The sequence below is a fragment of the Aulonocara stuartgranti genome, assembly GCF_965226115.1.
Source record: "Aulonocara stuartgranti genome assembly, chromosome: 7".
Taxonomy (NCBI): Eukaryota; Metazoa; Chordata; class Actinopteri; order Cichliformes; family Cichlidae; genus Aulonocara; species Aulonocara stuartgranti.
This window is the reverse complement of record NC_138945.1, coordinates 32,258,979-32,403,157: the sequence shown is the minus strand read 5'-3', so window position 1 is coordinate 32,403,157 and position 144,179 is coordinate 32,258,979. Positions and strand designations below refer to the sequence as shown.

At 40.2% G+C, this 144,179-nt stretch overlaps 1 protein-coding gene across 1 annotated transcript; it reads left to right on the top strand.

Annotated features, from left to right (window-relative positions):
• Positions 1-25,256: 25,256 nt before the first annotated feature.
• On the top strand, positions 25,257-26,420 carry LOC309711644 (E3 SUMO-protein ligase ZBED1-like). The gene is made up of 2 exons (XM_082542061.1): positions 25,257-25,448; positions 25,626-26,420. Exons 1-2 carry the CDS (start codon positions 25,278-25,280, stop codon positions 26,040-26,042), a joined length of 588 nt encoding a protein of 195 aa, XP_082398187.1. The 5' UTR covers positions 25,257-25,277; the 3' UTR covers positions 26,043-26,420.
• The last annotated feature ends 117,759 nt before the right edge of the window (positions 26,421-144,179 follow it).

Below are 144,179 nucleotides of genomic sequence, written 5' to 3'. Positions count from 1 at the left end.
CCTCATATAGCATCCCATTTGGCATGAAACGGAATTGGTACTGTAGGTTGATCAACCTATTTAAAATCAACCCCCTGACCTCTTCAGCACCCCTTCCCATGTGACTCAATGCGCCCTGAGCACAGTTAAAGAGATGCTGAGTCAGGCCAATGCTGGAGGTGATGAATGTTTCTCCATTGATATTGATGTTGTGCACATGATTTACAAGCTCAGTTAATAGGGGAGGTCTGCCATGCAGGGACTCCATGTGAGTGTGTGTGTGTCTGTACACGTGTGTGTGTGTTTGTGTGTGTGTGTGTGTTGTAAAAGCAAGCTCAGTTAAGATGCAGCAGAGAGTGAACACAAAGGTTTTTTTGTTTGTTTCTTTGTTTGTTTGTTTTTTGGAATTGAACTTATCAAATCCTTTGGAAGGCACTTTAAGATTATAGTAAAATAGCACACACTGTTTGCAGGTCAGTGAATAACAGCTGTGCTGTAGGAATATTTACAAACTGAAAATCTGTCAGCAGATACTGATCTGACTGACTTTGTAGAGTTGTTTATTGGCGCAAAAATACCATAGCAGTACCATATATACATATATACATTCTATTCTATATTCTATAAAGAAAATCTTATGCAGCAGGGAAAATCCGCTATGAAAGCCAAAATTAGCAGTTTATATCATCTAGGATGGATTAAAGATGCCCACATTATGCCCACTCAGGAAATTTCATGAGTCATACTCATCTTACCGCATACCACAACGCCCACTTGTTTCACTGTTTGGCCTCAGTAGTAACATGCCAAAATATTTAGACAACAACAAACAGAAAAAACATCTGAATTTCTGTTTTTTTGTTTTCGTTTTTCTTGTTTGTTTTTTAAATTGATTTGTTGCAGTTATAATTAAATGGCTTTAACGCTGTGCATCCCAGCTACTCTCAACTGTATCTCTACTATCAAAAAATGCTTCAAAAAATATACTGACACTGACTGTCTGCTAGATGGTGGTTCAGTCCAGACCTTACAAAATAGGTCCTAGAGTGGGATATCATGGATCAGTATGGCTCTCACAGAAATCATATATTTTTTCATTAGGTTTAGAAAGGACTTACTGGCTTGGATTTCTGATGGAAGAGTGACTGATGAGTTCTGAGTGGTAGATGGGTGGGTAAACGGGAACCATACAAACACCACATTCCCAATGACAAGCAAAATACATCAAATTTTCACTTAAATTGGGAAACTAGGCATTATGGATAAGGTCGACTTTTAGTGAACCTTTAGGTAAACACTTGTCACGATATAAACTCATATGGAAGTCATTATTTTCATTATATTATTTAGTGTTGCAAAATTAAAACTATTAACTGTAATTTCCTCTTTTAGTAGCAGAAGTAGTAGGTCTTTATCTGCTTTGCATAGTCTAGCTGAGTGAGTGGAAAATTTCACATTTTCTTTTATTCTGGAAAAAATAATTTCTTAGGAGGGATCATACTATGGTTGATAGCTTCCAAATGTGTCTGCAACTGTAGGATAATTTGGGTTAATGTTACATAGTTAAATGACTGAAAAGAATATGACTTCTTGATGATCATCTATGAGTTACTCACTATTAGCCAGCAAGCGTTCGTTTTGGGAGGTATCTCCTAAAATTTCCTAAAACAGTTGTAGTCAGAAATGTGCATAAAACAATTAGATTTCTAGATGTTTGAAATTATTTTAACATGGCTGCATTTAAATATATACTATTTCAAACACTAGCTAAAATCACTGCTGTATCCCATTACAACTTCATAGAGCCAATAGCATGGCTGTAAGGTCATGGTGTTCAAACAGTACTTGTAAACATTGCTCAAGGTCATAATTCTGGAGTGATTCAGCCCCTCAGCACAGATCCTATGTTTGTTTGCTGTTTTGATATGAGGTCGAAAAACGCAGAAACCTCACATTTGATCTCAAACCCCTATCTCAGTAACATAAAGCTACACTTTGGTAACCTAAGTAACAGCTTTACCTCACAAATCTCAAAGGTTTTCTATTTTCTAATATGTCATTTGTCAAATACAAGTTAAATTATACAGTACACCCTCTAAGTCAAGGCAAAAGAGTTATCTGTCTCATGTAGTTAACACTGGGTGTCTCTCTAAGTTACATACCCTCTTCTCAACTGTAATATCACACTTATACGTGTTTCATGTGCAGATTTAATAGCTGTTCTGTGCTTTGCTGCTTTTTTTTAAAACAGTTTCACAAAATAATTGATTTGTCGGAACGTACAACTGCCGAGTGCACAGAAGAAATAATATGTGGTAGAAAAGAGAGACAAAAAAGGAGAGAACAGAGAACATATTTTTTGAAATATGATTCTGCAACACACTGAGAGCTTAATTACTTCATTAATTATCCTACCAAGATAAATTGGGGGATATTTAACAAGAAGTCATTTTCAGTTATAATGCACATGCACGAAGGTCAATGGTAGAAGTCATTTTGAATGGAATACATATTCAAATGCAGTGTTTTTTGTGGATGTCTGTAGCCACCAAGCATATTTCCTCAATTTTACACTGACACAGCAAAAAACATTGAAAAATCAAAAATCAATTTAATCTATACTGTAACTTTGTAAAACAATAAAACGATTTTAAAAATCTCTTTCATTAATAAATTGTGTTTGAATAAAAGTGCAGGCACGAGTGCAGCTGTTTTCACATCTCCATGCATTCGTGGTTCCTGGTGTGCTATATACCATTTTGTAGCGATTAATGTCCCATGTTGATCACAGATGTGCTGGAAATGGTCTTTATGATGCAATTTAACACTTGTGTCCAGAGGGTGTAAACAGCCGACATCATATGCGAGTGAACTAAAATGACCAAAGCCAATAAAGGATGTATTGAGTACTGTATATCAAATGTTATAAACAAAATCTTTCATTTTGTCAGTTGAAGAATATTTTTTGTAAGCCTCTTGAATAAACAATGTCTAATAAAGTTAATGGAATTACTAGAACAATTTATTAACAGCTAAGTCTCTAAAAATAAGTGTATTAAAATAATTCTGATATTTTAACTGATTAAATGTTTAATCATTTACCACACCACACTTTGTATTACATATATAAAAAACACCCAGCACGCCCCTGTGGGCGGTTTATCCTTCAAGCTCGGGTCCTCTACCAGAGGCCTGGGAGCTTGAGGGTCCTGCGCAGTATCTTAGCTGTTCCCAGGACTGCGCTCTTCTGGACAGAGATCTCCGATGTTGTTCCCGGGATCTGCTGGAGCCACTCGCCTAGCTTGGGAGTCACCGCACCTAGTGCTCCAATTACCACGGGGACCACCGTTACCTTCACCCTCCACATCCTCTCGAGCTCTTCTCTGAGCCCTTGGTATTTCTCCAGCTTCTCGTGTTCCTTCTTCCTGATGTTGCTGTCATTCGGAACCGCTACATCGATCACTACGGCCGTCTTCTTCTGTTTGTCTACCACCACTATGTCCGGTTGGTTAGCCACCACCATTTTGTCCGTCTGTATCTGGAAGTCCCACAGGATCTTAGCTCGGTCATTCTCCACCACCCTTGGGGGCATCTCCCATTTTGACCTCGGGACTTCCAGGTTATACTCGGCACAGATGTTTCTGTACACTATGCCGGCCACTTGGTTATGGCGTTCCATGTATGCCTTGCCTGCTAGCATCTTGCACCCTGCTGTTATGTGCTGGATTGTCTCTGGGACATCTTTACACAGCCTGCACCTGGGGTCTTGCCTGGTGTGATAGACCCCAGCCTCTATGGATCTTGTACTCAGAGCTTGTTCTTGTGCTGCCATGATTAGTGCCTCTGTGCTGTCTTTCAGTCCAGCTTTGTCCAGCCACTGGTAGGATTTCTGGATATCAGCCACCTCCTCTATCTGCCGGTGGTACATACCGTGCAGGGGCCTGTCCTTCCATGATGGTTCCTCGTCTCCCTCCTCTTTCTTGGGTTTCTGCTGCCTGAGGTATTCACTGAGCACTCGGTCAGTTGGGGCCATCTTCCCAATGTATTCTTGGATGTTCGTTGTCTCATCCTGGACTGTGGTGCTGACACTCACCAGTCCCCGGCCCCCTTCCTTCTGCTTAGCGTACAGCCTCAGGGTGCTGGACTTGGGGTGAAACCCTCCATGCATGGTAAGGAGCTTTCTTGTCTTTATGTCAGTGGCTTCTATCTCCTCCTTTGGCCAGCCTATTACCCCAGCAGGGTACCTGATCACGGGCAGGGCGTACGTGTTGATGGCCCGGATCTTGTTCTTACCATTCAGCTGACTCCTCAGGACTTGCCTGACCCTCTGCAGGTACTTGGTGGTTGCAGCCTTTCTAGCGGCCTCTTCATGATTCCCATTTGCCTGCGGGATCCCCAGGTACTTGTAACTGTCCTCTATGTCTGCAATGTTGCCTTCTGGTAGTTCAATCCCCTCAGTTCTGACTACCTTCCCTCTCTTTGATACCATCTGACTACACTTCTCCAGTCCGAACAACATTCCAATGTCATTGCTGTATAGCCTGGTAGTGTGGATCAGTGAATCGATGTCTCGTTCACTCTTGGCATACAGCTTGATGTCATCCATGTACAGGAGGTGGCTGACAACTGCTCCGTTCCGTAGTCGGTATCCGTATCCAGTCTTGTTAATGATCTCACTGAGGGGGTTCAGGCCTATGCAGAACAGCAGTGGGGACAGAGCATCTCCTTGGTAGATCCCGCACTTGATGGTGACTTGTGCTATGGGCTTGGAGTTGGCCTCTAGTGTTGTACGCCACATCCCCATTGAGTTCCTGATGAAGGCTCTTAGGGTCCCATTGATCTTGTACAATTCTAGGCATTCCAGTATCCAGCTGTGGGGCATTGAGTCATAGGCCTTCTTTTAATCAATCCAGGCAGTGCACAGGTTGGTCAGTCTGGTCTTGCAGTCTCGGCTGACTGTTCTGTCTACCAGTAGCTGGTGTTTTGCGCCTCTGGTATTCTTGCCAATTCCTTTCTGTGTCCCACTCATGTATTGACCCATGTGCCTGTTCATCTTAGCCGATATGATGCCTGACAGGAGCTTCCATGTAGTACTGAGGCAGGTTATTGGTCGGTAGTTGGAGGGGACCGGTCCCTTCTTGGGGTCCTTGGGGATCAGGACCGTCCGACCTTCGGTTAGCCATTCCGGGTGTCTCTCGTTAACTAGCAGCTGGTTCATTTGTGCTGCCAGACGCTCGTGGAGTGCAGTCAGCTTCTTCAGCCAGTAGGCGTGAACCATGTCGGGCCCTGGTGCTGTCCAACTCTTCATACTGGAGACCCTTTCTTGGATATCTGCCACTGTGATGGTTACTGGACCCTGTTCAGGGAGGTCGCTGTGGTCTGCCCTCAGATCCTCTAGCCACTGAGCATTGCCGTTATGGGTTGCATCCTTCTCCCATATGCTCTTCCAGTATTGCTCCGTCTCCAGCCTTGGTGGTGCTGTTCTCTTATTGTTCCCTTGCCACTGAGAGTACACCTTTGCTGGTTCTGTGGAGAACAGCTGGTTTATTCTCCTGCCTTCTATCTCTCTGGTGTACCTCCTCAAGCGGCTGGCCAAGGCTGTGAGTCTTTGCTTGGCAGTTTCCAAGGCCTCAGGTATGGACAGCTTGCTGTATTTCTTAGGCACCTTATTTGTCGCACCTTTCTGCAACTCCGTTAGTTGGCTAACCTCCCTCCGTGCTACTTTGATCTTGCCCTCTAGCCTCCTTCTCCATGGAGGGTACTGCCCCTTGTCGCTGTTCAACTTGTAGCCAAGCATCTCACTGATCACTGCTGCCGTATTGTAGATCAGCTTGTTAGTGTCAGTAATCGTGGTTGTAGATATTGCCCGTAGTGCTGCATTAACATCATCTAGCAGACCTTCTGAGGGTACTTCACGTAATCTTGGTAACCGGCTACGCGGGATCCAGGTTTCAAGCTTGGCCATTATCCTATTTTTCAGGTCAGTTCCTCTCGCACTCAACGATCCTTCTCCTATCGCACTTGGGGCTATGTACCCAATCTCGGGTGGGGGTGATGATATCGCCCCCCTGACCTGGCGTCCTGACTCCTCCTTGCCGTAGCATTTGTGTTGTACCTCGTCAATCTCTAGCTGTGAGAGCAGTCCCTTCTTTCGAATGTTGGAACACTGAGCTACTAGTTGTTTCGCCGTCATTGTGGATGTTGGGTATCGAAGAATCCATAGGTCCCTCATCCTATTCATGTAGCCCCTTCCGCCGGGGTTACTTGCGTAGTAGCATTCCAACAACGCCCTGTTTTCGTCTCTTGCCCACCGATGCCTTCTTGTTCCAGTAGCCCACTTTTCGTCAGGGTGCCCTGGTTCCTCAACACCTGACGCGGACCTTGTTGATCCGGGCGACGTCCGAGCCGGCATGCCTTCATATTTATCTGTCTCGCTCATGTCTGCGGTAGGCTTGCTTAGCATAGGGGGTCTAGCCTTAGGACCCTTACTGGATACAGACGCCCCAGGCAGGAATCGAACTTGCGATCCTCTGTTCCAAAGGCGTGTAGTCTATATATATATATATATATATATATATATATATATATATATATATACATTATATACAGCTTCTCAATCTTACTGTGACTACCAAGGAAGCCTCATTTTCTGCAACTGCAATACTTGCATTACATGTAAAGTTACAGACACATTTTGTACGCTTTCCATTTGAAAAACACGACCTATACAGTTGGAATCATAGTTTTATCAATCGAATCGAACTTGCGATCCTCTGTTCCAAAGGTGTGTAGTCTAACCACTACGCTATCCAGCTGCTGGAGGTCCCACCGAGATAAACTACTTGGACAGGCTCAAGGAAAGTTATTGTTTTAGAGTACCATTCAACAACAGGACTCAGAGAGCCTGTCTTGAAGAAAGCTTTCCAGAGAAATTGCTCTCATGTGAATAAGACATGTGAGCAGATACAGATAGTGAAACAGGGCCGCAAGATGCCATATGAGGTCTACATGTATTGCAGAATTAAAGATCCGTTAATTATGCTAAAATGGCACCTAGCAACACATTCTAGTTAATGCAGATTTTCATAAACATGTTAATATTAGGTATAGTCTTCATGTTTCCGTTAATATGAAGTTTGGAACACAACATAACAAGTGGATTTTGTGCAAACTGTTATCTTAGGGAATTTCCCCATTTTTTAATTACAGGCATAAGATGAGTGAAAGTGCCGTTCTGTAGTTCTTGTTCTCAGTGTATCATATAATCACTAGTTTCATGATTCAGGTTGATTCAGATGGCTGCCGGATCTGCTATTCACCAGTAATTATGGTTTTGTTTGATTTGGCATATACCAGCTATCTATGTAAATTTTGAGTAATTGTTCAGCCACTTGAATACTGTTTACTCCCTGCAACAAATCCTATTGTTTGTTGCTATTGTCCAATATGTAGCTCCCTGTTGCTTCTTGTTGTTACCGCTGCAGGATGTCGGCAGGATTACTTCTCACTGGCATCTGCACAACTGATGTAACCAGTGATTCATTTTCCTTCCTGGCAATTGACTGACAGTATTTTGCAGCTAGTGGTAAGCAGGGAGCCAGATGGCATCCACGTAGGCTTGTTTGCTAATGGAGACAAAATTAAGCATAATTTACGTTTTGTAGTAGTGGACTGCAACAATAGAGGGTCCAGATGGAAACTTGGTACAAATTTAGTGTGCAACTTTTCATCATATTTCTGTGTTCTGTGGTGTGATATATAATTCCCCATATAATTGCTTTTTTTATCCATTAAAGTAAACAGATTCATATCTCAAATACAAGGAACTCAGGAAAACATAAATAGTTAGAAACTACTTAATCAATTATGTAGTGCAATGACTTGTAATGCCTTGATTTTTAGTCTTTGTTGATAAAATAGCTATATTTTTCTCTGTACCAAGTGCCTGCATCCCAGCCTTTAATGATCTCAATAAACTCAAATAACTGGACACATGAACTGAAATGTTCTCTCTCCGTTCATTGGTGTCACTATTTCATAAGATATTATGTTATAATTAATCCACTCTCTGTATGAAGTGTGTAGTAAGTAATAAGGTCCCCTGGGGTTAGATTGGACTAAAATGTTAAGACAGTAATCATGAAGTTCAGAAGGTTGTACAGACAAAGGAGAATATGAACATGCAATCAAAGTGCAAGCAGCCAAATCCCAACAAAGTAAAAAGGCAAAAAGTTTGGGAAAAAAAGAGATAAAAATAAAATGGAAACTCTTGAAAACAGGTCCAGAGTATATGCATCTGTGCATCTGTGCATCTGTGTGTGGTTAATGTGGGTCTGCACACAGGAGTACACCTGTGAGTGAATATCAGGGCTCAAAGCAACAGAAAAACAGTCTGAGGGAAAAAAAATCTAAATTATGAATGCAGGAATGTACAAATGGAGCATGTGGTGTAGTCAGAGTTAATGGAGCCTGCAGACTTTGCTAAATTCCTGCCTGTGGAATTCTTAATTATGTCCATTAATGCCAAGCTGATGCTTCTGTACCCAATGAGATTCTTGGCATGGCCTGCAAAATTATAGAAGTATTCTTTTTGTTTTTTGGCAGTTAAAAAACTAACATAGTGCTTAAAAACATATAAAACATGTTTTATTGTAAAATGTTCTTCCGAACAAGTAAACAGCCAACATACAGTCTTAACACTGAGAAAGTTCAGTGATGATTTCAGAATTTCATCTTGAAACCTCTATCGGTGATTTTTCAAACATGTAACCAATTTGTATAAAAGGAAAAACGAAACAAAAAACCAAAAAAACCCCATCTTACTCATATAGAAATACTCTTTTGTTGATCTATTTAAGTCACTAACAGTAATGTCAGTGATTTCGTTTTTGTTTTTTTTCTTTCTTGTGTCCTCCCCATTTTTTGTAATACAAACACACTTTTTGAAATTCCGATTGTGTCAAAATCTAGGTGAAGTCAAAGGTCTGTAAACATTCTTAAACTGACCGTAACACTTAGTTGTACTTTTGAGTGACTGTGAAGGAAAACATCAGTTTGCATATTGTCATGAGGGAAAATAATAGCTCACAGTTATTTAAAATTGTGTTTGGTCTTCAGCTCTCTCGTGTGGAACTGTTTGCTTATTAACTGACTGTCAGTATTTTTGTGTGGGAGCACAGTCAAAACTTTTGTGCATTTGTATTATTTAACTGGCTGTTCAAATTTGCACTCAATCTGCATATTGCCTCCTGCCATTGCCTGGTGTAACATGCTTCTACTTTTCTTCCTTTTACCATGCTTTTGGAATGAGTAATGCAGTAGGGTTAGGTTTGAAGCTTTTTGCTTTTCCTCTGTATTATTATGTCTCATAATAGTTTCAATTTTGTTAGAAGTGACGAACAATGAATAAATCTAATATTATTCATCTGACTGGGCTTTAACAACCCAGAAGCTGCAATTCCAAATATCATCTGTTCCTTGTGTAGTTCATAAATGATATTGTTCATACATTAATGTATAATTGCATTTTAAACATGTTTTCTTAATTACACAATAAATTCTTCTGTTTTCTACTTCCAAAAATAATGAATAAATAAATCATGAACATAAGTTCCTTGTGTTTTCTCAGAATATAATTTGACTTGTGAGCTTCTTTATGTCCCTCATAAGGCCCTCACTATCATTAAGTGTCATTTGTTCAAAGGCAAGTAAGTGCACAGGTAATTGCAAAATGATGTGCCTGCTGTTACTGTTTGCATGAATTTCCTCCAGTGTCCAATGGATCAGAGACAAAATTCTTGCTAAACAACTGCGTCTCAGGCGCATTACCTGATCTACTCCTTATTCCCTCTGTGAAAGCTGTGAGGCGATAGATAGTAGTGAAAGAAAAAGAGGCGATGAAACAGTAGATTGTGTCTGTTGGGATAGCAGTGGGATCTACTAACTGTCCCGTTTCTCTGCGTGCAGCTCTTCTTAAAAGCTCCAACTATAATGAGCAAATTAAAAAAGGACATTTACATCATTCTGGTGCAGCCATTTTCACAGAAAGATGATGCTGAATAAACCGCACAGTGAAATTTGAATTGGTTGATCTGCTGTTTAAAAGCATGACAAACTTTCTTAGCTGTTGGATAGCTAGTTTCCTTGCTGCACCATTTTATTATCCTTGTTTTAATGCTCTGCACCATTTTATATAGACTCTATATCATGTCTGAAAATGATTTCTAACTTCAGAAGTCTAGGTGTCTGATCTGTGGTTACTGGCTCCATATACTTGTTCACTATTTATTGTTACATTGTTTGTTATTTCTCAGTATTCATCTTTTATCTCACCCCAACTAAGGCCCCTGTCACACAGGCATGAAGCCTGGCAACCTCCAGTTGCTAGTGAGATAAGAGTCATCTTATTTTCTCTTATCTTAAAGATGTGCATTCCGCTGTGTCATTAGGAGATTGTCACCTGTAGTTTGCATGAAATATTTAGAGTCAGATTCAGAAAAGATAATTTATTGTCTTCTTAGCTAGAAATGTATCTTGAACAAACGGCTGAAATGCATCATATAAGATAACACACATTCAGAAACTCTATCCTTCCATCTTCATCCACTTATCCGGTGTCTGGTTGCAGAGGCAGCATCCTAAGCAGAGAAGCCCAGACCTCCCTCTCCCTGGCCACCTCCAGCTTGTCCGGGGGGAACACTAAAGCATTCCCAGACCATCCGAAAACTATAGTCTCTTCAGCATGTCCTGGGTCTGCCCCAGGGCCTCCTCCTGGTGGGACATGTCCTGAACACCTTACCCAGAAGGCACCCTTGTCAGATGCCTGTACAACCTCAACTGGCTCCTTTCGATGTGGAGCAGGGGCTCTACTCTCAGCCGCTCCTGGATGGCCGAACTCCCACCCTATCACACTATCTCTAAGGCAGATGCCAGCCACCCTTCGGAGGTAGCCCACTTCTGCCGGTTGTATGCACAATGTCGTTCTTTCAGTCACTACACACAGCTTATGACCATAGATGAGGATAGGGATTGGTCCAGTTAACCAGTCGATGTTGATCGACTGGTGAATTGAGAGCTTCGCTTTTACAATCAGCTCTCTCTTCACCATGATGGACAGGTACAGCGCTTGGATCACTGCAGCCGAAGCACCAATCCAATCAATCTGTCGATCTCGTGCTCCCTTCTCCTGCTACTCATGAACAAAACACCAAGATACCTAAACTCCTCCACTTGGGGCAGGAACTCATCCCTGACCCAGATCTACTCCTTATTCCCTCTGTGAAAGGGCAGGGCATGCCACCCTTTCGCGGCAGAGGACCATGGCCTCTGATTTGGAGATGCTGATTCTCATTCCCACTACTTGACACTCGGCTGAGAACTGTTCCAGTGCAAGCAGGAGGCCATCACCTGACGAAGCCATCACAACCACATCATCTGTGAAAAGCAGAGAAGAGCTTCTGAGACGACCCAAGTAAAAGCCTTCCACCTTGCAGAAGTTCATTGCGAACACATTCAGTGACAAAGAGCAGCCCTGGCGAAGTCCATCACCCACCAGAAACGAGTCCGACTTATTGCCGGTTATGCAGAACAAGCTCTTGCAACAGTTGTATGAGGATCAAATGGTCTGTAGCAAAGGGCCAGACACCCCATACGTCCAAAGAACCTTCCACAGGACACTCCAAGGGACAAATGCCTTCTTCAAGTCCACAAAACACATATAGACTGGTTAGGCAAACTATCATGCACCCTCAAGTATCCTCGAGAGGATAAAGAGCTAGTCCAGTTTTCCACGACCTGGACAAAATTGTTCTCAGGGTGAACCTCACCCACTCCAGGGGCCCTGTGACCAAGGTGTTGTTTAACTGCAACCTCACCTCCGAGTCGTCAAAAGACAAGTCATCCCCAGACTCTGCTTCCATCACGGAAGACGTGCTAGTGGGATTAAAGAGGTCATCAAAGTATTCCTTCCACAGCCTAGCAATGTTCTCAGTCGAAATCAGCAGCACTTCACCCGCACTATACAGCGTGCAGGTAGAGCACCGCTTTCCTCTCCTGAGTCACCTGACAATTTGCCAGAATCTTTTCGAGGCAGTCTCGAAGTCTTTTCGGCCTCTCCAAACTCTTCCCACCCCCAGGTTTTTGCTTCAGCCACTGCCTGAGCCATGTCCCCTTGGCCTGTCAGTACCTCTGCAGTCCCACAGGCTAACCAAGGCTAATAGGTCTCCTTCTTCAGCCTGGTGGCTCCCTTCGCCACTGGTGTCCACCATGACAGGCATCACCCACCTTGCGGCTGCAGCTCAGTGCAACAGCTTCAGCAATGGAGTTGCTGAACATGGTCCATTCAGACTCAATGTCCCCAGTCTCCCTTGGAATGCAATTGAAGCTCTGCCGGAGGTGTGAGTTGAAGATCTCGTGGACTTGGGCCTCTGCCAGGTTTTACCAGCACACCCTCACTACACATTTAGGTGTGCCGGATCTGTCCAGCATTCTCAGCCACCACCTGATCCAACTAACCACCAGGTGGTGATCAGTTGACAGCTCAGCCTCTCTGTTCACCAGCGTGTCCAGAACATATAGCCACAGTTTTACCGATACGACTATAAAATCGATCATCAACCTGTGCCCTCGGGTGTCCTGGTGTCAAGTGCACTTATGGACACCTTTATTTTCAAACATGGTGTTCATTATGAACAAACTGTGGTCCAGTAACAAAACACCACTTGGGTTCAGATCCGGGAGGCTGGTCCTCCCAGTAACTCCCCTCCAAGTCTGACTGTCATTGCCCACATGAGGGTTGAAGTCTCCAAGTCTCCCCAGGTGGAGCGTCATTGACTCTTTGCTCAATGATATATTGCAGGGTTTATCCCTATCACACTGTGGAATTGTGACTCTATTCACATAAAAATAACATTATTAATAATAAAAACAAAAAATCTTTAAAGAAGGGCTTTAAATGTTATATGTATGTGTGTCAGTAAAAATATGTTTGACTTACATTTGTCTTTCTTTACTTCATTATGATTATAAAATATATATGTGCATATACCTGAATGTTAATCTTTCATTATAGCTAATCTAATCTAAAATATAACTGAAGCAAAATGATGTAATCAAAAATATATGTATATGTAATATACATATAGGTGGATTTATACTATGCCTTTTGGTGGTGCACCTGTACATCCCTGCCAGGCTCTCAGCTTTCAGCCTATCACCATACTGCTTCATTAAATGTAGAAACATTCATCTGTGAATTTTATGTAGTTTGGGATCTCAGCGATACATACCATTGTAAAAGAACAGCAAATGCAACCATTTTCAGCTCTTTGTAACTCACCTTGGGGAGTCTACATGGACCTCCAGACCAGGTGTGCAATGAAATCCCTTAGCATTTTCTTATAATATGACTTTTTTTTCATCTGCCATCATCATGGGCAAATGGTTTGCACATGGCCCAAAAGATTCGATTGTCACAGCCTTATGGACTATATGATTTCTGTGACATTTGACAGCTGTTTGATTTAAGAGTCCACTGAGAACCCTTTTAGCAAAGGTCTGAGGTACAGCTTCACAAGGCATGCCAGGCAACTGCTTGCAGTCCCAGGCAAGTAGGGGGCCTCTGAAGACTGGCTAACTTTAAACAACAACATTAACAATGTACAAAACCTGAAACGATAGTAGGAGAGAACAGACTTCCCTAATGGGATCCCACTGGACCCCACTCTGATGCTGCGTAACAAACCCAACACTTGAATAATCCCACTGCGCAAAGTGACGTCGGAGTGACATATTTTATAAGTCATTTTTGGATGTACAATTTTGGTTCACTGAAGGGGTTGTTTTGTAATGCCCGGCAACAACTTTTTTCCTAATTATATTGAACTTCTAGTATTGACCTCCGTGCATGGGCTCCGTGCAATGTCAAACTTACACACTAACTAGACGTCGTTTTTATAATGCTTCTACATGTATAGGCTCTGTAGTCCCATGTTTCCAGTAGGTGGAGGGTATGTTTTCTGTACAGAAAGTGTGTAAAGAAATGCAGCGTGATCAGTTCAATTCATTTTCAATTCAATTTTATTTATACAGCTCCAAATCACAACAACAGTTACCTCAAGACACTCTGATCAGCGGACATCTCCAAGATGGTGTGGGTTCTTGGCTAAAACAAAAGTGAGCAGCAGCATGGTGGATTTTCAGCAGAAAATTCCTTCTCACAGGCAGTAAACGAAAAAATTTCAACCTGGTTAAATCAAATCAAATCAAATCAAATCAAATCACTTTTATTGTCACATCACATGTGCAGGTACATTGGTACAGCACATGCGAGTGAAATTCTTGTGTGCGAGCTTCACAAGCAACAGAGTTGTGCAAAATACAATAACATAAACAGGCAAAATATACGAATGGCTAAATCTGAAACTAATAAATATATGTACAATATATAATAGTATATGCAAAATAAATAAATAAATAAATACATTTCTGGATGTGTATACTAAATGTTTTTCTACATGTGTGTGTGTGTGTGTGTGTGTATACACATATTTTACAAATTAAATAGAGTCAATAAATAAAATATATAAAAATATACAGAGTTGAGACATGTGCAAAACAGTGGCATTACTGTACAGTATGGAGTGCATAATGTTAAAGTTCCAGTAGTGAAGGTGAGGTGTCTATGACGTGTTCATCAGTCTGATGGCCTGGTGGAAGAAGCTGTCTCTCAGTCTGCTGGTACGGGACCGGATGCTGCAGAACCTCCTTCCTGAGGGAAGTAGTCTGAACAGTTTATGGCTGGGGTGACTGGAGTCCTTGATGATCCTCCCCGCTTTCCTCAGGCACCGCTTCCTGTAGATGTCTTGGAGGGAGGGAAGCTCACCTCCAATTATCCGTTCAGAGCACCACACTACTCGCTGGAGAGCTTTGCGGTTGTAGGCGGTGCTGTTGCCATACCAGGTGGTGATGCATCCAGTGAGGATGCTCTCAATGGCACAGTGATAGAAGGTCCTGAGGATGCGGGGGCTCATGCCAAATCTTTTCAGTCTCCTGAGAAAGAAGAGGCGCTGCTGCGCCTTCTTCACTGTTTTGTTTATGTGTACTGACCACGTAAGATCCTCAGCCAGATGCACACCAAGGAACCGGAAGCTGCTCACTCTCTCCACAGCAGCGCCGTTGATGGTGATGGGGGTGTGTACTTCTCTGCACCTCCAGAAGTCCACTATCAACTCCTTTGTCTTTGCGACGTTGAGGGTGAGATGGTTGTCTTGACACCAGTGGGTCAGGGCGCTGACCTCCTCCCTGTAAGCCGTCTCATCACCGTTGGTGATAAGACCCACCACTGTAGTGTCGTCCGCAAACTTCACAATGATGTTGGAGTTGTTAGTGGCCGTGCAGTCGTAAGTGTAGAGTGAGTACAGGAGAGGGCTCAGTACACACCCCTGTGGAGCACCAGTGTTCAGTGTGACGGGGGATGAGGTGATGCTGCCCAGTCTGACCACTTGGCGTCTGTCAGACAGGAAGCTAAGGATCCAGCTGCAGAGGGAGCTGCTCAGTCCTAGATCCTGCAGTTTCCTGTCCAGCTTCGAGGGAACGATGGTATTGAATGCTGAGCTGTAATCTACAAACAGCATCCTCACATACGTGTCTCTCTTCTCCAGGTGTGACAGGGCAGTATGTAGTGTCAGGGCTATGGCATCATCAGTGGACCTGTTGTGGCGGTATGCGAACTGTAGAGGGTCCAGTGAGTCGGGTAGTGCAGAGCAGATGAAGTCCCTGACTAGCTTCTCGAAGCATTTGCTCACGATGGGGGTCAGGGCTACAGGTCGCCAGTCGTTCAGTGAGGAGATGGTGGAGGATTTGGGTACAGGGACGATGGTGGCCATTTTGAAGCAGGCTGGGACTACAGACAGAGAGAGGGAAAGGTTGAAGATGTGCGTGAACACTCCAGCCAGCTGAGCCGCGCATGACTTGAGGACGCGGCCGGGAATCCCGTCCGGACCTGTAGCTTTGCGTGCGTTCACCTTCCTGAAGCACTTCCGCACATCCTCCTCAGACACAGTGTGCGCACTGATGTCATCCGCGGTGCGCACACTGTCCAGTCTCATGGTGTTCGCTGTGTCGAATCTAGCGTAGAATACGTTTAGATCCTCACACAGAGAGGCCGTGGTCTGCGGTGTGCTGGTTTTCCCTTTAAAGTCTGCGATCGTGTTTAGTCCCTGCCACATACTCCGAGGGTTGTCAAACTGTTGCTCCACCCTGTCCCTGTACTCACGTTTGGCTGCTTTGATCGTCTAATGTGCGTGTTTGTAGTCCGATGTGTTCGCGGAGGCAAAGGCGGTGCTCCGTGCCGCGTGAACATCTCCGTTAATCCAGGGTTTTTGATTTGGGAAGGATTTAACTGTTCTGGATGGGACGACATCTTCCACGCATTTCCTGATGAATCCACAGACTGAGTCTGTGTACTCATCAATGTCCCTAGCAGCCACGTGAAACATTTCCCAGTCCGCGTGATCAAAACAGTCCCGCAGCGCAGACTCCGATTGGTTACAAGCAAATAAGTTGATTAATTAAAATAAACAAAGTGGTTAAAGAAAAACAGGAAAATATAAAATAACAAAAAATAAAAATAAATGAATAAAAACCCACATGTAATGAATAAATCAATAGGCTATCAAATTGTGGACAAAGTTTGGATGTCGTATAGATGTCCAGAATTGGTCATGGACCAACAGACTCAATGTAGACATGACCAACGCCTAGTTGACGCCCAAAGTTTAGTGGGATGTAACCTCCACTAACATCATCTTTCTTTCTTTGTTTATTTTGACATTAAAGGTTAGTTAACTTACCTTGCAGTGCTAAATGAGAAAAAGCAGAGAATCCCCAACCCAAAAGTTATGTGCTTGGAATGGAAGGATATAGATGTGTGTGTGTGTGTGTGTGTGTGTGTGTGTGTGTGTGTGTGTGTGTGTGCCTTCCTTTTATGGTTGCGAGCACACTTGGAATCAGTAATGGGCCTGCTCAGTTTGACTTACTCTACCTGATTAGACCTCTGCTTAGGTTGGAGGTGAATTGTGCTATGCAGGGGATAATGTTAGCTCACCAAATGGCAAGAATCAAAAATGATGTTGTAAAAGTCAATTGCTCTGATGTGTCAGTGTAAGACAGGAAGAGTAGGGTGTCACTCAAATTCAAATTCAAATTCAAATTTTTATTTGTCACGTACACAGTCATACACAGTACGATATGCAGTGAAATGCTTAGGCAACTGCTCGTGACCTAAAGGAAAAAAAAGGAAAAGGCTATGAATAAGATAGGAAATAAATATGAAAAATTAAAAAGTGTAAATTTAACTAGGAAGGAATAAAATATAAAAAATTAAGGTTAAAAATGAAATAACTGTACAACACAAATTAGAATGAAGGGTAAATTTAACTGGGAAAAAATAAGATAAAATATATAAATTAAAGTTGAAAATAAAATAACTGTACAACAATGCACAGTATAGAACTATATAAGAATGTATGAAGAAATATAAATAAATATATATATATATATATATATATATATACACACACACAATAACAGCAGCTGTACAAGTATTAACTGGAAATGAAGAATATAGTGACCAGTGTTGTGCAATCCACAGCCTGCACCCTCACCCTCAATTTTGAAAAGTGCTGAAATCAGCTCTGTGGAAACATCTTTGTGAATTGAGCATAGTGGTGTAGCTTCTTCAAGGTAAAACAATAGCAGGAAAAAATAAAAGAGATGAATGTATATGCAAGGGTTCAGTGGTATTTCAACAAATACTAGTGACTATAGATTAGAATTCTTGGATTAAAAAAACATTTCCTGCTGATATTTTGTTTGAATGGAGTGTCTAAAATCAGAAGGAAGGTGTTTATTTCAAATGAGACGGCACAGAAGAAAAAGAACAAAAAAACAAAACAAAACACTGGGGACATTTCTAAACTGTAACCCTAAACAAAAATAGATTTAATTACTCTGCTTGTTAAATCATCTCTTTGAAAGGTAGAGTTGTCCCTGACCTCAGTGTCTTCGCAGTTTTTATTTGGTCAGAATAAAATAACCAGTGTCGGGGAAACTACTTTGAAAGAATAGTTTTGAAGTACCAGTTTATTCACACTGGAAGAAGATTTAATGGTAAATGGACTGGCTCTTATATAGCGCTTTTCTACTCTGTCTGAGCACTCAAAGCGCTTTATACAATTAATTCATTCACCCAAACACACCCATTCACACAAGCACTTCTAAGCTTAAGTGCTTATCTAATGTATCTAACATTCATACACATTCACGAGCAACACGGGGTTAGTATCTTGCCCAAGGATATTTTGGCATGCATAAATATAAATATAATAAAACATTCATTGCTTAAAGTGCCCAAATATAACAAACAACACCAAGAAAAATACAATTTAGTTCAATTTTATTTTATTTATAAAGCACCAAATCATTAAAAACAGTTGCCTCAAGATGCTTTATACTGTGAGCTAAAGACCCTACAATAATACAGAAAAAACAGAAGAAAACCCCAACAATCAGATGAACCTCTATCAGCAAATGTTTTGATGTTTTCACAACAGTTGGAAGGAAAACCAGAAAGAACCAGGCTCGGAGATGGATGGCTCACCTGAGCAATGACACATACGGTTGTATGCGGTGCTGAATGGCTAATGGAAACAGAAAAAAAGGGGTGACAGTTGTCATAGAGGGGTACAACTAAAGAATAGAAGCAATGAAAAAACAGCAATTAACATGACAAAATAACTAAAAACTTGCCATACAGCTCATCGACAACTTTTATGTTTTCATGTGGTAGTGACCCATCCTTGTTAAACTGCATAATAATACTGGAGTTGTTGCATTTCATGAAATGTTGTAATATGGGAGGGGGGGGGCACATTGCATTGTACACAACTTCAGTGTGGCTAATGAGGCCAAGATGCTGTTTCACACATGCTTGCTAAGACACACAGCGGAACATACAGGGCTCTTGATGTCACTTACATAAATCACATTTCTCCAGGTCTGGATTTAAGACTTGAGCAGATTCTAAAATCCATTTTGATTTCCAAGGTGGCATGAGGTAATAAATCATTAAGCACACTCCCTTATGCATCCTTTTAAAGAGCAGAGAACACCAGCTCGTAAATCTCCCATGACTTTGCCTCCTCCCCGAAGTCTTGGGGGAAAAAACAAAACCTTACACATTTTCTAGCACATTTCACTCTGGCATTTTTAGCCTTTTGATGTCTGAGGAACACTTGTGTTATAGGACAATTCAAACAAGACCACAAACCATGGAACAGCTTTTACTGTCAGTGCCCTTTGATTCTGCTCATCTGACTCATATCGTATAACACTGCATACAGTAAGCCTTTGAAGGTTTGAAAAGGGAGCTGCTGCACCCCTCTAAGCACACAGCAATACAAAATGTAAGACTGATTTGATGAGCAGAGAGAAAATAGCTGTTTTCAACAGTCACTGCAGTGAGCTGAGACATGCTGCCGAAATAGAAGTATTTCAATTTAAGGAAACTGTTTGTCACACACCATACCAAAAATAAGAAATATGCCTTTACATTAACAGAAATTCATGCCCAGGCTCAACTTAACATAAAGCCAACAAAGACTACAATAAAAACTTTAGCCTAAACTACATTAAGCATGACAGCACCCTGTTTTGTATTAATTGTTCTGGTAGTGTTGTAATATTATTGGGGCTATTTTCTTAGATGTTGGGGCATTAGACTAACTGAGCACCGTTTAAAAGCTACTGCTGACTAAAGTATTGTTGCTGACCAAGTCCATCCCTTCATAACCACAGTATATCCATCTTTTCAAGACTGCTTCCAACAAGACAACACACCATGTCGCAAAGCTTAAATCATTTCAAACTATTTTACTGAACATGACAGAGAGTTTACTGTTCTCTGGCCTCCACAGTTACCAGATCCCAATCTGGCTTTACACAGGGCACCCTTGAGATGTGATGGAATGAGAGATTAGAATAATGGATATACATCTGAAAAATCTGTGCAACTGTGTGATGCTGTCATGTTAATATGAACCAAAATCTCTAAGGAATGTTTACAGTTCCTTTTGGATTCTATGTCACAAATACTGAAGGCAACAGGGCGTCCAACCCAGTACTAGTAGGGTGTAAGTAATGGAGTGGCTTGTGAGTGAATGTACTAGGCTTCGGGATGGATTTGTTCTTAAATTATTGACAGCCGGACTTATTATTTTTATTTCTTAAAGATTGTTAAAAAAAATAAAAACACCTTTTTTGCATATGTTTAGAGTACTTTCTGATTTGTAAAGTAATAAAAAAAGCACTGTAAAGTTTTAAAACCTTTGACTCTAATGTGGCAGCAAAATAAAACAAAGTTAAATGCCTTACCCAGTGTTTGGATTTCTACTTTAAAATGCAAATTGATGCATATTTAAAATAGATATTGCTTCAATTGCATAGTTAAACAAAAAAGTTCATACAAATATTTAACTGGGCACCTGATGATTAGCTTTACCTCTAGTGCTTTTCTCAAATCCCCTTTTTCAGAGAGGGGTTAGTATTCTTTGAGGGAAGAAGTGGGGAAGAAGTATAACATACATAAACGTATTAATATTCTTTTCTTCTATTCTATCACAGAAATATCTGTAAGCTCACTGAACCATAAGACGAAGTTACATATGCTATAAACACTAATCATACTGACTGATACCATGACAGATTGTTGGCTTTTAACAAGCTATTTTAATTTTACGAAATTATTTTCCTGTAAAACTTTGCTACCCTGACCCTGACATGACACATACACACACGGACAGAATTCTCATTTTCAATTTTAGTTGATGTTTGTTTACATGCTGTCCAGAGTTCATCGTTCTGGTCAGCTCTCTCTCCTCCTGAGCCCACCTCTGGTCCACAGTCCGCTTTCAGCCCGTGATTAGTATGATGAAAATCAGCTGTGTCGGCCAGCATCCCCTGACATTTTGCCTCCAACAATGCCCCTGGTAGAACCAGGGCCAGCCCTTTACTCCCATGGGCCACCCCGGAACCGGCGATGATGGTCTTCTGGGGAGACCCAATCCAGGATGGCCCTGCGGACATCTGCGTAGCGGCCCCTCAACACTTGCTGCCGTCTGGGCCTCTCCTGACAAGAAGGTTCAGGGGACAGTTTCAGGAGAGGCTGGCCGACACACCTGATTTTCATCATACTAATCACACTTTATCCTATTGCAGTAGAATTGTAGTAACAAAGTGTTACAGTGACCCCCAACTTACCAGCCCGACACGTTCATACTCCACTAGCAACACTTGAATAAATACACTAACGTAGGACAAAACAAAATTGCATGGATGTACCCTGCTGTTCTTTGGTACAGTTAGAAGAGTTTAGGAAGAATACCATCATTATTGACTTGTTTTCCACTTTTACTTGTGTACAGTGCAAGCTCTCATCACACACAGGCAAAAACTGAAGAACTGAGGGCATTTATCTGCACTGACTTGTACATGTTTCAACAGAGTGCTAGGGCATGTTCTTCCAAAAATGCAGAACGCTTAAAAAGTGAGATACTCTGAGTGACCAATAAATTCTTTAGACTCAGTCTTCATGACCTATTTTCCTTACTTCACCTACTGGCCTAATTATGTTCAGACCTTGTGATAAAACTATACACTATAATGCACTGTCATAATTTAACCCTATGACTTCAGTCCTGTAATAGCTCACATATTAAGAGAATTTAGCAGATAGTGGAAAATAATAACAACAACAAAAAAAAAGTACAGTAAGTAGCTACAATTTTGGGTTAACTCTATCTTCATGCTGCTTTCAATTGCACAACAGATAAGGGATCTCACAATGTAAGAATTTCAAACTCAATACCAATACCTAGGGAAATACTCAGTGTTTCTGGGAAATAATTCATAACTAAATGAACTAATGTTGTTATTTATATGGAGACTGGAACATTAATGGTTCATGCAAATTTATCCAGTTACAGCCCTAATTGTTTCCTGTGCTTCTGGTGACTAGGAACCATATTTTTGAGAGATCAAAGATAGTTTATAAAGGACCCTGCTGCTGTTTCTTACTAGTTGCTGTTAGTTTGTTAGTTCTAGACAGCTTTAGAAAGGAAATGTAACCATTTTTTTTTAGAAACAAATAATTGTGTTATACTATTAAATTATTGCTGTCTATTAACATTACAGACAGACAGAAATTATAGCCTTTGCTAGATGCTACATTAATTGTAATAATGTGCAATGCACATGATCGCTAACTTGGGTAATAGCTAATAGTTAAGCAGCTAATAATAATGTTTGCACTACTGACCTCACGAAAGCTGTCATAAAGGCTTAAGTGTCAGTCCATAAGAACATTTGCTAAATGTGCTGTTCTGTCTGAAGTTAGCTGGACCAGCCATTACTTTTGGTATCAATATTGTTGCAAATGAGTTCCTAATCTAATAGTAATTTTAATATTGATTAGTATTCCAGTATCCTTTTCTTTGACAACATTTTCTTTGTTATATTTGCTGCATGCTACCTATAGTACTGGAAAAAACAAGCAAACAAACAAACAAACGAAAACGTAATAAGTAATGTCGAGCTTTCAAAATTTTGGCAACAAAAAGTGTCAGTTCTGGTGAAATCCATAATGTAAATATTTCACTTTCTAGTTCATGTTTTGTTATTAGTCACTCTTCAGAAAAAAAATGTTGGGGGTACAGAATAAATAAGATTTTGCTATGTTGCTATCATTGCTGTTTTCAGTATCAGACTAATATGTTTGCATAGATCTGTCATGAGCTGCATATGAGGGTCTTGAAAGATCATGTGTCACACAAATAGTCATATATTGCCAAAGTGTAATTTATATGTGTATTATTTATTAATTTTGTCATTGTTTTCACCCATTGGCTGAGATGAATAGGTATGATTTTGAAAACAAATTCAGTAGAATTATTGTTTATAAGCATGTAGACTAAACAAGGTTTGCTTTTGGAGATCACTTTAATGTCTGTCATTTCCTTCAACATCTCCAATCTTAGCAAGTACAATCTGGAACAATTGTAAAGAAAATATAAGCTGGTTGTAGTAGTCTTCTAGCAAAAATATAAGAGCAGAGTGCCTGCACACCTTAATTATTCACAGCAGGGAAGCTTTGTCTGGCACAGAGGACAAAGGCACAAGAACTAATCAGAGGGTGACAGTTTCCAGAGGACCCCATGGGAATCAGTATCCCTGATTTTGATTTTTCTTTCAGGCCACTTCTATGAAAAGTGTAACCTTTTGAAAAGGATTTAATGGGGTTTTGCTTTTGGGGGGATACTCATCTTGCAACATGACATTTACTGCACCTTTCTACCTTTTAATAAAAGGTATTCACAAACAAAGCAGTTTACCTCTTTTATGTGCTCATAGCGGAAACAATGATGGAACAACACAGTGTGACAAAATGAAAGAACACAATACATGGTTCAACTAGGAGGCATAACCTCATACCAAACTGAATTATATATTTTTAGCTATTTTGTCTTTGATACAATGTCAGCATTTTTTTTTAAATATAGACAGGCTTGGAAACTAGTAAGATATATATGATATATCTTCTGTGTGTGAATGCGGTTTTGTTGTATTCTACATAGGGGTGTCAAATTATCGCGTTAATTGCGATTAATTAATTACAATGCTATTTAGCGTGTTATGTTTTTTAATCTCGTTAATCTAATTTTTAATCTCTTGACGTCATTGATTTTGTATGAGAGTTGCTATGTTATAAAATCCGTTTTTATGTGCTGGGCTCCTTGTGCTTGACTTGTTGGGGGTGGAGTCACGTCGTGAGGTCAAGGTGAGAAGTGGTGATTAGCTTACAGTGTGGATATGGAGGCGCATCTGAGAGTTGTTGGCCCAATGAACGGGAAATTTGTATTTCATAAACGCCCCGACGGCACCATTGACAAAGGTAAAGTGGTCTGCCTAGAGTGTAAGAAGGAGTTTGCTTACCACCGAAGCAGCTCAAGTTTGGCCTATCACCTCAACGCAAAGCACCCAGCCGCGAGTGCAGCAACAGCTAGCAGTGAAGACGTTAGCAATATAGCAAGCCAGAGCAAAGCTTTTCGCCAAACAAAACTAGAGAATACCCCTCGTATGAGCAAGTCTGCGACCGACAGGCTGACTAATGTTATTGCCAAGTGGATAGCGATGAACTGTAGGCCGATAAATATAGTAGAGGACGAAGGATTGACAGAGGTGTTGCAAATTGCGTCCAATGACCCGTCATACAAGCCGCCGTGCAGGACTACAGTAACGACCAAAATCAGCAAAATGTACGACGGCGAAAAGAAAAACAAACTTGAGATTTTGGCGGAGGATTCTCCCAACTGTGTTGCTATAACCGGAGATCACTGGACCTCAGCTGGCAACCACAGCTATTTTGGGGTGACTGGACACTTTATTGATAGTGAGTGGAACCTCAACTCATTTGCACTGACCGTCATGAGAACAGAAACCAGGCACTTTGCTGATAAATGCGCCGAACAGTTCCTCAAGGTAGCAAATGACTGGGGTATTGAAAACAAGATATCCACCATTGGCACAGACAGCGCAGCAAACATGCTGGCTGCTATGAGAGCACTTCCATATGAGCACATCGCCTGCAATGCTCACATTCTCCAGAGGACCATCACGGTATGTCTCGATAGCAGTGGTTTTGTCGGTGTACTGGCAAAGTGCCGCAAGATTGTTGGTCATTTTAAACAAAGCCCTGCGAGTACCACAGAACTTAACCAACAACAAGTAGCACTCGGAAAGAAGAGCGATCAACTTATACAGGATGTACCCACCAGGTGGAACTCGACTCTCGCAATGGTCTCACGCCTCCTATGTAACCGAGAGGCTGTCCAGGCTACGTTGGACCAACAGAACCACAGGTTGGTCTTGCCAACCGAAGCTGAGTGGGCGAAACTGCAGAGGCTGGAGCTCCTGCTTGAACCATGCAAGTAAGTTCAAATAAACACCTTCCCATTTTAATTATATAAACTACTGTTACATGTGTAAAATCAAAATTAATGAACATAACAAGGAACTTTTAAGGACAATTAAATTGGAAATCAGTTACACTTTGATTTAAATGAATCCAGCTAGGTTTATTTAGCAAACCTCTCCACCTCTGCAGGTATGTGACAGAGCTGCTGGGTGGTGAGGCCTACGTCTCTTGCTCTGTAGTGCTACCTGCTTTTCGCCATCTGTACCGTGTCATGGACATTACTGATGATGATCCTGCCTACGTGGTGAAGTTCAAGAATGCCTTCCAGAAGGATCTGGCAGCACGACGAGCTAATGGCAACGAGATATGGTTCGAGGTGGCCACAGCATTGGATCCACGGTTTAAGGATTTGAAATGTCTTCCAAGAGAAAAGAGGGAACAGGTAGGACAATAAGGTTAAGCTGGACTAATGAGTCCAATTCATTATCAAATCAAACTTTTATTTATTATATGGAACACAAAGTTCTTTACAAGATTAAATAAAATTTTAAAAAAGCACTTAGTTTTAATCACAATCATTCATTCATTCATTCATTCATTCATTCATTCATTCATTCAGGTGTGGACCATTCTGGAGAATATGCTCCAGGCAGCAGAGCCCAGAAGAGCAGATAGTCTCCAGCCCTCCACAGAGGATGATGGACCAGCTCAGAAGAAGAGGAGGAGCGAACTCCTTCTGGGGTCTGACTCTGACTCAGAAGATGGAATTGAGTCTGGAGAGCTGCAGCGCTACAGAGCAGAACCCAGCATCAGTATTGATGACTGTCCCCTGCAGTGGTGGTATGCTCACTCAGGAGTCTATGAAAAGCTGTCAGTCCTAGCACAAAAGTACCTGGCCTCCCCAGCTACCTCTGTACCCTGTGAGAGACTCTTTAGCCTTGCAGGCCACATAGTGCAAAAGAAAAGGGCAGCCTTGCTTCCAGAAAATGTTACCAGGCTGGTGTGTCTTAGCGACTGGCTGAGGAAGAAGAAATGAGACACATGTGGTCAGCATAGCTGCTGTGTCATTTGTAGCCTACTAGAATAGATTGCTTGATGTTCAGCACTTTTTTTTGTGATGGAAGAATACTTTGATGTGCTAACTTGCAGCACTGCAATGTCAGTTTTATTTTTCATTATCTGAAGCAGAGGAATTTCAGTGCTGTATTGCTCAGAAAAGAGCAACTCTGATGTGCTAACTTGCAGCACTTAATTTATTTGATTTTATTTGTATTTATTTTTCCACTTATTTTACAAAAGAATACAACAGTATGTAAATGGTTGCATCTGTTTAACGTTTGTTAAACAATAAATGACTTTATAAAGTCACTTTCTTTGTTATATCAGTCTTTTGGTCTGCCACAATAAGTTGAGGGCTTTCCTCAGCTGAGCACATGTAAATGAAAGAAAAACGCATTGATTTATTATATATAAAAAAAAGTCTTTCATGGTTATACAGTATCTAATGCTGAATAAAGAATAAATATAAACATTGCACTTTTAATCAAAGTCTATTTATACCAGTTTTATAAAATGCTATGAGTATCCTGCTCTCCTTGTGTGTGCCCTACACAATTCAGCAGTAGCTAAACTTGAAATAATGTGCGAAGTCAGGATGTAGTATCCAACTACTTTTAATTAGTACGTATTTCTTTATGGAGTAAAACTGAAATACAAATGACATAACTTGAGGTTACTCTATTCCGTAACCCCCATTCTCTGATAACATGAGTGAGGTGTCTCACTATGGGGAACGCTCTCTCAGCGTTGTCCTCAGAAGCCTCTATGGCATTACCCCTCACAAAAACTGTGAGGCAAGATGGCGCCGGTGTGTGTGGCTGCTCGTCTGTCACTGCCAAGTTTGTTCCTGTTTATGTTATTTCTAATTTGTGTCATCCATGAAACAAAGTCTCTGCTGAGGTATGATCGCCAGACACTATTGGACCTCAAACCTGTGGTCCAAAATATTGTGTCCTTTGGAGCTGGTGGGCAGCAACCCCTGCCCCCATTTGCATCGGAAACCCCGGGTTACCTGTACCGGGTTCCCACGCTACCTTCCCGGCGAAAGCGTCATCGTCACCGGGGTAAACGAAGCGGTCGCCTGGTGAAGCTAAAGGTTTACCTAAAAAATTATTCTGCTGTTTTCCGACCAGTGCATGGATTCTTGCCAAGGCTGTTTGCGTCTCAGCGTTTTCTGGATCCTGTTGATGCCTGTTTGGTGCCTGTGGTCGGCTTTGATGATGATGCTCCTCGGCCTCGCTGCCCATGCCCTCCCAGGCTAAACCTCCGCTGTCAACATTATCGGAACCTGAGATTGCTGCGGCGGGTTTCTGGACCTCCTGAACCCCGAGCACCAACTCCAGCTCCTGCTAGGATTGGCCTGGTGAACGCCAGATCACTTTTAAACAAAACTTTTATTCTTCGGGACTTCTTCAGTTCCCGTGATCTGGATTTTCTGTGTGCGACTGAGACGTGGCTGAGTGTTGGTGAGTCCAGTGTTCTATCTGAACTTTTACCTGTGGATTGTTGCTATTTTAACTCGCCACGGATGTTAGGCAGAGGTGGAGGCACAGTGACTGTTTACAAAAAGGATTTTAAATGTAAGCAGTGTTTTCTACAGCCTTCGTTCTCCAACGTTGAACTTACCTCGTTTGAGGTGAGTCGTACAAACCGGGTTTTCTGTGCTGTCATCTATCGCCCCCCGAAATACAATAAGAACTTCATAAACGACTTTTCTGATTTTTTAGCTGGGATTATGCCCAACTATGATAGTGTTCTTATTGTTGGAGATTTTAATATACATGTATGTTGTCTTGATAAGCCACTGGTAAAGGACTTTTTAAGCCCTATTGACTCTTTTAGCCTGGTACAGTCCGTACGTGGCCCTACACATGAGCACGAACACACACTGGACCTTGTTCTGTCATATGGTCTGCCTGTCACTGACTGTGTACTCTCAGATCATATGCCTGTGTTATTCAACGTTGGTTTGACATATACCGCAGTTAAATCTGGCGCTGCTACTCGGTGCTGTCGGGTTATTAACCCCGCCACTGCTGCGCAGTTTTCTGCTGCTTATAATCAGCTCGGCTTGCCCTTCTGACTTTGTTTCCTCTGATACAGAAGAGCTAAATTCCTGGTTTTATTCTTGCTGTCAAAAAATCATGGACTCTGTGGCTCCTTTAAAAACCAGGCAGCCTAAGGCTAAACCTGAGGTTTAATGAGAGCAGTCGTGCTGTTAAGAGGTAATGTCGTCGAGCAGAACGGAGGTGGAAAAAGGATAAACTGCATGTATCATTTCAAATCCTAAAAGACTGCTGGCATCGCTACCAGAACACTGTTAAAGAGGCAAAAAGGGAATATTTTGCAAATATTATTTCTTCCAACTGTCATAACCCACGTGTGTTGTTTAGGACCATTGACACTGTTCTTAATACGCCATTGAATGTCTGTTTGGAAGTTTCTCCTGAGATTTGCAATGATTTTCTGAACTTTTTTATTGAAAAGGTTGTCACCACCAGGGCTCTTATCACAGCTCCTGACTCTGAACCCTCTGTCTCTGTCCCTTGCGCTGCTGTTTTCACTCAGTTTGAGGCTGTGACGCTCTCCACTTTAGAGGATGTGGTTCACCATATTAAGCCCACAGGTTCCCCACGGGATCCTGTCCCTCCACAATTCTTTAAAGAAATTTTTCCTAGTATACAACAGTATGTCCTTGACATTATTAACAGCAGTCTGTCTTCTGGTATGGTTCCTGCAAATTTCAAACATGCAGTAGTACAGCCACTGCTTAAGAAACCTGGCCTTGATCACACAGTTTTAGCGAACTATAGGCCTATTTCCAAGCTGCCTTTAGTCTCCAAGGTTTTAGAGAAAATTGTTTTTAGTCAACTGAAAGATTTTCTAGATGAAAATGGCATCTTTGAGGTTTTTCAATCAGGTTTTAAAACCTTCACAGCACAGAATCTGCATTTTTAAGGGTTTTTAATGACATCCTTCTGGCATGTGATTCTGGTAACCATGTTGTTCTTGTCTTGCTTGACCTAACTGCTGCCTTTGACACCGTAGACCACAATATTCTAATTTCTCGATTACATGATGTAGTGGGTATTGGTGGCACTGCACTTAATTGGTTTAGGTCTTATTTGTCAGATAGAACTTTCTCTGTCAGCCTTCTCGGTTACGAATCGTCTTCTGCTCCTCTGTCACGCGGCGTCCCACAGGGCTCAATTATAGGGCCACTGCTCTTTTCACTGTATCTATTGCCTCTGGGTTCTATCCTTAGAAGGCATGGGATCTCATTTCATTGTTATGCCGATGACTGCCAAATTTATTTGCCACTAAAACACAAGGATAGCATCTCCATAAAACCTCTCTTGACATGTTCAAAATGCAGCTGCACAACTCCTAACAGGAACTCGAAAAAGAGAGCATATAACCCCCGTGCTAGCCTCTCTGCACTGGCTGCCTGTGTCTTTTAGAGTTAATTTTAAAATTCTTATGTTTGTTTTTAAATGCCTTCACAGTCTTGCCCCGCCTTACCTCGCTGAGCTTCTTCATCCCCACATACCCTGTCGGTCTCTCAGGTCAGCTGACCAGCTGATCCTGGAGGTACCGAGATCCAGGAGGAAGCTCAGAGGGGACAGGGCCTTCTCTATTGTGGCTCCAAAATTATGGAATCATTTGCCCATGCATGTTAGAGAGGCCCCTTCACTGTCCACTTTTAAATCACGTCTGAAAACCCACTTTTATTCCTTGGCTTTTAACCTCAGTGAGACTTAGTTTTCTCTTTTAATTGAAGTAGTTATTTAATTAATGATTTCACTCTTCTTTTATTTGTTTTTTATTTATATCTCATGTAATTTTATTTTACAGTTCCAATGTACAGCACTTTGTGTCAGCTGTGGTTGTTTTAAAGTGCTTTATAAATAAAGCTGATGATGATGATGATGATGATGATGATCCACCCTGTAAAACCTTGCAAAGATCAAAGGTGAAGCCCAGCTTGCTGCTACACATATCTCTTCTTTAGAGATATAGATATAAAAATGTTATATAGTTTATAGCACAGTGGCATGGTGGTTAGCACTGTTGCCGCACAGCAAGAAAGTCCTGAGTTCAATTCCACCATCGGGCTGTGTGGAGTTTGCATGTTCTCCCCTCCGGGTACTCTGGCTTCCTCCCACCGTCCAGAGACATGCAGTTTGTGGGGATAGGTTGACTGATTAATCCAAATTGCCCACAAGTGTGAATGTGAGCGCAAATGGTAGTCTGTCTCTGTGTGTTAACCCTGCGACAGACTGCCCACCTGGGATAGCTCAGGGCGGGATATACAGGGCAGGGATAGCTCAGTAGGTAGAGTGGTGGCCCCATGATCGGAAGGTCGGTGGTTCGACTCCACTGAACGGCTACCCTGAGGTACCCCTGAGCAAGGTACCGTCCCTACACACTGCTCCCCGGGCGCTGCATTGGTGGCTGCCCACTGCTTCACTGGGTGAATGGGTTAAATGCAGAGGAACTATTTCCCTACGGGGACTAACATGCACACTTTACTTTGCACACCTCTCGCCCTATGACAGCTGGGATAGGCTCCAGCGCCCAGCGCGACTCTGAAAAGGATATGCGAATGGATGGATGGATAATTTATTTTATTTTTATGTGGGTGAGTGTGTGTACATGCTTATATCATGACTGTCTTAGTCTTTCCCAAAGTTTTTGTCAGAGTCCTGGGTCGGTGACCCAGGATTCACATTTATTTCCTATGGCAGTCACTTTTGACTGGGAACACCACAGAAGTAACAAGGTTGATATAAAACAGTCAACATGAAAGGGATGATCATCACTTTTATATGTTCAAGTGCAGAATGTGCAGTGTGGAGAATGTCATAAGGCCTTGAGGCAATCAGATGTAAAACACAATATTTATGAGTGTTTTAAGTTGTAAATTGGTCAGATTTGACCCGAACAAGACAGGAAGGCTAGTATTTCTTAATTTCTAGTCCTTGGGTTTTTTTTTCCCCTGTGCCCCTCATGTTTAGTGTAGGTTTAGTTCTGTCTTCATGTTTATTTTCTTATTCCCCATGTCACTCCTGTCCTTGTGCTCTGTGTCTGTGCCTGTCGTGTGTGTTTTCCTGTTTTATTTTGATAGTCCTGTCCTGTGTTCAGTGTTTTGGCTGTCTTGTTACATCTGATTAGTCCTCGCTGTGTTTCCACCCATTCCCCGTCCTCTTGTTATCCTGCCTGTGAATTTTGGTCCTCAGTCTTCCCCTGCTTGTTGTCTCGTTGTACCCTCACCGTGCTCTGTGTTTTCCTCTGTGTGCCTTGAACAGTCCTAGTTCTAGTTTTCCCAGTTTAGTGCCATGTTTCTAGTTTCTCCTTGTCTGAATTTTGGTTAGCACTCTTATTTTTGGATTGTTTTGCTACAGCAATACAGCTGCCTCCCTTAGTTAATTATTCTGTCTGCAAATCCTGCGTTTGGGTCCTTCATTGTGTCGACCCCAGCACAACATGACAGTTTAACTATTACTAACTTCTAAATTTAGTATTATCCGTTATCTTAGGTATGACAGCAACAATACATAAATTAAAAAATTTAAAAAAGAAAATTCCATGGCTGTGTCCATGTTTTAGAAAATGATGGCAGAGATGGCAGTAACACATCTCAAAAAACACCATCTTTTGTTGTTGGTATCCAGTTTAGTATTGTTATTCTGCCCCTCGGTTGTTGCTTTGTTGGTTTTCTTTGGCTGGCGCATTTCTCAGGTTTCCCAATAGTGAGCAGTATTACCCCTTCAGTTTGTGGCTTCTTCTTTGGTTATTTGGTGTGCACTACACTGCCCCCTTTGGTGATGTGTTGTAAGCAGCAGGTAAAGTTCACGCAGGCAGTGGGAGAAAATGCATGGAGCAGAGAACAAGCTGCAAAACTTTAAGCCCAGTGTACATTGTTGGGGAGTTTGTTGAGCCATAATCTGTAAGTAAGCAATGTCTAGCTTCATTTTCTGTAAGATTTGTTACTTTCATGTTACTTAAAAGGTTATTTGAACGTATAAGGAAAGATGTTAACGATGAATGTAAAGCATAAGGAAAGCTATGTTGCTAACTTCTGTTTTGTTTACAAAATATGTTGATACTGATGCTTACGTATTATTTTACTGCATGTTCACAGTCTTACAAATTAAAAGAGGAAAAAACGGTCTTCAGTTAAAGACACAAAGACAAAGCGATGTGTCCTGTCGTTCCTGGAACCATCTCCTCTTATGTTAAGCTCGCTGCATAGGGTGAATAGCCATACATTCACCTGAGGGCAGCAGAATTGTCTTGCTGCAATATTCAAGGCTTTCCTTGAAAAATAAGCCATCTAGATGAGATACGATGTTGTTATAAAACCTGAATGTACCTTTCAGGATGATGCTGAAAATGTCTTTTTTTTCTAATTGTTGAACCTCTTCCCAGCTTTACTTGTGAGAAACTGCCTCTTTCAGATGCTATTTTATACACAATCATGTTAATGGACTATTGCCAATTAATTAGCTACTTAGTGTTCTTCCAACTGTTTCTTTATAGTACCTGTTACTTTTCTGACTTTAGTTGATGCTGTCCTACTCCTTTTTAGATGTGTTAATGCAATTAAATTCTAATATTTTTGATGAAATAGCAAATTTTCTCAATTTAAATGCTATTTATCCCTCATGTTGTTAATAAAATATTGATACTTTTTGGAACTAGTATTGTATATGAACATGAATACAGCCATGTTTTTTTTTGGCTGTGATGTATGTACATTCACAGAAATTTCACTGCTGTCAGGAACGCAACACATTGCAAGATGATGCAGGTTTAGCGTGGAATAAAAGCACCACATTTAGAAATATATTTGTGAAAAAAACCCCCAAAAAAGCAAAGCAAAAAAAGCCCACTGAGTTTAAAAAGTCAGTGTTGTAATTTGCAGTTACTTGTTTGTATTTTTACTCAACTGATATGATGCCTACAGGTCAGTGAATAAGTTTGCAAAACTTTTCAACATATAACTCGTAATGATGGCAGAGATGGACCTCCTAGTGGTTTTAAAGTTATATGTAGCTTAATAATATTTCACATATGTCTAGATTAAGAAAATGTTTTACAAAACTGGCAAATAAGTACTTGCTAATTACTTCCATTGTGCCTCCCTCTTTCTGTAGCATACTGGGACCTGAAGGGAGAAGGAGGGGATTGTGCAGGCATGAGTGGAAGGCTGAAAAGTGACTCTGGCCAAAGTTTGGACAGAAAGCACCCTGTAAATAAATGTTCACTAATCTGCAACACTGTCTGTATTGGATCCTTGCATCAAAGCATTCTTTGCAAAATAGCTTCTTGTTTGATCAATATTGCTATACAAATCCTGACCTGACAAGTTACTCAGTGTACAAGAATAAGTGTGGAAATGATTATCAAAGATCAGGGAACAATCCATAATAGATGTTCATAAAAAATAATTAAAATGTGTTGATGTCCTCTCTTTTTAAAAATAGTAGAAGTGACATTTTGTGTTTGTGGAAGCCTTGGTCAAATCCAATTTTTTACTTTGACTTTTTTTCCTCTTTTTCTATGGCTCAGTAGAACATGTTGAAGTGAGCACTTTAGAAATATATATTTCAACTTTGAGACCTCCACACATTGTAAGCTTGGTTTGATTTTCTTACAATACCTACCACCATTTCTCTTGGCTTGCCATATAACCACCTCATTTTTTTGCCTTCAGTTATCTTTCTCCTGTCTGCCTTTCTCCATTTATAACTTGAGTTTCCAACCTGTTTGAATCAACTAAGCAAGGTTTCAGGCAATGAAAAGAATCAGCCTTGTCAAAGGATTCCTCTCACTCTCCTCTGTGACATCATAGTGCACTGTGCATTTCAAGCTAGCTGCTTTTCCTTAACACCCTCACTGGGGTCAGCCTTTATTTTTGTATTATAATGAATACAAATACAGCTTATAGTAAACAATTTAACGATATGAAAACAAAACAAACAAAAAAAAACCCAACCTAAACAACAACAAAAAAAAAAAAATTCACAACATATACAAGTAGGAGTCAACAGTTTTGAAATAACTCTGGCTAATTAAAATGAAATTACACTTTTTAATAAAATGATTTAACATGTTTAGTTTAATTAAATAAAAAAATGAATGCATTTCAGTGCATTGTTTGAAGGTTGAGGCATGGTTAAGATCACAACCATTATATATATAAGATCTATCTGTAATCCATCTATCCCTTACAACAGAAAAAAACGTTTTAAGGTATAAAAGAGATTTAAAAATAGAAAGGTATTGAGTTTGTCATTTGTGATCAATCATATCTCATAAATTAGGGGTACTTTGTAATCTTCATTGTTTTCAGCCTTCATAATTTCCAGATGGTATGTGCCATCATTAGTGACTTTAGAATTCATGGGAGCTGGATTCTCCCTGGACTCTCCCAAAGCCTTCTATGTGACTGATTGCTTTAGTGGGTATTCCTGAGGTATCTCTTCATGTACTACCTAGAGTTATCACCTGATAATGATATTCCACATAACCACATGATCCACATCCTTTATCCATATCCACTAAATATTGTCTCTCTACATTACATCTTTAGGTCAGTCTCTGAGCTCAGTATGTTTTACATACATTATGTTTTAACACCCAGAAGCATACATCATGCATGCTCTGCTATACCTTCTCCAATAGTTGTTATTCAACTGTTGGTCTATGTTTTTATGCTTTCTTCTCACACAACTGGGCTGAGGCCCAACTTAATTCCCCAGTTAGAAGTCTCAGCGTAGTCTCAGCCTCAGCTTTGTCAAAGCTACAAGACAAGATCACATCAGGATACACTGATGACTGCAATAATGAAACACAGTGCCCATGAGAGTTTCACCAGTTCTCAAAACATCTCTATTATTACCATTTCCTGCTGATTCCCTTCGCACCTCCTGCCATTTTCCCCTGCAAATAATATTCACAGCTCATGTCCTGTTGATAACGGAGAGAAAATATTTTGTTAATCTATTCTAAACATGCTTATCACCTGATTAATGTACCCAATGCAATTTACAAAAAGATAAAATTTTCTTTGCATTTATTCCTCCCTATTTCTCTGTCCCCTCATATGGTAAATGGACTGATTCTTATATAGTGCTTCTCTACTCTCTCTGCTTGATAGAACATGCAACATTCACCCACTCGCACAAGCACTTCCTTCTATGCTTTTTAAGTACTTACTAACTAATTCACACACTTTCATGCCTCAGAGATGATTTTGCATGCAGACTAGAGAGAGCCAGGGATCAAACCACCAACCAAGTAGATCAGGGGTGTCAAACTCAAATACACAGTGGGTCAAAATTCAAAACTGGAACAAAGTCGCGGGCTAACATTAATATTTATTGAAAAAAAAAAATCTTCCTCCAGATTTAAGAATGAATCTTTTCTTATGGACTCAAACAAGCTTTGCTCAAAAACTGAATATGGAACAAGCAAAGCTCAATACTAAAACATATTAGCTGTATAATACCAGTAGGCCAGCTCTAATAGTAATTTGGTATGGCTTCGATTATCTACTTCATAGGTATCAAACTCTGGCCCGTGGGCCAGATTTGGCCCGCAGCCTAATTACATTTGGCCCGCGGGCCAGAGTTTGACACCTATGAAGTAGATGATCTGCTCTACCTCCTGAGCTACAGCCAACCTGTATAGACATGTACCCCTGAATCTTATAACATTTAATTCTACTTTTTTGATTCTGGGGTGTACTCTTCCTCAGTTAAGGACAGTTAACTTTCATCAAGTTAACTGTCCTCACTGACAGAGGGAATGATCCTACAGTCTGATTATATTTTTTTCCTCCACCAAATAAGTTCTTATGTTCTTCTTGTAAATTAGAATAAGATGGTCTGACTACTTATGTAACCAATCCGTGCTCTCAGTGGTTTAACAAAGAGGTTACCCTGATGACTACGGTCCAACATGCTCCAATATAGCTGATTCAAATGATCAGTTGGGTATAAAATGCTGTGGCTGTCTGATAACAGGATGAACATTTGAATCAGTTGTGTTGGAACATCTGACCTGGTGTTCCGAAGATAAATAGAATTCAGAAGTAGAAGAAGTCGGATTAGTAGCGCATTTCCTGTTGCTGTGTCCCAGGCAGCTTTGCTTCTTAGGAAAAACAATTACTTGAGCACCAGGTCAAAGGTCAAAACCTTTTTTACTCTTCATTTTATTGCTGTGACATGTCGTGTGACATTAAAAACAATATTAATAATAATATATTATTATTAATAATATAAGTAATAATACAAGTATAATAACCAAAATACATAGAAGGTTAATGCATTTGTAAATCCTAAATATTTGAAATAATATCTGCTATCTTCTTCTTTAGTATCTGATATGCTTCTCAGGACAACCATCAACTTCTTTGTGATTAAGGATGAATCATTATTGTCATCTTAACCTGACGAATAAATTTTAATCTTAGTCAACTTAACAGGAACATTTAAAACCTTATCCTTATTTTTGTTCTTTAGCATATCAGCTAAGAAAACATAGCTATGTTCCAACAACTAAAAATGAAAAAAAAAGCATTAATAACAAAAGTATAAAAAAATGCACAATTAGAAATGCATAATATACGATGCTAATCAATTGATTTGTCTTATAATTTATTTCATTTGTAATATTTAAACCTGTAGTTTTATGTTAGTAATGTTCTATTAAGCAACAGTTTTTGTCTTCTGTCTCTTTTTTCTTCCCGAGTCTTACAAAACCTAAAAGCTATCTACCAAGTTCACATCCCAAAGAAGCTGAAGGCAGAAGGACAAGGTAAAGAAAAAAGTGCAACATAAACAATAAAGCTGCCAGCAGCTCTTTGTGTCATGAAAATGATGAATGAAAACAACTTGAAATTTATTAGTCATGTAAATCTGCATGATGCTTTCCTTATTTTCCCTGGCTGTATTATTACAAGAGCAAGTTTATTTATTTTGAACATCCATCAATCAATCAATCAATCAATCAATCAATCAATCAATCAATCAATCAATCAATCAATCAATCAATCAATCCTGTATATTTGAAACGTAATATATCTATAAATACATTTCCAGGATTAGCCACAAACTGCAAGTTGTATCTCAGTTACATATGGCCATTATTTCAATAAAAATGTTAATAAAGTTTACTTAATTTAAAACACCATATGAACATAACATATTTTACGTTCTCTGGAGTATTTTCTGTGAGCTGAAGGGCTGTTCTTTATCAGGGCATGCATGTGCAGCATGTCCAATCAGATGAATCTCAAAATGGTTGTTGGAAGTACTGGATATATAACATTTCATATTGGCTTCACCGTATCCAACTGACACAATACTGACTGGTATGTGGATTTTAATACAGCCTCTGGATACACTTACCAAGTAAGGCCCATGAAGACTGTTTGAGTTTGTTTGTATCTTGCAGCCAATTATAGCACAGATTGCTGGTCAAGTCTGATAAAATTCCTTTAGTGAAAAGGGAGAATAATTTCCACCCTCAGGCTCAGATTTCTTCCAACTTCTTCCAACAATACACCCATGGGAACTTTCAACCTCAAAATCATTTTAACATGTTAAACTAAACATATGCAGGGTTTTGGAGGGTCGTGCTCATTTATGAAGTTTTGCAAATGTATCAAACTTCTACAAATATACATATTACCAAGCTGTTATCTCTTACAATAAAATGGGTCTAGATAGTCTGTGAACATACTGCTGTATGAGTTGATTGAAGCAAGCAGTATGTCCTTCAATAATCTTTCTATCCTGTTAATGCTTTTATATACATTTTTAATTCAAAACTCTGCACACAATGTATATTCTGTTTTATATAGAAACGGTTGAGTGCAGTGGTAAACTATTCGGTACTATAGTAAAACGTTTCTAGCATTCAATTACGTAGTGTGTATGGCCATGTCAAAGTTCAGTCAGACCACCATACAGGCTTCTTTACCAGTAGAACCCCACCCTGCCCTCATTTATGTCAACACAATAGTTTCTCCAACCTCAACCAACAAATACATACAGACTCACACATAGCCAGTGTGAAGCTGACAAGAGAATAGCATGGTGAAGACCGTGTTACTTGAGTTGGCATAAAACCTTTTCCATCAGAAATCAGTCTTAAATACATGGATTTGGAACCATACCCAACTTGAATTTAGCAGGTTGGGTGAGGAAGCTACAACGCCTGCTGCTGATAACAGTTGAATAACAAACAGTCCAATTTTCATCTGAACAAATTGAAACAAAAGAGAATGGTCGCCAACAGCGAAAAGCACTGATGACAGTCACCCAATAGGTGTGTGACATTTTGAAATGATTTGGCACATTGCAAACATGCTATATTAATACCATTGTACACACCTGGCTTTTCACATGTTTTCTTAACCCCTTATTTAAACATTAACTGTAGGGGCACAACCTGACCAGATTGCTAGTGCATGCCACTAACAAATAAGGATTATCACTCAGATCCACATCTCACTAATAACTGAACTTAACCAGTGGTGTTAAAAAGGATACACAACACTTCAGTTCAAATTTAGTAAACATAACTGTGAGTAGACATATGAAATCACCCATTAAATTGGCAACTATTGTTTTATGGCTACAGTGAAGTATTCTTGATACTTAAGTCTAGTTATTATCAGTCAAACATTTTCAAGTTGAAGCTTCTAAAATAAAATCTGTTTAATTTGGAATCTTAAATTATTTCAGACTGCTAGTTGGTCATACCTTGTATGACCAACTTTTAAAAATAATTCTTAATATTTTTTTAGCCCAAGCAAAAATTCTGTTACAGTTATATTGGCATTTTAATCCATAAAGAAAAGTTATTTCGTGGAACCCTTCCTGAATTAAACTAAACATCAAAGCCATCATTAATAATAGTCATGAACCTAGGGGTGTGCAAAATGATTTTAACCCTTCTGTACAGCTTGCACATATTATTCTGCCGAAAGAAGCCACTGCCATTAAGGAATACTGTTGACATGAAAGGGTGTATATGGCCTTTTGCATAGTTTAGGTCGGTGGTACTTATGGAGATGACATCCGCATGAATGGAAAAACCCTAGGTTCCACAGAAGAACATATTCCAGAGCATCACACAGCTTTCTTCCTACAAGCTTACTTAGTGCATACTGCTGCCATATCTTCAGGGTGTGGATACATCCACATCCACATGACTTAAAGAAAACCTATCTTATTAAATCAAGGCACTCTTTTTCCATTACTGTGTGGTCCCATTTGGACAGTGATCTGCCCACTGTTCTTTTGGTGCTTTTGGTGATTGACAAGGGTCAGCATGGGCTCTCAAGCTTTGATGCACTATATATTCTGACACCTTTCTATCATACGTTCAGGAACTTTTTCCCCAAGACTATTTTTGGGTCAAAAGTTGTACTACTGTACATCTAAAAATTTACATTTTTGTGCAGGAAAGAAAACCTTCTGAAAAAGTCCAAGTATTATCTGCCAACTATAATTAAAAGCCTGTGTCCCTTCATCTGTGATTGTATAAAGCTTAACTATTAAATAAAAATAGACAATTATTTCAGATCACTGAAAGCAAACAAGAAAAATAACATAAATGACTTCAGTGCTCTAGCTCTTCTGTATTATATATCATAAACACACCATGAATCCTCTGGAGAAGTCAGAAGGACTACATAAGGCTCATAACAGATGGCATAGCATTACTCTTTTAGAATACATCAAAAATTAGATGATCTCAAGAGGACAACACATTCAGAAAGCCCATTATGGTATGTCTAGTGAGAGACAACAGCTTGGGTATGCTCAACAGGAGTTCATTTGCCCCAGTGGTAATAACTATACAATATGTGAATAAACATGTATGGTATAACATGTGCTGTAACATTGAAGGAAAATACCTTTGATTGAAATAAAATTAAACAAAAAACAAACAAAAAAAACAAAAACACAAACAACCCCCCCCCCCAAAAAAAACAAACAAACAAACAAAAAAAACTGTGTGACAGCTATAAAAATTAACTAACAAAAACAAATAAAAACAAGAATGTTATCAAGAACATACATGTAAAAAGTGTATTTACAAAAACAAGTCCTAAACACATAGTTTTTAAAGGCCTGTCTGTGCAAAATTCTCTTGTGACATTAAAAATAGACACAGCGTCAGTTTTGCAACTGAAAGGTACAGTTACAGTTAATTTTCAGTCTAACCTTATTATATTCATCACATTTACATATCACATATTTATATGCAGTTGTCTCTGTGTGCTCTTTCTCAGCAGTGCAGTACACAAGCAGCTATCTATATATGTATATGTATACATATAAAAAGCTGTATGTATAGGTTTTTTTTAATGTGTCTGTAGTATCAGAACTACACGTTAAATACATGTTGAAAATTGTGTCAAAATGCTGCAGTCTTTCAATATGAAATATTGGGTTTCATAAAGATCTGTAGCCCCTGGTGTGATATGCACATTTATGCATGTGCCTCAGTAACAGTGACTTTAATATTGCAGTATGGGTATGACTCTGATGGTATATGATGCTCTGTGTTCTTCTCCTGCACATCCTACAGATTAGCTGTGAGAAGCTCACCTAGATATCAACATTTGCACCTTGTGTATAACATACATGTATAACAATCTCAGGGTAATATTAGTTTAAATCTGTAGCATTCAATTGGATTGAAATTCTATGGTACCCAAGGCTGTGCTTTATTTTGAAAACTTGTTTTTAAGGTGTCCTCCTTACTGAGGTGCATTTGCTAGCATTTTTGGTAGACTGAATTTTAAATTTGAGGTTTTCTGTTCTTTTGAGTTCAACGCCCAATTGGATTTTCAAAACTGTATAAATAAAGCAATTTGAAAGACATTTTAGTTACTGAGTTTCAATCTGTACATCAGACAGCTGCCTTTAATACTGCAATAGTGTGGCTTTCTATGCATGTGTGTATTGCATGAAATAAATCACTAATGGCTTTCCAGTTTTGCTTTGTACTTTGGATGATTCTACAAGAAGCTGCACAGATTGTAAAAATCAATTGCCTCACAGCAGGATTACATATTTACTGTGATATTTATGGATAAAAGGATGGAAAAAAGTGCACCAGATCAGAACTGGGAATAAAGATGAATAGAGCTGTCTTCCATTAGATCTGCAGTAGTACTGGAGTGTTTAGCTATGTATGTAACCCCGAGTACTCTGCCTTACGTAGCCGTGTCAAAACTACCTGTTCATGTGCACAGATACATTTATAAACAGACTCGGGAAGCACCGAAAAGCTGTTGAGCATCAGAAGGAACCAAATGCCTGAAAGAACTTTCCAGAGGTTTAAAGTCCTTCCAATGTTTTTTTTTTTCCTTGAAAGGAACATTATTTGTCATGTGGTCTGTTGGATGGAGTTAAAAGGACATTCAAGCTCTACTGTGAGAAAACTGGCTTTGATCTTCTGATGGCCTAAGCTCCATTCAGCACTGCAATATGTAAAGTGTAAATTGTTAAGGGTAGGCTTTACTTTTGCAAACACCGTACATCAGTCAGTATGCGTTTCTGTTCTTCTTCAGCACAGTTCACTATTTCTTCACTTAAAACGCTATCTATAATAGTACCTTTTTTCAACCATTAAAAATTCTTGAGGGGTTATGGACAAAAGACAGACATTATTGTTGCTGATGAACAGCAATCCTCCTAAATCTCTACACACACACACACACACACACACACACACACACACACACACACACACACACACACGTTTTATATATATATATATATATATATCAGATGCAGGAAATGTCTTTTTTTTATTAAATCCCCAAGGCCATTACAGCAAGAGTCTGTTCTTCTTTGTCAAAAAAGAGAGGGGGAGCAAGTGAGAGACAGCAAGAGCAAGTTGAGGTTGACAGTTCAATCAAATTGTGGCTAATAGTTAACTTTATCGGTTTCTCCTTCCTAGGGTGGTATCATGACCAGACACCTGCAACCCAGAGAAAATGCGAGCACAGTGAGAGGGCATGTATCTTCAAACAGGGCCAGGATTTGAGTCAAAGATTTCAATCGGCACTGGAATTATCCCAGCCTGCAGGCATGGATCTGTGGAACTGTTCTATCATCTGAAAGACTTGGATCTCTGCAACACAGTTGCTTCTTTGAACCAGGAAGATTTACTGTCAGGAGTGTGTCTGACTTCATTCAAAGCGAATGCTTTTTAAATATATGAAAGGTCCCTGATTTAAATTTCTGTAAAATAATCAAGAGGCAGTTTATTTGAACTTTTTTGTCATCAATTTTAATAGAGCAAAATAAATAAAATGTTAGCAAGAAGTCTTGGTATTGTTTAAAAAAAAGCCTCTAATCATAAAGCCATGATAACACAACATCTTGTATGTTGATAGAAAAACTTGGTGCTGGTAAGGCACAATGTATCTTCCTTTTCAGTTATTACTTCTTGTTTAAAGTCGTGTTTAGTTAGTTCTGATTTTTGGCACACAACCTTGTGATGTTTTTTCCCTATTACATTATCAAGGCTACTGTATTTGGAAAACACTGATTTACTTATGTATATGTAGCAGAAAAATCATCATTCATTTTTAGTCATATTTCAGTCTAGCTAATGAAGAAATCCAATGTAAATCTTGTTCACTCTATTTTTAGGGTGTACCCCGCCTTTCGCCCTATGAAAGCTGGGATGGGCTCCCGCGATCCTGGAAAGAATAAGTGGAAGTGAATGGATGGATGGATGGAAGTTTATATGTATCCTTTTATTTGAGAGTCTGTGTTTGAAGTCAAAATCTTTTAAAGCCCTGATACAGCACTGGGATATACAACATATTTCTTATGGTGGCACAGTATTTGTTGAATCACCAGAAGATTAAAATAGGACAGGGAATACAGGGAATATTCCAAATGAACCCTTAGATGATCCCTTTGACACCGACAATAACTACTTTTTAGGCCACAAAATGCCCCAAAGCTGTTGTAAAAATATAATATAGTTATTTATTTCACTTTAAATGACTCAAACTACTTCAGCCTGAACTATAAAAAGCAATTATATATATATATATATATATATATATATATATATATATATACATATTATTTTAACCCTTTAAGAGATGGCATATTTACATAATGCCACTGATTTTTATAGAAAAACAAAAACAAAAATAATTTCTCTAAAATACATTTTAGAGAAATTAAAATACAATGCAAGGAGTGTTTGATTATATTTGTATTTTTATTAGGCCCACAGATAAGTTAATGATTGGCAGTGACTTGACTTGCATGCATTTTTTTTGTCAGATTTTTTAAAAAAAAATATCACTAGTGATCCCAAGGACACAAAATGGTAGCTGCTGTAAAATAATTATCGAGTAATATTTTTTGTACTTTAAATGATGCAGTATTTTAAAACTAATTCAGCCTGAACTAAAATATTATATAAATTATATTTTTTTGGATTTTTAGCCCCATTTAAGGCCAGTATGTTTACATATAGAAAGAAAGAAAACCCAACAAAAAACAAAAATAATTTGCATAAAATACATTTCAAAGAATATTTTTATTAGGTGCTAAAATGGGTCAATAATTGGCAAGAAAACTGATTTATTATTTTCATACAGTGTCAGATTATTTTACTAAAACATTCATCCTAACAAAAATAATGCCACCTTCCCACAAATGGCTGTAAAAGTATTATGAAGTAATATTTTTTTTCCACTTCAAATGAAATATAATTATGAAATATTAATGATGTTTTTTTTGCATTTTAAAGAAGAGGGACTGTGGTTTTTGCATGTAAGTTTCCCACATGGCGCTGCCAGCGCATCTCTTTCTGTCTGTGCAAAAGTCATACTGCCCTTACATTTGCTGATGAGACAGGCTCGTAGCAGCATCCTGCAGATTTGAATTGATTAATTTTTTAACCTGTAAATACCGTCCAAAATGAACATCTCTGCATAAGCCTGCAGTTCCTCTGTCTTCACATAAGCCACTGAGTGTTTCCCATACAGGTGTGTCATGACCACAATTTGTTGCAGGATTTCATCCATAGCTGTGCATAGCTGGTGGCATGGTGTGCAGGTCAGGGGATCAAACTTCTGGCTGTCGGGATGTAGCAGAGCATTGCAGTCTTTGTGGGAGACCAAAATATGCAGTATGGTACTGCTCATACTTCTAACCATGGCTGGAGTGCATCTGCATAAACAAGCGAGAGTGAGAACCAAAAAATAGTCAGATTTTGTCTTGGTTCTTGCTACTGAGACATCTTTGAAACTCTGAAAGATTGCTCATCATTTACTGTTATTGAATTAGTTTATAACACAGTGTGACCTTTTAGGAAAAAAGGACTCAGCTGACCCCCCCCCCCCCCAATCAAACACACGCACACACACACGCACACACCATATCTAAGATTTTCTGGGCCAAGTACAATAACCTCAGTTTCATCTGAAGCAGAAAATTGCAGGCTATCCAAATCTTTATGTCTTTAAGACATTCCTCAGTTGATAGATGGATAGATAAAGTTGTGGGTCATCTGCATAGTAGTGAAAATGTTTACTATACCTTCTGATGATACTGCCTAAGGGAAGCATGTATAATGTAAACAGAATTGGTCCTAGCACTGAACCCTGTAGAACTCCATAATTAATCTCAGGGTGTGAAGAAGACTCTGCATTTACAAGAACAAATTGGAGTCTATTAGATAGATATGATACAAACCACTGCAGCACAGTACCTGTAATACCTACAGCATGCTCTAATTGCTCTAATAGAATATTATGGACAACAGTAACGAATGCTGCACTAAGGTCTAGCAGGACAAGCACAGAGATGAGTCCACTGTCAGAGGCCATAAGAAGATCATTTGTAACCTTCACTAAAGCTGTTTCTGTGCTGTGATGAGCTCTGAAACCTGACTGAAATAAGCCATTCCTCTGCAGATGATCTGTTAGCTGTTTGACAACTACTCTTTCAAGGATTTTTGATATGAAGGAAAGGTTGGAGATTGGCCTATAATTAGCTAAGACTGCTGGGTCTAGAGATGGCTTTTTAAGTAAAGGTTTAACTACAGCCAGCTTGAAGATCTGTGGTACATAGCAGATTATTAGAGATAGGTTGATCATATTTAAGATCGAATAATTAATTAATGGCAGGACTTCTTTGAGCAGTTTTGTAGGAATGGGGTCTAAAAGACACGTTGATGGTTTGGAGGAAGTAATTACTGAAGTTAACTCAGAAAGATCAGTTGGAGAAAAAGACTAAATGAATATCAGTGGTACTGAAAGTAGCTGTATACACTGTAAACCCGAACAAGTTGACTGAACTTAAAACTTTTGTGGAAACTGATTACCTCAAAAGATTTAAGTACACAAACTCATATCTTCTAAGTATGGGGGTACTCAATACATTTTGTTTATTTAACATTTTTTCATGAAAATTTAAAAACATCACAAATGTTTTTATAAAACAACTAACATGGACATTGGCACCATAAAGTGAGCATTATAAATTCTGTGTAGAACATTTATCTTTTTATAAAATCACAAAGGACGACATCAGTCCTAATTACATCTTTCTCAAAATACACAAAAATGCAAAACAAAAAGTCAAATACTAATCACTTTTTTTAAATAGAAATGAAAAACAATTTTTTAAAATGGGTACAAAGACGATCAGCTTCCAAATAACCAGATAGGGCAGTCAAGTATAGGAAAATTAGGTAAACTGATGGAGTTAAATCCACCCAAAGCCTGTAGTAAACTTAAAGTGCTTAAAGTGCTTTAAACAAAGGGCTCAGTAACAGAGTGCGTGTCCTAACAAACATTGCCTTATATTCCTTAAGAGCATGTAGCCAGGGGTTTCAGGGGTTTGCCGTCATCAAGCCCCATGAAGATATTTTGGACAGAGGCAAATGTGTGAACCAGCTTCCTGGGGTAGTCTAAATGCAGAGCATAGATCAAGCCAAACAATAAAGCAAATGCATCTGCAAATCTGGGAATATCACGCATCACCTAGTCGGCTTTCACCACAGTATTTTAAAATAGTGTTCTCCAGATCAGAGCTGTAATCTATATAGAACATGGGGTTCAAAGCAAGGAAAAATTGTGTGTTTATCAGTGAAACTTTTAATTTGTGTTAATTTTATCATTATCAATATATGAAATCTTCACCTTAAGGGACTTAACGAATGGTTTCTTCTAAAAATTAGAAATGATTGAGTCATTTCACATCATATGAAAATATTAATTTTTAATACAAATTTGGCCCTACAAAAATGGAAACTCAGTAACAAAGATAATGGAGATTCTCTAAACAAGAGCGAATATCACAGTAAAATTGTTGATTGTGATTTACACATTGGATGTATCCTCAGTGATTTGGTACAATTATACAACATTTTATAAGAACTGAACAACTGATGAAACAACTTACTTATGTGACCACATATGAAATGTTATAACTTACCACAAAAGGTGAACTGTGCCACTGACCCTTGGTAGAGCTGTACATGATAAAAAAAAAAAAAAAAAGCATTATAAATACTAACACACCTATTAATAATTAGGGGTACATTTAAGATGTTAATGTCACAAAATAAAATAGACTGGTAGAAAGAAATACAAGGAAATGGTAATGGGGGGAGCCATGAAAATAGATCTTTTCAACATGATTCAGTGTGACAAAGCCAGGGCATGATTTAAAAAAAAAAAACAGGTTGTCACGGTCCTGGGTCAGTGACCCAGTGTTTTGAGTTTCTTGTGCCTCTGAGTTTTTTGTATTATGTTCTTAGTTCTCTTTGTTGTCCCAGCTTGTTCTTTAGTGTAGTGTCTTAGTTTGGTGTTCTTGTATTCTGTTTAGTTCTGAGTATTTGGTAGCTGCCCTCTGTGTTTCTTAGTTGCTCTGTCTCCCCTAGTCTAGTTTGCATCTGTGCTAATTCCTGTTTTACTTTGAAGGTCTGTGTCTCATGTGAGTGTATCCTACTTTGCTCCCTTGTCTCGTCAGTTCTGATTTCTCCCAGCTGTGCTCTCCTTCTGTGTCTCATTCCCCTCGTTACTTCACTTTGTATTTAAACCCTGTGTTTCTCTGAGTCAGTGCTGTGTCGTCCCTCAAGCTGTGTGTTCCCTCGTGTGCCTCTCTGCAAGGTGTGAGTTTATATTTTCCCAGTTTAGTTTTGTATGCTCGTTTTCTGTGACCAGCAATTAAAGCTGTGATTTTGAGTTCATCCCCTGAGTCTGAGTCCTGCATTTTGGGTCCAACTCCTGCCTGCCGCACAGCGATTCATGACACAGGTCTTTTAACCTAAAAATGTTTTAATGGCCATGAAGAAAGGTCTCTTCAATAGATCTTTCAACTCACCTGTTTACTGTCTCCACCTGAAATTAATTGCAGTCTGAATTTTTTTTCTTCGGTCTTCAGCCTTGGAAGAAAAAATAAAAATATTGAAAACCTTATCAGCACACTAAATATACAACACCTTGCTATATTTCAATTGTTTTAGATAGAAGTTGCCACTGCTAGCTAAGTCACTTTTGAATGATGCTAATGAGAAGGGGAAAAAAACCTGCCGAACAATGAGGCTGCTGTTGTAAAAACGCCAACTTTCTTGCGTTGGCAAGGGGTCGTTAAAATATCACTAAGACCCTTTCTTTATGTGTGATTCGTAAAACTGTTTTAATCGGTTAAAACTGTAAAACTGACGACATAATCTATCTTTGAAAAAGAGCGCGAACAACAGCGAACAACTATTCACCACCTGGGTCTGTGCTTTTTAACACAACAGCGCATTCGAAAACAAGTTATTGGCTGCAACATATTAATATACTTGCTTTTTTACGGAAAAAATAAACATAATGAAGGTTCCGTTTTACTTACAAGTTTCTCCAAATGTGCTCTCCAGTCGCTCGAGAAGGGCAGCCATATTGAACAGAATTTTCTGTCAACGTCGTTCAGGTTAGAGAGAAAACGTCATGACGTACACATGCGGAGCTCGGAAAAAAAACATTTACTCAAAAATCATAATTAAGAAAGCAGTATTTACTCTTAACTTCTAAGCCATGTACAATTATAACTGTTTGAATCGTTAACCGAACAGAAAAGTTTTAAGTTGTTTTAACTTTGTGAGGAATTTCAATTGTTATATCCACAAACTTTATAAGTCAGGTAGACTGTTGGGGTTTACAGTGTATAATATTACATCTGTGAGATGATTATGAATTTTTTTTTCTCTTTTCTCTTTTTATTTGTGAAGAAGTTCATGTAGCCATTACTAGTTAACGTTAAAGGGATGGTTGGCTCAAAAGAGTTCTGACTTTTTGTCAGCCTGGCTACAGAGCTGAAGAGAAACCTGGGGTTGTTCTTATTTTCTTCAATCAGTGATGAATAGTAAGATGTTCTGGCTTTGAGAGGGCTTTCTTATAAAGCAGCAAACTATTTCTCCAGGCTAAATGATGATCCTCTAAATTTGTGACACGCTATTTCCTCTCCAGCTTACGAGTCATCTGCTTTAGGCTAAGTGTTTGAGAATTATACCACAGAGTCAAGTACTTCTGATTGAGGCTCTACTTTTCACAGTAGCTACAGTATCCAGTGTCATACGTAGTGAGGAGGTAAACGTTTTAACAAGATAGTCAACCTCAAAATGTGCCGAGGATCATCTAATTGATCAACTACAATTAGCTGCACTGATCTGAGCATATCTCAGGCATGCACAGTGCCAAGCAGATCTCCTACAAATGTTTGATTTGTAATCTGGAAGTTTGTAGAATCACCCTGGTTCTGGCAAAGCTGCATCTTGTTGCAACTTATCTTTCTTCTGTGCAGTAACACAGGTTGAGTGAAGCAGGATCTCATTAGGCAAGTTATTAATATCTAGTATTACACAAGCATTACAGTTTATTACTGCATACTGCAGTTTTATAAAGCAGTTACATTTTCTTGAATCATCCCAAGTTTGGTAAAAGTTTAAATGATCACATTATACAAGCTTAAACTCACCTCCCTGCATATCATCTGGGTTCCTGCTGGGTCAAATTTTGCTCCAGTCTGAGAGCAAAAACTAAATAAAAATATAAAGATAAAATAGCTGATGGGCCTAACGGGGTTAAAAGAAAATAAGAGAAAATGAAATTTTGAAATCTAAATGCAAATTAGTAAACCACCACACAACTGTGCATTTATGGTGTTTGTGTTACTTTGCAAGCATATGTGCACTCCCATGCACTCGCTCTAATTCAGTAGGGAATATTCCATGATATGTGTTTTGCAAGCCTCCGAGGGCTGGCTGGAGAATTCAGATAAGGACAGTTAGGTGTAGTGGAGATGTGCAGTGTACTGGGCTGCTGTGTGAAGTGCATTGTGTGGTTCCAGGTTTGCCATTGGTGTTCTCCCCTACTTTACCTGTCACAGTGTTATCTGAAGGGACCCAGAGAGCTCCTTAGGGGCGGGTCTAAGTAACGCCAGACATGCAAGGAATAGAAACTACTCCTTCTCAGAGGCTACTTCTTAAAGATGGCTGACCCCTAAAATTACCATTGTTGCCAGTTTAAATCCACAGAAAGTTTATTTTTTTAGGAATTGGCAACACAAAATCTGCATTTCACTCAGCAGTAGATTAGTGGATTTATGATAAATATACATAACTGGATGATATTATTGGGAGTATTGGGACTCATTCATAACAGTAAAATGAATCAAGACGATTCATCTCAGGTCCAGCTTGATGTTTATGCAGGTTGTAGCCACTAGCAACCATTTCTAGTGTTGATCTTAAGCCATCATTTTAGGTAACAATCAGTCAATGATGGACAGGTTTGTTCGAATATAAATCATAATTACATTTTGTTGTCCCTGACTTAGCCTGTCGTCCATTCATGTACTGATAGCAGGAGTGACTACACACAGTACTGCCCTTAGTATCAGGGATAAGGTTAGTTTCAGTATCTTTTTCAAGAACACAGACATACAGAGAAGAGGTGTTAAGGCCTAAACCATCTTCCATGTTAGTGAGCAACCCTGCTCTACCTCAAGAGTCACAGTAGCACGTGTTGATTATACAGACTACACAAGCTTCTTGCACTAAACTTCACTGTTACAGGTCTTGCTTAAATGTCAATTACAGGCACTTTAAAGATATTCTTTGGAGTGTTTTTTATATTAATAAACTTAACTCTATGGGGGTTTTTTTTCTAAAGAAACACAAATTTAGAGTTTTTTTTTTCTTAAATTGAATTAAGTATACCACAGAGTTTTATAAAATATGCAGAATTATTACCTTCCTCATAAAACACATAGAAAGTATTTCTCATTTAAATTTAATGCTATGATGGCTCTGACTCAAGAGGGATGATGTGTGGCAGAGCATGCTACCTGGATACAAATTTGGGCCTGATCAAACCAGTTGATTTTCCAGGGAGAGGGTGTCTGGTGTACCTGACAATGTAATATACACCTGTACATCACTGACAATATGTCCAGGATGTACCATGAGGTGTATGTGAAACCAGTGTGTGCCTACGATGGGTGCTAAGCAGAGGGGCAGAATCTTGGAGACAGAGCATGGAGACAAACTATTAAAACCACAATCTTTATTTTACATAAACTATATGAGTCTGAACAAACATGGATGCACATTTGGCCGGCAGGCAATCACAAGGCAGTAATTCAATTTTATTATTTAAAAAACTGACCATGAATAAAAAGCAAAACACAATTTCTCTAAAAATATATAGCATTCTTTCTGTAAAGCTATAAATCATACTGAGTCATTTATTACATCCATTTCTTTTAAAAAATTTTTTTTTTAAATTAAATACAGTTTCTAGTATTATGTCTCTTACTCAGTGCTGAAGTACTCCTGGCAAAAGCCTTGGTGTGAAGGACCATGGTAACATCTCTCAAGGCACCTGTTATTTAGTTATATGTGTCCATGAATAACACTCAATTTGCCTGCATCCACTTGTTGAGCGCTGGGAAAAAAACATCATAAAAGTGTTACTGGCAGTAGGCTGCTGGCTCATGCCCATGGTGAACATGCTGCTTATAAGTTTCCCCGTGGGAAGGCAGCATGATAGAAAAGCATCAGCATTTCATCGACAATTCTAACAGGAGGTATTCACATTGTCCAACCTAAATGAAACGCACGAGAGTACTTTAAATCCACTTGAATTTTTCCAGCATCATCTCTGCTCCTTTCCTGAAATGTGACTGTGCTCCTTGGATAACACAGCCATCATTATCATACAAGAGGACGCCTGTTTGAGAATACACTGTCAGACTAATTAGTTAAAGCATTGAAAGGGAAATAGAAATAGAATGGAAAAAAAATATTTAGAGAATTTGCTGTGAAAATAATAATAATAATAATAATAATAATAATGATAATAATAATGATAAATGAAATATATCTTTGTTCTTTGTTTAGAGATACAATGCAGAACTTTTTAAAAGAAGGTTTAATTCTCGAAAAGTAACATCCCTTTCTTTTTCATATCATGGATGTGTATGAGGATGCAAGGCATATTTCTTCTGCCAGTTTATTGCAACTTTTCTTGTGAATACAGAGTTGACTGTGTAACTGAGTTAAAAATACATCTGAAAAACATGCACTTACCTGGTCTTAATTATTTTAAGTGTGAATTTTATCACACTATTTATTTTGTTGTATTTTATTTTGAAAACCCAGAAACCGGATCTCACTCTAGCGTTTAGAAGCTGCTAAGGCGCGTTTGCACTGTGAGGGTAAGTTCTGTAATGAAAGGATGTGGCATTTTTATGGTTTCTGGTGTGAATGTTGTTACTTAACTTGTACATGTCGATGTATATAGGTTTATATTGATGTGCGAATGTTACTGTGTAACAGAAACAAAGGCTGGTTGCTATGAGGTGCCGTAAGGGACATTATTACTGAAACGCTCTCACACACACTACTGAAACGCTTTCTAAAAAATAACCAGGATAATGCACGTCTCCCGCTATTCTAAATTTTGACTTATGCTGAGGCTAATATATTGTTAAGTAATGCAGCTGTCTCACTAAGGTCCAGAATCGATTTGTTCCACGATTCGATTCAATTCAATTCGATTTGATTATGGGGAATTTTGACAGTCAGAAATATTATAATTCAGATCAGTACATTTACATATTTTTGTATTTAAAAAAAGGAAGCTGACACACGCAAGACTTTATCAAAGGTGTGAGCATCACAGCAGATGCCTTTGTGTCAAAGTAGCTGAAGATAAAACACATAAAAACATGAAGGTGGTTTTCCTGGCCTGGGATTTTATAAAAAATATTCTGCAGTACATCAAAAACGAAAGAAAACCATTAATCAACATATGAACGTTACCTCTGACGTTACAGCGGTTTTATTAGAGACACGGCTAACGTTTTGCATTTTGCATAATTTTAAAAAGTTTAAATTTATTCAGTATTGAACGGCAGAAATTACGTTTTCTTTTCGGAAGTATGTAAAATGAAAAAAAAAAAAAAAAACCAGCGGCCGACTGCGCTGTAAACAACAGTAGACTTATGCCTAACAAGCAAGCGAATAATGCAGAAAACAGATTTTTAAACGGGAAACTGTTCTTGAAGTACAGAGAGAGAGAAAGAGAGAGAGAGGGCTGTGCATGACGTGCGATTTTATCGTGGTGGAAGCAAAACAGTGAGGGAATTCATGACGATGTTTATGTGAAGCGCAGTTTGGATCTTCTTTTGCTGCTGGTTCAGTCAATATTGTTTGGAGAGAGATAAAACTAACAGCTTTAGAATCGGCGCAAAAACGGCGTGAAAACAAAGCACGGACCTGCCGACAGATCAGAGTCAGCGAACTGTCGGCTTTCAGCCCCGACCGTGTCCGTGCTGTCGGGTGAGAAAGGCGACATCTCACTGATTCTGATCCGCGGGTCCGCGCTGTGTGTTTACGTCTTTGTGCAGAAGCCGTGTACCTGCTCTCATTTACTGTCTTAGCTGTTTGGTGGTTGTTGAAATTTTGTGAGGTTTCACCAGAGATTCTGGCATTTCGGGCAAAATAAATTTATATTAAAAAATCGATTCAGGATTTTAATGAATCGATTTCACATTATCCAAGCCAGAATCGATTTTAATCAATAAATCGATTATAAAAACCCACCCCTAACTAACAGGTTGCTGAGTAGACATCTGTGTAGTGGTTTGTTTGAAATCTAACACTTTTTCCTTCAGTTTCTTTGTCAAGAATTAACTTCCTGTTCAACTGAAATGCCTTCCTGTTTAACTGAAATGCCTTCCTGTTCAACTGAAACGCCTTCCTGTTCAACTGAAATGACTTGGTTTTTCAGTAGTGTGTGTGAGAGCGTTTCAGTTGTGTGTGTGAGAGCGTTTCAGTTGTGTGTGTGTGAGAGCTAAAATTTCAGTAGTGTGTGTGTGTGAGAGCTAAAATTTCAGTAGTGTGTGTGTGTGTGTGTGAGCTAAAATTTCAGTAGTGTGTGTGTGAGAGCGTTTCAGTTGTGTGTGTGAGAGCGTTTCAGTTGTGTGTGTGAGAGCGTTTCAGTAATAATGTCCCTTACGGCACCTCATAGGTTGCTGTTAAACAGTGTTTCTGCCGTATTTATGCTCTTTGGCAGTAAGCTTTTTTCGGCCCCCTAGTGGTTGCTGCGCATAGCAGGAAATGTGTTTGGACTCACTGTTTTACTGTGCTTTTTGTGATGTTGTTTTACATTGTAAGAGCTACAATTGCGGGTACCACCAGAAGACACAAGTGATTTCCATGTCTTCTGCAGGTACGTGAGCTTGTTAACAGTCATTTTGTCTGTAAAGCACAAGCAAGTGAAAATGTAATGCGCTACCGTTAATTTGTCCACTAGAGGGAAATGTTTAGCCGGTGATACTTCTGTTATCCTGTTATTTTGCTTTATACGATTGTGAAATGTATTTTTATGGGTTATAAGATGTCTTTTTGTATACAAGTTAAGTGTGACAGACTGTAAAATTGAAGAAATTATTATTTTCCATATTTTCTTTATTAAGAAGTAGATTCTAAGTCTGTCAACACAAGGTGTGTTTGCACTGTGAGGGAGCTACAATTGCGGGTACCACCAGAAGACACATTGTAAGTGTTTTCTATGTCTTCTGCAGGAATAAACCGTGAAAAGCCAACCTTTCTGAGCGTGTGTGATCTTTGAAGAGCTGGAAGCGTTATAACTGCATTATTTTAAAAGTGTAACAGTGTGTCTTGTTTTATGAAGAAAACTTAAATTGTTTGTAAGTCCTCTGGGATATGTAACATTTATTTTGTTATGTGATTTAAGTAAAACAAACAAACAAAGAAACTCTGGGCCATTAAGGTTATGGTCAATTATGATGATAGTTCTGTGACTGTGACTTAATGGTTCTGTGTAAATGGCAGAGTTGTCTCTGGTTTCAGTGCCAGAACCTTTGTACATCACCCACTGTGGCCCTCTGAAAAAGATAAAAGGAGTCTGATATCCCTAAACGTTTTATTTTGCTAGACAACAGTTATTATTTACATGACCGCAAGCTACCTGTTTTCATGTTGTCAGACAAATAACAATGTGTTTGGTCAAATGACCATTGCTGTACCATTGGGTTTTTTTTTTCTTTTTCCCAGGAAAGATATTTTAAGATTTCTGCCATTTATGGTAATCAAAGAACAAATACCAACATGATGTGGCATCTCCCATGACCACATTGATTTCACAGTTCAGGAGTCCCAACAATTTCAGTTGTGGGCTTATGATTAAAAATGGCTTTCTAAACCTCCTGGCACCAAACAGATCACTAACCTTGTAAGCAGTTTAAGAGAAATACTGTATTTCCGTGTTTTATGGACAGAAAGGATCGCCATTAAAAGAGAAACCAAGTGCTAACAAGGTTACCTCCATATGAGAGCAGGAAAAAGAGATTCGTGTATAAAATAAAAATCTACTTAACAAAAAAATAACCCCTAGATTTAACCTTTTGATATTTCCTGCTGTGCATCTATGTGAAAGACACAATTATAGTCAAAAGTTACACACTCTTGACTGTCATTTCAATAAGGAGAGATCACTTTGAAGAATTGAACAAGATTTCTTGAGATGGAGAAATTAATGTATTTGACAGTTAGAGTCCAATGACATATCGTGACAGAACAGAATCCCACCATTGATAGGATTTAGGACAAGACCACCCAGAGTCTAGACGCTGGTGGTGGTGGTGGTGGTGAAGATGAAGACTGAGGCTTGAATAGAGCTTTGGCTGAAGTCTCTGAGGTAGAGATGGGGAAGAGGTGGTTTGCACGAAAGAGAGTCTGAAAGGGAGACTGACGAAGAACAGAGCTAAACCATGCCTAAAGTGGAGGCTGACTTGGCTCAAAGAAGGTGGATGAGAAGATAACTGGACTAGAGTAATGATGTCAGTATTGAGATTGACAGATGAACACCCAGGAAAGCAGGCAGATGAGTGATTACAGAGCTTCCTTATTGAACTTACACATAAGCGTAATGATAATTTGAAGGTTTTAATGTCTTGTAACTGACTTTTAGAGTAGTTGCTTTTAAGCACTTTTTTTAAACAGGGTTGAGGTCAGGGCTTAAGGAAATCCATTCTAGAAGCTTAATGAGTTATTTCTAAACAACTGCAGATTACAGTATCATCCATTTAAACTGTATATAAGTATATACGTTTTTGGATATGTCATCACTTGAGCTATTTGGCCACAATTATAAGAGGTGGAGGAGTAAAGGGTAGGCTCTCAAACCTAAGAACACTGTACCAGATATCAAGTATGATGAGCATCATGCTCTCAGGCTGTTATGATGCTAGTGGTACCAGCAATTGGACAAAATGGATGGAATAGTGAAGAAGGATTACCTCTGAATTCTTTAAATTCCCCACAATTCAACAATTAGACAGTTGAAACTTAAACACAATTATGAGGAGCAATGATCCCAAACACACATCAAAATTGGTTTTAGAATAGATAAAGTAGGCTAACATTAATTAACATGAAAATGAACTTTACCAATTCTGCCAGGAAGAGTGTTTAAATATCCAGCCAGATCATATACCTGGTACTCTTATGTTGAACATATTACTCCAACAATTTTTTTAGCATCATTCACTTCATGTGAACTTTAAGTAGATTATAGACAGTACTATTGCTTTAAATTATGCAGTCATTAGGCATCTTGATTCCACACTCCATATGTATGGTGGGATATGATATGAATAAATCATAACAGAAGATTTACTGTTGATCTTTTCCATTTAAATGAGGTTAACTAAGACGTTGCACTGAAAACTAATTACACTGATCAAAGTGCAGACATTTGCTTTATGCAGGCACTCTACTGAAAACTATCATAAGTTGTATTGTAAGTGAGTTGTGTTCCTCAGCCAAAGAATGGATAATCAAATACAGCTTGTTCAGTCCACTATTCATTGAGCATAAATCATAATACTTTTAGGTTGTATAACAAAAAGAATCATCCAGTTATTTCTATGACCATAAGAATCTGTATTAGCATACCTTTGGGGAAGAATTATGGGTTTTTTTTTCAGCTTTTCAACACACTTAGAAGACCGTGCAGAATAATATCAGCTTTTTAGGAAATAACATGCACAGCAGCATAGGGAATAAAACAAATGTAAATGAATTTTCAGCTTCCTCTTGACAGCTAAATTAAATGTGTTCTACCAGTGTGTTTTACCTAATAAAAACATATCAGGTTGGAAAATTCAGAGCCGTTCCACTTATGGCTGATTAAGTGAATGAGTAACATGAGGTGTAATATATCTCTTGTTTAATATATTCCTTCCTCTTACATCCATTACAACCTGCATCCACTGCAGTGCACTGTGTGTGGTGCAGTGGCATAGGGGCTGCCTCTCTTCCACATGACACCCTTCCATTTTTCACAGCAAGAGGATACCTTCATTTAAGTGAATATGACGGAGATGACTGAGGGTCACTTGAGGAGAAGTGGAACCCTCTAGGTTAAAGTGCTATGATCAGTCACCGGATTATGGATCAAAGAGTCTAGCTGAACTCTTGACTGTGAATTAGGGATCACTTGCGCATGAGAAAACACAAGAAGAACATAAACATCTTAGCATAGCTTGGACTTTCTTTTTTCAATGCACATCACATATAAACCACACATATATTACATTGTAGAATCTAAAGGGAGAGACAGGTTTGGAAAGATTTTAGCATTAATATAGCTGACATCTTGCACAGCAGGTACTACACCGTTTTAGGCATTATGTAAATTAGTACTTTACACTTGTCTAGCACGCCTCTAAAGAATCTCTGATCCTATTGTTTGCTCCTCTACTAGAGGATTTCACACTATTCTTCAGAAAGATTTATCCTCATTTGGAAATTTGAGAGGAAGCAGATGGAGAGGGCTGTCAAGCATGTCAGCCAAAAATCTCCCATAAATTTTCAACTGGGTTTTTATCGGATGACTGCACAGAGAATAGCATGTGATTGATTTTTTTTTTTTAAATTCTTTTCAAACCATTCAGTTACATCACCCTGCTTTATATGTATATTGCTTTCTATTGAATGTTTTATATTTTTTTAAAATAATGAACATTATTTTTTGCCTTGTACTTTGATGAACTTGTCACCCCATCTACCTCTCTCCCTCTCTCTCAAACACTTTGATTTTCAGAGATGGCCAAATTCATGCTTAAGCTTATGTGTGTAACTGCATTGATGATATATTGATATTACCTTTGAATAGGAAAAAACAGAAGGCACTGGAAAACGCTAATGAGGTCATTGTCTTTGATTGTGCATAGAGTTGCACATTTAAGTATGCATATACAATCTCTAAAGGCTACCAGTATGCTGCAGAGACAGGGCAACATGAAAACTCTTTAGTTTAATTACGATTTGGAGTTTTTTCTCCTTGTAAATTTTCTGTCTCTTGAATGAAGGCACATTCCACACAGTGGTTTTTAAGTAATTGTTTCACATGATTTCTGAATGTCTTTCAAAGTGTTTATTTCTTTCACTAAGTCCTGGTACTGGACTAAGGCTACGTCCACACATACACGGGTATTTTTGAAAACGGAGATTTTCCGTTTTCGTTTTAAAAAATAATCCCGTCCACACGTAAAGGCAGAAATGAAGGAAAACGCTGCTAGGAACATGCCAAAGCAACAGGTGGCGATATATTCCTAACTGTGCAGAAATGTTGGCCAATCAGAAGTCTAGAAGCCTCGGTGGGGAAAAAGTAAACAAAGCTGGTGCATAGAAGCAGAACCGAGCCGTATGTGTGGAGGGACAGTAACTGTGTGTGTATGTAAGCATTTAAAGACTGCAGAGACTACAATTAACAGTAATAGTTTTGTAGAAACGTGTGTGACGTCAAAAGATGCGCACACCTTTGACGCTGCGTTTTCTCCGTTTTCAAAAATATCCACCCTGGCCGGAGTTTTTAAAAATCTTCGTTTTCAGTGACCAAAAACACCGTTTACGTGTGGACGAAAGGTGCAAACGCATAGAAAAATCTGCGTTTTCAAAAATACCCGGGAACGTGTGGATGTAGCCGAAATGTAAAGCTTTTTAAGGCATAAATTGATCTTTTACTCCAACAAGGTAATTAACAAAGCTCTATTACCACAAAAAACACTAAATTTAGGCATGCTGTGCAGTGTAGAAGTGGCAGGTCTAGAAAGTTCTATGGGATACCAACAGTATTTAAAAGTAATACATATATATTAAAAACAAAAACAGGCAAACAATTAAATATATAATTGTTTATAAATACAAACAGCTGACACAGAACCTGAGAGCTTCGTCTAGCATTTTAGTTGATCAATCTGTTGTTCACTGAAGCTTCATCAGAAAGTGTCTCACTGTAAGGGTCAAAAAGTTATTCTTAAGAAAGAGAAACATGAAGGAAAAAAACAAAAGAAACAAGCTGATGTATGCAAATTTACTCGAGAGCTGGACTGAAAAGAGAGAGATGTTTTTGTGATATTTAATGGATCAGATAAATTTTTTTTTTCTCCCCGATATCCGATCCAGTAATTTAGGTCAGGATTGGACCGATACCAATACTGTATATCGGATCGGTCCATCCCTAGTTGAAAGAGGAAGAACAAGAATGAATGTTGGATGCTTGCAACTGCTGCTAGTTACAGGACAAGAATAAAGTTACATTTCTTTGGATGTGTTAATAATGTAATTTATCAGCGGTTAACTTTGTTATCTAAATAAATGGATCTAACTCAAACAACAAGATTGATATTCATAATATTTTCTAACCGTGCATTAGTTCATTCAACAAGACTGACACTTGTAACATAAAGTACATAATAGTTGACATAACTAGACAATATTTTGTTGCTCTGAAGACTACTGAAGAAACTCCTGAAGAAATTGCAAGGACGCTTGAGAGGTTAAGCTGTATTGAAGAATGAAGTGGTTATACCAAAAACGGAATTTCAGCTCTCTAGAATTGTATAAGTTCTACCATATACATTGTATTTCCATTTAATTTTGCACATATTTTAATAGATTGCTGCACCTATTTCCAATTTTTCTGGTAAAATATAAAGAAATGAGGAGAATCTTTATACTTTTAATGGCACAGTACTGCATGCTGGGATATTTCTTACATTCCTCTACTCAGTCCTTACAGAAAAAGAAAAGAAAATCTTTGAATATACAAACATTTCTTTGTGATGAAAGTTCAGTAAAATGTGTCCGAAAATTCCTTCTCACTTCAGAATACTGTACAAAGGTTGTGGGCAATGTTCCCTCTAAGCTGCGCGCAATTGCGCACTGCTGACACGGTCTCTGCGCACAGAAAATCTGAATCTCTGAAAATGTGTGAAAAAAAAAAAATCTAACCTGAATTGAAATTAAAATAAATACATTAACAATTCTGTTTTGCAGTGTTAGTCAGTAAGTGACTGGCTGCCCCAGTATGGGATGAGAACGATGCCACCTTATCCCATAGTCCAGCCAATGATGCGATTCACATTCGTATATACGCACCTAATCAACGTCGACAGGCTATGACAGCGTCCTTATGTGCCGACACCAGTAGTGATGTGCGATACCAGTCATTTCCTTTCCGATCCGATACAAAGTAAAATTCAGGGTGGTATCGGCGATACCGATCCGATACCGATACTTTTTAACATTAAGTTGTTGTACATTGTATTTCAAATTTTAGCTTCAAATTGATTACAGAACATCAGACTACTTTTTTTTACTGTTTAATAATGCAGAATTATTATATACAAATAAAAAAACCTGAAGTTGTGTGCTATTTGAACACGTAATTTAACATGTCATTTAACGTTTATCTTGTCTGGACATGTCAACAAAAATATTCAACACAATTTAACGTTTATCTTGTCTGGACATGTCAACAAAAATATTCAACATAATTTAACGTTTATCTTGTCTGGACATGTCAACAAAAATATTCAACACAATTTAACGTTTATCTTGTCTGGACATGTCAACAAAAATATTCAACACAATTTAACGTTTATCTTGTCTGGACATGTCAACAAAAATATTCAACACAATTTAACGTTTATCTTGTCTGGACATGTCAACAAAAATATTCAACATAATTTAACGTTTATCTTGTCTGGACATGTCAACAAAAATATTCAACACAATTTAACGTTTATCTTGTCTGGACATGTCAACAAAAATATTCAACACAATTTAACGTTTATCTTGTCTGGACATGTCAACAAAAATATTCAACACAATTTAACGTTTATCTTGTCTGGACATGTCAACAAAAATATTCAACATAATTTAACATGTCATTTAACGATAACTTGTCTGGACATGTCAACAAAAATATTCAACATAATTTAACATGTCATTTAACGATAACTTGTCTGGACATGTCAACAAAAATATTCAACATAATTTAACATGTCATTTAACGTTTATCTTGTCTGGACATGTCAACAAAAATATTCAACATAATTTAACATGTCATTTAACGTTTATCTTGTCTGGACATGTCAATAAAGACATTCAACATAATTTAACATGTCATTTAACGTTTATCTTGTCTGGACATGTCAACAAAAACATTTGACAGTAACACTTTCCCTTATTCACAGGTTTTTGTTTAGGAACAACAGCATGTTTACAGTTTTCCCTCTTTTTTTTTTTTTTTTTTTTTTTTTTTTTGCCTGTCCCGTTTGGCTCTTTTGCCATCAGAATTGTTGTCTAAAGGCAAAGAAAGATGCCCAACGGATTTACTTTACCAAATTGACCATCCCAGCCTTACCGTAATGGTCCATTTGATTCACCTTTTATGGTTTATTTTATTTTCACTTACTGAATACGGGACAGACTTGACTGGAGGAAAGAAGGGGAGAAAGAAAGAGGGAAAGAAAAACAGCTGAGAAAAGGGACGGGGACAAGGGCAAAAAACAAAAACCAACAGAATGAGCAGAAAAAAAAAGCATATATCAATCACCTGGATCGCCTGCTGAGAAAGAAAAAAGAAAACAAGCAGAAGAGAACAAAAGTAATAGAATAAACAACATCACAATGATATATGGGAATATGACAGTAAATACTAAATATTAAACATTATTGTGCAGCACATAAGATCAACAGAACACAGTGTGCTTTGAGGTAGGAGCCAAAAAGGGTGTAGTTTGTGGGTGTGATCACCCGTGTGTACACCTGTGAGCATGGACGCGCTTGTTTTGTTTTTTTTTGTTTTGTTTTTTAAAAGGTTCCTTCATGCAATGATCTGCTAGAGGGTGTGGGGGGGCCACTGCCCCGTCCTCCAGGGCATGAAGCAGGTATGGAGGAGATCAAAACTCCAGACATCCAGAGGCCCCCAGAACACAAGAGACCAAGGAAGACCAACAGAGGGGCAGCCACGCCACTGTCCCAGAAAGAGCTGAGGAGAGTCCCAGATGAGGGCTCACTCAGCAGCCGCGGGGCAAAAGCCAGGGGGAGTTGTAGTGACGCGCCCGTGAGCTCCGCCGGCAGCCAGCCGTGCCTGAGTGACCGAGGTTTGGAGTGACCTCCGAAGTGGCCCGAGCGAGCCCCAGGCTCCAGGCTCCGATAAGCGGCCGCCAAGGAGTGAGCCGGTGTGTACCTGGACGCCCATCCCCGGACACAAAGAACCACCAACGCATCGATGTCTGAGGGAGTCTGCCACTGGCAGGGGAAGTGGTGGTGGGGGGAGATAGGCCTCCAAACCTTGGAGGGCCTAAGATGTCCCCAGAGAGGTGGCGCCTGACACCCAACCTGACATATAGACACAGAAATACAGGCACACACAGATACAAACATCCATTCCCACCCTCATGCTCTCATATACACTTACTCCACACTCAACCAACGTGGAGACAGACATAAAGAGACGCTGTACACACGATCACACTCCCCAAGCGTACTCTACAAACCGGGTCTAGGTACCCTTGCCCCTGGAGGGGGGAACTGCACCCAGACCCAGGTGGTGTTACCCTTTTCCCTGTGGTGGGGGGAGGCAGACCGCCCCGACTCCGCAGCAGCAGTTTTCCCTCTAAGTCTGCTCCGTTTATTGCTCACAACCTCTCCTGCTTTTGAAAAGATTCTCTCTGCAGGTACAGAAGAAGCAACGATTCCTAGGTATCTCACTGCAAGTCTGCTTAGGGATGGGAAGGTTTGTTCATGCTCTTGCCACCAAACCAATGGATCCTTATCTCGGGGAATCAGTTTTTCCTCTGAGTACCGGCGTATTTCAATGAGTACATCACTGGAAGCTGACCGGTGATGTTGGCTTGACACAATCTGCATGTCAAAATCTGTCCATATCCCTCCTTTTGTTGCAGCTGGACCTGCGGGTGGAGGACTCGGGGTAGACCCTGAAGTAAGGCCCTGAGGCAGAGCTAACAGTAGGCGTTGAGCTTACAGTTAGAGTGGGAGCAGACTGTCCTGTCTGATAGACTTCTTGCATTTCATTGTGGAGACATTTCTTTAATACTTCAACATTGTCTTTGTCACAAAAACCAAGGTGTTTAAACCTAACATCCAGAAATGTACTTGCAGCTAGACAGTGAATGCTCTCAATACCCCTGAATCTGCGCTGGCATTGCTGTGCCAGCTGTGTGGCAAGGGAGCTGCCCTGATGTTCACAGGCTGCTACAGCCCTGTGAATGAGTGACACAAGTGGAATAACTTTGGAGACTGAAACATGTTTTTCAGATGAAACTTCCTGTGTTACTTCTTCAAACGGCCGTAGTGCAACAACTGTTTCCTTGATCAGGGATAATTCTCCCGCATTTAAGCATAGTTGATTCTTCCCTAAAAGGCAGAGGGCTGTGGTCACGGCTTCATTTTGCTCACAGAGCCGCTCCAACATGTAAAAGACAGAGTTCCAGCGGGTATCTACTGACTGAATTAGCTTGTGCTCTGCCACTTTCAACTGTTGCTGAATATCCTTAAGCTTCTCAGTAGCCTTTGTGCTGTGGTGAAAAAAGGACACAATCGCACGGCATTTTTCCAGCACCTGCACCACTTCTGGGACAGCTTTTACACTGTCCTTTACAACTAAATTCAGTGTGTGTGCAAAACATGGAAAATGCCTCCATCCAGCTTTGTGCACTGCAGCAACCATATTTGCACCATTGTCTGTGACAACTGCAACCACCTTCTCAGTTATGCCCCAATCTTCTGTGATTTGCTTAAGTGCTGAGCTGATATTATCTGCTGTATGCTGCCCATGGAAAGAGTGGGTTTCCAGGACAAATTCTCTCATTTGCCAGTTTTCAATGAGATGGCATGTTACAGTCAAATATGCCTCTGTGGACACTGAGGTCCACATATCAGTGGTGAGAACAACACTGGAAGCATTTTGCAAAGATGCTCTTACTTTGCTTTTACATTCATCAAACAAATTTACAAGATGAGTCTCAGTCAGTGATTTTCTTCCTGGGAGTTTATATTTTGAGTCAAGAGCGCTCACAAATCCCTGGAAACCCTGGTCCTCCACTATGGACAGAGGCTGGAGGTCCTTCAGAATCATCTCTACAAGGCATCTTGTGAGTGTTGCTGCTCTTGGGGAATCATCTACAAAGAAAATAAAATACAAAGGGCAAAACAAAAGATGGGGTATACTGCACTGAATGTTTAATCTTTTTAGAGTCATGTATGCAGTCTGTTAAAATAGCCTAAGGGGAAATGAATTGATAGTTTACATATACTTGCTGTTTTACATAGAATGCTGTGTGAATGAAATTGTCAGTATAATACATAATTAAAGGAATAAATAAGTTTGTCAATACCTGCATTTTAAAATATTCAAATAACTCAGCCAAAAAAATTAAACTGAATGAAAATAATAATAAAGCTAATAGATAATAATAGTATCTATAAAACGTTTCTCTTATCTATGAAATAATCTTCAACTGAATTTTTATGTTTTAAAGACTACAATGCCTGTTTTACTGCAAGTACTCTGTATTTTAATGCGACCTAGCCTATGTACCCAGCATTTTCCTCCTCTGTACCTGGATAGTGCCTGCCTGCAGCACTAAAGGACTCCGCGAGAGACGTCTGTCTCGCCCTAGCAGCACCTGTCCCTCTCCTCCTTTTCGGTTCGCCTCGACATGACCTCATCATATTCTGTGTTATGATTAATTCTGAGGTGTTTTACGAGGTTAGTGGTGTTGCCACAACACCTCACTGTCTTGCCACATACATCACAAACCGCGTCTTGGCTGTTTGTGGAGGTAAAATATGTCCACACATGACTTCGCTTGCGTTCGGCCATTGTTTTGAGTGCGCAAGTGCGCACGCCAAGGGGCTGCGAGACATTTATACAGCCGTATTTCGCACATGACTATGAAATGCGAAAGAGGAAGTAGTTCCTTCAAATGTAGATAATCCGAATGTTATAGTTTCTTTCCACTGTGTTCCTGTTGATGATAAACTAGAAATTTACCCTAAATTACTAAAATATCGATATTTTAATGTGAGAATCGATTCTAGAACATAAATGACTGGTATCAGAGGAATCGATATTTCAGGATCGATCTGCACATCACTAGACACCAGTGTTTTAGCTTGCAAAGCGGCGTGGCTGATGTCGAGTGAAGCCACGTTAATGACAACGTGTACAACCACTGGAGATGTGAGCAGAACAGACGGAACAATTGACGGACAAAGTGTGGACTATACCACAATTTGAAATAGTAAATGGCCTGTATTTGTATAGCGCTTTACTAGTCCCTAAGGACCCCAAAGCGCTTTACACAACCAGTCATCCACCCATTCACGCACACATTCACACACTGGTGATGGCAAGCTACATTGTAGCCACAGCCACCCTGGGGCGCACTGACAGAGGCGAGGCTTCCGGACACTGGCGCCACCGGGCCCTCTGACCACCACCAGTAGGCAACGGGTGAAATGTCTTGCCCAAAGACACAACGACCGAGACTGTCCAAGCCTTCCAATTACAAGGCGAACTCCCAACTCCCCCCAAACTATACCAGTTTTTAAATTGTGTTGATAGGCCACATAAAACCATAGTTATGATAAAAAAAAAAATGCAATGTTTGTTGTTTATATTTAACTGTGGGAAGAAACGGTCAAAACGGCGTTTTATAAGGAAAATGCTCAAAAGCACTCTCTGCCTGTGAGCAAAAACACCCCTTCCCCTCTCCAGCCTTTCCTATTGGAAAAAAAAGTATTAGGAGTGACGGCAGTGTTTTGAGATGTGAGAGATTTGCGACTTTTAGCGCACATGTTGTGTAGTTACGGTAGTGTGTAGTGTAGTCAATAGTTTTGTTGTGTGTGTCAGAACTATGAGGCGACTGCTGACTGTTACAGGTGTTACAGGAGTGATACATCTCCTGTTGTCAGGCCTGCAGGTACCTACAGGCTTGTGATGTTCTCCTTTATCTCATAGTGGACAGAAATTATGTTTTGGAGTGGCACAAATAATTTGTGTAGCATCAAATTTGATGCAGAACAGCTGATTGTTCTGTAAATATTTTTGAAATGTTTATTTTAAAAAAACGCCTTGGCTGCAATTTTAGGTAAACAGCTGCAAAAAACTTTGTTGTTTTCATAACTCAGTTACTTTTTTTGAAGAAGTAACTATATAATTAATTGCACAACATTGGTCATTATATACTGTATTTTGCAGACAGAGAGTTACAGGACTCTCTCCCAGACCACAGACGCATACTCATAATACAAGTCAGGGCTTTATAAAAAAAAAAAATGAAGAAAGAAAGTTAGAAAGTTGTGTTTTCAAAATTATTAAGTTATTTTTACTTCCAATAGTGTTAGCATACTACACAGATCATGAACAAGATTTTTTTTAAATTTTCGTTGTAAGTGGACTAAAGCAGTTATTTCAAAGTAGTCTAACATAAATGTAAATGCTGTCATTTGATTATTTAAATAAACCATGTAACTTGGATGGATTCAATGCTGGCATGACCACAGTGCACACGTCTGCTGTTGCTCACAGTGGTCCAAGGTATCACTCAGGGAGTTTGTGTGTTCACTCAGACACATGAAAAATTAGAGGGAACATTGGTTGTAGGGACTCTATATGTTTATATTCTTTTCTATTACACAATACCACCATGTATACCAGCAATGACTCAAATGTGTTCTCAATAACAATGACACCAAATATATACAAAATCATAGAGAACATGAAAAAAGAATAATGAGTGCCTGAATCCATCGTCAGCCACATTTTTGACACCTGGCTTTCAATTCAATTCAATTTTATTTATATAGCGCCAAATCACAACATAAGTCGCCTCAAGGCGCTTCATAGATACAGAGAAAAACCCAACAATCATATGACCCCCTATGAGCAAGCACTTTGGCAACAGTGGGAATGAAAAACTCCCTTTTAACAGGAAGAAACCTCCGGCAGAACCAGGCTCAGGGAGGGGTGGCCATCTGCTGCGACCGGTTGGGGTGAGAGAAGGAAAACAGGATAAAAGACATGCTGTGGAAGAGAGACAGAGGTTAATAACAGATATGATTCAATGCAGAGAGGTCTATTAACACATAGTGAGTGAGAAAGGTGACTGGAAAGGAAAAACTCAATGCATCATGGGAATCCCCGGCAACCTATGTCTATTGCAGCATAACTAAGGGAGGATTCAGGGTCACCTGGTCCAGCCCTAACTATATGCTTTAGCAAAAAGGAAAGTTTTAAGCCTAATCTTGAAAGTAGAGATAGTGTCTGTCTCCTGAATCCAAACTGGAAGCTGGTTCCACAGAAGAGGGGCCTGAAAACTGAAGGCTCTCCCTCCCATTCTATTTTTAAATACTCTAGGAACAACAAGTAGGCCTGCAGAGCGAGAGCGAAGTGCTCTAATAGGGTGATATGGTACTACAAGGTCATTAAGATAAGATGGGGCCTGATTATTTAAGACCTTGTATGTGAGGAGCAGGATTTTGAATTCAATTCTGGATTTAACAGGAAGCCAATGAAGGGAAGCCAAAACAGGAGAAATCTGCTCTCTCTTTCTAGTCCCTGTCAGTACTCTTGCTGCAGCATTTTGGATTAGCTGAAGGGTTTTCAGTGAGTTTTTTGGACATCCTGATAATAATGAATTACAGTAGTCCAGCCTGGAAGTAATAAATGCATGAACTAGTTTTTCAGCGTCACTCTGAGACAGGATATTTCTAATTTTAGAGATGTTGCGCAAATGGAAGAAAGCAGTTTTACATATTTGTTTAATATGTGCATTGAAGGACATGTCCTGGTCAAAAATGACTCCAAGGTTCCTCACAGCGTTACTGGAGGCCAAGGTAATGCCATCCAGAGTAAGAATCTGGTTAGATACCATATTTATAGGATATGAAATAATTTCTGGGCTGTCTGTAACAGTTTTTGATATTTGACCTTTGGAGCAGGGTGCTTAGGGTGCTTCACTTCAGCCTATTAGCAATTATCTCTGTAAAAGTGGAAATAAGAAAAAGATCAAGAAAAGCTCACCTAATAATGACGGAAAGGAGAGGCCAACAATAAGAGTCAGAACATTTTATTGTTTTTATTTTTTTGTTTATTTTATTTTATTATATTTATTTATTAACATATCAATAAGGAATACTTTTGTGTATTACATTTAAAAGTTTGAAAAGATTACTTTAATAATCAGGGCCTGCTTAAAGATAATTGTTGGAACACTTCTGGAATCAAGACTGGAGAGTGTAAACAGACTACACTGATGTTTTTGAGTCAAAGAGTGGATGACAGACAGTGAGCAACATGCATAATGTGATGTTTACCCCAACATAGGTGTCAGTTAAATATTTATTTTAGACAGGGAATCAATATTGTAAGTGGGTACACGTGAGAGATGAGAAAATTCCTTTGGATGCAAGAAAATTGATTTTTAGCAACAGTCCACTACCAGCTTAAATGAAATTTTGCCTTCCCAACAAGCTCTAATTTTAAAGTCTTTTGTAGTGAATATTTTAAAATGATTGCCATCCAATTTGCACTCCTATCAACCCATTGCAGACACCACTACGACCATTGGCTCTAAAGTAATTAATCGAGGCAATACTGGGATAACAGTACCTGCTGCTCTGCTGACACAAGCAATGTAATGACATAACGCTGTTTTAGTAACCTGTTGGTAACTAGAGCATTCATTTACCAAGTGACAAAAAATTTATTTCATTTCGGTTTATTTTGATTTACGTGCAGCCATTTCATTTTAGCTCAGTTCTTCAGCTGCTACTGTCACAGCAGAGGAACATAGCAATGGTAAATACAGTAGCTCCTTTTGTGACTGTATTATTTATTTTATTTCATTTGATCTCTCTATTTATTTTAGACTGGCTTTTATTCACAAAAGCTTTCAGGTTGTAAATGATATGTGCAAAGCAGGGAGATTATTATTTTGATGTGAGATGCTGATGCTCCGGTGCAGACAGCAGAATCTGTAGTCTATTTTTGTGGATTTTGAGATTTTCCAGATAGTTACCTCATCTAAAGGGGGCTATTGGCCTAAAAACATGAGGTCATTGAGATGATGAAACATTGCGCAACACTGTGAACTTCAAGACAGCTATCACTCACTCAATACTTGGATGAAAAAAAGTTTTTATATTTACAAATTTAGAATAAGTGCTGATACCACATCTGTCTGGAAAGAAATGGCCTATATGTGTACAAGTGCTAGGAGATAGTGACAATAGAATAATAGCCAAGTTAGAATCACCAGTTAACCTCAGAAGTATGTTTGTAATCTGCGAGAGGAAACCAGAGCACCCAGAGGAAACCCAGGCAGACACAGAACATGCAAACTCCACATGGAAACTAGATATGCAATTCAATGAAAATCATAAATGTCAACCTTGTGATGTTGTTACTAGAAGAAAATTGACAGAACACCAACATCATTCTTTAAAGACTGTGTACAGATCTATCACAGTCCAAAGCTATCTGTCAAAACTAGTAAAGATTTTTCAGTGAGAAGCAAAGCTTGTTTATATTGTATCATATTATAATATATTATATGACAATTCCCACGACCCATGAGACAAGACACAGAACATAGTAAAATATATAAAATATTTTTCACTATGTTATTACAGTTAGAAAATGCATTCTTTCTGCAGATTGTTACGACTGTGATCGTAATCATGTGTGACTTTGAGTGTCCAGGTGCTCCTCCGGGATTGGTGCATCCAGGGTGGATGGCTCACACCGATTGGCTGAGGACTGGGAGGCAGCGGATAAGAAGAGACCGCCAGGGACTGCCAATTCATTCATCCTCGGCCCAACCCAACCGGCAGACCGTCCACTGTGTCAAAATATTATGTTAATGTAAGAGCATGTAGGGGTGGACCGCCTTTTTGGTTGATCAGTTTTCTCCTGTTTTTATTAGGCAGGGAGGAAAGTGATTGTCGTTTGGTTTGGTTCTTTTGAGTAGGTAAGTTGTGTTTATTCCTGAGATAGGTTACTTTTTGTTTGTTGTTTTGGCCTTGGGTTCACCCTGAAGTTATGGTATGCTCCCTTCCTTTGTTTAACTGCACTTATTGTAAATAAATCACTGTCACAAAATATTAAGTGTGTGACGTGCTGCTTGGAGTTGGACAAGGATGGATCACCCTTTATGTTGTGGTCTGGCCGCGCCTAGACGGGCCATAACAAGGTTTAATATTACATTAGTTCATTCTGAATTAATATTTATTAATATTTAATAATTCATAATATTTATTAAAGGAGTAGTTTAATTTTCAGTTTCAGCTTTGTCAGACCATATATGACCATTTAAGAGTTATACATTGATAATATCACCATGTCTTTTCATGATTTCTTGTTCCTCCTCTACTTTTTCATCTCCATCCTCCTCCACTGCTCTCTCTTCCCTCATCTTCCTCACTAAACTAATCTTAAGCCAGAGGTCTAACAAAAGAAAACATGTATAAACATGCTTACTTGTTACCAATATTGTCATACTTCTTCATTGTTAGCACCAGATAAGCCAAGCTCAAGTCAACTGTCTCTCATGAAATATATTCAAACATAGTGTATGCATTTAAATATTACATTTTTAAATAAATAGAAAGTAAAAGACACTTACTAGCCATCCTCAGCTGTTACAGGGAAATGCAAAGCAGCCAGGGTGGTTTTGGGGTACAGAGGATTAATGCTGGCCTGCTAGTTTGCATTTATACGAATTTCTGGTTTTGGGGTACAGAGGATTAATGCTGGCCTGCTAGTTTGCATTTATACGAATGTTCTGTCTGTATATATATATATATATATATATATATATACACATATTCAGGAAATTTACTTTCAGTAAAGTAAACAAAATAGCTTAAAGGCAAAGGGATTTTATTTCATTCTCACACCACTCAACTTACTGTTTTGAATGGCGTAGTCTACAGCTAATAATCCTCTTTCTGTCTCCTGGGTAGTGATTTGACCGTTTCACCAACTCTTGAGCTTGCAGTATGGCACAATGAACTTCTTACACTTGGGTGAGCAGTTGATAGCCCCCCAAATGAAAGGTTTATGGAGTCATTAGTAAGGTTTTCATATGTCTGTGCCACTTTTAATTACTTCACAGTGAATAGTCACGTCCACTGTGGAAAAGGTGGGAGGAGGACACATGAGATGTCCTTAATTAAAACTTGGAATGAACCTACGTTTTCTCCTTCTGAAACGTGGAGAGTACTGCACAGCAGTCCATTCATCGAATAGGATGAGGTTTGTATTATGGGTTCTTCACCAATTTGATGAGCCTAACCAAATACCATAGTGCATGTCTGCTAAAGGCTATGGTTATTGTTGTGATTGCACATTTTGTTTTCAACCAAATGAGCTGAAGTGGCATCACCCACTACGAGACTATAATGTAAATGAATAAACACAGAAAGGTCCCTGTTCAGTGTGTAAATTAAGATGAGCTTATCTACGTGACTTATTGAACTGCACATACACTAACATTCTGGAGGGCACTTTCAGCCAATTAACTTTGAAACACCTCAGAGCAGAAAACAAAACAACCTTCTGTATCTGTGTAAAACTATTGTAACACTCTGGAATGTACTGGAATAATCTGCATTCTTAGTTAACCTTTCAATCGTTCATGAGTGAAAATTAGCAGGATAATGCATTTTTTTTCTTTTAATAAAATTCTATTTTTTCCATATGCAGTTGCTCTAGCTTATAATTATTGCATAGTTAAAATATGTACCAAAGAAAATAACAACTGAGCCACATGTCAAAATTTTGCTGATGTTTTACTTTATTTATTTATTTATTTTACATGTCACATGCCCATGAGAGAAATGTCAGTGCTATCAAGAAAATGGTGTTCAATTTGCTAAATGTCACCAGAATTCATTTGCACACAGAACATTTTTTTTCTCCTAGGACAGAAAATGTTTTTTTTTCATCTATGCAAATAACTGTAGTCTTTGTAAGGTACATTATTATATTGATACTGATATGACTGTATATAATTTGATTTATTTTATTCCCAAATATTTTTTTTTCAGATTTACTTACTCTTGTATATTATTTAGTGATTCTATTTATTGTTTTATACATTTTTATTTAGTGAAACAACTTCTACTTATTCTGGTTATCTTTTATTTCTTATACTTTAAAAATACTGGTAGTGATTTGAGTGTTCTTAACCTCTTAAGCCCCAAAGGGGTTTCTGAGCTTCCTGCTTGAAAATGGAATGCCCAAAATTAATTGATTATTTCTCCGCACTTATAAACTCTGTGCTTAAAATCTTAGTATCAAAATAAAGCTAACACTTGTGAAATTTCATCAGAGGTCTAAATATTGAAGCAGATATTAATGTGTCAAAGTTACTAAGACTGGAACACAGAAAAAGTAAGTAGATTTTATCCTTGCCTAATTCTTTTTATTTTTTAGCATATAACCCTTTTAAAAATATGCTTCAGTTCACATTTTATTCTAGAAATTCAGTAACCAACATATAAACATCATCTGTGCAAAGATTTATGTTTCTAAAGTAAATCAATGAAAAATTACAGTACTGTCAATACATAAATATCCAGACGTTTTACAACAATGTCCAATTTTGGCACACATTGGACACGAGAGCAGAAATTAATTAATTTTATTAACAGGCCCAAAATGCTATATATATATATATATATATATATATATATATATATATATATATGCCTGAACCCCCTCAGTGAGATCATTAACAAGACTGGCTACGAATACCGACTACGGAACGGAGCAGTTGTCAGCCACCTCCTGTACATGGATGACATCAAGCTGTATGCCAAGAGTGAACGAGACATCGATTCACTGATCCACACTACCAGGCTATACAGCAATGACATTGGAATGTAGTTCGGACTGGAGAAGTGTAGTCGGATGGTATCAAAAAGAGGGAAGGTAGTCAGAACTGAGGGGACTGAACTACCAGAAGGCAACATTGCAGACATAGAGGACAGTTACAAGTACCTGGGGATCCCGCAGGCAAATGGGAACCATGAAGAGGCCGCTAGAAAGGCTGCAACCACCAAGTACCTGCAGAGGGTCAGGCAAGTCCTGAGGAGTCAGCTGAATGGTAAGAACAAGATCCGGGCCATCAACACGTACGCCCTGCCCGTGATCAGGTACCCTGCTGGGGTAATAGGCTGGCCAAAGGAGGAGATAGAAGCCACTGACATAAAGACAAGAAAGCTCCTTACCATGCATGGAGGGTTTCACCCCAAGTCCAGCACCCTGAGGCTGTACGCTAAGTGGAAGGAAGGGGGCCGGGGACTGGTGAGTGTCAGCACCACAGTCCAGGATGAGACAACGAACATCCAAGAATACATTGGGAAGATGGCCCCAACTGACCGAGTGCTCAGTGAATACCTCAGGCAGCAGAAACCCAAGAAAGAGGAGGGAGACGAGGAACCATCATGGAAGGACAGGCCCCTGCACGGTATGTACCACCGGCAGATAGAGGAGGTGGCTGATATCCAGAAATCCTACCAGTGGCTGGACAAAGCTGGACAGAAAGACAGCACAGAGGCACTAATCATGGCAGCACAAGAACAAGCTCTGAGTACAAGATCCATAGAGGCTGGGGTCTATCACACCAGGCAAGACCCCAGGTGCAGGCTGTGTAAAGATGCCCCAGAGACAATCCAGCACATAACAGCAGGGTGCAAGATGCTAGCAGGCAAGGCATACATGGAACGCCATAACCAAGTGGCCGGCATAGTGTACAGGAACATCTGTGCCGAGTATAACCTGGAAGTCCCGAGGTCAAAATGGGAGATGCCCCCAAGGGTGGTGGAGAATGACCGAGCTAAGATCCTGTGGGACTTCCAGATACAGACGGACAAAATGGTGGTGGCTAACCAACCGGACATAGTGGTGGTAGACAAACAGAAGAAGACGGCCGTAGTGATCGATGTAGCGGTTCCGAATGACAGCAACATCAGGAAGAAGGAACACGAGAAGCTGGAGAAATACCAAGGGCTCAGAGAAGAGCTCGAGAGGATGTGGAGGGTGAAGGTAATGGTGGTCCCCGTGGTAATCGGAGCACTAGGTGCGGTGACTCCCAAGCTAGGCGAGTGGCTCCAGCAGATCCCGGGAATAACATCGGAGATCTCTGTCCAGAAGAGCGCAGTCCTGGGAACAGCTATGATACTGCGCAGGACCCTCAAGCTCCCAGGCCTCTGGTAGAGGACCCGAGCTTGAAGGATAAACCGCCCGCAGGGGCGTGCTAGGTGTTTTATATATATATATATATATATATATATATATATATATATATATATATACATATAATTTTTTTATTTTTTATTTTTGAAGAATTAACCACACATTTACATGGCAATGGCCCTTTACATGGCGCATGGAGTGTTTAATTGGCCTCTGGCCCCTTTAAACTCTGAGGGGCTGTAACTTTGGTTTCTTTTGGTCAATTTGCATGATTGACACCTCTTTTTAATTGTTTGAGCCAATAGGATCACAGTAACAATGCCACGTTCACATCACTTCAACCAATCAGAAGTTACGAGGCATTGGCTCTGATGCAGCTAGTTCAGCGTGGTAACTGCTGATAATCACGTGGCTACCGGCTACCAGCGAAAATAACGGAGGAAATCAAGACGGAAAGCCAATTTCTGTCTTAGTGCATTTGCACCACTGTGTGTTTTTGTGGTCTTCTTTTGCGGCTCATTCAGTGAATTTTGGTCAGAGCATGGTGAAATTTGGTGTTTGGGGTCAGTGATAGCTCTGGAAGATAACCAGTCTTTCTTTAGCCAGTTACATTAAGTTTGAAGAATTTCTGGTTTGGTTTTGTTTGTTTAGCAGACTTGTTCACATTTACGTAACTGCTTGTTTAATCATGGCTTGTTTTCATTGTGTTTGGTGGTTGTATAAATGGTAGAAATTGTGTATACTAGATTTTAGCTGAGATTCAGAGGTTTCTGTGGATACCACACATGTCAAGACTTATATTTCTCACCCCGTGTTATAACCAATTAAACGTGATCTCCTCCTTTTTGCCCCAGGTACCAGGGGCGTGGGGCTTAAGTGGTTAAAAAGACATTCACAAATTGTTTTGTTAAAAGGCAAATACCTTATTGGCCTTACCTTGCTGTTTTTGTTTTGTTAAGTTCTTTTTGTTTTTGACTGCCATTAAATTTTTTTTATAAAATTGAATGTAAATCCAAAAGTCTGAACTGGTATATCCTTAGTGCTCCTGCTTTTCATCAAAATGTTGCCAAGCTGCTATACCAAGTGGGACTAGCCAACTGAGACCTGACTTATATCATTTAGTATATGTTTGAATTTAGCTCACCAGCAAGAAGAAAATCATTTGTATTTCCAAGCAAAAAGTAACCCTGTACTGAACAGCCCTGCTTTCTGAAGTTCTTTTGTAAGTCCTCCCCACAAGGATTAAATTACATAGACTATACATAATGTTATCTATTTTGTGTGTGTGTGTGTGTTTGTTTTGTCAGCTGCATTCAGACCAAATAATTCAATTTTTGTCTAAAAAGACCAACTAATATCGAGTCCCCTTGCTGTTGTAGTCATTTTAGATGCCATTTGGCAAACTCTAGGCAAGCTGTCCAGGGCTCTTTATTGAGCAGCCACTTTGTCTAGCCAATGTACAATAGGGACATGATGGATGGAGTGCTGTGGAGAAAGCAGTCACTCTTTAAGATCCTGCTATCTCTGTAGAAAAAAAAAAAAACCCCAAACAAACAAAAAATTCCCTTTACTTCTTTAGGTGTTAATTGCTACATCATTATGCAAAAGTGATCATATAATAAAGACATAAACAGACAAGACATGCTTACATTTTTTGTTTAAAAGTCAAATACAAAAAAAAACAACAAAACAAACATCTTAGAAATAGTACTAAGCCAGTCATATTTCAAAATTCATAAGCAATGCTTTGTATCGCCAAAGCAGACTTCTGAAAAATTGTTGGCTAGTTTAAGCCATGCAAATCAAACTACTAGCATGAAAATGTCCTGAAACTAGCAAATTCACTCCTTTTTTCATTTTTCATTGCACATGGTCACTGAAATTATGGCTGTACCTCAGTCTCCAACGTGTCTATGAAGGTTCTCAGTCATCCAGGTCATCGTAGTCAAAGGAGCTTGCAAAGAAAAGCATCTGGACTTCTTTAAGTTACTTGAAGACGTTTCACCTCTCATCCGAGAAGCTTCTTCAGTTCTAAGGTCAAATGGTGGAGAGTCCCAGATTTAAACCTAGTGGGAGTATCCCCCCACAGAGGGACAAAAGAACCCCCTGATGATCCTCTAATCCCCTGAGCCAAGGTGTGAAACTGGGTGTGGGTCCCAATCAGCCAGAGTTTCGGGTGAGTTCATTGTGAAACCTGGCCCCACCTTATCATGCGAATTCCTGAGATCAGATGGCCCAGGATGTGAGTGGGCGTTAAGGCGTCTGGGAAGGGATCTCAAAACTGGATTATAGATGGCAGAGAGTTGGTGTCGTAAACCACCGCCTCAGTTCAAAGATGGTCGCTCACAGTGGACATAGATGGCTTCTTTCACTCCTCTTTCAAACCATCTGTCCTCTCTGTCCAAAATGTGAACATTGGCATCCTCGAAAGAGTGTCCTTTATCCTTAAGATGCAGATGGACTGCTGAGTCTTGTCCTGTGGAGGTGGCTCTTCTGTGTTGTGCCATGCGCTTGTGAAGTGGCTGTTTGGTCTCTCCAATGTAGAGGTCTGGGCATTCCTCGCTGCACTGTACAGCATACACCACATTGTTAAGTCTGTGTTTTGGCGTTTTGTCTTTCGGGTGAACCAGTTTTTGTCTGAGCGTGTTGCTGGGTCTGAAATACACTGGGATGTCCTGCTTGGAGAAAACTCTCCTGAGTTTTTCTGATACACCGGCTACATAGGGGATGACAATGTTGTTGCGTTTGTCTTTCTTATCCTCCCTCACTGGTGTCTGATCTTCTTTTCTGTGCCTCTTTGCTGACTTTAAGAATGCCCATTTAGGATAGCCGCACGTTTTGAGTGCTTCCTTTACATGTGTGTGTTCCTTCTTTTTTCCTTCAGGCTTAGAGGGAACATGTTCTGCCCGGTGGTGTAGGGTCCTAATTACTCCAAGTTTGTGTTCCAGAGGGTGATGGGAGTCGAACAGGAGGTACTGGTCCGTGTGTGTGGGCTTCCGGTAAACTTCGATGTTGAGGTTGCCATTCTCTTCAATGTGCACAGCGCAGTCCAGGAAAGGCAAACAGCTGTCCTTTGTGTCTTCCCTGGTGAACTTGATGTTTTTATCCACAGCGTTAATGTGCGCAGTGAAGGGTTCCACTTCTTGTGTCTTGATTTTGACCCAGGTGTCGTCTACATATCTGTACCAGTGGCTGGGTACTCTTCCTTTGAAAGAGCCAAGAGCCTTCCTTTCCACTTCCTCCATGTAAAGGTTGGCTACAATAGGTGACACGGGGGAGCCCATGGCACAGCCATGTTTTTATCTGTAAAAGCCTTCGTTGTATTTGAAATATGTAGTGGTGAGGCAGAGGTCTAACAGTGTGCAAATCTGATCGGGTGTGAAGTTGGTCCTGTCCTCCAAGGAGCTGTCTTCTTGTAGTCGTTTTCTGACAGTCTCCACGGCCTCCGTGGTGGGTATGCAAGTGAAGAGAGAGACTACATCAAAGGACACCATGGTTTCATCTGGATCCAGGGTAAGTTTCTGGACCTTGTCGGTGAAGTCGGTGGAGTTCTTGATGTGGTGTGGGGTGTTCCCCACGAGAGGAGCAAGGATGGTAGCAAGGTGTTTAGCAATGTTATAAGTGGCTGAGTTTATGCTACTGACTATGGGTCTGAGTGGGACAGCTTCCTTGTGGATTTTAGGAAGTCCGTAAATGCAGGGTATGGCATCCCCTGGGTAAAGGCAGTGATATGTAAGGCGGTCAATAATTTTGTCCTTTTCAAAGTCTTGAAGGCAAGCTATAACTTTCTTTTTGTAGCTGCTTGTGTCATATGCTGTGGGAGTGTCTGGTCGGGCGTGGTCCAGGTTCCTGTCATTCGTCCCTGGGGGTGGAGTTGGCCAGCTCATCACCTGTTGTCAATCTCCGGGGCTCCACCTAGAGGGTTTTTAAGCCGGCACGGCCTGCCACTCCTCGCCAGTTCGTCCTGCTACCATCTGTGGTAAACTCGCCCTCCTCTGAGCTCTGACTCTGTATATCTGGACCATGGGTTAATGTGTTTTTGTTTCCTGTATTCTTCAGATTCACCACCCGTCGCACTCATCAGTAGTGCTGGTTTGGTCTCCATTCTGTTCTTCCGTCTGCTCTGAACCCGAGGATTATATACTCCACTTCTCCTCAGCCTGCCCTTCAGTCCGTATTCTCCACCTCCTTGGAATCTGGACCGGACTCTCCACACTCTTGACCCTCTCTGGAATACTCCCACGGCAGCCCTTTTCCCACCTAATAACTAGGGTCTCCAAGTAAGCCCAAGACTATCCACTGGCACTCCGTACCTCTGTCCCTTACTCGTTTTTTTCCATTCAGTAACATCTCTCTCCTGTGTTTACAGAAGTTCCCGTTAGAGTTCTCCCCGTGCTCTACGCCGGTCTCTCCGCCCACGGATTTCCCTTAGTTTCTGCGTATGGTTTCTGTTAAACCCAGTTCTGTTCACGTTTTGTTCTTTTCAATAAATTATACACAGTTCGAAGCAAATTGAGTCTGCTCTTGAGTCCACCGCATTCTCGCCCGTGACAGCTTGTGGGGTCTCGCTTTAAGGCTTCGTAGGTATTGTTGTCACTGAGGAGAGTAGTGATCTTTGTATGGTAATCTGTAGTGTTTAGGACCACGGTGCATCTTCCCTTGTCAGCTGGTAAAACGGTGATGTTGTGGTCTTTGCTCAGGGAAGCAACGGCCTTCTTTTCCTGTATTGTGAGGTTGGATGGAGGGACTTTGGCACTGGAGAGCGTGGCTGAGACTTTCATCCTGATTTGCTCTGCTTCTGTCTGTGATAATTTATTAATCCGTATGGCAGATTCTGTGGCTGTGATGAGGTCCAATATGGGCAACTGTTGTGGAGAAATGGCAAAATTGAGTCCTTTGGCTAATACTCTCTTTTCAGGTTCAGTGAGAATCCTGTCTGAAAAGTTCTTAACCCATTTCTCCTGACTGACTTCAGGTGTGTTTTCTTCTCTGGGTTGTGTAGGTTAAGGAAAAGAAAGACAACGCAGGAAATTTCACACTTTGCTTTCAAAAACACACACTCCTCATCCTGAACCTACACAACCCAGAGAAGAAGTATATATATATATATATATATATATATATATATACTTGTATAAGTATATATAAAGTAAAAGCTCTGGCGGACTTGGTTCTATGGTAGGTCTTAAAGGGTTAATGTCTTGTTTCAATTTTTTTAACAAATCTTGAATTTAAACTCAATGGATGCATGGACAGATATATCCATGTAGTAGCCATGTAGTGTGATTGACCCATTTAGTGGATAGAGAATTGAGCATGCACTTTATATCTAATGGTCTTACTGCCTATATCTTGCCAACATCATCTGTTTGACTTTCAACAAAGCCACACTGTGAATTTTCAAAACATTAGGAAGAAGTTACCTAGGACTCATATAATACTTTATTGATCCTTGTTAGGCACACATTTCTGTCTCCTTTGTAAGCGGTGAAGAGGCAGAGGCAGCTGATAAGTTTTAATGTACTGTTCACTAGGGATGGGTATCGTTTAGGTTTTATCCGATACCGGTGCCAAATCGGTACTTTTGAAATGGTGCCGGTGCTCAAACGGTGCTCAAACCGGTGCTTAAAGAACGGAGAACACAAAATTGGTCCAAAAACCTCTCATGTTCAGCTGTTTTTTGTAAAAATATAACAATGTTAGCGTTTTCTGCAGCTATGGGGCATATATGGTATCACTCTTGGCTGGAAGCAGTGCTTAGACAATGGAAAAAACACAAACTTTGTCCTAAACCTCTCATGTTTAACTGTTTTCCACTTTTTCTTTGGTCATTTTAGCCTTTTTAGCCAGGGTGAAGGGAGTATCTGCCATCAAACAAGAAGACAGCCGCTGATAGGTTTGTAGCATAAACCCTATTCGCTGGAACGTTGAAGACAATATAATTACACCGCAAAGCAAGACTCAAGGCACCAAAGTTCTCTGGTTACTCATGCATGAGGGAGACCTGGCTGGAGCCAAGCGTCGTTCCACCACTTGACCTCTGTCAGACTCTCAGCCAGATTTCCCCACAGCACTCCTTTTATTGTGGTTACATGAATATGCATAGGTTCATTAACATATAGCATCTTACCTAGGTATACATGTGAACAAAGAATACTGTGTGTGTGTGTGTGTGTGTGTGTGTGTGTGTGTGTGTGTGTTACTGCTGATCAAAGGGTCATATAACATCCTTGGTCAGGAAGAGGGTAGACTAGACCCCCCCGGTGAGGAAGTCCAGCAGTTCATCTAAACAGAAAAGCACTTAGACTAGAACAGACGTAGCTACGTTAATCCTATCATAAAACAATGAGACAAGATGCAAACTTTTCCCATGCCCCCAAGATGCAGGGGTGCATTCCAGTGTGGAATACACACCAAGCCTCTGTAGCCTGTTAAAGATCACACAACTTATCACTACACAATTGATTATACACCTCTAAGCATATATGGTTAAATATTTCTAAGCATAAATGACAATCAACAATACAAACTCTAACATTCCCCCGTTTTTGACCTTTATGCTAGAAAAGTTCCCAGTTATGAATACCTCATGTCTGACAGCTTTAAGGCAAACATTTTTATACTCAGCATATGTCAAATCACCCTAAATTATTGTAAAGATACACAGTTTAACAAATGTATTAGCGGTTATCCCATTCATTGAGCTCATCTCATGGCAAACTGCATCTTACGAGCAACCCAAGAAATTGTTGATTTAATAGTGAAACTAAGAAAGTAACATTTTCAAAAACATCTCAGCTTGGTGACGCTTCCTTCAGGTGTGCAAATCACATATCTCTGCAGAGTGGTTTGAGTTCTGCAGGGCGTCATAAATGTCTCTTCCAGTTGTTTCCATCCGCAGTCCAAATGTATGTAGAATAAACATTCAAACATACCAGTTAGTTTTGTTGTTTGTCAACATGGGTCTCAGCTATTTCCAAAGTTGCAGACCTCTCAGCACTCTAGTTTTATGGCCTCCCATCACCTCACTTCAGGCCTTCATCCTGCGAGGGGGATATTTATGACTCCTTCATTGTCCACGCGCTGCAGAAAACACCTCTGTGGAAAGGGTGCAGGGTTCCGTTATCTTACTGCTGTTGTGATCCCAGCAGTCTTCAGTGTCATCGTATGCACATAGGAAACTGCTGTCATCACCACCATAGCTTCTGGTTCCTGTGCTTTCACAGAATCATGATGTCATCCTCGAACTCCTTCTGCGCTGTCGATGGAGCTTGGCACGCTCCCTCATCCTTCGAGTTTTCATGTTCCAACGCTGCTGAAGGCTTAAGGCAGAGCACGTCGTACACCTTAGTCGTCTTCCTCAGCGTCAATATTGAATCTTTCATTTTATTTAAAATCTTGCTGTGGGAAGTCTCCTCTTGATCTCCTGGAAGCTTAGTAGCACAGCTCTCTGTGTCCTGTCTGCTGTGCTGAAGATGATCTCTGATCCTCCTGAAGTCTCTCCTGGCCTCAGCTCCCATCTTGTGGACAATCCTCTCCTCTATTTTGCAGGCAGTTTCATGGTCCTTGCTGTGGCTCCAAGGTCTGATTTCATGATGGGCCCCAACCAGCTTGATCTTTGACCTCAACCACTGCCTGAGCTATGCCTGGAATGTTTCTGCTTCTCACTGCTGCACCTGTGTTTTAGAAAAACTTCTATTTGGAGAGCATGTCAACAATCATCAAACCACATTCTTTAGTTCAGTGAACTTATAGACCATCAAAGCCTCATCTGAACATGGATGCACCACTTGCATAGATTTAATACCTGTAAATAAACAGCTAATCACACAAATCACTGCAACAATAATAGTAAACATTGTTTAATATTAATTCTGGACCCCACCTCTTGACGCATGGACAACCATGCGTCAACTCACCAAACCTGGATCCCTGTCTTAAAAGCTGGCTCCACCAGGAGCCTGCATACTGGTGGCCATCATGGCCCGGAAAACAAGATCTGGAAATAAAATCAAACTTCACACGTATAAACAATTATCAAAAGAGTAATAAGCATTCAGCACGGGCAAGACAAGTGTCATGTGCAGGTCTTCTCAAATCATTAAATCACTATTATTACCATAATTCGCCTCAAACATGGATCATCCCATGTGCTCAGTTAACATTAATGTAATCGGTGACTTCTCTTAAGCAAAGTCACTCCACTTACATATTATTATTATGGGCTCAAAGTGGCCAGCAAAGAGCCCATAATAAACTATTCCATAAATACCGTAATCTCTTATTTGTTTTACTCATGTCACTTGTCCGTTTCAGCTGAATCTTCCACATGCAGTCCCAGAAAAACAAACATTAGCAATACACATTGACTATCCTGGTGGGCAGGCGTCGGCCATCCACATTCCAGAGGTGCCATAAAACACCATAAAGTTAACACTCGCTGTGGAAAAAGTAACACTGGTCTCATCACAGTATGTCTCAGACTATATTAATTTCTCCATCAACATATAGCCTGTAACCACAGTTTTCTTCACACATAAACCCAGAAATCTTGTAGTAGAGAAACATTAGCCAGCATTCCTATAAATCACATGATCAAACACATGAAGAACCGTAATGCTGTAAAAAAGAAAATGCAAATGTTAGCGCTGCGCAGATGTATACAATTTCTCACAGTAACTTCTGTGAGCAACAAAAGGTAGGGAATATCACCCTTGGTAAATGCACAGACACAGAAAGTGGCATTTCACAGGTTAAATCATCATGCACCCTCGAATGTTGCTGTCATCTTACTGCTCCTGTAACAAAAAACCACATATAGATTCATCCACCCTTTTGTCCTGTCTAGGTGGAGATTAACTTTGAGTCGTGATCAAGTCTTGTCAGCTTTTACCAGTCGATCAGTCAGTTTGTTTGTTTTTCCATTCATACATTCATCCATTCTTTGTTTCTTTCTTTGCTGATAGTGGAACCTGTCGTCGCATTTTAGTTTCCACTCCCAGCAAAATTACATCATTTCAAAAAAAGAAAAAGAACTTTAGATAGGATTACATCGCTGAATCCGGTTTTAGGACAGGGACTCTCATTTAATATTGTCCCAATAAAGTAGCTTTCTCCTGAGTCAATTTCAATGTGGAGAAAACTCACTTGACACAATTTTCTCGACGACGTGTAGCGCTTTTAATTCCCGATGTGCAGATCTGCTTAAAGACAAGAAATAGACAAACAAAGCCAGTGCCTGTTCAAAAGATAAAAATGAAAAATAACAAATTATCAAACAAAACTTTCAGTGCACTGTGAAAGTATCAAAAATAAAAAGGCCTTGTTAAGTCATGACACAAACTCCTCATCAACTTCACAACAGGAGAAGAATCATCAGCTAGATTCACTCCAAACCAACCATCAGCTGCACAACACACAACAGTCTAACCCTAATGTCATATTAGCTATGAGTTTAATCACCAGGTCTGTGCTCTTCACTCATCTAAATCACAGATCTATTTTATCCAGTTTTCCTTTTTCCCTTCATCATAAAACATATGACATGCTGTCATGCACCTCATAAAAACAATTTGTTCTGACGTATTCAAAGTTGTGTATCTAAATACAGGATTCACTCGCACATCAAACAGGAAACTCAGTGTTTTAGAGTTTCCACTTAACACACAAACTCCAACACATCTCATTCACTCGTGCTAGAATTCAGTCACCTTTCATTAATCTAAAACCGATCGACTAATTTGCATATCAGCTATTAACCCACTAAGTTGACAGGACAACAGGAAAGCATGTTCAAAATATTATCACAAAAGACAATTTCCCTCATACAGTAAATTACTTGTGCTGCATCAATCAAGCAGGAAGCTTCTCCCAATTTACCATTTTAACAACTAAATTTATTTTCTGATCGCTGGTTAGTCAAACCAGGATCCTTTTTTCCACACAAGGTAAATTGTTGTCCTGCAATTTAGAGAGTCAATATTTTTTTTTTTTTCATTAGGATAAATTCAGTATTTGATAACAAGTGTCTGCTAAATTGACACTATTGTAACACTGATGAAAGATAACAAGCTAATTTTCATTGCATGGGTGTTGAGCTGTATATCCAGCAGAGCATGTTCCTAAGCTGCCTTTCCTACACACTTCTCTGCTATTATTCGATCATTTCTTAACTAATGTGCTATGAGTCTTCATAAGTCATTTTGTATTTGGAATTGTTAGTAGGGTTAATTCATATTCTGCTTGTTTGTGTGATTTTGTATGTTTCTATTTGTTTCAGACTCCTTCACAATTTTCCAACTTAAGCAGTCAGTTTTCTTTTCCCCAGATTTGCTAACCCAAATTTTGATTTCCCACATTTAATAACAGCATTCCTCTGTGTTTCCACTTACTCTCACTCTGTTGTCATCTCACTCTGTTGTCCTCTCCCACTTGCAACAGTCCCCAGCCGGCAGTTCTCCTTCAGCTTTGTCCTGTGTTCCACTGTCTCTTCTTGCCATTTTACTCCACAGGTGGCAAATGTCAAACTCCAACAGTCTCCTCAGTTCTCCTCAAAAGTTCTCTTCACATGCACAGTGAAGTTGCAGCTTGTTGGAAACACAGTGCCATTCATCCGATCAGTCAGGATGATGGGTTTGCTCTTCTCTGATGCTGTTTGTCCACATTGCTGCTGCTTTGCTGGGACTCTTTGCTCAGGACTTGCTGCTGTCTCTTTATCTGCCATTTTACTGCTTTGGAGCTGAATTCTTCAGGGAGGAGTGAGCACTTGCTTGTGAGGTTGAGAGACACATACACATTGCACTGTAAATAAGTCAGCCAGAAACTTGGCTTGAACGTTTCCAATTATTAAACTATTGTTTAACAACTATTGTTTAAATTTTCGTCCGACCGCTGCATGTGGAAAATTGATTCGGGTCTGCTTTTCACCTGAAAGTGACAAACTAAGACATGTTCATTATTATCATCACTGCTTAATCAACACACATCTCGCTCTCTCTCTCTGTGTGTTTGTGTGAACAATCCTTTCTTAAAAGCAGAAAATGACATTGTAGTTGTTTTTCGGCTGATCAACACAAAACCTTTTTCCTATGATTATTTTTCCTTCGTCTACAATGTAATTTGTCTCTTTTTCACTCTATTTTTTTTCCCTTTACAATAGCTTGTGATCCGCAAAATCACCGTTCTCACTCACAATCAAAGGCAATTACTTTTGCACAGTGCACAAAAACACTGTGATGTCAGACACATTCACACTCACTTTTTCATCTGCACAAATAAACCATATGGCTGGAGATATGTGCCATGGTGATCCATAGGCATGATCACACGTTTATTTAATTATTTTCAACCCAACAAAACAAATAAACAAAAACATGATGCTGATGCTACACACACACGAGTCAAGGTGCAGAAAAACTGCTCATGGAAACGCTGCACACTCCAGTTATCATAGTTATCATAACTCTGTTTCTTTCATATTCAATACAGCTTCTCCATCATGGACTTTTAGATGTTTCATACAGGGTTCAGAATATTGGTTGTTTTCACAGACATGCTGTATATCTCAACAATGGCTCATAATAAGATGACAGTCTTTCGCACAGGTCAAGTGCCTATATGCACTTCATTAGTTTAAATATTTACCTATATCACTTCACCTCACATGTCATTGTACTGAATTTGAGCAACCACAAGCTTAATGTAGGTTACTTTTAATAACTATCCACCTCAATTACGTCTATGGTTTGGCACACAGGCTGTTAACATTTTGTGTCAGGAAGGGGTGGGGGAAAGCCACCCACCAGAGCACAGCTGCTGATGTGGGCTGGCCTTTTCCACACACTCTTCAAGGCTGGTGTGTTTTCTGAAAACTTCTAACATTTGAATCTCTTCCATTCATAAGCCTGCGATTAACCGCACGGCTCAGGTCCGCGTGAAACCCGCGCGACCGCATTCGCGTGCACCCACGCAGCTGTGGAGCCTTCGCTCTCTCTCTTTTTTACATAAATACTTTGTGCTGCCAGGAGCAAAGTCCAGCACAAACGTCTTTCTCCCTCTAACTCACTCTTGGTTGCTTAGAAACCCATAATAACAACAACAGCTGCTGACGTCACACACCACGCGGTCTGCTCCGCACACACTCACACAACAACAACAACAACGAGACGACGACGAAAATGACAATAACACAAAATAGGCCTACTCCGGACTCACACCGGACCGCTCGGGACCCTGACCCAGCTGTGGGACGCTCACCCACTCGCGCGACAAAACCCAATGAAGGGACGCTCGGGACACACACCCAGGGCGATTTCAAAACCGGACACTCACCGGACGCTTGGGACCCTTGGGCGATTTAACCAAAACTTCTTTTTCGGGACACTAACCCAGTTATCGCTCCACAAAGCAGCGAACTTCTCAACGCCTCACAAAATGGCGGAGACTGCACAAGGACACGGTTATAGAGTCGGCCTCTTTAAACTTACTTGGCGTTGCTTAGCGTGTAATATCAGCCTGAATCCCGCCGATCGCCATTCATCGAGGAGAAGGACAGACAGCGAATCCACAGGAACTTCCTGGCTGACGTCAGTCTTTCAGCGTGCCCCTCCTCCCCCCGGTGAATGCGATTCCAGGGCTCCGGCTCGAAGGACCAATTAATGATAGGTTTGTAGCATAAACCCTATTCGCTGGAACGTTGAAGACAATATAATTACACCGCAAAGCAAGACTCAAGGCACCAAAGTTCTCTGGTTACTCATGCATGAGGGAGACCTGGCTGGAGCCAAGCGTCGTTCCACCACTTGACCTCTGTCAGACTCTCAGCCAGATTTCCCCACAGCACTCCTTTTATTGTGGTTAAATGAATATGCATAGGTTCATTAACATATAGCATCTTACCTAGGTATACATGTGAACAAAGAATACTGTGTGTGTGTGTGTGTGTGTGTGTGTGTGTGTGTGTGTGTGTGTGTGCGTGTGTGTGTGTTACTGCTGATCAAAGGGTCATATAACATCCCCCCGGTGAGGAAGTCCAGCAGTTCATCTAAACAGAAAAGCACTTAGACTAGAACAGACGTAGCTACGTTAATCCTATCATGCCCCCAAGATGCAGGGGTGCATTCCAGTGTGGAATACACACCAAGCCTCTGTAGCCTGTTAAAGATCACACAACTTATCACTACACAATTGATTATACACCTCTAAGCATATATGGTTAAATATTTCTAAGCATAAATGACAATCAACAATACAAACTCTAACAGCCGCATGTAGCTATGATGATGTTTGCTAGTTCACCTTACATGCATTAATGTAATAACGTGGTTAGCCTACTCAACGTAAATTAGCTACTCACGCAGAGAAGAACGGCTGCTGCCACCATCATCTGTCATTATTTCTGCTACACTGGCAGGGCTAGGGGCCAGGACTCTCCTCTTCGTGTTTTTGGGGGATGCTGCATAACAGGCAACCCACCCGCAGTAGATGTGCTCGGTGTGAGGTCTCGCAGCAAGCTATCAAATACAGCGCATTTCTGGGCTTTTAAAAAAAACGCTATGCGTCGCCAGCTGTTTCATCGGATTTGAGGTGTTTCCTCCTTTGACAGTATCACAGTATCAGCTTAAAGCACTTGTTGCTGCTGAGTTTGCATATTTTGCTATGAAGTACAGCCAGACTTTTGACCGCTTCGCCTTGGACATTTTTAATCTGTAGCTCTGCTCTGACAGAACGTACGTACCTGGCCCCGCCTACTATCCTCGGAAACGTAAAATGATTGGCTAGAATCTAAAGTGTATCACAGCTCAGGAAAAAAAGCACCGAAATAAAGCACCGAAATGTGCGCTGCTTTTCGGTCTGGTTACTACCGTTTATGTCAGAACTGGTGCCATCATGGCACCGGACACCGGTACCCATCCCTACTGTTCACCGATATCTGGATGGTTTCTGATAGTTTTTTTAGACTCAAATTCTCCTCACTTGCTACACTGTGCTGCTGCCCTGTGTAGCAAGTATCTGTGTATTAGCCTTGTGTTAAATAATGGAAATATTATCACCTTTTGAAAGAGCCTGGCCACAGAGTGCCACCCCTGTAGCATCAAAGAGAGGTAACACAGCTGAATAGGTGCACTGGCGCTTGAATCTGTAAAGGGCAAGCTTTAAGGATCATCAAACATAGCATTTGCCACAATACATACTATGCATTACAATGTCTCCTGCAGAGGTTTGGATTGGAGTGTTTTTATAGCTATGTTTTGCTTGTTTTAATGTTGTATATAGAAATTATATCTACAATGTAAAACATGCACTTTGTAATGCATATTACAAAGAATTTAGTAACTGCAAAAACTCTCTGCTTTTGTTGTTGTTTTAGCTGCTTATCCAACTCAGTATAAGTTGGAGTTGGAGCCTATCCCAAATCTTATTTCATTAAAAGTAGATACACCTTGGACAGGTCACCACTCACTTCATTGTGCATTCTAGCTTCATTTATGTCATTCAAATTTATTTGATCACGATTGCATAAAAATTAACATACTTTAACACTGCCTGCTAATGAGACAGTAAAAGACATATTGTGCATCTTTTAGAAACTCGAATTTTAATTTAAACTATTTATTTTGTGCCTCTTGCTAAAAATCCAAAATGTCAATATCCCATTGATACTAAAAGAAAAGGGGGAATTACCAGGGTCAGCAGTCTATGTGTCATCCTCCAAGTTTCCTGAAAGTCTGCAAATTTCATTTTAAAAATCAATCTCATGACATTTTCTCAAATAGTTGCAATAAAGGAAGTGGACTGACTGGCAGACGCTGAAAAGCACACAATATATTACCAAGCCAGTAGTTTTATTACATAATTGACTTACCATTTTTATATGTTAAGCAACATTTTTATTACAAGAGCTTAGCAAATATAAACATTCATAAGCAGACACCAGTTATAAAAATAACAGCATAAAAATAACAGCAATAACAATATTTGATAATGAAATCGATCGATAATGGTCCCATTAAGCATGGGCCAAAAAAGACAGAAGACACAGAAAGGATGTCTTGATGCATGCTCAATCATCCAGGTAAGAGAATCACAAAATGTTGATTCTGTTCATCTAGACGTAGCGTTTTCAGTGGGAGAAACTCACTCATCCAACGAAACGTTTCTCCCTTTGAAAACTCCAATTGAAAACTCTCATCCAAGTGACTTCTTCAGACTGAAGAATCAACAGAATCAACCTTTTGGCACACAGAGAGGATGAGTCTAGATGCAAGTGGTGGTGATAACCCAAGAAGTTGCTGTGCTATATAATGGTGCTGTCAAAATGAAAGAGACTGACATCATTAGAAAATGAAAGTTTTATAGAAAAAACGTTTTTATTATTTAGTATAGAAAGCCCTCTTTTTCAATTTTAGTTGAACCTGATTTCTTGTCACTATACTTTAATAACAGGAAACTATGTATCATATTTGAACAGAACTATGTATTTCATCAAATAGATTTTGCAATGCACAAAACAGAACAAAGGTTTAGGGTTTGATAATCTAAGTCTATAAGCAATCAGTTTTGGCCAGTATATAAATTTACAGAGTCAAGGAAAACAAGACACCATGTAAGGGCAAGTCAGCTTGCCAAAGAGGGTTCAGATGGAGGATCTCTCTATAAAAAGATTGATTTAATCACATACCCTTCTTAACTTGAATTAATGAATCATTGTTTCCATGTCTATACCCCGAGGAAAGACAAAGTACTGTCTGGCTGGCTGATCCTATGCATTGGATGATTAGCACTCTCATTAAGGGTGGAGGTGGAGTGTGTAAATCTCAAGAGATTGAGAATAGCTGTACAGGTGCAGCAGTCATGTACACTGTCTAAATTTTCTGTTTGGTGTATATTACTTTGCACCAGACTGAAAGTATTTGTTTCAACATCAAATAATATATTTGTTCAGTATAAAAACTGATTATTGATTAGTCATTGGCACCATTATTTCAACTTTTATTTTTATATTGATTATTGTTGTTTTATTTATTTATTTTATTATTCTTGATAGTTGGCAATATTTGTCAAAGTATATGACCTATATACCAATCTGACCTGACAGCTATGTCAGAAATGAATCCCTGCACTGTGTAAGAATGACGAGGGATGTCACATCCATCGTACAATCCTCATTGCCCACTGACATAGCAGTGCTGATATGAATTAGGATTTAGACTTCTTGATACAGTCACATGTAGGTCACAGGCTTGCGCTCAGTGTTGCAGATTTGAAAACAAAGAAAAAAATACTGACTTTCTGTCAAAAACCTGTAAAATTATGAAATTTTAGGACACAAGATTGATAAAATAGATTTGTGGCTTTCTGTGTATGCAATGAAGCTGTCCTGCAATCAATAATACACCATTCAAAATTAAGGATATCTGTAACTGCTTTACAGAGAATACAAACTCCACCTTTTTAATGATTGAAAAGAATTGATCGCTAAAGTTTTTCAGCAAGAAAAGCATATATGCAGTTTATTCACTAAGTGGTGTTCATTAACATCGATTCAGCTCTACAGCAGGACCTTTAATCAAGTTATGCAAATGCCTTGAATATAATGACACATATATTATATATAACATGTCACATTATATATGACATGCCTAAATAGTTGTCCTTCAGTACTTTGGTCAAGACACTAAAATTTTAGCACAAAGGAAACAAAGCAAGATTAAAAAAAATTTATTCTACATTTTTAAAAAAATTGACAAAGTTTGGGTGAGGTGTGGCATCTTCAGTTTGTCTTCTTTAGTCTTCTCTTCTTTAATGTTTCATTATGTTAATTCTTGGTTTATTTTTTTATTATTTCTTTTATATTGATTTCTTCTGCTTTATTTTGCTTGTTTTAAACACAACTGCAAATATTGTTTATAACTTTACATTTCTTCCTTCTTCCTGGTCTGGACTACTAAGAATGACACCCCAAATTTAAGTTGGGTAACAATTTGGGATAGACACAGTCTATCCCAAAGTGGTTTTTGTTGGTTTTTGTCTTTTGCCCTTCTCCCCGTCCCTCTTCTCAGCTGTTTCTCTTTCCCTCTTTCTTTCTCCCCTTCTTTCCCCCAGTCAAGTCTGTCCCGTATTCAGTAAGTGAAAATAAAATAAACAATAAAAGGTGAATTCAAATGGACCATTACGGCAAGGCTGGGATGGTCAATTTGGTAAAGTAAATCCGTTGGGCATCTTTCTTTGCCTTTAGACAACAATTCTGATGGCAAAAGAGCCAAACGGGACAGGCAAAAAAAAAAAGAAAAAAAAAGGACTCTCTGCTCCGCTTGTTTATTTGATTTTAAATTAAAGGCAGGTTTGGGTGGAAAGAGAAAAAAAAAGAAAAAAAGAAAAAAGAAAAAAGAATGACACCCCAAATTTAAGTTGGGTAACAATTTGGGATAGACACAGTCTATCCCAAATTGATAGACTGTCTATCCCAAATTGTGGGATAGACAGTCTATCCCAAATTGATATATATTCAATGTATTTTCAATGTCTAATTGAAAATATATTAAATATATATATTCCCCTTTTCATACCGCCCCACACTTTGGGAAGCTCTGCAATAAATAAATAAAGTAATATACAAGGATGTAGAGAAAACAATAACACTGTTTTATATCCCTTATACATATTGTACTTTAATCAGCATATTGTGCTCGATTGTAAAAGACTAGTCTTGCTTGTAAAATTCTTGCACCGAGTGAAGTGAAAAAGTGAACCAACTTATGCTGGGCTTACACTGTGCGATTTTTGGCCCATTTTGAGCCGATTTTGGCCTTCATCATGCGTCGTGCATCGTATAGTATACATGGGGTAACGAGACGCGATTAACACCTCACGACCAGCTCCCGATCATCAAACGCTTGGTCGCGAGGATTTCAAACAGGTTTGAAATCCTCACGACCGTCGTGAGGGTGTCACCGCAGTTTGTCACACTGCGCACGCGCAAACACAAATGTCAGCGAAAAAGACAGCGCAGCACGGCAGTGCAGCGTGTGATCTGGACATAAGCGATGGAGGCACAACTTGTAGAACTTTGGAAAGCTCATCCGAGCCTTTTCGATGTGGCCTCACGAAATTATCACGACCACAACAACCGTGAAAATAGTTGGATCTACACTGCTGCTCAATCACAGCTGCCTGATCAATGTTTGTCATTAGCAATTTAGCGAAGTTGATGGTGGTGGTGTGCGTGTCTATGTGAGTGAAAGACAGAGAGGGAGAGCGAGCGACAGAATTTCTGTTATAACCTTCATTTTATGGACGCACAGTTTGAGCACTCAGGTCGCATCAGAGCATCGGGCCGTATAGCGTGAGACCCTGCATCGTGACCTACGAACTTCTAACCCCTGCGAGTCAACCGCACAGTTTGAGCAGGAGCTTAATCGCGCGACTGAAAAAATCGCACAGTGTCTGCCCAGCATAAGTCTGCGTAAAGGTAAGGCAGTGAAATATGTGTTGGAGCATCTGCATTTTTCCTTGGGTAGTAACTTGAACAGAGTAAAATGATGAGGCATAAGCTTGTGTGTATACTAGAACTACTTTGATCGTCTTCTGTGACCTGCTTCAGTACTGAACTTTGCTCTTTCTCTTTAAACATCCATCTTGCAGTACCAGGTTGAGAACAGGGCAACCTCATTCATTCCACTAAAACTGGGGAACACCTGCTTGGCTATCATAGACGAGTAGCACTGGAAATATTCAGTATACTCAACAACTGGCTTTTCACTAACCAAATAATTTTAAAAACATAGATTTACAATGAGGAAATGTTTGAGCAGCATGTTTTACACACATTTTCGACATTTGCTTTTTAATGAGTTCACCATTTCATTTCCACAATATGTACTGCTTGTGGGGATATCAGAATGGATAAAAGCAAAAAGGAGTTTAGACTCGCAGGCCTTAGGCAATTTGATTTTACTCACACTCCAATATCAGTATATGAAAGCAACTCTTAACGCATGTTTTTGAAGTTATATAGACTGGAGTGAGTGAAAATAAATTTTTTTTTTAATTTTAATGTTTAAAATAGGAATCAAGATAATGGTTAAAATGTTTTTTACCCCCCAAAAAAACAAAACAAGAATTTTTCTAGTATTAAAACAGGATAATATTTTTTCAACTTAAAAACCAACCAAACAAAAAAATAATAATTTGTGCTTAGTTATGCTGCAATAGACGTAGGCTGCCGGGGATTCCCATGATCAAGGCTGGACTGGGACAAAAAATCGGCCCGGGCATTTTGACTAGAGACCGGCCCACCAGGATAAAGATTGAAAATGTGACGTCATTCAGGGATAAAACCGCAAAGGTTTCTGGGAACTTGTGGCAAGAGGTACTAGCGCGCGCAGGCTTTCAATTGAACTCCGTTACACAGCGATAAAAAGAAACACAAAAAAATGGCAAGAAGCTGTTGTATTATTAACTGAAATAGCCGGTCGCATGACAGCCACGGGAAGCCGATGGGTAAAGAGATCGTTTTTTTTTTTTTTTTATCGGATTACGTCGTTGAAGAGAATTTTTTTAAGCCATGTTTCCGAAGTAAGAGCCGACGGATGGCCAAATATGTCTCAGAACACTCCAGCTCACATGTTAGTCTGCTCCAGGCATTCCCACAAAGATCAGAGTTTTGTAGTCGTTAATACGTCATTTTTCTTAACATAATTGGTGATATAGGTTACAAGCAAGTCTGGCGCTGAACAGAAATTGTCGCGCTATGCTCCTTTGTTTATTGTGCATAAATAGTGAATTGTTCTGACACAATATTGTGTTTCGCTTCTGTTATAACCATGGTACACTGACAAAAACATAAACTTTTATTCACAGGATAAAACAGTTGTTTTGTATCACTAATTGTCCAGTACAATTACAGCATACAATATTATTGTCACTGCTACATTTCTGTAATGCTACCAGAAATTATTTCCACTACTAATTAATTACCGTTGAGCTCATAGGTTATATTAATAAACGGTTAACGAATGTGTATTTATGGCGACGATTTGTGAGGCTGGTAAACTTACCTTTGTTCGTAGGATGGTCTTTACTTTCTACACGGTGCATTTCAAGGTCCTGCACCCATCCGTCGGTAAACTGTACCTGGGCTTGTTGCAGTGACCTGAAGTTACTAAACTTCATGAGTGTATGCACTCACTCCAAGAACTGTATAATTATAAATCTGAGCGTGGTGAAAGTTGGGCAGCACGCTAACGTCTTTTGTCCACTCTGTGTGCTCGTAAGGGTCTGACCCTTTCACTCCTTTGATTTTTTCCTCATATCTTTTCTTTGTCTTTTCGTCGAGTCTGTCTTTGTACGGACCGGCATTGTTCTCCTTTTGTTTTGTACATTCCTTTTTTGTGCGGCAAAGAAAAAACAAGAAGGTATTGGAACCGGAGAATGAACGTTTTGCGGTGCTGCAAATGCTTGCATTTGATGCGGTACTTGGATTGTTTTGCCACGAGTTCCCGGCATGCAATGCGCGAAAATCACGTGATTGCTAAACAAAGGGGAGGGTGCATCCGGCCTCCTCAGCTGTAATTGGTCCAGCCCAGAGTCGATCATGACCAATTGGCCAATCCAACACCTTTCATTATATATACCCTTACTAAAAAAAGAAAAAAAAATCCATCGGCCCATAAAAACAAAAAATCGCCAGCGGCCCACCGGGCGAATGCCCGGTATGCCCGATGGCCAGTCCAGCTATGCCCATGATGCACTGAGTTTTTCCTTTCCAGTCACCTTTCTCGCTCACTATGTATTAACAGACCTCTCTGCATTGAATCATATCTGCTATTAATCTCTGTCTCTCTTCCACAGCATGTCTTTTATCCTGTCTTCCTTCTTTCACCCCAACCGGTCGCAGCAGATGGCCGCCCCTCCCTGAGCCTGGTTCTGCCGGAGGTTTCTTCCTGTTAAAAGGGAGTTTTTCCTTCCCACTGTTGCCAAAGTGCTTGCTCATAGGGGGTCATATGATTGTTGGGTTTTTCTCTGTATCTATGAAGCGCCTTGAGGCGACTTTTGTTGTGATTTGGCGCTATATAAATAAAATTGAATTGAATTGAATTGAATTATTGGGAATCTTGTGAAACATTTGGAAAATTCACACAGTAAAATCAAATCAAATCAATTTATTTATATAACACTTTTCACAGGATAAAAACCACAAAGTGCTTCACAGTAATATAAAACAGAAATACATAAAATACATTAATAATAAAACACACAGCACAAATCTAATTAAAAGCCAATCTAAATAAATGAGTCTTAAGTTGCTTTTTAAAAGAATAAATACAATCAAGGCAAAGTAATGATGGAGGGAGAGCATTCTACAACCTGGGGGCCACCGCTCTAAAAGATCTATCACCTCTGGTTTTAAAATATGTTCGAGGGACTACCAACAGCCTTTGATTAGAAGATCTCAGGCTGCGAAAGGGAGCGTGGGGTTCTAAAAGATCAGAAATGTAAGCAGGGGCATCACAATTCAAAGCTTTAAAAGTCAGTACCAAGATTTTAAAATGAATTCTGAAATGCACTGGAAGCCAGTGTAATGAACATAACACTGGTGTAATGTGCTCTCTTTTTCGTGTCTTAGTTAAAAGCCTTGCAGCAGCATTCTGGACTAACTGGAGACGGTCAAGATTCCTTTTGCTCAAACAAAGAAAAAGGCTGTTACAATAATCTAAGCGAGAAGTAATAAAAGCATGAATAACCATTTCTAACTCAGACTTAGACAGCAAATTTCGCAGTTTGGAGATGTTTCTTAGCTGAAAAAGGCAGTTCCTAAAAATCAAGATTGTACATATTTAAAATGTCCTAATCAACTCTCCTGAGGTCAGCAATAATGTTTTTTAAAGACAGACTCAGTGTCATTTATCTTTTGTTCAGTGACATCTCTGTAACTGGTTTTTGAGATTTAAGTGTTGAATAGCCAGATCACTATCAAAAACCTGACTTTTAGAGTCTGATGGCAATCCCTTAATTCTGGAAATCACATTGATTCACGACAGTTACTTTGACACATACCACCTGCCCACTGGAGTACCTGGGCATGGGTTTGTCACCAGTTCAAATAGTAACCATGATTTGGAAGGCCTGAAGGATATTTGAATGTGCTTTTCATCTCTGGAGTGTAAGCCTTATCTACCTGGAGCTTTGAGGTGAGAAACTGCTTTTTCGTCTCCTTTATCTTGAGCTGATGAGATGAGAGATAGCCTTTATTTGTCAGTTGCAGGTCTTTGCTGCAGGTCTTTGCTGCATCTCTCGAGATGACAGACCTTGCCGACCGTACATACAATACACAAACATCACATTGGGGAGACAGGTCAGGCTAGGTAGCGAGGAAAAAAACATTGAAATGTGTAACACAAAAGGATAATACAGGAATGCACAGATATCAACACACCATAGCACAATAAACACAGACAAGCAACATGGGAATAAGGTCCAGTGTGTACATCTGATCTGGGACCGCTGCAATCTTTCGACTGCGCCTCCAACTGACCTGATGTCCACATCAAAGGGGAGGTAAGCGTTGAAGGTGGCGTTGGATCCAGGGTAGGGAGGGTGATGCGTCGGTGAGTGCTTATCAGTATCAGTATATGTATGTTTGTGCGTGTCCATAGTTCAGCTGAGACAGTGTCCTTCGCCCTGCCAGGCTAAGTAAACAGTCTTCCAGCCAACCCTGGTGGCCTTGCATGAAATGGGAAGGAACAGACTAAACACAGTCGTTATCAGGGTGTTTTGTTCAGCTCCGGCCTTGCAGCTGGCGCCGAGAGGGTATCCGCATGAAGGGATGGTATTTTTTACTGTAGTGCGAACAGCTCATATGAATTTCAAAGCAGTTCTACAGTCCAACACTGGTCTCTCACTCTCCCGTTGGAGAGCCGCGAGCTTCGCCATACTTGCGTTCTGTGATGTTGTCATTTCTTGTGCTCAAGGAGCCAACTTCTGAGAACTCACGGCAGTGTGCCTCCCCGAGATGTCATCCAATTTTGCGCCCAGAGATGTTATTCCGAGCTAGCCCTTCCGAGATGTATCCAGTCTGCAGTCAGAGATCTTATTCTGAGTATTCACAGCAGCCGTAGCCTCTCCAAGATCTTATCCGTGCTGACTCAATGACCCCATTTTGAGAAACTCACGCCTCTCTCATCGTTCCAATCCCAGCGGGCAGCCTTGTGGGGGTTTGAACAGCCGATTCCGCTTTCTTAATTCTTCGATAAGTCAGGGCCAAGCCAGCTCCGATCAGCCAGAACTCTGTTACCATGGTTCCGAATAGGTAGATATCTTCAGCACTCAGGCTCACCCAAGCCCAAACTTCTCGTTGAGAAAGGGGTGTCAATTGCATTTAGGGACCAGTTGATCCAATCCATAATTCCTCTTTTAGGTTTTAGAAAACAGACTGTGAGAGAATGGGTTTTCTAAATATACTTTTCATTTAAAAAGATTAATGTCATGTGGTCAAACTTTTCTTAATGGAATTGCTTTCAAACTGATTTTTAATAAACACAAGACATGTTGTTCTTCAAGGCCAGCATTTTCTTGCCATCACTGAGAAAAAGAAGTCTTTCACAAAGAGACAGGCTGCCATTCCATTCCTCTCATCCTTTTCCCTTTCATTGAAACAAAATGTTGAGCGAGAGGAATGGTGGAAAGAGGGGTTAATAGCCACTCTTGTCCAGCAAAAATCTATTCTGCAGGTGACGGCGTGAAATAGAGGAAAGGTACATCCTGCACAGGCTTGTATTAGTCTATCACAGAGCTAACATATAAAGGCCGCCATTCACGTTCATACCTACAGTTTAACATAACATGCATGTCTTTGGACTGTGAGAGGTTTCTTTGATGCACACCACCAGGGACAGGGATAATGTACTCCACACATAAAGGTAGATTCAAGCCCAGTAACTTCTTGGTGTGAAGCAACAGCACAAACCACCACTATGGCAATAAAACACAAGGAAGAAATGCAGAGTATATTAGTATGTGATTTGTGAAAAACCTTTGATCAACTGAGGCAAAGAGTTCACTCAAAAACTGAAATACATTATACATGGTGGTACAGTTAGCCACAACTTTATATTTCACAGAGACACACGGTGTCTCGCTTCTGCATGCTCATTCATCCAGGTAAGGTAATTGCAGAAAGTTTACTATGCACTTAATGCATACTATTAAAATTTGGGCTATAATGGTTGTATTGATGTATATCAACTTGAAATGCTATCAAAAATGGCACTACAACATGTAAAAATATAATATAAGCTCTGGCGGACTTGGTTCTATGGTAGGTCTTAAAGGGTTAATTATTGACACATTTAATTTATTATTGACGTATTTAATTAATTAATAACAAATTTAAATAATTATTGACAGATTAAATTAATTATTTAATGATTTATTTATTTAATTCATTTTGGTACTATTGTCCCCTTCATGTCTCACCTTGAAATCATTTTATCTGTCAGCCTCACCCATCAAACTAAGGGGGCGGGGTTAACGCTGCCACTGCAGCTTCTCTAACATTTGATTGGTTGCCATACAAAGTAAGTCAAGACAGGTCGATGCTAGATAATCGATTGCTTGTGTGGACTTGGGGCAGCCGGGTATCCCAGAATGCATTTCAAATCACAGGCAGCAATAGTGGTGGTGTAAAGTTTTAAAATACTCAGTTTTTTTGTCACTAACTACACTTTTATTAGTGTTTTAGCTGCAAACTTCGCGACGTAATCTTCGTATGTCTGGTCAGGTTGTCAACATAGAACATGTTTCCAAAAGTGCTCAGATGTTTTCAGAGATGTCACTAGCTTTACAACCAGTTAGCTTACATATTCCACTCTCCGTATTCCACATGTTGCATTCGCAGATTCTCATTTTCACCGAACGATCGTCTCTTTCTGCCTGGTCTTGTGTCTCTGTGCTTCTGTAACATAAAGAACGAGCTGACATTTTTCTCACGACACCAGCGATCAGCTCAACAGGCCCTCAGTTTACCTGCATGCATCCTCCTCCTCACCTGTCAGCTGTTTAACACCTGCTGCTAATTCAAGAAACACGCTCACATTACCTGGTGATAGTCACAATTTAACTGGGTAGCCGGTACTCGATATGACACAATCTTTCTGCACAATATAAGTAAATATAATTTTGTTTTTGTTGTTTTTTTTCGAGCGCAGAGCTGCTGGAGCTTGTTTCCCTACAGAGCACTTTATAGGTGAACCCACTTTATCAGCGGCTGATGTCCAGTCACCGGCACACAGCTTTGAAACCTCACCTGAGTTTTAGCTCTCAGTGGTTAAACGCTGGACTTAATTCACTCAGGTTTTGTCTGTCGGATCGCGTTTACTTTGCTGTTTTATTTACAACTGAGCGAATCGGTTTGCCTGAGGTTACAGTTACGTCTCATAACTGCATAGTTTTACTGAAGTTTAATGGTTCACTGGCACATGTGTTAGACTGAACCATTCGCTTTTCTTTATCTGGTGTGTTTTGGATTTTTTAACAGTGAATTTTGAAATTAAACTGGCTTTTAAAATGTTTTTACACAACGAGGAAAAAGAAGGTGCATTTCCACCGAGCGGAGCAGAGTTTGCAACAGCTTGTTCATCATGAAGACTGCAACCTGGACAGAAATATTGCATCATCTGTTTTTTAATAGTTATTCAACTGTATTCTAAGCACCAGCGATCTGTTAGAATTTTTAGAGTTTACTTAACTAAAAATAAATGAGGTTGACATACAATTTGTGTTTTTTCTTTTTTTTTGTTTTTTTTGTTTTTTGCTGTTTCGGTCATGTTATGTTTAACTGTCAAAGGCTTGTTAGAAACTGTGAAACACATCGTGCAGACTTCTGGATGTTAGAAGAAAACTAATATTGCTCATGAATGAGACTAAAGGCAGAATGGTGTCCTTTAAAACTAAACATGTTAATAGGACCTTCCTATTTATATCATAGTGTAGCGGGTCAGGGCTGTTCAGGGTTCTGTTTTTACAGTTATGTTTTGTTTATGTTTCCATAGTGACGGGTGACGCCCTCTCGCTGCAACGGTGTGTCCTTCCGGGGTCAGAGGGCACCCTGTGTGACAATCCGAATGTTATAGTTTCTTTCCACTGTGTTGCTGTTAATGATAAACTACAAATTAACCCTAAATTACTAAAAATATCGATATTTTAAGGTGAGAATCGATTCTAGAACATAAATGACTGGTATCGGAGGAATCGATATTTCAGGATCGATCCGCACATCACTAAACCTCAGTAAATGAAGTCAGTGTACAGCAGGGGTTATTACAGCTGAGTACCGGGGCCTGCGCTTTGTCGGCAGTAATAACAGCTCGATTGCTTGCAAGGTAAGCGTGTCTATCCCACGCCGTAAGACTGGGCTGGGCAGACATCTCCGAAATCATCGAAGTACTTTTGCAAAGAGGCTCTATCTTGACAAACCGACCAGATCTCAGAAGATTAAACCACTACATTCTCGGCTAAAAAATATTAAAATTGTATTTGGTGACACACAAACCAAAGCCAAAGCAATGGTTTTGACTCAATCAGCATTAACCCCGCCCCCTGGGTTTGATGGGTGAGGTTGATAAATAAAATTATTTCATGGTGAGACCCGAAGGAGTCAATAGTGCCAAAATTAATTAATTAAATACACCATTAAATAATTATTTAAATGTGTCAATAATTAATTAAAATGTGAAATAAATAAATAATTCTGCACTAATATCTACAGAAAGTCAACAATTTAGCTAACTCTCTCAGACTGTGTCACTTTGCAGTGGTTTAATGGTTAATCTTAATTATTCTGATTTTATTTTCCATAATAAAGCTAATTTCCCTTCAAAATAGTTAAATGCAGTAATGTCATTTCCCAGCGACTAACCAAAAGTGGTAACCTATCATTTTGTTTATGTGACTGTTTGAGTTTGTCATTACAGTTATTAAGTCCTAGAACTCATATTGCTCCTGAATGTACTCATTCTTGAAATAACATATGTAGTAGCAGTATTTCAATCGAAAACCCTCCTGCTATTTAAAGTTCATGGTTTTGATTAATATTTGTGCTATTCAAGCTATTCATTTTTGAGATCACCAGGGTAACGAATTCCACCCCACCTGATGTAAAAAACATCATCAAAGTCATTATTTGATTATGGACTATTGTCCATTAACTGTGGACTATTGCTTTGCTTCTTCCATGCTTCAAAGCAGTAAAACAAGCTGCAAACACATCACTGGCATATTGTCACCTTATTACATTTTTTTAGCATTCATTTGGTGCTCATCAGGTAGCTTATACTGTGAGGTGCTTTTTTCTTTCTTTCTTTCTTTAAAACAGTCGCTTGCTGTAAAAACAAAAGTTGGTAAGAGAGATTAAACTAAACCAAAACAATAAAGCTATCCGCCATGAAAAGAAAACATAAAATGCTCCATAGAGCTGACTATATTAAGCCTCCTAACTGTCAAAATGTCTAATCTTCAAAATCATTGAGTGTGATGTTTTTGCCTCTGACCTGCTTCCTCTTTGACAAAACATTTTGACAAAAATCTTGTATGTCTTTAACTTGCATGTCACTCAACACAACATAAATGCAAGCACTACCTTGCTTTCCCTCCCATGCACAGCAGAGATTAAGGGTGGGTGAGGCGAGTGGCTGCCATGCTGCAGAACATTTGTGCTCCCTGATCAAAGTAGACTCTGGTAGATTTCATCTCTTGTTTCGCTCTTTTCATCTCTGATCTGCCATATGCACTGAGAACTGTGACACCATAGCACCTGTCTTAATGAAGTGTACAATCATGTTATATCCCTTCCTTGTGGTCTAAAGGTTATGGCTTTACTATTTTAAATGCAACTTTTTTTCTTTTTTCTTTTTTTTTTTTGCTTGTCCCGTTTGGCTCTTTTGCCATCAGAATTGTTGTCTAAAGGCAAAGAAAGATGCCCAACGGATTTACTTTACCAAATTGACCATCCCAGCCTTGCCGTAATGGTCCATTTGATTCACCTTTTATTGTTTATTTTATTTTCACTTACTGAATACGGGACAGACTTGACTGGGGGAAAGAAGGGGAGAAAGAAAGAGGGAAAGAAAAACAGCTGAGAAGAGGGACGGGGGAGAAGGGCAAAAGACAAAAACAGACAGAACGGGCAGAAAAAAAAAATATATCAATCACCTGGATCACCTGCTGAGAAAGAAAAAAGAAAACAAGCAGAAGAGAACAAGAGTAATAGAATAAACAACATCACAATGATATATGGGAATATGACAGTAAATACTAAATGTTAAACATTATTGTGCAGCACATAAGATCAACACAACATCTGCTAGAGGGTGTGGGGGGGCCATAGCCCCGTCCTCCAGGGCATGAAGCAGGTATGGAGGAGATCAGAACACAAGAGACCAAGGAAGACCAACAGAGGGGCAGCCGCGCCACTGTCCCAGAAAGAGCTGAGGAGAGTCCCAGATGAGGGCTCACTCAGCAGCCGCGGAGCAGAAGCCAGGGAGAGTTGCAGTGACGCGCCCGTGAGCTCCGCTGGCAGCCAGCTGCGCCTGAGTGACCGAGCCCCAGGCCGAGAGGCCGGGGGCACCCCACCTCCGAAGTGGCCCGAGCGAGCCCCAGGCTCCAGGCCCCGATAAGCGGCCGCCAAGGAGTGAGCCGGTGTGTACCTGGACGCCCATCCCCGGACACAAAGAACCACCAACACACCGACACCTGAGGGAGTCCGCCACTGGCAGGGAAGTGGTGGTGGGGGGAGATAGGCCTCCAAACCTTGGAGGGCCTGAGATGTCCCCAGAGAGGTGGCGCCTGACACCCAACCTGACATATAGACACAGACATACAGGCACACACATATACAAACATCCATTCCCACCCTCATGCTCTCATATGCACTTACTCCACACTCAACCAACGTGGAGACCGACATAAAGAGACGCTGTACACACGATCACACTCCCCAAGTGTACTCTACAAACCGGGTCTAGGTACCCTTGCCCCTGGAGGGGGGAACTGCAACCGCTCTAGCAGGCCGCAGAGAATGGGGGTGAGAGAAGGCTCCAAACCTCCCTCCACCCGCTCATTGTAGTGTTGATGCATGTGTGTTCTAAGGTGCATTTAAAACCCAGGAGGGCTTGGAGCTACCTGCCAGAGAGCAGCAGGTGAGCGCATGGTCCCTCCTGCTAGCCCTCAATGTCTACGTGTATTTAAAATTGAGAGGTGGGCAACGACGCCAGGGGTGAGGTGTACACCCTGATGGTACTTTGGACTCCGTGTATTGTGCCCACCCCCAAGATCCTATATGTATGTGTAATGAGAGTGTGAGTAATGTGAATGTCTAAGTTGTGGGATAAAATTGAGGCAGAGGCAGCCAGAGGGGGACAGGGGGGGTAGCCTCCTCTGCACCCTGGTGACATACCCCTACTCCAAGGTCCTGCATGTGTGGGTGGTTGTGGTGGAGCGGGAAGAGGGAGGCAGCTGGAGATGGGGAGGGAAGGAAGGGAGGGGCAAGTGACCCCTCCCTGGGGCCAGCTCCCCCGCTGACCCCAGTAGGCACCCCCATACTCCGCGACCTGCCAGGGAAAGGGGGCCCAGGCCCATCCAGACCGGGGCCCAGTGCAGCAGCGCCTCCCGGCCCCACAGAGCCCGGGACATTTCACCCAACCCCACCACAGAGAAAACTGCACCCACCCCACCATCCACTCATCTTAAAGACTACATAAGACAAAAAACACCCAGGCTGAGATCTTCCTCCACCTCTCCTGTATCTCCCCCTCCTGCAGAGAGAGCTCCTGAAGAGAGGAAAGCTCCTGCAAGATGTGACAATCTCCCCCACCAGTTGAAGAGCCCCCCAGGTGGCTCGATGCACCGGCGGCACCCTGCTCCAGGGCTGGGCCCCCATGCACCCACCCGCCCACAACCCCGGCAACACACCAACCAGGACCCAAGCCCCCGAGGCCCGGCCCGGGCCCCAGCCCAGAGACGGAGCGCCCCCAGAACCTCACGCCCATCCCGGACCCACCCAGGGGCAGCCAGGCTACCAGGTCAGTAACCCACGTCCGTCAGCACAGACCCTCCCCTAGCCCCGCTGCACGCAGCCGTGAGGAAACAGTCACCTGAGAGCCAACAGAGCCCCTAACCGGACATGACCGCTACCCTGGGTTGAGCCCACTAAGGAAGATGCCTCCGGGGAACCCCCCGACGCCCTAAGCCTGTCCCTACCCCCACACCAATCACAACAGTGAAGGCGGGACCAAACTTTTTCAAATTTTAAATGTAACTTAAGTAAAATGATAGTACCTTCCACATGAAACTGGAAGATGTAAGCCCTCTCATTTTAATTTTGTAACCATCTCTCATCCTCTCTGTCCTTCGCACACACACGTTTGTGTTATGTTTATGATGTTGGTAACGCAGTAACAACTGTCAGTACTTTGTTTTTATGCTTCTCTTTTAATAAAAAAATAGTTTAGAAAATTTAAAGTTATATTTTTTCTCAACTTTATAACTATTTTATAACGTCATCATTACAGAAAAATAAAACTACCTTTAACTGTCAGTTAATAATGAGAAGAAGGAAAAGTAAGTCAGGACAGAAAAATTCAACATACATCTGTGATCATATATTTGGCCTCAAGTAAGGTTTTCTAAAGCCTGATAAATCCTTAAGATTACTAATCAAACTCAGATTGGCTCAGATTCAGCAAACGTTCAACACAGTATTGAAGGAATCATTAAAACATCTCTGAATTTCACTGCCTCGTCAACTTCACTCACACTCCAGACAGATCAGTGTAGGTCAGCTGTTAACGAGGAGTCTAATGCTAAAGTCTCCCTCTGAACACCATTAACCTGTCTGTGTGAAAAGGACACACGGAGGATACCACTGATTGTGCTTTAATGACTTTCTTGCAACATCCTCTCTAGCAGTAGGTCTAATTGAACTGGGGTTTTCTTGATTTTAATACACTTTCAATCTGGTTATCTGAACACATGCTAAGATTCTAAAATTCTTTTCATGTGAACATCAAATCAGCATAGGGGTAGGAAAGGCAATGCATATTTACCTGTCATTACAAATTTGAGACCAACTGCAAATATATGATTAGAAAGAAAAAACAGATGGAGATTTGGAAAGAAGCACTAAACAAACTTTTATCCTAACAGTATCACTGTTTGCAAAATGATTTTAGATGTTCCCTAAGAGATAGCACTGTATAATGAGGGAAACATGCTGCCATCAGATGAAATTTTCTGTTCATTTTCTGCCCGTCTAGTGCTTGTTTGTGGGACTGCTGACTATACAGGGAGTGCAGAATTATTAGGCAAATGAGTATTTTGTCGACATCATCCTCTTCATGCATGTTGTCTTACTCCAAGCTGTATAGGCTTGAAAGCCTACTACCAATTAAGCATATTAGGTGATGTGCATCTCTGTAATGAGAAGGGGTGTGGTCTAATGACATCAACACCCTATATCAGGTGTGCATAATTATTAGGCAACGTCCTTTCCTTTGGCAAAATGGGTCAAAAGAAGGACTTGACAGGCTCAGAAAAGTCAAAAATAGTGAGATATCTTGCAGAGGGATGCAGCAGTCTCAAAATTGCAAAGCTTCTGAAGCGTGATCATCGAACAATCAAGCGTTTCATTCAAAATAGTCAACAGGGTCGCAAGAAGCGTGTGGAAAAACCAAGGCGCCAAATAACTGCCCATGAACTGAGAAAAGTCAAGCGTGCAGCTGCCAAGATGCCACTTGCCACCAGTTTGGCCATATTTCAGAGCTGCAACATCACTGGAGTGCCCAAAAGCACAAGGTGTGCAATACTCAGAGACATGGCCAAGGTAAGAAAGGCTGAAAGACGACCACCACTGAACAAGACACACAAGCTGAAACGTCAAGACTGGGCCAAGAAATATCTCAAGACTGATTTTTCTAAGGTTTTATGGACTGATGAAATGAGAGTGAGTCTTGATGGGCCAGATGGATGGGCCCGTGGCTGGATTGGTAAAGGGCAGAGAGCTCCAGTCCGACTCAGACGCCAGCAAGGTGGAGGTGGAGTACTGGTTTGGGCTGGTATCATCAAAGATGAGCTTGTGAGGCCTTTTTCGGGTTGAGGATGGAGTCAAGCTCAACTCCCAGTCCTACTGCCAGTTTCTGGAAGACACCTTCTTCAAGCAGTGGTACAGGAAGAAGTCTGCATCCTTCAAGAAAAACATGGTTTTCATGCAGGACAATGCTCCATCACACGCGTCCAAGTACTCCACAGCGTGGCTGGCAAGAAAGGGTATAAAAGAAGAAAAACTAATGACATGGCCTCCTTGTTCACCTGATCTGAACCCCATTGAGAACCTGTGGTCCATCATCAAATGTGAGATTTACAAGGAGGGAAAACAGTACACCTCTCTGAACAGAAGTCAAAGACCACAACTACCATTAGTCATTATTGTTGCTATGCAATTTATTTTTAAATTTATTTTTAAATCATGGAGGAAAATGTTAAGAATGGAAGTGAACAGAGGAGGTTCGTAAGTGAAGCTAAAGAGGAATACATCTAGAGTAAATAGATACATAAACATCGAGATCATATGAGCAGATAATCTGCTGCAAGAGGCAGATAATGGTTTCTCATCCTCCAACCTTTAGTCTCAGTGCAGTCTTGGGTATTATCCATTGAAATTGCACGTTCTTTTCTATAGCAGGGAAATTTAGAAATTGTAATTTTGCACCTCTACTAAAAATAAGACACAAATTAGAGCTGCTAAGGCTTTTGAAATGTTCTGCTCTTATTTGCTAAAGTATTTAGCATTTTTTTGTAATTTTTTATGTCACTCAGAATTACTTGATAGTCAGGCTTTGTCCTGGGGGTCTAGGAGTTGCTCTGAATGCTGATAAGATGCCAGATGGTCTTTGTCAGACACGTTTTTTTTTTCTATGGAGAGGCAAGTGCCCTGTACAACATGATCAGCCTGTCGGTGCTAACTAATAGGCAGGACAGTAAGATGGAAGAACCACAAACCATAAATCTGTGTATTTGTTTCTCTTTACTGTTGCTCTCTCCTTTATGGTTTAATGTTACTGGGTCTGCATTATTGCTGTATTCTGTCTATCACACACAAACCTGTAAAGGAACATATTGAGGCTAGTAAACTATGTGCTACACCAAAACGTCCCTTTGGACACACAGAGAAAAGAAGATCTTACAGGTTTGACATCCATAAAATGATAACATTTCCACATTCTTCCAATTCAATTCAGTTCAATTCAGAGTTATTTATATAGCACCACATAACAACAACATTTGCCTCAAGGTGCTTTATATTATACGGCAAAGACTCAACAACAATACAGAACAATAATAACAATAATACAGTATTCAAGTTTTTCCAAAGATGAGCACTAGAAAACATCACACTTGAGTAACATTTAAATCAGTAGACCATCTAGGGACACTATTGCTTTTTCATTTAATATATCTGTGCTGATAAACTAATTTATCTGGAAAGGTACCAAAAACTACAAAAGAAATGCATATTTATAATGCATGAATATGTAATTCTAAAAGTATAATGGGTCTTATTTTCTTCATACCTTGCTCCTCACTTGACCTGGAAATTATTGTGGTTTTACATCACATGAAGTAGAGAAAAAGACACACAATGGATCTCTCATATGGCTTGAGTAATGTTACAATGTGAAAGATTAGAATCTTTTTGAGTTTCTAAGCATTTAGAGTTTAGTGTTTGAAATTAAAGTCTATATTGGGCAAGCATATTTGTACTGTACACCACAAAAGTGGATTTATATTCTGACGTTGTGTTCCAGTCAAATTTAACTGGTTTAAGTTTTATCTCTGTGCACAAACTGGTGGAATCTTATGTCAATGTGATCAAATTATTTACACTTTTCAAAGAGCATTTCAACACATAATCAATTGTATTCCTTTACATCCAATTTTGTGATTTTATTTCACCTTTTACCTTTCATCTTTGTACACTCTGTGTTCCTGGTCAAAAAGGATCTGGTTATTAAAAATGAATGTGGAGGACAACAATTAGTGCAAAAAAAAAAGTTCTCACATAAATCCTCATTTGTCAGACAGACACATGCACAAACACACATATGCCTTGGGTACCCTGGCAACCATAATGGGAACCTTTGCCCAGCAGAACCATTCTCCCACCCGAACAGCACCTATGGTGGTAGTTCTCACATAAAATTGCAACATTGTCTCAGTAACATTAAACTTTTTTTGTAGTATTGGTCTATAGTGCTTTTTTGAGCTCTTGCATACAGGTCATTGTGTGGTAGCACAATGACAGCTCGATATACCCTAAGTGAGGCTTTTGAATATTTGATCAACACATGATGATGAATAAAGACAGCCCAGGAAACTGGCAGTGAGGATTGGTTGGACTTGCAAGTGTCAGAAGCTGAAGATGACCCAGAATATAATCCAGACCAAGAAATGACGGATGAGGAGCAATCAAGTGATGAAGAGGATGGCCATGTTAAAACCACTGTTACATTTAAATCAAAGAATGGGAATTTATCCCTGTCTAACGATCAAGGAAGGCTTTCATCTGAAAAGGTCATCCAAATGATGACCAGAGGACATACAAATTGTATCGTATTCCAGATTGATTACATCAAATCCTGATTTGAACTTGAACTTGAACAGACTTAATGCACTGAAACCACAGTGGTGAACAATACCAACTTGGAGGGGAAAGGAGGTAACCCAGAAAGACATCAACGCATACATCAGTCTTGATTTTGAGTGTGTTGTGTACAGATCCAGAAATGAATCTACCAGCAGTTTATGGGATGCGGAGTCTGGTCGGACAATTCATTAGGCCACCGTGTCACTCCATAAATTTCACACATCATACAAAACCAGGCCATCATCAACAAGACAAACTAAGGTAATCGGAGAGTTTTGGGACAAGTGAGTGAAGTGACTGCCACTTATCTTTAAGGCAAGTCCAAATGTCTCAGTGGATGAGTGTCTAGTCACTTTTAGGGGCGCTGCCCTTTCAAACAGTATATGCCAAGCAAGCTTTATGTTATGTGTTATGTGAGCATGTTAACATGTGAACATACCAGGACAAGTTATATACCGGGAACATGCGGGTTCATGCTGGGAAACCTGCAGACAGTATTCCTGAAAAGAAGCAAATGCACAGTGATGACTGCAGATCTTAACCTTCCTGCCTTCTTGGGACCTTTTTGTGCCACTGCTATGTGTTAAATGGCTGCCATTTCCACTGTGTTCAGTGGAATATAACCAAACTTGCCACAGGATAGTTTTTACCTGTCAATGTTAATATTCCAGTGTGAATTCCTTAAATCAGCCTAAAATGGCTGAGCAGCAGAAATCCCCACACCCATCACCCTGGGGACCATTTTCTGCCCATTGACTTCCATTATAAACGCTATTTTTCAACCCCAAATTATCATCATATGATTTTATTTTTTCTTCTTTTCTTGGATGTCAATGAAGACTCAGGGCCTTGAAGTTTTAATTTTTAAATTGCAAAAAAAAAGCAAAAAAATTAATGGCAGGTCAAAATGTATGTTGGTGCCAATCTTTGGTCCATCTAAAGGCCTACTTATAATGACAATCACATATTACTTCAACTGGTTTTTTGTGGAAATATTTAGTTTCGTTTTTTGGTTTTTGGGGCTTATAACACAGGGCGCTCATGTAATAACACTGGGATTTGAAGGGTTAAAACAACGAAAATATAATTAAAACTTTACATGAATATTTCAGGGAGAAGTAGTTTTACAAGGTTGGCTAATTTAAAGTGGAATAAAATATGGATATATGGTCTTTTTATGGCGTGGCTGAGAATGGTCCCTAGGGTGATGGGTGTGAGTTTTTTAAAGGATGGCAGGAGGGTTAAGGACATACTGACATGTGATAATTTCTGCACCGTCTACACTCTTGGTCAGGAGTAGGGATGGGTATCGTTTAGGTTTTATCCGATACCGGTGCCAAATCGGTACTTTTGAAACGGTGCCGGTGCTTAAACGGTGCTCGAACCGGTGCTTAAAGAACGGAGAACACAAAATTGGTCCAAAAACCTCTCATGTTCAGCTGTTTTTTTTTGTAAAAAGATAACAATGTGTGCCTTTTCTGCAGCTATGTGGCATATATGGCATCACTCTTGGCTGGAAGCAGTGCTTAAACAATGGAAAAAACACAAACTTTGTCCAAAACCTCTCATGTTTAGCTGTTTCCCACTTTTTCTTTGGTCATTTTAGCCTTTTTGGCCAGGGTGAAGGGAGCATCTGCCATCAAACAAGAAGACAGCCGCATGTAGCTATGATGATGTTTGCTAGTTCACCTTACATGCATTAATGTAATAACGTGGTTAGCCTACTCAACGTAAATTACACACGAACAACATGAAGCTACTCATGCAGAGAAGAACGGCTGCTGCTGCATCATCATCCGTCATCATTTCTGCTACACTGGCAGAGCTAGGGGCCAGGACTCTATTCTTCGGGTTTTTGGGGGATGTTGCTCCGGGTCCGATAACTGGCAACCCACCCGACGTGCACGGTGTGAGGTCTCGCAGCAAGCTATCAAATACGGCTCATTTCTGGGCTTTAAAAAAAAATGCTATGCGTCGCCAGCTGTTTAATCGGATTCTTGGTGTTACCTCCTTTGACAGTATCACAGTATCAGCTTAAAGCACTTGTTGCAGGCTGCTGAGTTTGCATATTTTGCTGTGAAGTACAGCCAGACTTTTGACCGCTTCGCCTTGGACATTTTTAATCTGTGGCTCTGCTCTAACAGAACGTACGTACCTGGCCCCGCCTACTATCCTCGGAAACGTAAAATGATTGGCTAAAAGTGTATCACAGCTCAGGAAAAAAAAGCACCGAAATAAAGCACCGAAATAAAGCACCGAAATGTGCGCTGCTTTTCGGTCTGGTTACTACCGTTTATGTCAGAACACCGGTACCCATCCCTAGTCAGGAGTATCAGAGTGCAAGTGTAGTTTTGGGACAATATCTTTTGTACACAAATAAAATGAAAATTGACTGGGAAGCCGACAGGCATTACTTTTTACTTTTTGTGACTGTGAACAATTTTAAATGGTTTCAAAACAAATGTCCTTGGTAACTTTGAATCAACATAGTCTGTGATAAACAATTTGCTATGTTTATCTGATAATTTCTTCTTAACAAATAAATGTGCATAACTTCACAAGAACTTGAATAACAACATTATAGTTGTTAAGTATTATTATAGTTTTTATGTTGAGTCTTAGTGGAAGAGTCATGTTTGACCTTAACTTAAAAAATTTGAATTAACTGTTTAGGGGCTAAATATTAGTTATTGAGATTACTGTTTAGGAACTACTGGACAAACTATTGGACAAATAATATAATTTTAAATACAATAAGCATTTGTAACCTAATTCCACTGGAAACCATACCTGACTATGCAATAACACTGCCACCAGATGTTGTGGTATATTGTAAATAATTAACTTTTTCTGTCCTTCGACGTGCAGTTTTGTCTACATCATCATGATACAAATTAATCCTTTTTTTCTTCCTCAGAACTTTTCTTTCTCATAGTCACGTTTCGATTGTAGACTTTGATACTGATACATACAGTGGGGCAAAAAAGTATTTAGTCAGCCACCGATTGTGCAAGTTCCCCCACTTAAAATGATGACAGAGGTCAGTAATTTGCACCAGAGGTACACTTCAACTGTGAGAGACAGAATGGGGAAAAAAAATCCATGAATTCACATGGTAGGATTTGTAAAGAATTTATTCGTAAATTAGGGTGGAAAATAAGTATTTGGTCACCTCAAACAAGGAAAATCTCTGGCTCTCACAGACCTGTAACGTCTTCTGTAAGAAGCTTTTCTGTCCCCCACTCGTTACCTGTATGAATGGTACCTGTTTGAACTCATCATCTGTATAAAAGACACCTGTCCACAGCCTCAAACAGTCAGACTCCAAACTCCGCCATGGCCAAGACCAAAGAGCTTTCGAAGGACACCAGGAAAAGTATTGTAGACCTGCACCAGACTGGGAAGAGTGAATCTACAATAGGCAAGCAGCTTGGTGTGAAAAAATCAACTGTGGGAGCAATCATCAGAAAATGGAAGACATACAAGACCACTGATAATCTCCCTCGATCTGGGGCTCCATGCAAGATCTCATCCCGTGGGGTCAAAATGATCATGAGAACGGTGAGCAAAGATCCCAGAACCACACCGGGGGACCTGGTGAATGAACTGCAGAGAGCTGGGACCAAAGTAACAAAGGTCACCATCAGTAACACACTACAACGGCAGGGAATCAAATCCCGCAGTGCCAGACGTGTTCCGCTGCTGAAGCCAGTGCATGTCCAGGCCCGTCTGAAGTTTGCCAGAGAGCACATGGATGATACAGCAGAGGACTGGGAGAATGTCACGTGGTCAGATGAAACCAAAGTAGAACTTTTAGGTATAAACTCAACTCGTCGTGTTTGGAGGAAGAAGAATACTGAGTTGCATCCCAAGAACACCATACCTACTGTGAAGCATGGGGGTGGAAACATCATGCTATGGGGCTGTTTTTCTGCCAAGGGGACAGGACGACTGATCCGTGTTAAGGACAGAATGAATGGGGCCATGTATCGTGAGATTTTGAGCCAAAACCTCCTTCCATCAGTGAGAACTTTGAAGATGAAACGAGGCTGGGTCTTCCAACATGACAATGATCCAAAACACACCGCCCGGGCAACAAAGGAGTGGCTCCGTAAGACGCATTTGAAAGTCCTGGATTGGCCTAGCCAGTCTCTAGACCTCAACCCCATAGAAAATCTGTGGCGGGAGTTGAAAGTCCGTGTTGCTCGGCGACAGCCCCAAAACATCACTGCTCTCGAGAAGATCTGCATGGAGGAATGGGCCAAAATACCAGCTACTGTGTGTGCAAACCTGGTAAAGACCTATAGTAAACGTTTGACCTCCGTTATTGCCAACAAAGGTTATGTTACAAAGTATTGAGTTGTATTTTTGTTATTGACCAAATACTTATTTTCCACCCTGATTTACAAATAAATTCTTTTTTTTTTTTTTTTTTTCTTAAATCACATCAGAAACAGCAGTATGCGACATTACGTGATGGCAGAGCTTCAGTTCATCCTTTGTCATTTTTTTTTTTTTTTTTTTTTTAATAAATAGGACAGGGGGAATGAATGAGAGAGAGAGGGGGAGAGAAAGAAAGAAAACCAAAGGGGAGAAGAGACGGTGAGAAGGGGGGGGAAGAGAGACAAAAAAAACCAAAAAACTCCTGGGTCACCTGTATGGAGAGAAAAAGAAAACAAACAAACAAACAAACAAACAGAGGAGACAGCAAACAACAAAGAGCAACATAATAATAGAGAAAACAAAGCACCATCACAATAAACTAGCTAGTCATAGATATCAGTATTTACTAAGTAATAAACGATATTGTGCAGCACGCAAGATAGACAGCGCACAGTGTGCTTTGAGGCAGCAGCCAAGAAAGCTTTAGTCCGCGTCTGTGAATACCCATGTGTGCATACCTGTGTGGATCAGCATGCTTGCATTCCAAAGGTTTCTCCATGTAATGATCTGCTAGGGAGTGTGGGGGGGCCACAGCCCCGCCCTCCAGGGTGTGAAGCGGGTATGGAGGAGATCAAAACTCCAGACATCCAGAGGCCCCCAGAACACAAGAGACCAAGGAAGACCAACAGAGGGGCAGCCGCGCCACTGTCCCAGTAAGAGCTGAGGAGAGTCCCAGATGAGGGCTCGCCCAGCAGCCGCGGAGCAGAAGTCAGGGGGAGTTGCAGTGACGCGCCCGTGAGCTCCGCCGGCCCCCAGCTGCGCCTGAGTGACCGAGCCCCAGGCCCCAGGCCCCGACAAGCGGCCGCCAAGGAGTGAGCCGGTGTGTACCCGGACGCCCACCCCCAGACACAAAGAACCACCAACACACCGACACCTGAGGGAGTCCGCCACCGGCAGGGGAAGTGGTGGTGGGTGGAGATAGGCCTCCAAACCTTGGAGGGCCTGAGGTGTCCTCAGAGAGGTGGCGTCTGATACCCAACCTGACATATAGACACAGACATACAGGCACACACAGACACAAACATCCATTCCCACCCTCATGCTCTCATATGCACTCACTCCACACTCAACCAACGTGGAGACAGACATAAAGAGACGCTGTACACACAATCACACTCCCCAAGCGTACTCTACAAACCGGGTCTAGGTACCCTTGCCCCTGGAGGGGGGAATTGCACCCAGACCCAGGTGGTGTTACCCTTTTCCCTGCGGTGGGGAGAGGCAGACCACCCCGACTCCGCAGCAGCAGGGAGGCCCCACACCCCAGACCGCAGTCGGACGGCCAACTCCTCCTACTAGCCCTCCCGCTCCAGCAGGCCGCAGAGAATGGGGGTGAGAGAAGACTCCAAACCTCCCTCCACCCGCTCATTGTAGTGTTGATGCATATGTGTTCTAAGGTGCAATTAAAACCCAGGAGGGCATGGAGCTACCTGCCAAGGAGCAGCAGGTAAGCGCATAGTCCCTCCTGCTAACCCTCAATGACTAAGTGTATTTAAAATTGAGAGGTGGGCAACGACGTCAGGGGTGAGGTATACACCCTGATGGTGATTTGGACTCCGTGATTGTGCCCACCCCCAAGATCCTATATGTATGTGTAATGAGAGTGTGAATAATGTGAATGTCTAAGTTGTGGGATAAAATTGAGGCAGAGGCAGCCAGAAGGGGACGGGGGGGGGGGGTAGCCTCCTCTGCACCCTGGTGACATACCCCCACTCCAAGGCCCTGCATGTGTGGGTGGTTGTGGAGGAGCGGGAAGAGGGAGGCAGCTGGAGATGGGGAGGGAAGGAAGGGAGGGGCAGGTAACCCCTCCCTGGGGCCAGCTCCCCCGCTGACCCCAGTAGGCACTCCCACCCTCCGCGACCCGCCAGGGAAGGGGGGCCCAGGCCCATCAGACCGGGGCCCAGTGCAGTAGCGCCCCCCGGCTCCACAGAGCCCTGGACAGTCCACCCAACCCCACCACAGAGAAAACTGCACCCACCCCACCAACCACACATCTTCCAGACTACATAAGACGGTAAACGCCCAGGCTGAGATCTTCCTCCACCTCTCCTGTATCTCCCCCTCCTGCAGAGAGTTCCTGAGAGAAGAAAGCTCCTGCAAGATGTGACCATCCCCCCCACCAGTTGAAGAGCCCCCCAGGCGGCTCGATGCACCGGCGGCACCCTGCTCCAGGGCCGGGCCCCCATGCACCCACCCGCCCACAACCCCGGCAACACACCAACCAGGACCCGAGCCCCCGAGGCCCGGCCCGGGCCCCAGCCCAGAGACGGAGCGCCCCCAGAACCTCACGCCCATCCCGGACCCACCCAGGGGCAGCCAGGTTGCCAGGTCAGTAACCCGCGTCCGTCAGCACAGACCCTCCCCTAGCCCCGCTGCACGCAGCCGCGAGGAAACAGTCACCTGAGAGCCAACAGAGCCCTCAACCGGACGTGACCGCTACCCCGGGTTGAGCCCCCCAAGGAAGATGCCTCCGGGGAACCCCCCGACGCCCTAAGCCTGTCCCTACCCCCTCACCAATCACAACAGTGAAGGCGGGACCAAACTATGACCCCCCACCCCCACTAGGTGATGGAGCTGATAAAAGGGGCCCAGAGCAATTGATCTAATGTGGTGGCAGAGGCTGTGTCAAGACTAATGTAATCTAATAGATAATTTCTATATTGGTTAGAATTAAGATTATTTTTATTTTTCCAGTTCATGAGGACTGTTTTCTTGGCTATGCATAGGGCAGTGAAGATCATATGGGCTATATTCTTTTCTGAAGTGACATTATCTAAGCTGCCCAACAAACACACTAAGGGGGAGGTTGGAATGTTACATTTCAGACATTTTGATAAGTCTTCACATATCTCGCGCCAAAACTTTTGCACTGGTGGACAGAACCAAAGAGCGTGGATGTAATTGTCTGGTGTATTGCCTTGACAGTGTGAGCAGTTGTTGGAAGATGTAAAGCCCATCTTGAACATCCGATGACCTGTATAGTGCACTCTATGAAGTATTTTGTATTGTATTAATTGCAGCCTGGGATTTTTAATTAATTTAAACGTTTTTAAGCAAATCTGAGACCAGAAGTTTTGGTCTAGGTTGACTGATAAATCTGCTTCCCACTTTGCAGTAGGAAGGGATATTGATTCATCTAATTTAGAAAGTGTTCTGTATATTTTAGATAATAATTTGGGGGATTTAAGAGTAAGAAAATGTGCCGCACTTAGTGGTGTTTGTAATTCAACTTGACTGAGGTTAAATTTCTTTTTTACTATGGATTTAATTTGTTGATATTCTAAAAACCTTGTCTTGTTGATCCCATATTGTTCAACTAGTCTGTCAAATGGAATAAATTCTGTTCCCTCTAATATATGTTCTAAGTATTTAATTCCTTTACAACTCCATTCTGGGAAATTAATCATATTATTGTTTTGTAATATGTCAGGGTTATTCCAGATAGGTGTACGTTTGCATGGGATTAATGAAGACTCCGTTATTTTTAGAAACTCCCACCATGCTGTTAGAGAAAAGCTGATGTTGATACTTTTAAAGCATTCATGTCTTTTGATGTTTGAGCTAATAAATGGTAGGTCTGAAATCTCTAGATCCTTGCATAGTGCCTGTTCAACATCTAGCCAGGGCTCAACTAAGAAGGTATGTTTTAACCATTCTGAGATGAACTGAAGCCTGTTGGCTAAGAAGTATTGGTGAAAATTAGGCAGATCTAATCCTCCTCTATCCTTGGTTCTTTGTAGCGTTTTTAAGCTAATACGCGGGGGTTTATCTTTCCAAAGGAATTTGGAAATATATGAATCCAGAGATCTGAACCAATCTTGTGATGGTTTGTTAGGGATCATCGAAAATAAGTAATTTATTTTTGGCAAGATCATCATTTTTATAGTGGCGACCCTTCCCATGAGTGATATGGGTAAAGATTTCCATCTAGTCAGATCGCCTTCTACTTTCTTTAGAAGTGGGATGTGGTTTAGTTTAGTTAAGTCTGAAAGCTTAGGAGAGATATTAATACCTAAATATTTAATATTTCCGGATTGCAGTGGGGCAGAGGAAGAATTATGGAAGGAGCAGTTAATGGGGAGAACTGTAGATTTTGGCCAGTTAATTGAATAATCTGAAACTCTTGAAAACCAGTTTATTAAAGTAATTACCTCAGAGAGGTTGGTTTGTGTGTTTTGCAGAAAAAGCAACACATCATCCGCATAGAGACTGATTTTATGTTCTATGTTCTTACATTTTATGCCCTTAATTGTTGTAGCCTGTCTAAATGCTGCTGCTAGAGGTTCGATAAAAATTGCAAAAAGTGAGGGGGAGAGTGGGCATCCCTGTCTGGTGCCCCTCAGGAGACAGAAGCTGGAGGATGTCTGGTCATTTGTTCTGATACGAGCCGTTGGGGAATTGTATAATATTCTTATCCAGTTTATGAAAGAGTTTCCAAAACCAAATTTGTGTAAAGTTGCGAATAAAAATTTCCAATTAACTCTGTCAAATGCTTTTTCTGCATCTAGAGATAATATTATGGCTTCGATGTTTTTATCGTATGAGTAGTCTATTAAATTAAGTAATCTACGAGTGTTTGTTGAGGAGTGCCGACCTTTTATGAAACCAGTTTGGTCAGGATGAATTAAGAGGGGGGTCATTTTCTCTAATCTCTTTGAGAGAGCTTTGCAGATTATTTTAAGGTCTACATTTAAAAGAGAAATTGGACGATAGCTTGAGGGAAATAAAGGGTCTTTGCCTGGTTTTAGCAGGAGACTAATGTTGGCAGAATTCATATTTGGTGGTAGTCTGCCCTTTTCCTCGATTTCCTGCAACATGCTGTGGAATACTGGTGCCAAAATTGTCCAGAATTCTTTGTAGAATTCTGCAGGGAAGCCACGAATAAATTCTTTACAAATCCTACCATGTGAATTCATGGATTTTTTTTTTACATTCTGTCTCTCACAGTTGAAGTGTACCTCTGGTGCAAATTACTGACCTCTGTCATCATTTTAAGTAGGGGAACTTGCACAATCGGTGGCTGACTAAATACTTTTTTGCCCCACTGTATATTTCCTTGAGAATGCTTCTCACTTTGCTAGATGTTGTGAGGGTTTGCTAGGGTTTTTGTTAACCAGCCACTTAGTTATCTTCTGTGATATTCTAGATCTGCTGGTGTTACAGATCTGGCTCTTGCACACCTTTTGCTCATAAAAAAGGACTGTTCATACATCTGCTCCATGAGCATACTACACTGACACCACTCGTGATAAAAATCTGTCAATGGGAAAACAGTCAACTGTAGTGCAGATGAAAAGGTGATAAGGTTTGTTGGCCTGCGCCACCACCAATCTGTTCAAGGCAGGAAGAACTGCCCACAGGAGGCCAGAAATGACAAGGCCACTGCAGAATAATGCTCCCACACATGGCTTGGGTACTGAGGGAAGGATATCTCTCTCTCAGAGGTGCCATAACATGGTCTAGATGCCTGCCTTTTAAGAAAGGGCTACAAAAGGGATAACAAACAGCACAGTTTGGTTGTGCTTTAGCTGAGTGATAATTTAAGAACTAAGATAGAAAATTCATTTCCATTAATGAGCATGGTTTTTGATCAAAAAGATTTGAATAGTTATCACTCTAGCCCAGAATTATTTGGGATAAACAGATTAGAATCATTATTAACATATGATTAATGCTTCTAAAAAATGTAATCCCTGAGAGAACAATAATCTATTTAATCACCAAGGGACTAAATCCAATGTATTCTTTGCAAAGGTACACACACACACACACACAAAGGTAATTGCTCTAAATTTTAGCATTATGAACTTGACATTAATAATTAAGTTCACAATCAAGAGTGTCATGCTGTTTTTGTGCCGTGACATCACACCAGCTGGAGCTGTGATCATCCTAAATTTAAGATGACAGCAAGTGAAAAACATTGTCAACATGATTTAGACATATGATATCTAGCCAGGGTGTCTTGTGTTTTAACACATTATGCTTAGTTAAACGTTAGAAATGTCATTATTATCAGGTGGTTTTAGCTTATCTGCTATATCTGGGTTCATATCATGATAGGCTAAGATGTCCATCCTTCTGTCTTCTCTCCATGTTGGGAATGCCTTGGGTCTTCCCAAGGCCGGACAGAAAACATAATCGCCCCAGCTTGTTCTGATTCTGCCCTGAGGTTTTTGTTTTCCCTGCTGGCCAGAAATAACTACTTCCAGGAGCCATCTCAAACTACCTCATCTGTCTCTTCTCGACACAGAGGAGCTGTGGTTCAGTTTGGCGCTCCCTCTGGATATCTGAGCTCTGCACCTTGTTTCCAAGGATGACCACTAGATGCCCTGCAAAGGAAACTCTTAGTTATTTTAGGGTAGATTGTTTGGTGAAGCAAGTGCCTCCCTTTCTAGCTAACTTCTGTCTTCACCTTATTGGTCAGGCCACAGGTCAAACTGATTATTTTAGTGGGCCTTATACCTTTTTTTTTGTTACTTTACTGTAGTTTACCTTATTTAAGTAAGTAAATTTGGTTGCCCTCGAGAATAGCAGAGGTGCAATCCAAATAGTCCTGAGTGTAGAGGATGACAGAGTTGACCCAGTTACAAGGCTGAATTTCCACAAAAACTTTGTGTTCTCCATTGAATCACTTAGGAAATATCTCATAACTGCTGATAATGTGCAAGAATCATAAATAAGTAAGCAGAAGATGGAGTCTTGAGACACTGGGATTTCTGTCTGCTAAACAGATTGTTCACCACCATATGATGTAAAAGCAGCCCTCATCGCATCTTATTAATTCCCCAATTAGTTCCTCAATTCTGGCTGTCATGGATTTAATGTCTCAGCAGTAAGCTGGAAAATTATTGTCTAGACATTGTCAATAAGTTAAAGTCTGTCTCATACAAATAATACATAACCAAGGTCGCTTGTAAAAATAATCATTTAACAAAATGAGAGTGCTGATGGACTAGTGAAGTCACATTCAGTACAAGTATTACTGAGGCAGATCCTGAAAGATCATTTAACTTATTGCTTGTTCTAGGAAACATGAGATAATAATAGTTCTGACAAGGATCCATGGGTTACTCAAGAATAAAATAGAGAGAGGGAACCTTTAGAGCAAAACTGTTTGCATATCATGAAAAACAACTTCCTCATTAAAAATGTTGCTTTCATTTCAAGTGCAATCTATAGCTGTAAGAAAATGTTTATGTACCATTGTCACAATAAATTGTTTTTTGCTTTTTATATGTCAGGACAAAATAAAAAGTCCTCAGATTTCAGTATCATGCCATGTCACAATTAAGGCTCAAGAAAGTGATGGGTGATGAGAAAACTAAACTTTTCTTTTATTAGTCAATGTTCTGATTAGGGATGGGTACCGGTGTCCGGTGCCATGATGGCACCGGTTCTGACATAAACGGTAGTAACCAGACCAAAAAGCAGCGTACATTTCGGTGCTTTATTTCGGTGCTTTTTTTCCTGAGCTGTGATACACTTTAGATTCTAGCCAATCATTTTACGTTTCCGAGGATAGTAGGCGGGGCCAGGTACGTACGTTCTGTCAGAGCAGAGCTACAGATTAAAAATGTCCAAGGCGAAGCGGTCAAAAGTCTGGCTGTACTTCACAGCAAAAGATGCAAACTCAGCAGCCTGCAACAAGTGCTTTAAGCTGATACTGTGATACTGTCAAAGGAGGTAACACCTCAAATCCGACGAAACACCTGGTGACGCATAGCGTTTTTTTTAAAAGCCCAGAAATGCGCCGTATTTGATAGCTTGCTGCGAGACCTCACACCGAGCACATCTACTGCGGGTGGGTTGCCTGTTATGCAACATCCCCCAAAAACACGAAGAGGAGATGGAGATGATGACGGCAGCAGCAGCCGTTCTTCTCTGCGTGAGTAGCTAATTTACGTTGAGTAGGCTAACCACGTTATTACATTAATGCATGTAAGGTGAACTAGCAAACATCATCATAGCTACATGCGGCTGTCTTCTTGTTTGATGGCAGATACTCCCTTCACCCTGGCTAAAAAGGCTAAAATGACCTAAGAAAAAGTGGAAAACAGTTAAACATGAGAGGTTTAGGACAAAGTTTGTGTTTTTTCCATTGTTTAAGCACTGCTTCCAGCCAAGAGTGATACCATATATGCCCCATAGCTGAAGAAAAGGCTAACATTGTTATATTTTTACAAAAAACAGCTGAACATGAGAGGTTTTTGGACCAATTTTGTGTTCTCCATTCTTTAAGCACCGGTTTGAGCACCGTTTGAGCACCGGCACCGTTTCAAAAGTACCGATCGGATAAAACCTAAACGATACCCATCCCTAGTTCTGATGGGAATTGGGTTATGGCATTAACAAAATATGTGATGGGACACTCAGCCATCCACACATTTACTGTGTTAAGAACATGCTACTTTCTGGATATCTAGTGTACTGATGTACAAAACCTTTCAGTACGAATTCAATGCTTATGATACTAGATTTTCACACCTCTTCCTACTTTATAGCTTGTTTTTTTCCACAATATATTGTTAGTTGTGGTCTCTAATGTTGCATCACCTAAGACTTTGTGGGTCTAGAAGAGGTGAGGGTGTTGAATCGCTTTCAAATGCAACCACGCACTCTCTCACACATACACCCTGTAAATGGATTTATGCACAGTATTAAAAAACTAATAAGTCAGACATTGCTGTACACCAGTGCACATGGCTGAACAAAGAGACTCACTTGAATGGACTAATATTCAATCATTTCCTGTCATTTTGATAAGTTTGGAAACACTGCTGTAATAGCCTTTTCAACATACTTCTTCACAGCATTTGCACAAGCAATCTCTGGAATTAATAGAGTAACAGGGAAAGCTTTCCTTTACACACACATATATACATATATATACAGACACATATGTATACACACATACATACACACACACACACACACACACACACACACACACACACACACACACATATACATACATACATATATATATATGTATATGCGTTTGTGTATATGTGTGTGTGTATATGCGTTTGTGTATATGTGTGTGTGTGTATATGCATATGTGTATATGTATATATATGTAATAGCAGCTGGATGGAATGGGAGTTCCAAAGTACCAGCCTTTGGAAGGGGAAGGTGCATAAGAAATACAGCAAGCTGTCCATACCTGAGGCCTTGGAAACTGCCAAGCAAAGACTCAAAGCCTTGGCCAGCCGCTTGAGGAGGTACACCAGAGAGATAGAAGGCAGGAGAATAAACCAGCTGTTCTCCACAGAACCAGCGAAGGTGTACTCTCAGTGGCAAGGGACCAATAATAATAAGAGAACAGCACCACCAAGGCTGGAGACGGAGCAATACTGGAAGAGCATATGGGAGAAGGACGCAACCCATAACGGCAATGCTCAGTGGCTAGTGGATCTGAGGGTAGACCACAGCGACCTCCCTGAACAGGGTCCAGTAACCATCACAGTGGCAGATATCCAAGAAAGGGTCTCCAGTATGAAGAGTTGGACAGCACCAGGGCCCGACATGGTTCACGCCTACTGGCTGAAGAAGCTGACTGCACTCCACGAGCGTCTGGCAGCACAAAAGAACCAGCTGCTAGTTAACAAGAGACACCCGGAATGGCTAACCGAAGGTCGGACGGTCCTGATCCCCAAGGACCCCAAGAAGGGACCGGTCCCGTCCAACTACCGACCAATAACCTGCCTCAGTACTACATGGAAGCTCCTGTCAGGCATCATATCGGCTAAGATGAACAGGCACATGGGTCAATACATGAGCGGGACACAGAAAGGAATTGGCAAGAATACCAGAGGCGCAAAACATCAGCTACTGGTAGACAGAACAGTCAGCCGAGACTGCAAGACCAGACTGACCAACCTGTGCACTGCCTGGATTGATTACAAGAAGGCCTATGACTCAATGCCCCACAGCTGGATACTGAAATGCCTAGAATTGTACAAGATCAATGGGACCCTAAGAGCCTTCATCAGGAACTCAATGGGGATGTGGCGTACAACACTAGAGGCCAACTCCAAGCCCATAGCACAAGTCACCATCAAGTGCGGGATCTACCAAGGAGATGCTCTGTCCCCACTGCTGTTCTGCATAGGCCTGAACCCCCTCAGTGAGATCATTAACAAGACTGACTACGGATACCGACTATGGAACGGAGCAGTTGTCAGCCATCTCCTCTACATGGATGACATCAAGCTGTATGCCAAGAGTGAACGAGACATCGATTCACTGATCCACACTACCAGGCTATACAGCAATGACATTGGAATGTCGTTCGGACTGGAGAAGTGTAGTCGGATGGTAACAAAGAGAGGGAAGGTAGTCAGAGCTGAGATGATCAAACTACCAGAAGGCAACACTGCAGGCAATGAGGATAGCTACAAGTACTGGGGAATCCCACAGGCAAATGGGAACCTCAGTGAGCACTGCTTCTGTGGTGTAGATCAGCTGGCTGGTTTCCGTAATGGTTGCAGTAGGTGTTGTCTGTAATGCTGCATTCACATCATCTGGTAGACCTGGTACTTCACGTAGTCTTGGTAATTGGCTGGACTACTCTAATTTGTTATTGTCAGTATTAGGGCTGACACAAACGATTATTTTGATAGTCGACTAGTCACCGATTATTTTTGCGATTAGTCGACTAATGAGATCATGCATCCATTGGACATAAAACGTACAGCTTATTGCACCAGCATGCATCTGCTCTTATATAACTATCATTAGCTTACAGCTTTAAGTGTTTAAGGTATGTGCTAACTAAAAATAAAGACAGGATGATAGTTTATTAAATTTAAATGAAATTTGCAGATTGTTTCGGTGGAGTTTAATAAACTCAGCTGTCTGCTCCTTGCTATCTAAAATATAACAGGACACTAGAGTATATTCTCGAGCATCTCACACTTCTGGTAATCAGTTGTCTGCTTGACGTTTATTCAGCTGTGTAAAAAGTATAACTTTAATCTCAGCCAAACCGATTTACTCAGGAATAAATAAAATACTGAAAAAAGCCAAACAATAAGATTTTTAAGTTATCTAAGTGACTTATATATCATGTTTAACCTAAGTAGCGAAAGACGGCGGTGGGTTTGAAAACGATTTGCCGGGGGTCCGGTGTTCTCACCAGCTCTAGTGAGCCTTGAGCCCCGGCTAGATATCAAGCTGGTGGGTAACAGGCGTCTCCGAAAACGTCAGAGCACTTTTGAAAATATGTGGTGTCTTGATAAACCAAGCAGATATTTGAAGTTTGCACAGCTACATTCTCGCCTGAAAATATGTTAAACGTTTCTTTTGTGAAGATCGTGTTTGTCGACCGCATTTGTCAGAGTCTTCGAATTTGGACAGTCTTCGTCGTGTCGCTGTAACGTAATCGGCCTACAAATGCGGGCACAGAAGAATGCGGTTCCTGAATTTGGACACAGCTATGATACCAGACACTGCTTCTTCTTCTTTGAGGTTTAACGGCAGCTGGCATCCTTGTACATGCAGTGCTGCCATCTTCTGTTTCAGTCCGTTATTACACTCTTTAATCCTACTACTTATTCCTGCGTCTTTTGGGATCTTACAAAACTTCAAACAACGCGTCGACTATTAAATTAGTCGTCGACGATTTTAATTGTGACTAATCGACTAATCGTGGCAGCCCTAATCAGTATGTCTTAAAAACTACCTGAAAAGCGTTCAGTTGTTACAAAATGCTGCGGCAAGATTACTTATAACAACTAGATGCTGGCTTCTTTTCATTGGTTCCCTGTTAAATCCAGAATAAAATGTAAAACCACTCTTATCACATACAAGTCTCAAATAATTAGGCCCCATCTTATCTTAAAGATTTCATAGTACCGTATCACCCCAATAGAGAATTTCCCACTCAGACTGCAGGCTTACTTGTAGTTCCTAGGGTATTTAAAGGTTGAATGGGAGGCGGAGCCTAAACCTTCCAGGCACCTATTCTGCAAAACTAGCAGTTTGGATTTAGGGGACAGGCACCATCTGTACTTTTAAGATTAGGCTTAAAACTTTACTTATTGACAAAACATCAGGTTACCCTGAATCCTCCTTTAGTTACACTGCAATAAGTCTAGGCTGCTGGGCATTGTGGGAAGGCCCCACTTGTGTTTCTTCTTCACTTTTTTCACTCACTATGTGTTTATACAATACTCTGCATTTAATTATTAGTTATTACTCATCTCTAGCTCCCTTCCATAATGTGTCTTTCTCCTGCATTCCTCCCTTCAATCACAACCAGTCGTGGCAGATGGCTGCTACTCCCTGAGCCTGGTTCTGCCAGAAGTTACTTCCTGTTAAAAAGAGTTTTTCCTTCCCACTGTTGACAAAGAGATTATTCATAGTTGATAATATGATTGTTGGGTTTTGTCTGTTTTCTCTGTATTTGTAGGTTCTTTACCTTACAGTATAAAGCACTTTGATGCAACTGTTGTTCTGATTTGGTGCTCTAAACAAAATTGAATTGAAATTGAATTGGAGGGTAGGGGTGTTGATATCTCACCCCTGACCTGGCATTCTTGCTCTGCCTTGCTGGTGCGTTTGTGTTGCACGTCATCTATCTCTAGTTGTGATAGCAGTTGCTTCTTCCAGATGTTGGAACACTGAGCTACTAGTTGTTTCTCTGCAAATTTCTCATCAGTGTGTCCTGGTTCCTGCACACCTGATGTGGACTTTCTTAATCCTTGTGATGTCCGTTATATATCTCTCGCACATATTCCATGATATGTTTGGATAGCATTTGGTGTGTGGGGGGGTGTCAACAATTTGGATACACGCCCAGGTTGGGAGTCAAACCAACCTGAAGTTCTAAAGTAGTGTTGAATGGAGCCTACTCCATTTTGGAAGAATTTGACTGCAACAACACACAAAACTACTTTATTCTGCTGTTCTATGGCAAATGCAAGTTTCCAAACACAGTGCTGGGCAGTGAGCACAGGACACACTAAACAACACCGGGCTATCAAGCCAGCCTTATAAAGATAAGGTTTCTGATTGTTTGGTTCAAAACATTCACACCAGTGGCCTGCTGGAGGGCTATGGCAGTGTTCATTCTATTCCTCTTTGTACAAAGGAGCAGATACAGGTCCTGCTGATGGGTTAAGGACCATATACAACCCTGTCCAGTTCTCCTAGAGAGGGTGCTGGTCTCTTTGGATCACCTCCATGTTCTTGAGACTCTGCTGGGAGACGCCGCAAACCTTCAGGTAATGGCACATATTGATGCAGCCTGTGCAACCTCGATAGGTTCAAGTATCACTTCATGCTGCCATTAGTGACACTGGCCCTAGCCAAATGCAAAACTAGCAAATTAAATCAGTCACCTTGTCACTTATGAGTTAAGTGGCATGGTCCTGGATGGCCTGGTCTGAGTATTTCAGAAGCAGTCACTTTACTGAGATTTTTCCACATAACCATCTCTATGTATTACAGACACAGCCAAATGGCCGCCTCATACCTGACAGGGCCATGATGGATACCTGGTGGATTCCTGACTGACTGCCAGCTGATCTGTGACTGTAATGATATTCCCCACCTGTGACATGTATAATGAAAACAGACATGTTAATGCCCCTAAGTATCCTTAATGAAAACCAGTGGTAATGTCTTGTGCATCAGCCCGGGGTCACAGAGCTACTATAAGTATTTTTAGATTTTATTAAAATCCCATTTTTTAAAAGTAGGCACTGCAGAGTATGTTACTAAAATTCTTATTAATACATCTGCTAACTTTGTGATATCATGTTGAATTTAAAACAGTGATAGTTGAAAATATCCACAAGCAATTTCTATTTGAATCAGTCAGTGAAACAGTTTTCAGCACAGAACTGCATTCATGAAAACTCCAACACCAGAATATCTGTGTTTTTTGTTTTTGTTTGTTTGTTTTAATTTATCTAGGGGTAAACTGTGAAAGCATCTGTTCTCCTCCTTGAAACAAATTGAAGGTTTCAAGGGAAGGGAGGGGTTGACCCAGGGCTATGGGAAGTTACTAAAAAGTAGCTTTTCCACTTGGAGAGACACCATGCATCTTGCTTGTTTGTATATACCCCCATACCCACATCTATGTACATACTCACACACACCTTCAAGCATCTACCAATCTACATATACATACATAATACATATCTACATGTGCACGCATGCACACTCATGCACGTATACCCTTTGACATATTTTTGTGCATGTCTATACAAGTGTCCATTCAGCATCATAAGGTATTAAGACCAGTCAAGCACCGGAAAATCAGGTTAAATGAAAACAGAACGGGAAGGGAATGGATAAGATCCTTTCCCTACATTATTCACAACCCTTTTGCATACTCGAAAACCATTTTGACCAATATCTTTGAAATTTGTCTTTTCAGAGTCTTAGAGAAAAGGTCATCTTTTCCATTTCACAAATGTCTTTTACTATGGCTGACCACTCTCCAACCGTTGGTGGGTCCTTGTCCAGCCATCTTCTAGTTATTGCTTTTTTACTTGCTGCCAGAAATATTTTAAAAAGGTATTTATCTTTCGTATTCATCTCAACTGGTACATTTCCCAAATATATTGTAGCAAAGCAAAACTCAATCTCAAAACCCATTACATTTTTAATCCTCATTAGTATTTCGGCCCAATAGGATTTAATAGCTGGACAATCCCAGAATATATGGTAGTGGTCAGCCATAGTCTTGCCACATTGCCTCCAGCAGTTACCGGATTCAGGTTTGCTATTCTGAAGTGATTTATACTTAGGTGTAATGAAAAATCTCATACTGTTCTTCCAGGAAAATTCCCTCCAAAGAGGGGAGCTAGAGGTGGTTATGTTTATTTTACAAATATGCAAGCAATCTTCATACGTAAGTGTAATATTTGCTTCTTTCTCCCATCTGTTCTTAACATACTGGGTGGAGTGGCTCCTGTATGATTGTAAACATGAGTACAGTTTTGAGATCAGCTTTTTATGTACTTTAACTTTATATGTGTCGACAAACATATCAATGAGCCCCCCCTCCTCAGAATAATCCCTTGCAACTTTAATATTTTTATTAAAATGGTGTCTCAATTGTAAGTATCTGTAAAAGTCTGTTTTATTTAACCCGTAAGTTTCACTGAGTTGTAGAAAGCTGTCCATGTCTGTTTTGGTTGAGATTTTACAGTATGCTGTAATACCCTTCCAAGTCCATTCTCTAAACACCCCATCCAAATGTGCTGGTGTACCCACCTTAGGATTTGCATTTTCCTTTCTAAATTTAATTTTTTACTTTGTTTAGTCCATGTATTTAAGGCTACTTTGGTGCACTCGTGCAATTTACACATGTTTTTTCTGTAGACTTATGTCACCCAGTAAAGACTGTAGAGGTATATCCAATTGAGCAAGTTCCAAATCTTGTTCCAAATTTTGCTTCATCCTCCAGTCCTCCAGGCTGAGTAAGGATAATCCACCTTGGTCTTTTGGCAACTGTAGAGTTTCAAGTCGTACCCTGGGTTTTTTACTCTGCCAAATAAATTGTGAGATCATTCTTTTCCACTCATTAAATTGTTTTATGGGAATTTCAATTGGCAGGGATTGAAAAAGAAACAACAAACGGGGTAAAACATTCATTTTCACAATTTCTATTCTACCATACAGACCAATTGTCAAAGGTGCCCATCTTCCCAAGTCCACTTTTATATTTTGTGTGATGGCATTATAATCTAAATTATAAATTTCCGTCAAATCCTTTGGTATGATGCCTCCAAGATATGTCAATTTGTTAGTATTCCATTTGAAATCATACATTTTATGTATGTTTTCTTTTGGTACATAGTTGTAAGTTAGAATTTGGGTTTTGTGTATATTTAATTTGTAGCCCGAGTATTGGCTAAACTGTTCAAGGCGCATCATCAGTTTGGGAAGACTGGAGTCCAGATTTCACTAGGTCAAAAGTATGTCATCTGCATATAAGCATATTTTACACTCCACTCCTTTAACTTGAATGCCCTTGATTTTCTGGTCTTCACTAATACATTGTGCCAGCGGCTCTATAAAAAGTGCAAACAAGGTAGGGTTTAGGGGGCACCCCTGGCGACATCCTCTCTCCAGTGTAATAGTCCTTGACAGATTTCCATTCATTTTAATCCGTGCAGTTGGACAACTGTATAGCGATTTTAAGCAGCCTATGATCTGCTCTTTGAATCCAAACTGCTTTAGTACTGGATAAAGAAATTCCCATTGCACCATATAAAAGGCTTTCTCCGCATCCAAACTCATAGCGACTGATTCAAATTGATTTTGACTCATAATATGTATTAGGTATAGTGCTCTTCTTACATTATCCTGTGTTTGTCTATATTTTATGAAACCCGTTTGGTCATGGTCAATCAAGTCAGGAATAACATTTTCCAGTCTTTTTGCGATGATTGAAGTAAATATTCTGTAATCTATGTTTAAGACTGAGATAGGTCTATATGAGGTGCACTCTGATCTGTCCTTTCCCTCCTTTGGAGGAGGGAAGCTATCATATCCTTCACGGATATGATAGCTTGTTTCCAGGATACTGGAGTCTCTCCTCCCTTCAAGATATAATTAAAACATTTTAACACCATTGGCGGCAAAAGGTCCCTATATCGCTTAAACCATTCTGCAGGGAATCCATCTCCTCCTGGCACTTTGTCTTCAGCCTAGATATAGCTTTATCAAGTTCTGCTTTAGTAACCTCTTGAGTTAGCATTTTGTTTTGTTCTTCTCCTATGGAAGGCAAATCTAGAGACCCCAGAAATCCTTTCACTAGTGATGAATCCATTATTTGTGGTTGAGTGTAAAGCTCTTTGTAATATAATGCAAAAGATTCTTCCATATCTTCAGGTTTATGGCAATAGGTCTTAGTAAGTGGATTTTTAATTTTTGTAACTGTTCTATCTGTTAATTGTTTGCGCAATTTCCATGCTAATATTTTTTTTGCTTTGGGGCCGTTTTCATAGTAGTTTTGCCTGAGATATTTTAGTTTGACTTCTATTTGTTTATGCAGAATATTGTTTAGCTCCTCCTTAATATTTTTAATTTGTTCTAAAATTTTATCATCTTTTGATTCTATATGTGCTTGTTCCAATTCTTTCAACTTATTTGACATTGATAGTCTGTTGCCTCTCTTCTTCCCTTTTCTTCCTCGCTGACCACATTATTAGTTTTCCTCTGAGCACTGCTTTCGCGGTATCCCACAAGGTACTCGGTGACACTTCACCATTGTCATTAACCTCCAAAAATTCATTAATTTCTTTCTTAATAAATTCTTCACATTTTCGGTCATTCAAAAGGCTAGTGTTCAGTCTCCATACAACGTTTCTAGGCTTAATATCCAAATGTATCTTTAGGTGTACTGTCGAATGATCAGAAACGTCTCTGGGTCCAATGTTACATTCTATTATCCTTGGTCTTTCTGATTTGCACATAAAAAAAATAGTCAATTCTTGAGTAGACACCATGCGGGTGGGAGAAAAATGTATATGCCTTTGAAGAAAGATGAAGTTCTCTCCACAAATCAATCAGCCCAACCTCATTAAGCATCTTTCTTACATAAAGAGATTCCGGATTCTGCTTTTTTAATAAGTTTGAGGAGTCCAAGGTAGGGTGTAATTGTACATTCCAGTCTCCACCACATATCAGGACACCTGATGTCTCAGTAACAATTAAATCAAATATGGTCCTTATTAACGATTTGTCCTGTCCAAGAGGTCTGTAAATATTAAGTAGCGTCACTACTTTAGAGTCTAGGATTCCTTTTATCAAAATATATCGTCCTTCCTTATCTGCAATTTGTGAAGAGAACTGGAAAGAGATTTTATTTGAAATCAGAATTGCAACTCCCCTATTGGGCCCCTTTGTATTTGATGAATAAAATATGTTTTTAAATCCGGGGTACTTAAGTTTTTTATGCCCCTTTTTGGTTAGGTGGGTCTCCTGCCAAAAAATTATATGATGGCCTTCTTTTTTCATTTTAGCAAAGAGCTTACCTTTTTTTAACTGGGTTTTGTAACCCATTAACATTAAGGGTTACTAAACTATACTGTTGAAATGACATGTCTTGTATAAGTCAAAGCATTTACCTTGTAAGACCTGGGTGATAAAACAAAACAAGAAAACAACAACAAACAAACAAAAATACCCACACACAACATACATTTGTCAAAATTTGAAACTTAAACTTTAACTAAAACAGAACAAATGAGAGAACTGTGGTTTCTACTCAAAAACAGAATTCCCCAAAAACCTTTTGGAGAGGAAAGCTCTCGTTTCACGAGGGGGCCTCTCCAGTGTAAAGGGAAGTCTTGTGTAAAGTGACGTCTCCTGAGATTATGCATAAACTAAATACCACAAAATAAGAAGTAATCAAACAATCAAACTAACCAGGAAAGTACGCTCCCAGAACAATGTCTTAATCCCTAAGTACTCTAAGGCCGACATATAACTTTCAGTATATATTTAGATGTAAAATGAAACCTAAACGTTTACCCTAAATTGGGGCGATCGTGGCTCAAGAGTTGGGCATTTGCCTTGTAATCAGAAGGTTGCTGGTTCGAGCCCTGGCTTGGACAGCCTTGGTTGTTGTGTCCCTGGGCAAGACACTTCACTAGATATTTCTGGTCAAAGTAGATTCTCACTCCGTTCAGAACGACCTCTTTCTTTTTCCGAGCGGAGCACTAGTTCTTTAATTCTGTACTTCAGAAAGTGAATCACTATTGACCGGGGGCTGGCATTTGGCGGTGGCTTGGGGCCGAGAGCCCTATGACATCTTTGCATTCCCAGCTCAGTATCACTTAGGGACAACTCCGATTTAATAAACATTTCCAAGAACTCCCGTAGATTGTCCCCTTCTGTGTCTTCTGGGATTCCATAAACACGAATGTTGTTTCTTCGGGCTTCCAGGTCTGTCAGTTTAGCTTGTATATTTTCTTGTGCTAGAATAGCTTGAAGCAGAGCCTCGTTAGCTGCGGTAGCCCACTCCTCCACCTCCGCCACCCTCCCTTCTGCCCCATCCACTCTACTTATCGTGTCCTTTAAGTCTCTGGCAATTTCGTTTAATTTGTTATCAATATCTTTTCTGAAACACGTAAGTTCCGTGGAGAAGGTGTCTTTGAAATTTTTCAGGTCTGTTTTCATGTCCAACCTGGTAGCTTTTAGCTCTTCATGGATGGCGCGGATGCTAGCTTGCAGGCCATCCATACCCTTGTCGCTATCGTCATCTGTGTCTCTTTCCATTGTTTGTTTTTCAAATTTTCCCGTTTTCATTGGTGTCTTGTATTGATGTGTCGGTCACGAATGAAACGGCTCTTAGAGCCGGATCTTTGACGTGAACGACGTGAGCCGGCTTCTTATCGCGAGCCGTGGGTTTTTTTTTCCTTTCTCTCACCCTCTCGCTTGGACAGGAACAGAGTGGGAGGGAAAGAGAGCCAGGGACAACAACGTCACATTAGCATTAGAAAGGTATAGTAATCATCCACAACTATTTTCAGTTGCAGATGATAAAGGATTCGGAAAGTTTATTCATGCAGGTCCATGTGACAGAGAATATGCATGTTGTTTTTGTTTTCATATTTTCATTTATATTTAATTGTGTTGTGGTTTGCAGTGTTTTGTGTTGTTTCACTTTAAATTTGTAAGAGAAAAAAGCTGAATAGTGCCTTTTAAAAATTTAAATAGTTAAAAGTTAAAATGTGAATAGTTGGTTTTTGTATTATATGATTTATTTATTACATTTTATGTGGAGTGAATAAATAAAAGTATATTTACGGTGGCCCCTACAGACAAAGCACGTACAAACTCCAAAACACGTAAAAACTCAGAAGCACATAAAAACTCAAAACACGTACAAAAGACGGACAGAACGGCAGAGTCGAACAAAACCAAAGGTGGAGGAGTGTGTTTCATGATAAACAGAAAGTGGTGTGATGCCAGAAGCATTTCTACTCTCTCCAGCGGCTGCTCGCCACATCTGGAATTCCTGAGCATTAAGTGCCGCCCTTTCTATCTCCCCCGTGAGTTCACCTCGGTCATCGCCACGGTGGTCTATATCCCACCCCAAGCGGACACAGGTATGGCTTTGTCCAAATTACATGATGTGCTGAGTTCGCTTGAAAACAAGGACCCGGGCGCAGCCCACATTGTAGCAGGAGACTTTAATAAACCGAACCTCGGACAAGTCATGCCAAACTTTTACCAGCATGTCTCGTGTCCAATGAGGGGAGATCGAATTTTGGATCATTACTACACGCCATACAAGCAGGGCTACAAGGCTGTCTCACACCCGGCTTTTGGGAAGTCTGACCACAACGCCATCTTCCTCATTCCCCAGTATAAACAAAACATACGGAGGGAAGAAGTAACCACGAGGGAGGTGAAATGGTGGTCTGCCCAATCAGAAGCTACGCTACAGGATGCATCAGTGAATCAGTTCTACTCCCGTTTCGAGGTTAGCCAGGCGGTTAATGCTGTCTACCGCCTGACTACCGAGGACAGTGACGTCATCAGTGAGAGACCGGTGACCAGCATCGCTGAGCATGACGTCTGATCCGCATTGAGGAGAGTGAACACAAGGAAAGCGGCGGGGCCAGACGGCATCAACGGCCGTCTGCTGCGCTGCTGTGCTGACCAGCTAGCAGGTGTGTTCACTTACATCTTCAACGAGTCCCTGGCGAAGTCTGTGGTCCCCACATGCTTCAAAAGATCCACCATCATCCCTGTGCCCAAGAACAGCAAACCCTCATCCCTGAACGATTACCGGCCAGTTGCACTGACCTCAGTAGTAATGAAGGTGTTTGAGAGGCTGCTGAAGAACATCATCTCCTCCTCCATCCCAGACACCACAGATGTCGGCAGGCGCTCCAGTTCGCCTACCGACCCAACAGATCCACTGAGGACGCCATCGCCCACGTCGTGCACACCACCCTCAGCCACGTGGACAAGAAACAGGGTAACTATGTGAGAATGCTGTTTGTTGATTACAGTTCAGCGTTTAACACAATAGTGCCCAGCAGACTGTTCACAAAGCTGAGGGATCTGGGACTCAACAGCTGTCTGTGTGCATGGGTGTTGAACTCAGGTGGTGAGGGTGGGTAGATGCGTCTTTAACAGCATCACCATCAACACAGGAGCACCACAGGGATGTGTCCTCTCGGCACTGTTCTACTCCCTCTACACTTCAGACTGTGTGGCCACCCACGGCTCCAACACCATTGTGAAGTTTGCTGACGACACAGTGGTGTTGGGTGCCATCTCCAACAACGATGAGGAGGCCTACATGGACGAAGTGAAGAATCTGGCATCATGGTGCAAGGACAACCACCTCGAACTGAACGTCGGCAAGACCAAGGAGCTGGTGGTGGACTTCAGAAGGAGCCAGCACAGAGACTACAAGCCCATTATCATCAATGGAGCTCCAGTGGAGAGGGTGCAAGTTCAAGTACCTTGGTGTCCACATCTCCTCAGACCTGACATGGTCTGCCCACATTCCCCAAGCCATCCGGGCCCTAAACACACACACACACACACCCGTCCTCTCACATCATCTATAATTGACTGAGACAGGACTCTCTTCCAGACACTCTAAACCCAGGCACAATGTATATTTCAAATTCCTTTAATTTTAAATATGTTTACATTGTCTATTCTGTAAAATAATCAGATTGTCTATTCTTATTTAATTCACTTAATGTATAGAATTCACCTGCTTGCTGCTACTACTGCACATTCACCTAATGTATATACCATATATATAATGTTCTTCCTCTACCCCCCCCCCCCATTTTTGCATGTCGAGGAGCGTGTCAGGTTACATTTCATTGCAGTGTTATACTTGTATTGCTATGCATGTGACAAATAAAGAACCTTGAATATATTTATATATAAACATATATAAATAAAACCACTTTTTTTTTTACATTAGTAATTCCTTTTGTGCATAATTTTATATTATTGTTAATAATAAATTAATGAAAGCAACAAAACAACCTGAAGTGAGCCGAACCGAAGGCCGGTTCTCTAAAAAGAGCCGGAAATCCCATCACTAGTGTCTTGCCTTTCTGTTTACGACCAGTTTTCCCCTCCATTAGTGTGAAATGCTGTCAGAGTAATAATTCGAGTAAATTTGGGGAGTTTTGGTTAGTGAGCCTGGGAGCTCTCACCTTACGCGTCCACCCACATTACCTCCCTGTGATAACTCGAAAGGATTGTGTTTATAGTGGAAAGTACATACACCCTAAGCCAACAGCCAACTGTGAACTGACAGTTGTCTGCCTGGCTGAAAGCAGCAATATTGAGTAGGTGTATCTGTAAACATAATCTGAATATACCTGACTACCACACACTTTGTTTTTATTTTGTTTGAAAAAGTCCTATTAATTAGCTGATTAAGGGAAGCTCTGAAAATATGAAAAAGGAAAGAGTTCTTGGGAAGAGAGGAGGCACATCAAGTAGACAAGCAGTAGTGGGAGTCATGGACCAGATAAGCAGATCCATAGTGAAGACAAAGAATTAACAGCATGCCTTTGCCAAAACCAAACAATCAGTGGCTGCAAAAAGGAACAATCTGGATAAATAGGGAGCATTGTGGATGCAGCAAGGTAATGAAAACATACACTAGCGTTTTTGTGTCTGCAGCCACACAGCTTAATCTGTTGTGAATCTAAACTATGTGCTTATTTCAACAACAATAGTCACTGCCATGTTTACCTTGTTACATCCCTGTCTGGAAAAAAAAATGTTCCCAGTAGTATTTGATGTGTGCAAATTGTCATACAAGAGGCACTGCATCTCTGTTGCTGTCCTACTGAGATACGATGCACTTGCATGTGAAAAATTATTAGCTCACCCAAGGTATAGTCTCATCAAGTCAGTCAAGCCTGCTACTCCATCAGTGTCATGTTTACTATTCTTTTGCACTGTCTAAGTTAAATCTTTTGCTCCATTCTACAAGTCATCTCAAAACTAGTCAGAAAAACGTAAACACCCACCTTGATCTTTACGTAAAACAAGCCTGTACTGTGTTTTAATAACTCCCCAAAACTTACAAAGGCTTCACAACTTACTTCAACAAAGGCACAATTTCCAGTGAGATTTTAAAATCCACATGAAACTAAAAGCAACAATAATACAGCAGTCTGCAACTCACAAGATCAGAAAAAGGTCTTTGATGCAAAACAGATCAGCAGCACGCTTGATTGAGGCAACAGGGAAGATGTTCTTTTGTTTTTTTTCCCTGAAATTTGCAGAGTTTTTTGTTGATCTTCTCTCAGGCTTCTGCTGAAAGGTCAAATCAATCTCTACAGCAGTATAAAAGATGAACTGCTGGTGTCACCTGCTACTTGTAACAATTAAGTTTTGATTTCTTGAAAATCATCTATACCACGTTTAGGTTAAAGATCCCAGTTCAAGATGATGTAAAATTAATAAATGGCTGTGTATTTTAATACTACTACTAATAATAATAATAACAAACCGACAATTAATAAATTTAAATTGCAATTAAATATTGGAAAATATTTAAATTATAAGAATTATATAAAACAGAAAGAAAAGACACACAAAAACACATCAACAAAAAAAAAAATACAACTATGACACTTTAAGCTGTTTTGGAGACTTTTTCAAGGCTAGACTAGCTCATATCAACCTCATTTCAAGCTGTGCTTCACAGTTCATTGTATTCATTTCCTTTCTGTCACTTGAGATGTAACAACTTTATCTAGAACCTCCTGCTGAGTTTGTTCTCTTCACAAAGAGAAGAGGCAAGCTGCTGAAGGATAATGGCCCCAACAAATACCTTTGCACCTGTTTATCACAATGTGGTTCTTTTTGTGCAATAATTGTGGTAGTTAATACTCTCCACTGTCTTTTTTTTAGATTTGTAGTTTTCAGACCTTGGGGGGGCAGCTTTGAAGAATGTTGCTGTCCCACAGCTGTACTAGCACAGGGACACTAATTGCACCCATTTTCACAGGACATGCTCCCATTGCTGTCTCCTCAGATAGATCAGTGCTATGCTTCTCTTTGGACTTAGATGGATTTTCTGGTGAAGGCCTAGTTAAAATAAAATAAATAAAAATAAAATAATGAATTAAAAAGAGAAATAAGAAAAAAGCTAGAAGTAGTAATTATAAATGGATCTCAGTATAAACTTGAACATTTAAATCTTTCATATGTCTACCACAATAATTTTAGCTAGAGCCATGTCTCTGCCAGAAGTTTCTTGCAGCAACGTTCACTCACATTACTGGTTATATCTACTTTGACAATGGGCACATATCTGTGTCTAAATGAGATCAAAGGTACCAAATTATAATTATACACTCTATACTTTATTGATTACACTCCCAAATTCCTTAGTGTTATCCATCTCCTCATGAGCAAATCTGGTCTTGCAGAATTCAGCATGATTTAAATTATTCAGTGTGGTTAATTGAGGGCAAGAAATGCTCAGTCTTTTAATGGTCTGGGGCTATGTGTAAAATGGTCATGGATAAATGCAGAGACATCAAAGCACAACTCCCTTTCAAAAAAAAAAATGTTTGCTTTAATTTGGTCTGCATATTTGGTGGCTTTTCTTCCCACTGAGTTTACATCCTGTGGGCAGAATCATGTGGAAGTACATATAATATACAGTAAACTGAGTATTAGTAATGCAGTTTAAATCTCCCTCTATGCACCACATAATGAGGTACTCTGAGCTCTGTTGAAACAAATCTCTTTTTCTCCTCTTTGCTCACTGGGGTGTTTTTGACAATGTGATCAACACAATGAGAAGTGTAGGAAGGCTTATGTTTTTTAATTTCTAGATAGCGTGTAGCGCACAATGGAGAAGTATGCAATTACACACACACACAAAAAAAAAAAACTAGTGTAGATGATGATGATGATGCCACACTCTTTAAATTACAGTTTTTGTCTATAGTTTTTGGGCAAAAGACAAACAAGGCTCTTTCCTGATCTAGAGATTATCTCAAAAGGACAGCTAAGTTAGCATACAAAGATATATATTTTCTTAATATTGGATTTAAGATTAAAAAGTAAAATAATTAGTTGGCATTAGACATTTGTTTGAGCTCAATGCCTAATTGTAGTATTTTTAGTCATGTCTGGCCTCCAAATTATTAATTTTTAAAAACATTTAATAGTGACATTTGTTTCACTAAATTTGATATTACCATGTCTACATTACTATAGGTATGGATGGGATGCCAGTTTACCTCACAAGTTGAGCAAATGGCACATGCCTAAAATGAGGTGGCCTGGGTTTCAATCTGACCCGCTGCCCTATGTTGCAGATCTCTTCCCCCCCCCCCCCACTTACCTGTCTAATCTTCACTGTTCCACTATCCAAGCAAGACAAAAAAAAATCTATGGGTATCCTTATGTAGTGGATTCCACACTACTGAGTTCCTAAGCACACCTCCAATGATCTCATTAAATTTGCAGATGAGATGACCATCATAGGCCTTATCAAAGACGATGATAAGACAGCCTACAGAAGGAGGCACTAAACAATTTTTGCCAGGACACTAACCTCTCTTTCACTGTCAGCAAAACAAAAGGAAATGATAGTAGACTATAGAAAACAACAGGACGCTAGTCCATCCACATCAGTTGTGCTAAGGTTGAAAGGTTCAGCCGTTTCAAGTTCCTTGGTGTGAACATTATTGAGGATCTTGCCTTAGGTCTTCACATACACATTGTGGCCATGAAGGCTTGTCAATGCATATACTTCCTAAAGAGGCTTAGGAAGTTTCTTTTAGAGGAGCACATTCAAAAGCCCACTACTGGCTGCGTGACTGTTTGGTATGGGAGTTTCTCTGCCAACAGCTGGAGATCATTACAGAGAGTGGTAGAGCTGGCAGAGAGCATCACTGGCAAGAGCTTTCCTACCACTAAGGACATCCACCTCCAGTGGTGCCTTAGCAATGCACAGTATTAATGAATACACAAAGGAGTGACACAGCCTGTGGCAAGCCAAATGAGATACCTTTTGGTGAATTTCCCAGTCAAATATACCTTCCTTCCTCTCTCCAATCAGAAATAGAGAGAGACAGTGGGAGAAAAAGTCATTTTGCTTTATATAGGAGTAGGCCAATGTAACTGAATGAAGAACTAAGTGACAGCTTCTGAATTTGCCATTGTGAGAATATTGTTTGGTGGTGAGTTATTCAGGAAACATTTTTAAATGATTGTCTATTATTAGTGGTTAGTTTACATAATGAAAAAAATGTAACACACACACACACGCGCGCACACACATACACATAAATACATACTCCTTTAATTACAGAGAGCCGCCACAATAGACAGCTCTGTATATTTGACTTGACCGAGTTTTACAAAAGGTGCCCATACTGGGGTATCCCAAAAAGATTTATGTCTAATCTCAGGATCAAATACAGGATCTTTTCCTTGTCAGGCTAATGTGTAATCCACTATATAATGGAGCAACCCATACTTATACTGTAATGTACTGTAAAACCTACATCTGGAAACTGCTTTATTCAAAAGGCTTGACCCCGTTGGGTTTTTCTGCATATTTGATTTGGCAGATTTTTATGAAGGATGCCCTAACTGACGCATCTCACGAGGAATTTGTAAGATCAACCCAGGGATCTTTTGGTTGTCAGATTAATGTTTCAGTTTTATTGGTCATATGTAAGTTAACCTCTTGAGATTAACCTCAAAGGGTCAATGAGATGGTGAAATGAAAAACAAGTCACTCAGAATCAACGTTTCACAAGATTAAAAAAACAAAAAACAAAACAATATTGGTTTAAAAAGTACAATCAAAACGGTTGACAGAAATAAGATAACATGAAATGAGTGCAAGGTGTGCGGTATGTGGCTTGTGGTAAATGCTTGACAATACGAACTACTCTTTAATATGGCAATCTGAGCAGCCATACTGTATTGTCTGCCTGATGGTAACAAGGAGAATTGCTAGTGTGCTGACCCTTAAATACAGAACTTCTACATTCCCTTGCCAGCACGTAGACTCAGTTGAAATACTGCACAAATGACAGTGTTTTGAAACTAGCCTTGCAATGAAAAATGTTCTTCATGTGTGTCTTTGTACATTTACCATATCTCCATACATGCAAAAATTTCTAAATTAAAATTCAGAGATATGGTATAGGTTTTGTCAGATAAAGATTAAATGATAAAACGACAGATAAAATGTAACATTTTGATTAGAGGCATAAATATTTATTTTGTGAAACTGATCAAGTAATTGCTGCCATGGTTATGTAGCAGTGATTGCTGAAGTAAAAAATTAAAAGAAAGCAATAGGCTTCTTTCATAGACACTACAAAAATACTACCCTATTTACTCTGTGATTCTGTCATTTTTAGTTTTGCTGATGGCATGGCTGGTGGTGGTGGGGAGGGGGCTTTCTTAATAAAGTCTTAAAAAAAAAACTACACCCATAAGACCAACTTGTTGTATCCTAGAGGTAGAAGAGATACAATCCTTAAAGAATTGCAAACACACAAAGACACTGAGTAAACAGACCCCCTGTGTCTTGACAACATAGACTTCTTGGAATAGGAAAAGCCAGATTCACTGAAACTTTGAAATGCAACCTCCCAGTGGTTGCAAGGTGGAGGGGGCTAAGTCCTTTAATGACAAGAGACTGTGAACAGCAAGACGTGAAGTTTGAGTTTAAGCTCTGTGAAATAATTAGCTGCATTCCCACAGTGAGTTGGAAATGACGTGCAAGTTGAGTCTCCCTGCCAAAACTTGTGTTCTTCCTCTGAGTAATTTATTGGTTTTGCACTTACTTTGGTTAAGGGTGTCTTAGTCAGTTGTGGAATGTTTTCCTGAAAGTTATATAAATATGAAGCCACATTTATGTTAAAACACAGTTTAGCAGTATGGTGTGACGCTCTACATAACTGAAGATTTTCTCACATATTCACAAAAAGCATCATGCAGAGTTCACTATTCACTGCACTGTTTTGCAGATTTCAATTGCCATTCATTAAATGAATTGGATTAAGAAGAAAAATGTATTGATCAGGGTCTGTTTAAAAGTTCTCTGAATAAGTAAGCAGTAACTAGATGTAAATCATCCTCCCTTCATAGCTGTTTTGTGGTTGCTGCTAATGTCAGTTTAATTCACAGTTTTTTTTCTCGCTTCAATCAGTATCTTACTATGTATGACTCATCTTCCATCCTTGCTTCACGTGTTTGCAGATTCAAACTGTATGTCTTTGGTTATTCACTCCTTAGAAAAAGTCTGCTTAAGGCTGCATATAATTTTGATTTAAATGAAATTTGACATCTTGATTTTCCATAAAGGCAGAAAATATTTGTAAAATGTATTTTACAAATTCAGATCAATCTTACATGTATAAATGTAGTTTCCCATAATTATGAAACATTTCTAAGAAAATAACAGAAGCCCATAATCCATTTTCTTGTAAAAACTGAAAATTAAACTTAGCACAAAACATAATGAAAATTTGTGATTGGTAGATTAGTGCTTTGTTGCAACAATGTTTCATGGCAAGGAATACTATACCACTGGAAATCCTGTTTTTTTCCCCCTTTAAATTGGTGTCACATTTGTAAGAAAAATGCAGTTGTGGGTTTAACAGCAGAGTTGAGTGGATGGGTTGCACCTATGAAAAACTTCCCAAATCTTCTTTGTCAATGTATAACAGCTTATTCTTCTTTTGACTCCTGTTTCAAGCTTCTAGATCCCAGGTGCCACCAAACAGATCAGTAATTGGCACCTGATTAGCAGCACTTGTGAGAATGGACCATGCTAGGACAGTCAGAGGGTGTGTGCTTCAAGCATGCCATTTTTACCGATTTGAATAGTCAAAGAGCTATGTCATAGAGCTAGTTCAAGTTGGTGTTCTGCAACACCAAGTTGCAGTATTATCAGAGTGAGCCTTAGTACCATTTCCAAATTAAAGGTCAGGTTCCATGTAATTGGGGATATCAGAGACAGGTCACAAAGCAGATCTTCAAAGAAGATTTGCAGTCAAGGTTTGCAGGACAAATTGGCTCTCTACCCAGTCAAAAAGACAGTGTTGAACCAATAGGGTAACAGCGTTTGGTGGAGACAGTGTGATATGTGCAGAAGTATCTCCCCTCATTGGAAAAACAAGGCTTGCTACCATTAGAGGCCATCTCGATGCTTCGAGATATCGACATGCGATTTTCTAATCAATGGCAATCCCATATCTCCAGTCTAGGACTGAACTCGGTCCTCCAAGATGACAATCCTCGCCCCCAGAGAGCAGTGCTTATCAGAGATACTTCCAGAATTTGGAAATACAGAGAATGGAAGTTGCCTACAGTCCAGACTTCAAACTCATTAAACATGTTTGGCATCAGTTACAGTTTGCTGTTCATGCCAGAATGACCAACACATCCACACTGACTGCCTTGCGGCAAATGCTGGTTGAAGAATGGGATGTCATTCCATAGCAGTGTGTGACCAAGCTGGTGACCAGCATGAGGAGTAGGTGCCAGACTGTTGTGACTATGCATGGTTCTTCTGCATGCTACTTTGTTAAACAAATACATTACTTTATGGTCAATATGTCTTGTTTCTTCAGACTTTAATTACACAATCCAATAAACAACACCAAACAACAGTCAATAGTACAATAAGGTGTTTGGTAGAGAATTCACTTACTAAGTTTATATCATTGTGACTATATGAATATTCTCATTTGCTTTAAATGTATCTAATCACATTGCTAAAACTCATTTGAATACAAAACAATCAACTTGTATAATTTGAATCTATAGAGAATAACTTGCTTCATAATCTAAGTCATCTCAAGGTTCAAAAATAAAAATCCATTTTACCATTAAACTGTTGAGTCTGACTTTAGCTTATCTAAACAGCTAAACCAGATTTAAGCTATCTCCTTGGAACACACAGATCAAGTCTCATCAATATGCTCAACAACCATTAGTCTTTATTTTATACAATTGTATATAAAATAGGAGTGATAGCCAAGTCTCACTCTTTTTTCCCCTCTGTAAACCTATTTATCATGAATATGAGTTAGAGTGCTTATGGTACAGTACATAAACATATGTGGAAGTACTTTTTATTTTCCTATCATTTGTCATAATAGCCCAAACTGTCAAAGGCCACTGACAAATAAGAGGAAAAAAGAACTTTAGGTATGTGCAAAAACAGCAACATAACCAGCTTTCTAAACTTGCTCATCTGCATATCTTTTTGACTGTCAGCATGTCGTGGTTAAATGATAATTTTCTACAGTTAAATTCTGAGAAAAAAAACCCAGACTTTTTGATACTCTGAATAGCAAACATCTCAAGGATCAAACAATGCCTCAGTCTGTAAGCTTGAGTAACCTTGAGATGATCTTGGACAGTTCCCTGTTCAAGACAGATCCTCATTCAAGTCAATCTTTTATAATTTTATAATAAACCTACAATATGTGGAACACTGATAAGTAAAAACACAAATATTTCTAAAGTTGAATTGAAAGAAATGTGCATGCTTTTATCTTTTCTGATTGGGATTATTGTAGCTCTTTATTTAACTGTAAAAAAAAAACCACCTTGAAAAGGTTGCTGGTGTTTAAAATGCAGCTGCACATCTTTGAACTAATTCCAGGAAGAGAACACATATATCTCTCATTTTAAAATAATTTTATTTGCTCCTTGTCAGCCTTAAAGTCAGTTAAATAATTTTTTGTTTTTGGACTTTTTTCGTGTATCTGCATAATAACTCTGAATTTAGAAACATGCATTTGTTACTTCTTTGTTGTAGTATGCAATTAATTATT

Coding starts and splice junctions, on each gene's coding strand:
- LOC309711644 (XM_082542061.1), top strand. CDS start 25,278: ATGGACATTACTGATGATGATCCTGCCTACGTGGTGAAGTTCAAGAAT. Junction 25,449..25,625: donor CAAGAGAAAAGAGGGAACAG/GTAGGACAATAA, acceptor TCATTCATTCAG/GTGTGGACCATTCTGGAGAA.